The 144,179-nt window shown below is 39.2% G+C and overlaps 2 protein-coding genes across 8 annotated transcripts; one reads left to right on the top strand and one right to left on the bottom strand.

Annotated features, from left to right (window-relative positions):
* The first annotated feature begins 33,221 nt into the window (after positions 1-33,221).
* On the top strand, positions 33,222-80,069 carry Nox1 (NADPH oxidase 1). Of its 3 annotated transcripts, XM_055608319.1 has the most exons (13): positions 33,222-33,305; positions 38,862-38,957; positions 55,111-55,221; positions 55,628-55,712; positions 56,016-56,167; positions 56,271-56,452; positions 56,542-56,674; positions 63,463-63,555; positions 73,231-73,466; positions 73,679-73,841; positions 74,958-75,104; positions 75,295-75,419; positions 79,943-80,069. In XM_055608319.1, the coding sequence occupies exons 1-13, from the start codon at positions 33,261-33,263 to the stop codon at positions 80,067-80,069; spliced, it is 1,695 nt and encodes a 564-aa protein (XP_055464294.1). In that variant the 5' UTR covers positions 33,222-33,260. The 3 variants fall into 3 exon arrangements, with proteins under 3 accessions (XP_055464294.1, XP_055464292.1, XP_055464293.1); XM_055608317.1 differs by lacking the exon at positions 55,111-55,221 and having other exon boundaries at positions 33,261-33,305; XM_055608318.1 differs by lacking the exon at positions 74,958-75,104 and having other exon boundaries at positions 33,261-33,305.
* A 352-nt stretch (positions 80,070-80,421) lies between these two features.
* Positions 80,422-117,407, bottom strand: Cstf2 (cleavage stimulation factor subunit 2). Of its 5 annotated transcripts, XM_055608320.1 has the most exons (16): positions 117,323-117,407; positions 116,105-116,183; positions 113,798-113,967; positions 112,610-112,746; positions 111,989-112,108; positions 111,737-111,874; positions 107,560-107,683; positions 105,407-105,472; positions 104,298-104,360; positions 101,276-101,335; positions 100,464-100,605; positions 99,330-99,514; positions 98,859-99,136; positions 86,923-87,033; positions 86,003-86,128; positions 80,422-82,967 (listed from the first exon to the last, which is right to left on the bottom strand). In XM_055608320.1, exons 1-15 carry the CDS (start codon positions 117,378-117,380, stop codon positions 86,006-86,008), a joined length of 1,854 nt encoding a protein of 617 aa, XP_055464295.1. In that variant the 5' UTR covers positions 117,381-117,407; the 3' UTR covers positions 80,422-82,967; positions 86,003-86,005. The 5 variants fall into 5 exon arrangements, with proteins under 5 accessions (XP_055464295.1, XP_055464296.1, XP_055464297.1 ...); XM_055608321.1 differs by lacking the exon at positions 101,276-101,335; XM_055608322.1 differs by lacking the exon at positions 105,407-105,472.
* Between the last annotated feature and the right edge of the window lie 26,772 nt (positions 117,408-144,179).

The raw sequence follows: 144,179 nt of genomic DNA, 5'->3' as shown, positions 1-144,179 counted from the left end.
TGTGTTTATATTGTTTCTTGTGTTTTTTTTGTTTGACCTTTTTTCCCCTTTGTTCCTTTGTTTTGTCCTGTTCATGTTTTTTTTTTGTTTGTTTGTTTTTATTATTATTTTCTTTTTTAGATGCCTGCTTGTTTTATAGTGATAGAAGACAAGAAAGGTTGAGAATTTGGGCAGGTGAGAAGGTGGAGGATCTGGGAGGAGTTGGGCGAGGGACAGATATAATCATAATACACTGTATTAAAATACATTTTCAATAAAAAGAATCTAGTCTATAACAAGGGGGATCTTAATAAAGGAGTCAAGAAGAGGTGGAATGGTCCTCAATTGCCTCTTGTCCACAAGAGAGATTAAATAGCTTGAAAGAAGCTTCCTTGGAGTGCCAATAGACCTAACCTAAACAATAATGTTCTGTGAAGGCCATTTAGATGAAGGCCATAAACTTAGTGACCAAGCCAGACGAGAGAGCGAGAGAGAGAAGGTAGAAGGATAAGTGGAGAAATGCGTGAGTAATGTTATTTCTAATTTTAAATTTATTACAACAGAGCTTTAGCTAACTTCATTATGTTTGTCTTTTACCTAAATTTATAGTTGCATTAACTTCATACTTATTGCTTAGAGCAGTTTAAGATTTTTGTGGTTAGTTTTGTCTTTAGACCACACACCACTAAAGATATATAATCAAAATTATGTATCTTAAAAATGTTGGAAGCTGTTCTTTTCTTTGTACAATTACCAGACATACAGTTCTGTTTCTTTTTTTTTTTCAGTTGGTCACAATTTTAGGAGTTGCTGTTGTTCTCTTTGACTTGGTTTTATTTTTGTCCACAACCTTATTTCCAAAATCACAGCTAGATAACAAGGTAGAGAGGAATTCAGCTTCCTTTCCTATCAATTCACTATTTTTCTTTAGTTTCTCCAGATTTTGGTTCACATTTCTGATATTCACTTAATGTATCTTGAAGCTCATTCTACATCAATATGGGAAGATTGTTTCATATCCTTTTATAACTTTCTGTTACTCTATTATGTGGGCATATTATGTTTATTTAGTGTATTGACATTAAAAGGATGTTAGTACATAGCATTGAATATATGTGATTCGTGTTTTTCCAGCATGTCATTGCAATAGCTTCTGGAGAGTAATATATACTTATTTAATTTGTATTAGATACTGGAAAATTTGCTTCTTGCAATTTTGTTGCAGTTTGCATTCTCACTTCAGACCTCTTAATGACTCTCTATACAGCCAGTGTGACTCATAATGGTAATTTGAGCCTTTTTCCTCACTCATTTCACAGACATATTCAGAGATTACTCTCATTATTTTCCCTGTGACATATCTTGCACTAAAAACAGTGTGTTGCCTGGTAACAGTATGGATACCTGGGTGGCAAGCTTTGACTTGTTGTGAGCCACTTACCAAACTGCCTGCCTGGGTCTGGAGAATGTTCTGGAACATATGAAACAACCTTGACTGACAAGAGTCTACACTGTGCAGATTTTTACCTCTCCCTGTTGATCTTGCGCCTGGACTGTTGCCCTCACTTCCTCACAGCCTTGCTCAGAGTTTCCTTGGAGCTTTCGCCACCTTGTGGCAGGACAGCAGGTTTGTGAACTCTTCTAAGAGCACAAGAAAATATTCTTTACCACATTATATTTGTGTATGTGTGGTATTTTACATTGTCTTTACTTCAAACTACTTCAGTTTCACTGGTGTGTCATATCTTAATTTACTTAAGATGTATATTTTTTGCACTTTTGTCACCTCCGAGAGTGGTGGGAATTTTGCCATTAATATGTCAAAGTTCAACTGACAGCAAATATTTTTTTCTGTTTTGGTGCATTAATGAATGATGAATCTTATAAACCCACACTATATTGTCCTCAGAGAAGCAATTATTTAATAAAATATTTCATTTACCTACAAAATAATCATTTGAACTTCTATCTTGGGTTGAGGTGGTGGAGGTAGAAAGAAGGGTTATATTTGGAATATATTTTGAAGGGGAGGAAGGATTATCTATATTTATTCATATTGATGAACCATTTTTGTAGTTCACTTTAATTTGGTTTTAATCCATCATCTGGGAATGACTAATCACTATTTGATTTGTCTTAATCAAAAATGTACACTAAGAAGTAGTTCCTTAGCATTTGAAATAGCCCTCCCAGGTGTTCACCATCCCAGTGTAGATACACCTTAGGATAGTTGCATTCTCCTATCTGAAGCCTACACTAAATCAATTTTGTGTGACCTGTATTCCTTTGTCCAAGTGTTGAGATTGTGTGTGTGTGTGTGTGTGTGTGTGTGTGTGTGTGTGTGTGTGTGTGACAGGGCCTCACTATGTACCTCTTGTTGGCCTGGAACTCTCTATGTAGACCAGGCTGGCTTTAAACTCACAGAAATCCACTTGCCTCTTCTTCTCAAGAGTGTAGATAATAAAGACATGTACTTTCATGCCCAGCCATTCATAAAAATATTTTTTAAAAACTTGTGACATATTAATGTGTGATTTTTCCCCACAAAAATAATACAGTATAATTGATGTCTTTTAACAGTATAGGAAAAAAGTTTTTATGTAACTTATTCATCATAAAATGATCAATTAAGCTAATTAACTTACTCATCACATTACATTATTATTGCTTGAGAACACTTAAGCTCTACATCTTAACAATTTTCAAGTATATCATACATTAGCATGATCTACAGCTGTAATGTGACACAGCAGATCCCCAGTCTCCATGTGTCTTTCCAACCTCATTTTAAAAGGCTTTTTTGAGGTTCTGTTTTTCATAGTAAATGACAAAATTTCCTTCCTTTTAAAGGATATATAGATTCCATGGTATATATTATTTTTACAATAAATGACAAGATTCCCTTCCTTTTAAAAGCCATATAGTATTCCGTGTTGTATATTCTTTATCCATTCATCAGTTGAGCAACAGTTATTTTTCTACTCCCTGGCCATTGTGAATAATGCTGCAACACACACAGGCATGAAGATATTTCTTCAATATATTGATTTCATTGCCTTTGGATATATATATATATTCTGAAAATATATACATATATTCTGAATATATATATTCTGAATATATATACACAAAGTCTGAATATATATATATATGTAGGATCACTGGATACAGCAGCATTGCTTTTAACATTTTGAGGAATTTCCTTTTCATAATGACTATACTAATTTATATCATGACTATACTAATTCATATCCTCAGATCAGTGCACAAGATTCCCTTTTCTTTCCTTCCACACCACCATTTCATGTCTTCTGTATTTTTTTATAATAGTCTTTGTTATTGGAGTACAGTGACATCATCCTGTACTTGTGATTTTCATTTCTTTAAGGTACTAGGAATGTTGAATGAACATTTAAATGTCTTTTGAGAAATGTTGATATTGTTAAAATTTTAAACTAGTTATTTGTTTTCTTGTGATTGAGTTTCTTTACATATTTTGATTATTAACTCTTTACTGATATGTTGTTTTCAAATTTTCTCCCATTGTGTAAATGTTTCTTTCATTCTATTATTTTCTTCACTGAGAAAAGATTTTTTTTAAGTTTGATATAATGACATTCTTCTCTTTTCACTTGATCACTTCCCCCTGGTGGGACTGACTTGCCAGGCCACAGGGGAAGAGGACATGTTCAGTCCTGATGCAACTTGATGAACCTGGCTGGTTGGGAAAGGGAGATCCCTGTTTTTGAGGACTAGAGGAGGGAGGGAAGAAGGGAAGATGGGCCTGAGATGGAAAGGAGAATGGGGCTACAACCAGGATGTAAAGTGAATAAAAAATAAATAAATTTTTAAAAATCCTGAATGTCATGGAGCTTTTCCTATAAGCTTATTTCTAATTATTTTGCAGTTTTAGATATTAGATTAAAGTATTCAATTGATTTTGAGTTGACATTTTTATACAGCAGTGTAACAACGTCCTAACTTCATTTTATGCATGTGGATATGCAATTTTCCCACTACCATTTATTGAAGTGACTGTCCTTTCCTCATTATGTGTTCTTGGTACCTATGTTGAGGATCAATTGACTACAAATATGTGGACTCATTTTCATAGTCTCTCTTATGCTGTATTTGTCTGGATCTCTATTTTTATACTTGTATCATGCTGTTTAATTGACATATCTTTGTAGAATATTTCAAATGCAGACACTGCAGTATCTTCAACTTTGTACTTTTAGGTCAAAGTTGACCTATCTACTCAGGGACTTTTGCAGTTCTATCTAGTTTTTTTTTCCTATTTCTGTCAAAATATCTAATTGGATTTCTGATAGAGGTTTCTGTGGTACTGTAAGTCTTAAAACAAAACAAAATCACGAATGTGGGAAAGCAACTTTTAGGGAGGATGGAAGGTAAAAGGAGTGGGAGGGCAATACAAGAGGGTGAGGGATGACAGTAATCAGAATGCACTTCATATGTGACATATCAAAGACCAAATTCAGGACAGGTTTATAAATAAAAGTTCTCTCTATATGTATATGTGTGTATATGGTGAGAGATGAAGAGAGAGAGAGGTAGGGTGAATGAAGGTACCTTCTATGGATAGTTTAATGTTCTTCCCAGAAGCCATGAGCTATCAAACAAAAATCCTAGTGCCAGGTATATGTTACCGGCCTTAGAGTTGTTGGTCAGGAAGGTCCCAGAGGCCCCACAAAAAGTGTTGGATAATGCCATTGCTCTTGATGCACATCAGAACTGGGTTGTAAGGTCCTTTTGCTGAAGATACCACACATTTTAGTCACAAGACATAGAGAAATCAAGCTGGTATCAAACTGGAAACTTTCTCCCTTCATAGTGCTGGAAGGTGCTATGTGGGCTGCTGAGGAAGAAAGGTAGGTCATCATCAGTCTTACTCAGCTGTGAATCTTGAAAACTACAACAGTGGTCTTCCAGGCAAGACTTTACCTTCTGATGCAGTATTGTCATGACTGTTACAGGGTGTAACTGACTACTTTCTGATTAGATCTGAGGTTCACTCTATAAAAGGAGATTCATGCTTGTTTCTATAAATTTGTTCAAGAGCCCCTGACTGTGACTATCATAAGCACTAGGGAGAAATCTACAACTATTGTTTTGGTAAATGGTCATACTAATCCGACTTCTAAATACAGTTTATTTTAGTATTGTGTTCAGCCTTTATCAGTGTTGTTGCCTGCTATTTGAGACAAAACTGCAACCATCTTTGTATTCAGCTTCCATTTTATTTCTAAGGTGAATTAAGTTCAAATTTTTAAACTTTTCAACTCTGCTTCTTGGAAGTGGTTGTTCATAGCTGGCACTAGCAAACCCTGCCAGAAGGTAGAGTTGACCTTATATTTTACTATGATTCAATAGTGTCATAAGTCATATTATTGTCTATTCACTTGGCTACACTCTGGTTGCACCCTTCTTATCTATATACCTGGCTATACTTTGGGATGTACTCTAGAAAACCCTAAGCCCTGCCTCACTTACCTCACTTACCTCACTTAGGGCCGATCAGCTTAAAGGTTAGCTGATAATACATTGTCTAGTTAGCTAAAATGTGTTACTGCCCTCCTGTGTCTTTTGCATTTGGTTCTTTCTATAGAAACCCCACTGTGAGAACTTGTGAATGTCACAGTTAGGCTCCTGAGTCCTTCCTGTGACCCTGATCCATCAGTTTGGGAAAAGGCATTCCAATAAACCATATATATGTAACTGAGACTGGAGTCCGAGTGCTTTGTGTGGCTATTATACTTTTTGTTTTGTTTTTGTTTTAATTTTTATTAATTACACTTTATTCACTTTGTATCCCCCCATAAGCCCCTCCTTCCTTCCCTCCCAATACCTCCCTTCCTCCACCCTCTGCACACATGCCCTTCCCCAAGTCCACTGATAGGGGAGGTCCTCCTCTCCTTCCTTCTGATCCTAGTCTATCAGTTCTCATCAGGAGTGGCTGCATTGTCATCTTCTGTGGCCTGGTAAGGCTGCTCCCCCCTCAGGGGGAGGTGATCAAAGAGCAGTGTATGGCTATCCTTATACCAAAACAACCAGAAGGCTTCTAATTACAGTAGATGATAGTTAATGGAGAAGCTCATAACTAGCTGAAGTACCAAGAATAAGTGATGCTGGAGTACTTGGTCTAAATGGGACATCTATATCACACTCTTCAAGGTTCTGAGAATATCAGGAAAGAGAGAGAGAGAAAAAAAGTGTAAGAGCCAGAATAAAAGGAGTTTTGCTGCAAAAAAAAAAAAAATGTCTTCTGGACACTACATAGCCATTGCACTCATGAGCTCACGGCAGCTGTGGTTATTTGTACAAGACAAGGACAAAATTTGGCTCATCAACATATTTTCATAAATTGAAGACGGGCCATTTCCTCCTTCCTGAGGAAATTGGCAATGCAGTTAATGGTTGCGGCAGAGTTGTCATTTTCTTTAGCAGTATAGTCACTAATAAGATGCCCTTGCTCCATTAAATGACCTCCCAGCCACGCTTGTATTCATAATTAAAGTTTGTAGGTTAGACAGAGAAAGAAGGCATGAAAGTAAAAGGGACTTGTTGCAAAGAAGAAAAGTTTCAGCAGGATAGGGAGGGAGAAAAAGAGAGGGGAAAGGATAAAATGACTCAAATTCAGTATATACATGAATGAATCTGTCAAAGATTTAAAACTTGGGAGGAAAGCTGGACTTTCCCTAATTGGCTTCTATAGTAGTAAATTTGGCATTTCCAGAAAGAAAGTAAGGAAAGATCCAGAAAGAAAGGAAGAAAATAAGGAAGGAAGAGAAATAAGGAAGGAAGAGAAATAAGGAAGGACAGAAGGAAAAAAGAAAGGAAGGAAAGCAAGCCAGTTTCAGTAGCAATGAGTCTGTAATCCCAGGTCTCCAGAAATGGATATTAGAGGATCCCTAGGGATTGTTTGCCAGGCAGTCTAGCGGAATCAGTGAGTTTCAGGTTGAATGAGAGATCTTGTCTCAAAAAATAAGGTGGCCAGTCATGGTGGGGAATGCCTATAATCCTAGCACTCCAGAGGCAGAGGCAGGCCAATGTCTATGAGTAAATCTGCTAGCCCCTTTTGGCATTTTGAGACTAAACATTACCCTGACCTCTACTTTCCCTTTTGCATGATGATTGTCTGCCTCTATGTGTGTATGTGTTCACATTCACATTCTCCTTTTAGTAAGGATACCAGTTGTATCAATCAGGTGTCCCCATCTCATTTTTACTAATTGCATCTACAGTCACCCTATTTCCAAATAAGTTTCCATACTAGTATTGTGAGGTAAAAACCCAGAGACCACTAGCAGGACCAAAGTTTGTATTATGCATGCTGGTGATTGCCTAGAGAGAAACACTTCTCACAGAGTAGTTCCACATGCATATTATAGGGAGTGTTAAAAGAAAAAACACACAGAAAAACTACATCCTGGTTGGCAGTTGCTTGGGGAAGCAAGCAAGCAGTTTAACAAGAACCAAGAACATGCAGTTAGCTGGGGCATTTTGATCTTGAGAACAAGATTGGGTGCTTTCCCATAAAAGACTTCTCAGGTCAAAGGGTAGAATCCAAGAGACAAGATGGAGAAACCTTCACCTTGTCGCACTAGTAAATCAGGGTTATGCCTTTAACTCTGACCTCTGTTACCGATCTTTATTTATCTGTCTCTCCTATAAAGTAGTTCCCTGGTAACAGCAAGCTTTCCCATCTCATTCTCATTGTTTTCCTTATCATTTCTTTGCACAGTGCCTGACTGCTAGCAAATTTTTAATAAATGTTTATCATTTGTAATTATATATCAATAAAAAGAAATAGATATAAATTAGATCATCTAAGCTTTACGAATATTTCTGTAGTATAGACTTTAAGTTATATATTTGAATTTATTACTTTTATAATATAATCAATTGCTATAGAAAATTTTGTATTCCATTGAAAAGAATTTTAATGTATGTTGAATGAACATTAAATAAATGATTACTCACTTTGTTGTCTGAGTCTCTGGAAAGAACAGTAGAAGAAAGTTTTCTCTTAGGAAAATAGGGCTTATTTCAAACTCTTAAAGCCACTTATTTCTCTCTTTGAAACAATTTAATCTCATCAAGGGACCAATTATAAAACAATAAAGTAAGTATATTTCTGTCTTTTAAAGCTCCCCATTTTCCATTTCCTCATGCTACTAGTAAACCACCTGATGGCAGTAAAAATCAGAGCCAACTAAAAAAAAAAAAAAAAAAAAAAAAAAAGGTCAGTTCCAAGACGCATTTGCGTGCTTTACTCAGATGGGAATGGTTCTATGGCTCTCTTCAGCATTCCAAGCTCTTTCTGGGTAGCACATGCTGGTGAGCTCTACCAGACTACATATTAGGAAATTGAGAATCCTTTTTCTTTTTTTTATTTTTTTTATTTTTCTTTTTAGTTACATTTTGTTAACTCTGTGTCCCAGCTGTATCCCACTCCCTCATTCCCTCCCCAACCCCACACTCCCTCCCTGGTCCTCCCTGCCCCTTTCCAAGTCCCCTGATAGGGGAGGACCTCCTCCCCTTTCATCTGACCCTGTTTTATCAGGTATCTTCAGGGCTGGCTGCAAAGTCCTCCTCTGTGGCCTAACAGACTGCTCCTCCCCTGGGGGGTGGTGTCGAACAGCCTGCCCTTGAGATCCTGTTAGAAATAGTCCGTGTTCCCCTTACTTTGGAAAACTACTTGGTTACTGAGCTACCACAGGCCACATCTGAGCAGAAGTTCTAGGTTATACCCATAGATGGTCCTTGGTTGAGTGTCAGTCTCAGAAAAGACCCTGTGCCCAGATATATTTGGTCCTTGTAGAGCTCCTATCCTTTCCATATCATACTAACTTCCCTTCTTTCATATGATTCCCTGCACTCTGCCGAGGGTTTGGTTGTGAGTCTTAGTGTCTGCTTTGAAACACTGCTTGGTAGAGTCTTTCAGATGCCTTTTGTGGTAGACTCCTGTCATAAGTTCAATGCACATCCCATTTGTCTTTCTAAATGAGGATTAATCACCTTCGCCTGTGTCCACTTTCTTGATTATCTTCTTTAGGTGTGTAGATTTCAGGCGCTTTCTCAGACAACTAGGAGTAGTGCTACCTCAAGACCCAGCTATACCACTCCTAGGTATATACCCAAAATTTGCTCAAGTACACAACAAGGACATTTGTTCAACCATGTTCGTAGCAGCTTTATTTGTAATAGCCAGAACTTGGAAACAACCCAGATGTCCATCAATGGAGGAATGGATACAGAAATTGTGGTATTTTTACACAATGGAATACTACTCAGCAATCAAAAAGGAGGAAATCATGAAATTTGCAGGCAAGTGGTGGGATCTAGAAAAGATCATTCTGAGTGAAATATCCCAGAAGGAGAAAGACAAACTTGGTATATACTCACTTATATAGACCTACAAGACATGAGAATCCTTTTTCATAGATCAATTGACTCAGAAAAAGTCAAGGAAATTCAGCTTTCTAAATGTTTTTAAATGTTTTCTAAATGTTAAGACCTAAAGTCTTAGCACTGGTTTTTATAATGTTCCTCACATTTGTCAGTGGAGAATTGGTCCGTTTGTGTCCTGAGCTTCCTATAGCAGAGCAGAAGAGCCTAATGCCCTCCCACCCTTCTCCAGGAGGTAGGACCAGTGACAGGTGCTAAGATAAATTGGAAAGACTCCCTGGAATTTCCAATTGTTTTTGAATTTCCCTAACAGAAGAGGACTCTGGTCGGCATCTTTGAAGTTTATCTAACTAAAATTGGGTTTATCCTGCAATAAAAGGAGAGAGGTCATTTGTGGTTGTATTGTGCTTTGTGAAGATTCAAGGAAATGAAGGAAAGAAAATTCATTTTTAAAAACTATTTCCTACCAGGTAAATCTTTGAATAAAAGGAGGAAGGAATTGAAACCATTTTGTGAGATCAGTTCCCAAATTATTTACATTTAGTCTTTTTCCCAACCTACTTATACAGTGATTTTTTAAATCGTTCTGCATTGTAAACCCTTTGAGCAATGCATCTTAAATTAATGTACACATGAATCAACGGCTGATACTGTTGAAATGAGAATTCTTATTTTGTAGATCTGTGGAGGCTACAGTGGAGTCAACCAAGTGGGTCATTTGGCCATTTACTTGACCTCTCGCCCATCCAGCTGTGTAATGCACAGTGTTTCACTGTACTCAGATGAAGTACCACATCTTAACAACTGCTTCTTGTCAGATGCCTCTGTTCTTATCCTACCTTCAGATTTACCTCCCCTGGATTCCCTTCTTGGAATGCCAAAGAAGTCCTGAATGAATGTGTAAAGTGAGGATGAAGTCCTGAGTGAATGTGTGTTCATTTCAAGGACCAGTGCTTCAGACACATGGAGCGGGCTCAGAAGGATGGCAAAGCCTTCCTCTGGTCCAAGTGTAAATGTTGGCCATGTGTGCAAAAACTAGCAATGGCAGCTTTCTTCTCCTGAAACTGGTCACCTACAAAGACCTATTACAGAGAGTAGCTGTCTCCTCCTCCCTGTACTGCAAGTAAAAAATGCCCTGCGATTGTGGGCTGTTGTATAATTGATGCCTTCCATCACAGTGATCACAGCCCACCCAACCCTAATTGTTTTGGATGTGTGTCTCTCTGTGTGTCCTTTCTGTTGGAATCCATAAACAGGCATCTCTACGGTCAGCCTCAAGGGATCTGACAGATCGGATCTCAGGCATCTGTGAGGCCACCTAAGGACCACCCATGGACCACCTGAAACCACCTGTACATGCTCTGGGTCACCTTATAAGCAAACTTGTACCACCTCCCCCCTTCTCTTGCCCTACCCAGATGGTTTCTGTGACCCCTTCCCTCTTCCCTTAATAAACCTCCCATGTGGAACCAGTTGTGTGGCATGATTTGTGAACCCACCTGGTAACTTTGATGCACAATCCTAACACTTTCTTCATTAACCTCACTGCCCAAGTCAGATTTCCAGGACCAAGCCACACTGGATGTGGTATTCTTTCTCTTTGGTCACGGTCTCTGTGAAAATATGAGTAATAGGAGGGAAAAAACTATGAGTAACAGAAATAATGGCAGTGGGCAGATAAGTCATTACCCCACCACTCTATTGGACTACTACCACCACCAGCAGCATCAGCTAAGAACAAAATCTAATCACTGAAGACAAATGTTTTTTTGTTTGTTTGTTTGTTTTTCTCAAAGGACTGATTATGGTGAGAATTTCTTACCACCTAAGAAGACTGAGGAAGAAAAGGCTATTTTAGTAGGAGGGTGGGGGGGGGGAAATAACTTCAAATTTCCCAACAACAAATGCATATAATTTGGGAGTTCCAAGATGGCAGCGAACAGAGTGCACGGTTTTGGAGAGGCAGAGGACATGAATCTCCGGAATTGGTGAGTGGAGAGACAATTGAAACTAGATTTTGGACTTTTGGAATTCCTAAAGGAGAGGGGACACCACAGAAGCTTGAAGTGCTTGTAGAGTTAAATCGGGTGGGCGTGGACTTCTCTGGGAAGGAAGTAAGGTGCTTCCTTTGTCCAGTCCTACCTCGGGGAAACCTGCACACAGCACCAGGCAACTGAGCGCAAAGCTCACAGCCTGGGGATTAAGACAACAGAGACAGAGCTTCGGGCCCCTTACCGCAGCAGACAGCTGTAACCACCCTATGAACACCACCTCTTGGACACATGTCCCACCCCGGACCCCGCCCAGGGGCTTGCCGAGCTCCAGACCCACAGAGTGTCCCCTCTCCTCCCATCCGGCTAACGTGATCCCTCCACAAGAAGCGCAGCGGAGCTCACATCCCAAGCGGCCAAGGTGCACACAACCCCGGAAACCGCTACACCAGAAGAGCACACCCACTGCCAGCGCCAGAGTGCAGGCCAGACCACAGAGCGCCAACCTCAGAGACTCAGTCCCGCAATACAATCCTTCCTGGATCCCAAAGCCACAAAACTCAGTGCCTGGGACCCAAGACGGCGGAGGCAGGGGGCTCCAGACCCCACAGCTGCAGCAGAGAGCTGTAACCGCCCTCTGAACGCCAGCCCTCAGAACACACGTCTGAGGAGCCCACACCCCACCTAATGTCCTCTTGCTGAGCTCTGGACACTTGGATCACCCCCCCCCACACACACACACACACACACTACCACCACCACCTGGTCCATCCGGAGTGCACGCATTGCCAGAAACTCTACCCCGCCAGGGTGCATGCCCAATCCTTCCCAGATCCCAAGTCTGCAAGTGGCAGCACTGACTACACAGGGCTGCCCAGCTACTGATTGTATGGGCCATCCAACCCCTCAGTGGCAGAAAACCAGCTGAATAGCCACCAAAGTCCCGTAGACCTGCAAAAAAACAATATGCGCCCGAAATCTTCAATAGCACTTGCGATCCCTTAAGTGCCTGCAACACTTTCAGTGCCTGCAAAGCACCCCTCTCACACACTGAAGGCCTCTTCATTCTCCAACACCCTATCCCTTAGGACACACCCACAAGCACATGCTCAAACACACATTACCCTGCATTTGCCCTTCTGTGCCTGCGAACGTTCCTCTTACAGGTATAGCTGAATCACCAATGCACACATTGAAACCACTAGACCTCCCCCATTTTCCTGAAGAATTCTCTAGACACCAGAGAAAGACCAGTCTGATCTGCAGAATCCAGGAAAAGACAGTGAACACTACAGATAACCAAATGGCCAGGGGTTGGCAAAACAACACAACCAATGTAAATCAAGATATCACGGTTTCACCGGCAACCCCCAAAATTATTGGACACTCCAACTCATCAGAAACACAAGAAAATTATTTTAAAGCTATGATTATGCAGTTATTTGAGGCACATAAAGAGGAAACCAACAAATCTCTCAGAGAAATAGTCATACAGATTCAAACAGTTAAAGAGGAAACAAATAAATCTCTCAAAGATTTGGCCTCCCAAATGGAAACAAAGAAAAACGAAGTGAACGAAGCTCTTAAAGAAACACAGGCAAATATAGCCAAACAAATGGAGGCAGAAGTAGAGGCACTAAGAGAGGAAACAAACAAAAAAATAGAGACCATCTTGGAGACACAGGAATCCACATTCAAACAAATGAAAGAAATGTTGCAAGACATGAAAACAGAATAAGAATCAATAAAAAAAAAAAAAACACAAACCGAGAAAACCCTGAAACTGAAGAACTTAGAGACAAGAAAAGGAACCGCAAAGGTAAGCATCACTAATAGAATACAAGAGATGGAAGAGAGAATCTTGGGTGCTGAAGATACACTCGCAGAAATTGATACTTCTCACAAAGCAAAAGTAAAATCAGAAAAATCCCAAACACAAACCATCCAAGAAATCAAGACGCCATGAAAAGGTAAAATCTAAGAATAATAGGAATTGACAAAGAAGAGGATTCCAGGCTCCAAGGTCCAGAAAATATTTTCAAGAAAATCATAGAAGAAAATTTCCCCAACCTAAAGAAAGAGATGTCCACAAACATACAAGAGGCCTACAGAACACCAAATTGACTAGACCAGAAAAGATACTCCTCACGCCACATCATAGTCAAAACACTTAATCTACAGAACAAAGAAAAGATACTAAAAGCAGCAAGGGAAAAAGGCCAAGTAACATATAAAGGTAGACCTATCAGATTCACACTGGACTTCTCATCTGAAACCATAAAAGCCAGAAGAGCCTGGGGAGATATCATGCAGGCTCTAAGGGACCACAGATGCCAACCTAGACTACTATACCCAGCAAAGCTTTCAATCAACATAGATGGAGAAAACAAAATATTCCACGACAAAACTAAATTTAAGCAATACTTGAACGGCAAACCAGCCCTACAGAAGATACTAAAAGGAAAATTCCAATCCAACGAAAACAACTACACCCAAGAAAACATAAGTTAAAGATAATTTCCAACAAAAATCAAAAGAAAACAAGCAATGAATCACAGTAACATAGCCAACTCCACAATAATAGGAAATAACATTCAATGGTCATTATTATCTATCAACATCAATGGACTCAACTCTCCAGTAAAAAACACAGACTAACAGAATGGGTGCAGAAACAGGATAAAACATTCTGCTGCATCCAAGAAACACACCTATGCAACAAAGATAAACACTACCTCAGAGTATAAGGCTGGAAAAGAGTTTTTCAAGCAAATGGACCCAAAAAAAACAAGCAGGAGTGGCTATCCTAATATCTAATAAAAATATTTTCAACAAAAACTAATCAAAAAATATGTAGAAGGGCACTACATTCTCATTAAAGGAAAAATCCACCAAGAAGACATCACAATTCTGAATATCTATCTCCCAAATACAAGAGCACCTACATTCGTAAAAGAAACATTATTAAAGCTTAAATCACACATTGATCCTAATACTTTAATAGTGGGAGACTTCAACACCCCACTCTCACCAAGGGACAGATCAACTAGAAAGAAAACAAATAGGGAAATAAAAGCACTTACAGAGTCCCTAAATCAACTGGACCTAATAGACATCTACAGATCTTTTCACCCAAACTCAAAGGAGTGTAACTTCTTTTCAGCACTGCATGGAACCTTCTCCAAAATAGACCATATAGTTGAGCACAAAGTAAGCCTCAACAGATACAAAAAATTGAAATAATCCCGTGTATTCTATCGTACCACCATGGACTAAAGCTGGACATCAACAACAACGGAAATAACAAAAAGGCGACACACTCAAGGAAACTGAACAACTTGCTACTCAATGACAGCTGGGTTAAGGAAGAAATAAAGAAAGAAATTAAAGACTTCCTAGAATTCAATGAAAATGAAGGCACAACATACCCAAATTTATGGGACACATTGAAAGCAGTGGTCAGAGGAAAATTCATAGCACTAAGTGCCTTCAAGAGGAAATTTGTGACATCTTATACAAGCAACTTAATGGCCTAACTGAAAACCCTAGAAAAAAAAAAAAAGAAGCAGATACACCCAAGAGGAGCAGATGGCTGGAAATAATCAAACTCAGGGCTGAAATCAATCAATTAGAAACAAATAAAACTATTCAAAGGATCAATGAAACAAAAAGCTGGTTCTTTGAGAAAATCAACAAGATAGACAAACCCTTAGCCAAACTAACTAAAAAGCAGAGAGAATCTATTCAAATCAGCAAAATCAGAAATGAAAGGGTGACATAACTACAAACACTGAGGAAATCCAAACAATCATTAGGTCATACTACAAAAGCCTATATGCCACAAAATTTGAAAACCTAAATGAAATGGACAAATTTCTTGATAGATTCCATCTACCAACATTAAGTCAAGATCAGGTAGAAAGACTGAATAGCTCTATATCCCCCAAGAAAATTGAAGCAGTCATTAACAGTCTCCCCTCCAAAAAAAGCCCTTGGCCAGATGGTTTCAGCACAGAATTCTACCAGACCTTCAAAGAAGTACTAACACCAATTGTCCTCAAACTATTCCACAAAATAAAAACAGAAGGAACATTACCAAATTCATTCTATGAAGTGACAGTCACCTTGATACCTAAACCACACAAAGATCCAACAAAAAAGAGAACTTCAGACCTATCCCTCTTATCAACATTGTTACAAAAATACTCGATAAAATACTTGCAAATAGAATCCAAGAACACATCAAAGATATCAACTACCATGACCAAGTAGGCTTCATCTCAGGCATGCAAGGGTGGTTCAACATACGGAAATCCATCAATGTAATCCACCACATAAACAAACTGAAGGAGAAAAACCACATGATCATCTCCTTAGATGCCAAAAAAGCAATTGACAAAGTCCAACACCCATTCATGTTTAAAGTCTTGGAGAGATCAGGGATACAAGGCACATACTTAAACATAGTAAAGGCAATATACAGCAAGCCTATAGCCAATATCAAACTCAATGGAGAGAAACTTAAATCAATCCCACTGAAATCAGGGACAAGACAAGGCTGCCCATTGTCTCCATATCTCTTCAACATAGTACTTGAAGTCCTAGCCAGAGCAATAAGGCAACTAAAGGAGATCAAGGGGATACAAATCGGAAAGGAAGAGGTCAAAGTGTCACTATTTGCAGATGATATGATAGTATACATGAGCAACCCCAAAAATTCAACCAGAGAACTCCTTCAGCTGATAAACACCTTCAGCAAAGTGGCTGGATAGAAAGTCAAATTAAAATAATCAGAAGCCCTCCTGTATACCAAAGACAAAAGGGCCGAGAAAGAAATTAGGGAAACAACACCCTTCACAATAGCCACTAATAACAAAGTATCTTGGGGTGACACTAACCAAGCAAGTGAAAGACCTGTTTGGGAAAAACTACAAGTCTCTGAAGAAAAAAATTGAAGAAGATCTCAGAAGATGGAAAGATCTCCCGTGCTCATGGATTGATAGTATTAACATTGTGAAAATGGCCATCCTGCCAAAAGCAATCTACAGATTCAATGCAATTCCTATCAAAATAGCAACTCAATTCTTTACAGACCTTGAAAAAAAAGATTATCAGCTTCATTTGGAGAAACAAAAAACCCAGAATCTCCAAAACAATCCTGTACAACAACAGGTCATCTGGAGGTATCTCCATCCCAGAGCTCAAGCTGTACTACAGAGCAATAGTAATAAAAACTGCATGGTATTGGCATAGAAGCAGAAAGGAGGATCAATGGAACCGAAGACCCAGAAATAAACTCACACACCTATGAATACTTGATTTTTGACAAAGAAGCCAAAACCATTCAATGGAAAAAAGACAGCATCTTCAACAAATGGTGCTGGTCTAACTGGATGTCTACATGCAGAACAATGAAAATAGATCCATATTTATCACCCTGCACAAAACTAAAGTCCAAGTGGATCAAAGACCTCAACCTAAAACCAGATACGCTAAATCGGTTAGAAGAGAAAGTGGGGAACAGTCTAGAACTCATTGGCACAAGAGACAACTTCCTGAACAGAACACCAATAGCACAGGCTCTAAGAGCAACAATCAATAAATGGGACCTCATGAAACTGAAAAGCAAAGGACACCATCATCAAAACAAAACGACTGCCTACAGATTGGGAAAGAACTTTCACCAACCCTTTATCTGACAGAGGACTCATATTCAGTATATATAAAGAACTAAAGAAGCTGAAAAACAACAAACCAAGTAATCCAATTAAAAAATAGGGAACAGAGGTAAACAGAGAATTCTCCATAGAGGAATATCGAATGGTAGAGAAACACTTAAAGAAATGCTCAACCTCATTAGCCATTAGGGAAATGCAAATCAAAACGACCCTGAGATTTCACCTTACACCCATCAGAATGGCCAAGATGAAAAACTCAAGTGACAACACATGCTGGAGAGGTTGTGGAGAAAGGGGAACCCTCCATTGCTGGTGAGAATGTAAACTGGTACAACCACTTTGATAATCAATCTGGCGCTTTCTTAGACAATTAGGAATAGTGCTTCCTCAAGACCCAGCTATACCACTGCTAGGTATATACCCAAAATTTGCTCAAGTACACAGCAAGGATATTTGCTCAACCATGTTTGTAGCAGCTTTATTTGTAATAGCCAGAACCTGGAATCAACCCAAATCTCCATCAATGGAGGAATGGATACAAAAATTGTGGTATTTTTACACAATGGAATACTACTCAGCAATCAAAAACGAGGAAATCATGGAATTTGCAGGCAAATGGTGGGATCTAGAAAAGATCATTCTGAGTGAAGTATCCCAAAATGAGAAAGACAAACATGGTATATACTCGCTTATATAGACCTAAAACATATGATAAACATAATGAAATCTACACACCTAAAGAAGATAATCAAGAAAGTGGACATGGGGTATGATGATCAATCCTCATTTAAAAAGACAAATGGGATATGCATTGAATGTATGACAGGAGTCTACCGCAGAAGGCATCTGAAAGACTCTCCCTACCAGTGTTTCAAAGCAGATACTAAGACTCATAACCAAACCTTCGGCAGAGTACAGGGAATTATATGAAAGAAGGGGAGTTAGTATGATGTGGAAAGGACAGGAGCTCCAGAAGGACCAAACATATCTGGGCACAGGGTCATTTTGATACTGACACACAACCAAAGACCATGAATAGATATAACCTAGAACCACTGCTCGGATGTGGCCTGTGGTAGCTCAGTAACCAATTGGTTTCCCATAGTAAGGGAAACAAGGACTATTTCTAACATGAACTCAATGGTAGTCTCTTTGCCCTCCCGACCCCCAAGGGAGGAGCAGTCCTGCTAGGCCACAGAGGAGGACTTTGCAGCCAGCCCTGAAGATACCTGATAAAACAGGGTCAGATGAAAGGGGAGGAGGTCCTCCCCAATTAGTGGACTTGGAAAGGAGCAGGGAGGAGATGAGGGAGGGAAGGTAGGTTTGGGGAGGGAATGAGGGAGCGGGATACAGCTGGGATACAGAGTTAACAAAATGTAACTAATAAGAAAAATAAAATAAAATAAAATAAAAAATTCATATAATTTAAGAGACTTCTAATTTTACCTATTTAACTCCTTGAGCTGCCTATTGTCCGCTTTTGTCTTAATTATTTATTAAAAGCAGCATTGCTTTAATTTATAAGTGAAGTATTGGAACTTTCAAATAGTTATTTCATTGTTTTGTCCAATGGAGTGCCAATTATAAAGCAATGGAAGCAGCACAGATCTGAGTAACAGTTTCCTTAAAGATAGTAGTACATTGTATAGTAGTAAATGAAGCTTTAAATATTCTGACACTATTGGATACATATTTATTTAGTACTTCTTTTATAACTCATCATTGTAGACCTAAAACTATCCATATATTTTTGGCATGCAATTTACACAAGGAAGAGTTTCATAAGAGATGAGTTTGCCAAACTAAAGATGTAAATGACTGCTTAATTGATCATACACTATACTGTTATGCCCAGATCTTAAGGTTCCCAAAGACCACTAGGAGCTGGACCATGTATGCAAGAACAAAGAGTGTTATTTGGGCTTAAGCTAGGTCTCTCCATCATCACCAACACAGTGGATCAGAAGGAATAGCCCCTAGCCGCTACATGGCAGGGTTTTTACTTTGGGTATGAGCGAGAACCCGGAATTCCCAGCTTAGCAGTTACATGACTGGATGATATTCCAGCAAGGGCAAGCTTGTTACAAAGTGATTGGCTAAGTAACATAACTAAAATTGAGTGAGCTATCTATATACCTCAGGAATGTTAGGTCGGTGGGCTGTCCAGCACAGATGTCTCACTTTGAGATAAGATACCTTCTCATTCTTGTGGTTATATCTCCAGGCTATTCCTTGGGTAGGGATTTTTATGGTTTTCTTATTCCTGGAGTTGGTGACCTATGGCCTAGTTCCTGGGATTGATGACATTTTTTTGGGGAGGGGGTCAGGCCTGGCCCTTTCATTCCAAAGTTTTTCACAGCCCTTTCTTGCCCCATTGAACACAGACTTCACTAATTAATACTCACATTAGCTGGCTAAGCCAAGGGATGATCACATTACTCAGGGATATACAACTCCATCAAATAGATCAGCTAGTAATCACATCTGGCTTCCTATTAAGAAAGACTAGACTAAGCAAATTTTATTATCAGGAATAGGAAATGTCCAGTAGAGCAGAATGTAAAAAGATATCTTGAGTAGAGGTCAGGAGAAGAAAGGCTGTGAAGGACCAAAACACAATATAGAGATGAGTGGGAAGTGAATTTTGTATCAATATACCAGTTTAAATCAATGTATTAAAAATACTTATTTTTGCATCAATATATAAAATCTTATACCAATGAGTTAAAAATAACCTTATTTGAAAATAAAAAATAAAGCTTTAATTTGAGTAGATCTAATGATTTATTTTTGTTTTATTATTTTTATAAAATATTTTTGTATTTTTAATCCCCTTTTTCTTATCTAAGAAAGAAAGATAAAGAAAAGAAAAAGGGAAAGAGAGAAATCCCCAAGTTTAATCTTGTTTTCTCTCTAAATAAGACCATTAATAACTTATAACCATCTACCAGTGACAATAAACATTTATAGCTCCAGAAAACAACTAAAAAAACATACCTAACTCCCCCTTTAAAGGAAATGGAGTGTAGAGCTCACGGGTTTCTTCTAGCTGATTTTTGGGGCAAAGAAATTCTGTTTGGGAGCACAGAAGAAATTGGAAAAAATGGTTAATTAAGCAAGCATTAGCATTTGTGGTCCAGTCTTTGAACGTTGAGAAATTTTAGGCTTACTAGAAGTCCTGTATGGAACAGTCTACAATGTGGGACCATTTGAGATTAGTAGCTTTCTTCAAAGCTCTCTTGGGAGGAGGCTTTGATGAAAAACAGCAATTGAAGCAGTGGAGGCTGGAACAAGCAGAATGCTGGAACATGCAGGATGCTGGAACAGTTGTGTCAGCATCTTAGCATGCTGGAAGGATGCTGTCAGGTTTGATGCAGCATCACTGTTGTCTGGTTCTTTTGTTCTGAAAATATATAAATTTTCATAAGCTTTATACAGTTCCAAAATTGTAAATGTATGAGATGTGCAGGATGAAACCAAACTATAAACCAATTTTATCTATACCATTTAAAAGAATGGCATAATAAATTCTGAGAATATTGTAGCCAAGAATTTTGTTGGTCATTGTTGAAGTTTTGTTGGTATTGTTGAAGTTTTGGCTGGAGACATTTTTATGTCTCAGTCAGTTTCAGAGTTAGTCCCATATAACTGGATCAGCAATCTAAGTTACCATTATTATTAAATATACAGTCATTATCATGCTGAAATTGAAACAAGTTATATGGATCTAAATATCCTCTCTGGGCTCTTGGGTACCTGTTGTTTTAGGCCAAGCCACTACTTGTCTCCTGAGAGAAGGCCTCCAGTCAGAGAGACAATCTGGTGCCTTCAGCACTAGAAAAGGCATGTTTTAAGTAAACTTTATATAAACTCCTTTTTAATTTAGAGTTTTAGCATGCCCTAGGCATTGTGTATCTGTTAGAGGTTTAGGCCTGGGTTTTTATATATGTTGTGGCTATTTCTGTCCTATCCCTTTTTATATATGGAATGGGCAGTTATGCGTTTATATAGCCTGTGAACTTTAGCCATGCTTACCCCATTCTGCCCTGCCCAGATATAGGCTGTTTAATTAGCCAATCAGGTAAAATGATTTAGGCAGGTTTACATAGAGGGCCAGTAGTTAACATCAGACCACCTCCAAAAAAAAAATTCTTCGCCCTTAATCATGTGTAGGATTACCATATGATCTATTAGTTTCACTCCTATATATATGTATATATGCAAACGTATGGACCACAGATGTTCAAGCAAAAATTAGCATTTAAATTTTCATAGCAACACTATCCATAACATCCAGAAGATGGAAGTAGCTGAAACATGCCATCCATCAGGGAACAAATAAGCAAAATTCAGTATACATGGAGTTTCTTTGGGGACAGAAAATGTAAGAAGGTCACATACATACACTGACATTGATAAATCTTGAGACCCTTCTAATAAGGAAAAAAAACTAGACACAAGTGGTCATATATGATGATTCCACTTATATAAACTGTTCATAACAGGCAAATCTACAGATACCATAGATACCATAAAGCTACCAATTATTTCTAAGGTTTGGGGGAGGTGAATGGAAGTGGGTTTTTCCAGTATGGTGATGAAAATATTTTGTAACTGGCTATGTCAATAATTGCACAATGCTGGGATGTGCTGTATAACACCAAGCTGTACATTAAAAAAAAACCTCTATTTATTTATTCTTATTTTTATGTGTATATGTAAGTGAGCCGTGTGTGTGTATGTGTGTGTGGTGGTGGTGTTGTTGCCCTCAGAGGCCAGGAGAAGTGGTCATATGCCCTGGAACTGGAGTTCCTGTCATTGTCATCTGTCTGTCATGTGGCTCCTGGGAAGCAAATATGAGTCCTCTACAAGAACAGAAAGTGCTCCTACACCGCTGAACCATCACTCCAACTCCTAGACTGTACATTTTTAAATGGTTAAAATGGAAATTTTTATGCTATGTGTATTTCATTTTATTTTTAAATTTATTCATTTCTTAAATTTATTAATTTCACATCCCAATCACAGTACTCTCTCTCCTCCTGCACCCACCTTTTCATCCATTTCCTCCTTCTCCCCTTCTCAGAAAAGGGGAGTCTTCCCTCTTACAAACCCATCTGGCCCATCAAGTTACACCAGGACTAAGCACATCCACTTCCACTGAGGCCAAACAAGGCAACCCAGCTTGAGAAAAGGGTTCCAAAAGCAAGCAACTGAGTCCTTATCCCCTGCTCCTCTTGCTAGGGGAACCACATGAAGACCAAGCTGTTCATCAGCTCCAAAAGTAGTCCATGCATGTTCTTTGGTTTGTGCTTCATAAAAATCTTATTAACATATAGACATTGCTCGACCCCACAAGTCAACTGGTAAAACACTGAAGCAGAACAGAACTTATGAATACAGGCCCTGTCCATGGGCACTGTGAAGACAGTATTATGGGCTTCAGCTCTGATGCACCTGGGTCACCTAATACATGCAGTAATTGTCTTTTTCTTCTCCCAAACTCCCAATCTTTTCTGGATTTCAAAGAACCTTCTCTCTATCCTAAGGCCAATTCTCCATCTCCCTTTTAAAAATGACAATAAAAAACTATTTAAAAAATCAACTGAATGTAACAAGCTTCAAATCATATTCCTGTTTTCAAAATTCAGACAATCTTATATACCCTTGATAAGGGAGGATACATATTTGCTTTTAGTTTGCAGAACACTCTTCCTTCTGTGTGAGCTGAGTGCTTATACTGTAAGGAAGGGCAAAGATCTTTTGAAAGATCTTTGCCCTTCCTTATTTAAAAGGCTACTCATTTACATTCTGCTTTGTATATGACAAATATATAATCTGAATCATTTACCTCACATATGTTCATGGTAGAGGGTGTGGTTTGTCAGCTTTTAGCTCTGAACACTTGCAGCTTTATCTTCTGTCCCAGACAAAGCAAGAAATCCCATGCTCATAAATATGGTTGTAGAGAAGTCCTTTCTTACCATCTGAGCTTCCTTTCCTATCACCAGCATAACAAGTCTAAGCAGCCATTGATGCAATACACATTTATCATCTCACGTGTCTCTATGCCAGAAGTTTGCAGAGTATCTCATAGGGTTAAAAACAAAAAGTATTAGTAGACTGTGTTTTTTGCTGGAGGTATGTCCAGCCCATGGACTACATGAACCCCAGGACAGCTATGCATGTGATGGTACAACATAAAAACTATAAACGTACTTAAAACATAATGTAATTTTTTATATTTCTTTGGTAACTTGATTATATGATCATTGAGCATGAACTTTGGAGATAACAATGTCTTGTGGCAATGTCAAAAGATTGGGCATGCCTGCTGGGAAAAATTCACTCTCTTTACCAGCTTTGAGAGGTGGCCTATTTTCTCTGGATTCTGGATTCCCTCCATAGTTTTCAAAGTCAGCAATAACAGTGTTTATTTTCATATCCCAGAATTCTGAGCTGTTCTGATTCCATCTTTCATTTTTAAGGCTTCTTGTGCTTACTGTGTACTAGAAGACTGTCTAGTCCACAGTCATCACCTAACTTTGAACTCAGATGATTAGTCTATTTTAAGGTCACCTGTGACCCTCATTCCTTTTTTTGTCTTAGAAGGCCACATACTTATAGGTTCCAATACTTACTTAAGATGAACACATCTTCACGGGAAAGGGAACATACTCCTGCCTATGATACCACTACTTAAAAAATGTTTATTTGAACATTTACAACAATAGAGAGTTTTATGTTCAGACATAAGGAGTGCTCTGGATGAAACAGGGGTAATTTTGAAAAGAGAAAATAACAATGGAAGTTTTAATTGGTGCAGAGATATAAAAGGAAAAAAGGAACTTTTGGTTTGAAAAAATAAGTGTGCCACTGAGGTGATCACAGAAGGATTTCTAGAAGAGAAGGAACTGGTTCAATGTTTAGAGTTATTTTGGTGGGGGAGTTTGTGTATTGAATCTGAGGCCTAAACCTAACCCACTGGGCTATATTTCCAACTGTTACTCTTTAAAAAAACAGTATAAGGCAAGGGGCACGGTGGAGATGAGGGAGGGAGGGAGGGAGGGAGGGACTGGGAGGGAATGAGGGATCGGGACACGGCTGGGATACAGAGTTAATAAAATGTAACTGATAAGAAAAAAATAAAATTCAAAAAACAGTATAAGACTAGAACATTACATTATTATTATTATTATATTTTAAAACTAAATATAATCACATCATTTTTATTTCTGAGCTCAGCAAATCTTGTACACTTCTTTTTGGAGGTGAGGTCTCACGCATCCTAGGATGATCTTGAATTCACTGTTATGTAGCTGAGATTGACAATGAACATGTGATCCTTTTGCCTATATCTTCTGAGTGATGGGACTTAACCTATGTGCTACCATGCTTGATTTATGTGGTAGTCCAAGGAGTATGAAACCCAGGGCCTTAGGATACTAGGTGAGCACTCTACCAACTGAGATGGATTCTTTATCCACAGGATATGGTTTTCTGTGTCACAGAAGAAGAAACTAAGACCTACAGAAATTAGGCTTATTTGGGAGTCAAAATCATATTTACCATGTCACATAGACTTTAATAGAGTACTAATTTGATGAGATTTTGTTCTGTTTCTATGTAGTGAAGAAAGCTGATTTTAAATGATTCCACATCCCTCATTCATTCTTATCTTTCTGTGCTGAGTCATCTTTTTTTTTTTTTTTCTTTTCCCCTCATGGCAACCAAGGCCAGATTGTGCCTTTAAAAACCTTATAACCTAAAAAAAATTAAAAAAAAATTTAAAAACCTTATAACCTAAAAAACAAAAGGATTATCTTCTAACATCATCTTCTGTGAATTCAAATAAAAGCAAACAACAAAATAAATACAACAAGGTATCACTAGTTTCAGCATGAAGACTATTTAAATGCTTCTTTTAAAATATACCACCAATCATGTTCTTCGTTGATGTTGTTATTGAATTTATTTATTGGGCTTTACATGAAGTTGTTAAATTAGAAAATTAAAAGTCATCCAAATAGAATTGAATACTCTTTAAGAACAGCTATTAATTGAATGTTTATTGGGCAGTCATGATAGTCATTACATTCTGAAGTTGCTTGGTTTCTCTGAAAGAAATCCACAGATAGAGTCACTACTGGTCCAAATGGCAACCAAGACACTTTGCATCTTCTCACTCACATCCAGTCTCAGTTTTCTTTTCCTTCACATTTGGATTTTTTTTTTGAATTTATTTATTTTACATGCATTGGTATTTTGCCTGCAAGTATGTCTGTGGGTGTCAGATCTTGAAGTTATAGTTGTGAGCTGCCAAGTGGATGCTGGGAATAAAACCTGGATCCTCTGGAAGAGCAGTCAGTACTACCAACTGCTGAGCCATCTCTCTAGTTCCACATTTGCATTCTTGAAACTATAACCTGAAGTGAAATACTCACAAATCAACTTTGGTTATAGTCAGGTTTTTGAGAACCCAACAACAATTCTGTACTTAGCAGAACCGGAATGATAATTTTAGATGTTATTCTTTACTTAGTTAGCTAAGTAAATTGTTTTCTTATGGTCAACTTCATAAATATTTAAGAATTTTATTCTTAAATTTTATTCTTTTACTGAAAATAGATTTGTTTCTCATACACTATATCCTGATGACAGTTTCCTTCCTTCTACTCCTCCCGGTTCCTCCCCACCTCCTTTTCCTTTTGGATCTGTGCCCTTTCTGTCACACATAGAAAAGAACAGGCTTCTAAGGTATAACAACCAAACGTGACAACATAAAAATATGATGAAGCAAAAACTATAATATTGGTGTTGTACATGGCAAACCAATAGAAGGAAAAGATTCCTAAGAGCAGGCACAAGAGTCAGAGACCCACTCATTTTCACAGTCAGGAGTCCCATAAAGTACTAAGCTAATAGCTGTGTTATATATGCAGAGGATTTGGTGCAGAACCATGTAGGCCCTGTGCTTGCTGCTTCAGCATCTGTGAACTCAATGCTCACAGATGCACCTTGTTTAGTTGATTGAGAGGGCCTTGTTCTCCTGGTGTCTGCATCCTCTCTGGATCTTACACTCTTTCTACCTCCTCTTCCACAGTACTCTCTGAGTTCCAAGAAGAGAGAATTCGTGGATACCTCCCATTTATCCTCTCTCTGTGTGTAATGTCTGGCTGTGGTTCTCTGAATCTGTTCCCATCTGCTGCCAGAGGAAGCCTGTCTGATGATGACTGAATAAGTCACTGATCTATGAGTATAGCAGAATATCATTAGGAATTATTTTATTGATATTTCAGACCAGCGGTGTTTGATTTTACCCTAGATTTCTGGGCTGTGTAGTCTCTGGTCCTTGCTATCCATGTAGGACTGAGTGTGGCTTCCTTCTTGTGGAGTGTGCCTTAGATTAAATCAGACGTTGGTTGGTTACTATCATACATTTTGTGCTACCACTACCCTAGCATAATTTTCAGACAGAAAAGACTGAAAGTCAAAGGTTTTGTGGCTGAGTTGGTGTCCACATTTCTCTTCCAGTAGCCTAAAGAGTATCTTCCCTCACCAAAGAGATTAGAATGTAGAAGTGAAGACTCCATGAAGTAAAGACACCAACTCTCCCTCTCCGTGGGTTGTGTGGTGTTGTCCTCAGCAATGGGGCCCTAGTGTAAGTTTTCAAAGAACATCCTTTTGTTGTACCAATACCCTGGCCAAAAACTCAGTTGAATGCAACCTTGTCCCACCAGTGGAAGCTTCACCTGGCTACAAGAGATGGCCATTTGAGATCCTGTATCCTCCATTACTCGGAATCCTCATTAGGACAACCTTCTTAGATTTTAGGAACTTTGCACTATGCTAGGCTTCCACATCACAAGTGCCTTCCCAATTCCATCCATCTCTCTTCGTGGACTCTCCAATTCACCTCACCCCAACTTAACTTCCCCACTATTCTCAATCTACCCACTACTAATCTAACCATGAAATCTATTCTACTTTTCCCTCCCAGGGAGACCTCTGCACCATCATTGATATTGAGAGGTACCAATGACAATTATTGTTGATTCCTGTAATTTTGTTGTTTTTGTGTTTGTTTGGTTGTTGTTGTTGATGGTGGCAGCACTGGTGGTGGTGGTTGTAGTGGTGGTGGTGGTGTGTGTTTCCTCTCTTTTTGATTTGCTTGTCTGGGATTATTTGTTTCTCATGTTTTTTATTTTGTTTTGTTTTTCATTTTATTTTTTGAGTGTGGTTAATCTTTTTAGGTTGGGGTTTTCCGTCTAGTATCTTCTATAAGGCTGGATTTGTGGATAGATATTGCCAAAATTTGGTTTTATCATGGAATGTCTTATTTTCTCCATCTATTTAGGATTGGAAGTTTTTCTGGGTGTAGTAGTTTTTGTTGGAATCTGTGGTTCCTTGGCGTTTGTAGACATCTTTCCAGGAACTTCTGGCTTTTAGAGTCTCCATAGAGAAGTCAGATGTAATTCTAAAAGGTCTGCCTTTATATGTTACTTGGTTTTTTACTCTTGCAGCTTTTAATATTCTTTCTTCATTCTGTATGTTTAGTGTTTTGATTATTATGTGCCAAGGGAAATTTCTTTTCTGTTCCAGTGTATTTGATGTTGCATAATATACAGGTATCTCCTGCTTTGAGTTAGGGAATATTTTTTCTAAGATTTTGTTGGAAATATTTCTGTGCCTTTGGCCTGGGTTTCTTTTTCTTCTTCTTCTGTTCCTATTATTATTAGGTTTGGTCTTTTCATAGTGTTCTATATTCCCTGGATGTTTTGTGCTAGGATTTTTTTTTTGATTTAACATTTTCTTTGACCAAAGATCCATATTGTATCCTCAATGCCTAAGATTCACTCTTCCATAACTTGTATTCTGTTAGTGAAGCTGCCTCTGTAGTTCCTGTTTGAATTCCTAAATTTCTCATTTCCAGGATTCCCTCAGTTTGTTTGTTTTTTTAATTAATTCTATTTTCATTTTTCAAGGTTTGAACAATTTTGTTTCCTTCAACTGTTTGTGGTTTTTTAAAGGGATTTATTAATTTCTTCCAATTGTTTGTTTATATTTTTCTGGATTTCTCCTCTTTAAGGACATTATCATCTTCATATAGTTGGTTTTAAGGTCTTATTCTTGTGTTGCAGCTTTGTTAGAATATTCAGGTCCTGCTGTGTTAGAATAGCTCAGCTATAGTGGAGACATATTGTCCTGGCTGTTATTGTGTTCTTATACCAGTGTCTCAGCATCTGGGTTTAGGATGATTAAAGATCTATGTACTTATTTCTGGATATTTGAAACATATTTAATTTATAGTCCATCCAATTCTGATATTTTTGCACAAGATAATTGGTAAAGAATTGTCCGACCTTCATCAGGCATCTTAAGTAAGAAAGAAGGTATTACCTCTTCACTTCTTTGAATACCAGAATTCAAAAATTTGCTTTAAATTGAAACAAAATGTGCTGTTTTTGGAGTCTTTATTCTTATGTCCAAACATGTACCAATCTAAATCCAGGAGTGAATTATACATATACTCCTATCCATAACAAATATCCTTTCAAAGACTCATTTTCTAAAGTTCTTAACTCCTCCTAATACAGGATGTCTTGAATTCTGGTCACCCTCCCACACATTGACTTGGGCTTCCTCTTTTAAGATGTGGTCTTTGGCTTCTCCAATGTTCTGTACAACTTCCAAAATTAAGTCATTTTGTGGTGAGTCATTAAAACAACACTCCACTTCAACTTTTCTCTGTGCATGCTTCCTTTCACATTGAATGAACCTGAAGTGCTCATGAGTGTATCTGGGATACAACAACAGGGATGTTGGATCTGTGATATATTTATATTTGGTTAAGGACAGTATGAATTGTGTGCGTTCTTGCACACTTCTGTGTAAAATTCACTGATTTCTAGATGCCTTAGTGTAAGAATTATTTACCTAAGTACTGCCGTTCCATTTCACTCTGTATTGCATAACACTAAGGTTCAGGTGTGTTATCCAGCTAATGAAAATGTTACTTTTATGGGTTTAGTGGTGTTGAACGGATTTCCAGGTTTAAAAACAAACATAAAGTGTGCTGTGTGTTGAGCTATGTTCTTATAATGAGTAAAAACTTTTATGGCATACAAAATTATTCATTAACAAAACTGTTAAAACATGCTATGGTTTCTTTTCTTCTTTTAAATTAATAGTGTTGTTTGTGCATAATGTAAAATAGGACAAGGATATGTATCTGGATGTCTATTAAACTCACACAAAAGATATTACTTAAAATTTAAAAAAAATGAATTCCCTTTGTGATTTTAATTTAGTAAAATAGACACAAATACTTCCATTGTTCAACATTTTCCTTGAATTTATAGTGAATGAAGTAAGTCAAGAAAAAGCAGAGATACAGAAATCACAAAAGAAATAATTAGAGGAAGGAATGTAATTAGATTATATTTTATAGCAAAACTAAGTATAGAAATCCCATTAGAATTTTTTTAACTTTTAAAATTTTTTATTAATTACACTTCATTCATTTTGTATCCCCCCATAAGCCCCTCCCTCCTCCCCTCCCGATCCCACCCTTTCTCCCCTTTCTGCATGCATGCCCCTCCCCAAGTCCACTGATAAGGGAGGTTCTCCTCTCCTTTCTGATGTTAGTCTATCAGTTCTCATCACAAGTGGCTGCATTGTCCTCCTCTATGGCCTGGTAAGGCTGCTCCCCCCCTTACGGGGAGGTGATCAAAGAGCAGCCCAATCAGATTATGTCAGAGGCAGTCCCTCTTCCCATTACTAGGTAACCCACTTGGACACTGAACTGCCATGGGCTACATCTGTGCAGGGGTTCTAGGTTATCTCCATGAATAGTCCTTGGTTGGAGTATGAGTCTCTGGGAAGTTCCCTGTGTTCAAATTTTCTTGTTCTGTTGCTCTCCTTGTGGAGTTCCTGTCCTCTCCAGCTCTTACTATTTCCTACTTCTTACATAAAATTCCATTCACTCTGCCCGACAGTTGGCCATCAGGCTCAGCATCTGCTTTGATAGTCTGCAGGGCAGAGGCTTTCAGAGGCCCTCTGTGGTAGGTTCCTAGTTTGTTTCCTGTTTTCTTCTTCTGGCTTTCAGAGGCCCTCTGTAGCAGGTTCCTAGGTTGTTTCCTGTTTTCTTCTTCTTCTGATGTCCATCCTCTTTGCCTTTCAGGATGGAGATTGAACATTTTAGTTAGGGTCCTCTCTCTTTCTTAGTTTCTTTAGATACACAGATTTTAGTGGGTTTGTCCTATGTTGTATGTCTATATGAGTGAGTATATACCATGTGTGTCTTTTTGCTTTTGGGACAACTCACTCAGGATGGTCCTTTCCAGGTCCCACTATTTACCTGCAAATTTCATGATTTCCTTATTTTTCATTGCTGAGTAATATTCCATTGTATAGATGTACCACAATTTCTGCATCCAGAATTTCGAAGTGAGGGTTGAAGTGGTTAAGAGTACTTGTGCTGTTATATAGAATTTGGGTTCAGTTCCCAGCATTCACATGGTAGCTCACAAGCATCCATAACTCCAATTCCAGGAAATCTGAACTCCTCTTTTACCTCCATAGGCACGAGTCACAGATGTGATACACAGACATGGAGGCAGGCAAAGCACTTTTACACATAAAAGAATGATAAAATAACTTTATGAACAAATCTAGTAATGTTTAATACAACATTCAATATGTAAAAACCAGTTGTATCTTCATGTAATGGCCACAATTTAAACATTTATATTTATATTTATAATTTATATTCCTATGAAAGTACAAACAACTTAGCAATAAAATTTGTATAAAATTTCAAAAGGACAAGAATAGCCACACTTTTGAACAAGTGCAAAAATGCACCCCATCACATAAGACTTAGAAAACCATAGCAATTAAGGCAATTGCAAGAGAGAATTGAATAGAATGACAGAAGAACACTTGACATTGACCTCTGGCCTCTTCCACATACATGGGTATTCACACTTGAACATATGCACATATCATTCACATTAAAATAATAAGACTAGGAAAATGTAAGCTGCAACTACAATTAATCCTAAAAATGTATAAGCAAGGGAAAATAAGTTAATTGGAATATAGATTAAAAAAATCTACAAACTAGAGTAGACACTTATCAAAAGTGAAAATGCAAGTGCTAACAGTTGAAATAAAAGATGCTTAATTTACAAGACCGGAGGGATGGCTCAGCAGACCTCTGGACTGCTCATCCAGAGGTCCTGAGTGCATTTCCCAGCAACCACATGGTGGCTCACAATTATCTGTAATAGCATCTGATGCCCTCATCTGTCTGATGCTCTCTTCTGACATGCAGGTATACATGCAAATAGAGTGCTTATATACACAAATAAATAAATCTTCAAAAATTCTTCCATTCTTCAACATTTTCCTTGAATTTATAGTGAGTGAAGTAAGTCAAGAAAAAGCAGAGATACAGAAATCACAAAGGAAAGAATTAGAGGAAGGAATGTAATTAGATTATATTTTATAGCAAAACTAAATATAGAAATCCCATTAGAATTAAAAGCCTTAAACGTTCACATGGCGGAAGTGGAAGTCTTCTGCAGAGCTCATTGGAACAGTCAGCTATGTGAGTACTTTAGAGCAGCTTGGCTGTGAAAAGCATTTGTGAATTATAGGAGTCAGGAATTCCACTCCCAGGTATAAACTTTGAACAAAATGTGGCATATTTGTGGCACTTCATTAATTCTATCTCATCATTACTCCATCCATAGTAGAATGAACAAATGGATCCATTCAATGCAACTACATATACCAGCATGTGTGATTCTCCAAAGAAAAGCTGTTGAAGAAAGCAAAACATGGAAGCATGCAATGCATGAATACAGCGGTAATTCTTTCACAAAAAAATCAAATAAGAAAAATCAGAATAAAATAACTGAAGGGTTTGTTAGTTGTGTGCCTATAGCTATGAAAAAGATAAAGAAAAGATGGAAATATTGCCTCAAATTTTAGGTTGCATGTGGTGAAGGAAAGAAAAGAGATATGATAAACAGGAACACTGCAGTAGCTTTAAGATACTGGAAACAATTGTTCTGTTTTTTTTTTAAACCAGGAAGTCAGAATTTAGATATTAACTCCTTATAAGTACTCTGTAATTTACATATATATGCTCTGTGTACTCTTATGTGTGTATCTCAATATTTTAGGAAAGGAAAAATTTCAATGCCCAGAACTCACCTACCATAGTAGAGAATAATCACTCCCCTAGTCATGAAAGCGCTACTTTTTTTTTTTTTCCAAAATAAGGCTGGTCCTTCCAGCCAATGAAACTCTCATTAGCATACTTATCATACCCATTAGTCAGGAAATGTCCTGCAGAGAAACTGGTCCAGTGAAATTTCTGAGTTAGCCAAACTGTGGTCTAGATGGCCACTGTTATTATGATAGCAGTGATAGATATGATATTCTGAAGGCTCAGCTCCAAAAATCTTCCTTGGTTTGGGAATGGTAACTCAGTTTTGTAGAGTACTTGCCTAATGTGGACGAAGTCCTGTTTTTGCCTTCCATTATTGCATAAAGTAGGTATGGGGGTGCACCCTTATAATCCCAGGAGGAAAGAAGATCAGAAGCCCAAAGTCATCCTCAGCCACAGCATGATTAAGGTCAGCTTGGCTACATGAGACCTAGTCTAAAAAAAAAAAAAAAAAAAAAAAAAAAAAAAAAAAAAAAAAAAAAAAAGAAAGAAAAGAAAAGAAACTTCCTTAAAACAATGCTTCCCCTTCTACTTCTCTTAAAGTTGAACTGTGTATAGTCTCAGCCTAATTATGTTTCTCATGAAAAACTTAAACAAGTGTCTTATCAAGGAAAGTGGAGCTTTATGAAATCACATTGTTAAGATAATCATAGAGACTGTTTTGACACAAGAAGACTGATATTTCCTGAATGGGTGAAAACCTCCACAGGGAAAACCCCTGTGGTTGTCATAGGCAGGGCTTGTCTACCTAAGCTGATAACACAGTTCCGTATAGAGGAGAAAGGCAGAATACACTTATTCATTTTTAGAAGCTTTGTGAGTAGGTGTGTATTTTGGCATCATAAAGATTCATAGATCTTGAGCTGGACAGAATTCTGTATCGTGAAGGATCTTTCCAGAATCCAGATTGCTCCTAGGGAGGCTCCAAACCTCCACTTGACAATGGGAAACTGGCTGGTTAACCACTGGCTCTCAGTTTTGTTTCTGGTAAGTGGTATTTCATTTCCTATTAATTATGAATATTAGGGTGAGAAGACATAATGTTCGTTAATATTTGTGGAGTTATTCAAAAGAGAAAGTGACTATAGCAATTATTTTCATTTAACAAAACTAGTTATCATTTAGAAAAAAACAAAACAAAACAAAAAACACCTCCAGGCCAGATGAGAGAACAAAGCCAAATGATTTGCAGTTGTTCATGTCGCCAAACCATGAGGACTTGCAGTTGAAACCTGTTTTCATTCTTTTTCCTCTTTTCTCTTCTGTCTTATTTACAAACTATTGACATTGAGCCTTCATTTCTCTCTATCTTCCCTATATTGCTGCCGTCAAGATTTCATAAAATAATTGAATGGTTGGGATGAAAGTGATCTTTGAGTGCATCTTGACCCAGAAATGCTCAATAAAAATAGAAATGTGAGTCACTTGCAGAATTTCTAAATTATCTCATACTTGTAATGAAGAGAATGAAAAGAAACATGAAATCTGAGCAATGTAATTCATAGATATTCCTTCAGTATGCTACCAATATAGACAATATCAATATAATTTCTATTGTTTGATTGTTTCTAGGTCTTTGGATGATCATATGTATTTTAGATGCATAGCACATGTCAATCAAAATTAACCACATGTCAAGTGTTTCGTAACTTTACGCTGATAGTTACCTATTGCATTACACAGAGCACATATAAAACAATCTCCTGAGTCTTATGAAGGAAATCAATCCAGACGACACACAATGATTTGGAAAACTGACTCAAACCCAGTTCACTGGTACTGACACCAGAACTAGTTCACCATTTCACTTACATAAAATCCTTTTCTAAACCCACACGCACACGCACACACACCATCACCCATTTTCTTGTATCATTCTTCCTACATTTGTGAGTCACACCTAAGTATGAGGCTTCCATGTCCTTCCATGCTCTTCTAGTATTTTATTTCTTTCCTGGGGCTCTTGCTTTGTTTCTATTGCTTTTTTTTTTTTTTCAAATCCTATAAGACTTTTCAGGTGCCACAGAAGAAAAGTAAGCAGTGCCCTTGGAAGGATTTTTATTTAACATTTAATGAAAAGCAAAGAGCTTGTTTTAATCAGGCTATCTGATTTATATTTTTAATACTCAGTGTCTGGTTTAGTTCCTTCTGCACTATAACTGAGAGATCATTAGCTTAGGAGGCAGGAAATCTGGCAAGTACTTTCAGTTCTGCTACTGGATGACCTTGACCAAATATTTATTCTTTCCAGTCTTCAGGTCCAATATACTGTGGGTGGTGATAGATTAGCTAGTGGGAAAATGGGTGACTAAGTGAACTGATTAGCTTTGGAAAAAGGCTATTTGGTGCTCTAAAAGCCACTCCCGCCATTACCCCTTTATTGTTTTTTTTGGTTAGGGAGATTCATCACTTACACGGATGAGTCATATTTAACTCTCTGGCTTCTATTTTCCACCCTGTCTTCCTCAGCCCTGCTGGCAGGCTCAACTTCTTACTATTTCTGGCATGTACTCCTATGTACTATTTTTAAATAATAAATTACTAAAAAATATGTTGACTTCTTTTTCTTCCCAGGTCTTACACTTCACGTTCTTTTTCATCCACAGTGACTCCTAGATGTTTCTGCATTTCACTTACCTTGCCTACAGGTGACAATAGGCTGATATATAGTTTTGTGTTCCTGTGTCCATTTTACATCCTGAAATATTTCTGATCCCCCCCAAATGGGCTTTTCTTTCTGTTCACCAAATTCATTTTCCTCATTAGAAAATTTCAGTAGGGACTGTCTCTGACACTGTTGTCTGCCTTTGGAGCCCTTTCCCCCTAGTTGGGATGCTTCTTCTATCCTCACTGCTAGCAGATGCCCTTGATCCTGCTGTGACTTGAGGCACTAGGGCATTTTGGCACCCCCTTTTTTTCCTCCCCTTCTCTGAGAAGGAGAGGGTGGAGTATGGGAATAGGAGGGAATCAGAGTAGAAGGGAGGAAGGAGGGGTCTAGGATTAGGCTTTAAAGTGATTAAAGAAAGAAAGAAATGGAAAAAAAACCCCAAAATATTGTATTTATATCATTTCCCTCTCCTCCCTCCAGCTCCTCCCATACACCCTGCACTCATCAAATTCATAATCTCTTATTCTTTAATTATTCTTGAAATAGCTGTGGATTTCAATTTTCCTTTTCCATTGACATCAAAGAGTCTCTAAAAGACATTCAACTCTGAAAAAGGATTCTGGGCAAAGGAGTCAGGAAGGAGTTGAATGGATGTCATTCCTATTGTCCCAGCTTCTTGGGAGACTGAGCTGAAAGGATAGTCTAAGCCTAGGCAGCTCAAGACTAGCTTGGGCAAAACCAGCTGCAATGAGACCACATCTCGCACAAACATAAAAGAAGAGAAGGAAAGAAGAGAGCAAGGGGGAGCAAAAGACAAAAGAAGAAAGAAAGGAGAGAAAGAGAAAGAGAGAGAGATTTTGGTAGTAATGGAACTTAAACCTTGTATTAGCATTTATTAAGCTCCTACTATACGCAAAGCATTGTATTAGTTAGCATGCATTAGTTTTTTTTTTTAATTTTTTTAAAAAATTATTTATTTTTTTGTTTTGTTTTTTTTTCTGTTCTGAAGCATTAGTTTTTTTACATTTTTATTTTTATTAATTACAGTTTATTCACTTTGTATCCTCCTGTAGCTCCCTCTCTCTTCCCCTCCGAATCCCATCCTCCCTCCCCCTTCTCCACCTATGCCCATCCCCCAGGCCAGTGTTAGGGGAGGTATTTCTCTGCTTCCTTCTGATCCAAATCTATCAGGTCTCATCAGGACTGGCTGCATTGTTTTCCTCTGTGTCCTGGTAAGGTTGCTCCTCCATCAGGGGAGGTGATCAAAGAGCAGACCAATCAGTTCATGTGAGAGACAATCCCTGTTCCCATTACTATGGAACCCACATGGACACTGAACTGGCATGAGATACATCTGTGCAGTGGTTCTAGGTTATCTCCATGAAGGGCCTTTGGTTGGAGTATCAGTCTCAGAAAAGATCCTTGTGCTCACATTTTTTTTCTCTCCATGTGAAGTTCCTGTTTCCTCCAGGTCTATCTATCTCCTCCTTCTTTCACAAGATTCCCTGCACTCTGCCCAAGGTTTGGCTATGAGTCTCAGCATTTACTATGATACCCTGCAGGGTAGAGTCTTTCAGAGTCCCTCTGTGGTAAGCTCCTGTCCTGTTCCCTGTTTTCTGCCTCTTCCGATGTCCATACCATTTGCCTTTCTGAATGAGGATTGAGCATCTTACCAAGGGTCCTTGTTGATTAACTTATTTAGGTATACTGATTTTAGTATGATTGTATTGTATTATATGTCTAATATCCACTTATAAGTGAGTATATACCATGTGTGTCTTTCTGCTTCTGGGATACCACACTCAGGATGATCTTTTCTAGTTGCCACTATTTGCATACAAATTTCATGATTTCCTTGTTTTTAATTGTTGAGCAGGATTCCATTGTGTAGATGTACCACAATTTCTGTATCCATTCCTCAACTGAGGGGCATCTGGATTGTTTCCAGATTCTGGCTATTACAAGTAAAGCTGTTATGAACATGGCTGTGAAAATGTCCTGATTGTATAGTTGAGCATCTTTTGTATATATGCCTAGGAGTGGTATAGCTGGATCTTGAGGTAGCACTATTCCTAATTGTCTGAGAAAGAGCCAGATTGATTTCCAAAGTGGTTGTACAAGTTTACATTCCCACCAGCAATGGAGGAGGGTTCCCTTTTCTCCACATCCTCTCCAGCATATGTTGTCACTTAAGTTTTTGATTAGCCATTCTGCTGGGTGGAAAGTGAAAATTCAGGGTCGTTTTGATTTGCATTTTCCCGATACCTAAGGATGTTAAGCATTTCTTTAAGTGTTTCTCTGCCATTCGGTATTCCTTAATTGAGAATTATCTGTTTAGCTCTATATCCCATTTTTTAAAATTGGATTACTTGTTGCTGTTTAACTTCTTGAGTTCTTTATATATTCTGGATATTAGCCCTCTGTCATATATAGGGTTAGTGAAGATCCTTTCCCAATCTGTAGGCTGTCCCTTTGTTCTGATGACAGTGTCCTTTGCTCTACAGAGAAGCTTTTCAGTTTCATGAGGTCCCATTTATTGATTGTTGATCTTAGAGCCTGTGCTATTGGTGTTCTGTTCAGGAAGTTGCCTCCTGTGCCAATGAGCTCAAGGCTCTTCCCCACTTTTTCTTCTAACAGGTTCAGTGTGTCTGGTTTTATATTGAGACCTTTGATCTATTTAGAATTTAATTTTGTGCCGGGTGATAAGTATGGATCTATTTACATTTTTCTACATCTAGATATCCAGTTAGCAAGTCATACAACACTACTATGAGGTAAACACCTCATTTTCCAGGTGAAAGAACTGATCCAAGAATTTAAATCACATATCTAAGGATACAGAACTACTAAGTGATGGCACTAGAATTTGAGTCTCAGGTGTCTGACTCTAACATTACACTTAGAACCGCTTTACTGTACTGCAACAGGTCTATGAGTGGTCTGTATCTAAGGAATATGAATGGGCCACACACCAGGTTAATACCTTTACCTGTGGGCTGAAAGGATTCTTAGTGATTTGGGGTCAGGGGTATATAAAAAAACATCCCAGTTCTACAGAGATCTGCTACTTTGCAGACTAGCACCTCCAAATTTGGAGTAGAGCTCTGTTGGTTCATCTCCATGGCAACACACAGTGTGTCCCAGATTGTCCCCTTAGCCACTGTGAAGAGGTTTGGACAGGCACACCTAATCCTCACAGCTCCCAAAGTCCAAAACAATAGATTAATTTGCAAAAAGTTTCACAACCTAAAAGCAGGAAAATATATGTCCGTGTGTAATTAAAGACGCAGGCTCATCTGGGAATGGTTTAGTCTTTTTTCCAGTGGGCATTTCTTAAAGATGCTAAATTTATTCTTTGTTTCTTCAAAAATTCATATGTTTACTTAGTGCCATCTTTTAGGTGCAATAGTTTGAAAGCTCCAGTCTGTCAGGGAATTGGCAAACGTTTTTAAAGAAGTCAAGCTACGTATTTTAAGCTTTTGCAAGCTATTTGGTTTTTGTTCCAGCTACTCAACTTCACCACAGAATGATGAACCATCCATAAGCAATTATAGATAAGAATTGACCTTCCAACCTCACTTTGTATATAGTCGATGACATTTGAGTTTCATATAATTTTTATGTCATGACACATTATTCTTTGATGTTTTCCATCATTTAAAGGGAAAAATGCAAACACTTAGTTTTTAAGACATAGAAAACTGGTGATGAACCAGATGTAGGCCATGGGCCTCAACTTGCTGATCCTGCTCATTAGCATCTACTGTATGAGTTTGTTTACTCTGAAATGAAAGGACATTAGATACTGGTGTGGTTGTATTAATTCAGAGTGAAAATAGATGAACACAAAATGCTCAAGATGTCCATATTATTTCCTATATTTTCAATACACCTTTCCCAATTCTTCCATATTCCCTGTTTGTTTTTTCTTCTAGGTTTCTTGGTTGGGGCTGAACATTTTTCTGTTTGTGTATGCCTTTCTGAATTATGAGAAGTCTGACAAATACTATTACACGAGAGAAATTCTTGGGGTGAGTATTGTACTGTGATGTGGAGATGTCATTTTTTTTTTCTTTTAAAGATGTATTTTTACTATGTGGTCCATAATGGCCTAGCTCTTGTAATCCCTCTGCCTCAACCTCCCAAACAGCTGAGATTATAGGCATGTGTCACCAGGCCTGGCTATTGTTTGTTGTCGTTTGTTAAAATCTTTCATTTCTGGTTCTTCCCGACCCAATGCTTTGATTTCTTCTGGGAATAGGTTTACCAGGAGTGGGGGAGAGGAATGCAGGATGCTCATTGAAATTTGAATTTCAGGTAAATGATGAGTCTTTTTGATAGATATACACTCCAATTATATGCGTAAGTATACAAAAACATCCTTGTAAAGTTTCGTGGTTTTTTGTTTTGTTTGTTTTATTTTGAGACAGGGTCTCCTCATCTGCCTCTTGGCCTTCAGAAGGCTGGGGTTAAAGGTGTATAACACCATGCTTGGCTTTATATAAAGTTCTAATTTAAGTGAACATGCAGTATTTTTACTTGCTACATCTGACAATGGGTGTACCTCTCAGATCCAATAAGGAAAACTATTAGGCGGTGATTTGCAGCTGGTTTCTCAAAGCTCAGGTGATCCTTCAGGGTACCAGAAGGCTACTCAGATAGAGCTCCTGTCTCCGCTTCCACTTTGGCCAGAGCAGCTATCAGAGTCATATGATTTTAAGGAAGAGTTTGCTGAACTATAGATATAAATTGTAGGACACTTGCCTAGTATGTTCAAAGCCTGGGTTCAATTCCCAGAGCTGCAAAATAATGTTTTGAAAATGATAAGGAATAAATAAAGACTAATAAAAAAGAAAATAGAGAAATTAAAAAGAAAATTTTGGTTGGAGTTTGGGAGATGGGTAAAGGCAATTGCTATTAAATCTGATTACCTGAGTCTGAAACCTGGGGCTCACAAGTTAGAAGAACTGACCCCTATAAGTTGTCCTTGGTGTGTGTGTGTGTGCGCACACACACACACACACACACACACACACACACACACCTTTTCTTACATTATTAAATTCTGTATCGATTCTTTCACCTGTAAAATAAGGTATCTACCTCATAGCAGTGTTGTGGTTGTCTCAAGAACTAAGGCATGTGAGGTAATACAGTGGGTTTTTTTGGGGGGGGCAGGGTTTCTCTGTGTATCAGCTCTGGCTGTTCTGGACTTAGTTTGTAGACCAGGCTAGCCTTGAACTCACAGAGATCCACCTGCCTACGCCTTCTGAGTGCTGGAATCAAAGGCGTGCGTCACCATGCCTGGCTATACAATGCTTTGCGTATAGTATGAGCTTAATAAAAGCTAACTATAGAGTTGAAGTTCCATTACTACCAAAATAGCTTGCTCTTTCTTTTGTAATTGTCTGTTAAAATCTTGTTTCATTTGCAAGTGGATATCAAATGTAGATTGCTTCTGGGTTAGGGATGGATGCATGTGCCCACTTCTCCTTTCAGCTTTAGAACCCCAACCGGTACAGACATATACAGGCAGATAAATGTAATTAAAAATTAAAAGAAAACTTAGAAAGCACAGGTTTAATGCTTTCCTGTGAAAAAGAGGGCTACTTAGGGGTTTCAGAGGATGGAAGGGAGGTGTGTGCTGTTGCAGAACCCAAGGCCAACAGAAAAGTTGGATTATCTCAGGGTAAGAACAGAAATGAGAAGGCTGGAAAGGTGACAGATTAAGTACAGACAAGAGGGACAGAGCTAGCTGTATGCACAGGTGTGGAGGTGGCCAGGAGGAAACCTGGAGTGAGACACTTTTTCCTAGAGTGGCACACCTACGCGTGGCCTGCTTAGAACAGCAAACTCGCTTTCTACTTCTCTGGATCATGGAGTAACAGATAGGGGATTTGTTAACACACTTTCATCTTGATGGATCTTTATTTCACTAGCTTTCTACAAAGACACACTCAATGTTGTTAGGCAGCTCTCCTTTAGAAAAATGGTTTTCTCATTATAATCAAAGAACACATGCTGAGAGCACAATGAATTTTAATGTTCTGTTCATTGCTTATTTCATCCTGCAGTTTTCTGTTTTAAAAGTTTATTCTCTACCCCGTTTAGAAACTCAAACTCCAAGAGAAGTGTTAATTTGTCTTAAAATAGCTTTATATTAATAGAAAGATGCAATAAATATGACTAGTTATTAAGAACTTACTTACTTCATGACCAAAAAGTCAGTTGCAGAGAAATGATTCATACTGATATCCTGTGGCTGTTTTGATTTTTAAAACCCTTTTGAAAATGAATTATAGACATAGAGAACCATTCAGGAATCTCATGAAGACACTAAACTTAAAACCATACTATATACACAAAGTAACTGTAGGGTAAAAAAAGAGAGAAATATATTAATATATATTTAATTTATATATTTACATATAGAAATTTAAAAAAAATAAAAGTAAGATAAAACGATGTTTTAAAAGTTCTGACAGGTCATTATGAGGTAAAGAACTTTCAAAGCTGACACTGAGTTTGTCTTCTGTTGACATCTACTGCTGGGGATGCAGAATGCCCTTGAAGGTAGTTTGTTTTCCTAGCGAGACTCTTCATTTGTTAATGGCTATCAGTTGGACACAGCTTCTAGGTAAGGATGGGGACATGTGTCCACATTTGCTTTCAGCTCTAGGACCCCATCTGGTGCAGATTTGTTCAGAGGCTGGGCATGCGGTCTCAATCTCTGTGAGTTCATATGTGTAATGATCCTGTTGCTTTAGAGGGCTTTGTTTCCTTGGTGACCTCCATCTCTTCTGATTCTTATACTATTTTTTGCCCCCTCTTCCACCAGGTTTTCTGAGCTCTGAAGGGAGGGATTTGATGGAGACATCCTGTTTACAGCTGTTTGTGTGGCTTTTCTTGGGCTCCTTTTCATCTGTTTCTTTTATCTTATTCCACTGCATTAGTTTTTGTTTTATCTTATCATCATATTGCATTATAGCATATTCACTTAGAAGCCTACTTATTTTCAAATGAGATACAGAAAGGAGGTGTTGGATCTGGAGTAGAAGGAAGGTGGGGAAGAACTGGGAGGAGTATGGGGAAGATTAACTGTAATCAAAATATATTATCTGAGGGAAAATCCATTTTCAATAAAAGGAAAAATAAAAATGAATTATAATAATGCTGTTTTCAATGAGATCAAAGTGTGTCAGTAACATGTAAAAACCCCTCCTATCCTACTCCCCAGAGACCACCACTATTAATAGCTTGTATGTGTAAACAGCCATGCTGACATATTCACCAATACGTGAGGCACACATTCTGTTTTTGTTCCAAGGTAAGTAATGTTTACTTACTTTTGAATTTATTTCTTTCTTTCTTTCTTTCTTTCTTTCTTTCTTTCTTTCTTTCTTTCTTTCTTTCTTTCTTTCTTTCTATCTTTCTGTTTATTAATTACAACTTATTCACTTTGTATCCTGGCTGTAGGCCCCTCATCATCTCCTCCCAGTCTCACCCACCCTTTTCTTCTCCCCCTATGCCCCTTCCCTAATCCACTGATAGGGGAGGACCTCCTCCCCTTCTGTCTGATCCTAGCACATCAGGTCTCATCAGAGCTGGCTGCATCATCTTCTTCTGTGGCCTGGAAAGGCTGAACTCCACAGGGAGAGGTGATCAAAGAGCCAGCCACTGAGTTCATGCCAGAGACAGACCCTGCTCCCCCTTTCTATAGAACCCACTTGAAGACTGAACTGGCTATGGGCTTCATTTGAATGGAGGGTCTAGGTCCTCTCCATGCATGGTCCTTGGTTAGATTATCAGTCTTTGCAGGGTTCGCTGGGCCCAGGTTTGTTGGCTCTGTTAGTCTCCTTGCAGAACTCCTGTCCCCTCTAGGTCTTTCTATCCCCCTCTTCTTCCATAAGGTTCCCTGCACTCTTCCCAAAGTTCGGATATGTGTCTTAGTATCTTCTTCAATATCTTGATGGGTAGAGTCTTTCAAAGGCCCCCTTTGGATGGCTCCTGTCCTGTTCTCTGTCTTCTACTTTCTATGTCTATCCTGTTTGCCCTTCTGAATGAGGTTTCAGCTACTACCCTAGGGTACTCCTGGTTGTTTAACTTCTTTAGGACTATAGATTTTAGTATGTTTATTCTATACACACACCAGAATGGCTAAGATAAAAAACTCAAGGGATGACACATGCTGGAGAAGTTGAGGAGAAAGGGGAACCCTCCTCCATTGCTGGTGGGAACGTAAGCCTCCCTCCTTGTTGGTGGGAATATAACCTTGTACAACCACTTTGGAAATCAATCCGGCGCTTTCACAGATAATTAGGAATAGTGCTATCTCAAGATCCAGCTATATCACTCCTAAGCATATTTCCGAAAGATGCTCAACCATACAGCAACAACATTTGCTCAACTATGTTCACAGCAGCTTCATTTGTAATTGCCAAAATCTGGAAACAATTTAGATGCCCCTCAGCAGAGGAATGGATACAGAAACTTTGGTACATTTATACAATGGAATACTACTCAGCAATTAAAAACAAGGAAATCATGAAACAATTTGCAGGCAAATGGATGGAACTAGAAAGGATCATCCTTAGTGAGGTAACCCAGAAGCAGAAAGACAAATATAGTATATACTCACTTCTTTTTTATTATTATTTTTTTATTTTTTCCAGGGTTGTTTTTCTTTTCCTTTTTTTAAATTAAATTTTATTTTATTAATTGCATTTTATTCATTTTGTATCCCCCCCATAAGCCTCTCCCTTCTCCCCTCCCGATCCCATCCTCCCTCCACTTTCTTCATGCATGCCCCTCTCCAAGTCCACTGACAGGGGAGGTCCTCATCTCCTTCCTTCTGATCTTAGTCTATCAGATCACATCAGGAATGGCTGCATTGTCTTCTTCTGTGGCCTGGTAAGGCTGCTCCCCACTCAGGGGGAGGTGATCAAAGAGCAGGCCAATCAGATTATGTCAGAGGGGACATAATATTTTTTTATTAATTACACTTTATTTACTTTGTATCCCCCCTGTAGTTCCCTCTCTCCTCTCCTCCCAATCCCTCCCTTCCTCCCCCTTCTCCACGCATACCCCTCCCCAAGTCCACTGGTAGAGGAGGTCTTCTTTTCCTTCCTTCTGATCCTAGTCTGTTAGGTCTCATCAGGAGTGGCTGCATTGTCTTCCTCTGTGGCCTGGTAAGGCTGTTCCCCCCTCAGGGGGAGGTGATCAAAGAGCAGGCCAATCAGTTCATGTCAAAGACAGTCCCTGTTCCTATTATTATGGAACCCACTTGGATACTGAACTGCCATGGTCTACATCTGTGCAGGGGTTCTAGGTTATCTCCATGCATGCTACTTGGTTAGAGTATCAGTCTCAGGAAAGACCCCTGTGCTCAGATTTTTTTATTTTGTTGCTCTCCTTGTGGAGTTCCTGTCTTCTCCAGATCTTTCTTTTTCCCACTTCTTTCATAAGATTCCCTGCACTCTGCCCAAAGGTTTCCCATAAGTCTCAGCATCTGCACTGATAGTCTGCAGGGCAGAGCCTTTAAGAGGTCCTCTGTGGCAGGCTCCTGACTTGTTCCCTCTTTTCTCCTTCTTCTGATGTCCATTCTCTTTGCCTTTCTAGATAGGGATTGAGCATTTTAGCAAGAGTCCTCCCTCTTGATTAGTTTCTTTAGGTGTACAGATTTTAGTAGGTTTATCCTATATTATATGTTTATATGTTTTATTATATGTTTATATTATCTGCTTCTGGGATAGCTCACTCAGGATGATCTTTTCTAGTTCCCAGCATTTACCTGCAAATTTCATCATTTCCATGTTTTTTATTGCTGAGTAGTATTCCATTGTGTAGATGTACCATACTTTCTGTATCCATTCCTCAGTTGAGGGGCACCTTGGTTGTTTCCAGCTTCTGGTTATTACAAATAAAGCTGCTGCAAACATGGTTGAGCAAATATCCTTATTGTGTACTTGAGCCTCTTTTGGATATATGCCTAGAAGTGGTATAGCTGGATCTTGAGGAATTCCTAAATGTCTGAGAAAGCACAAGATTGATTTCCAGAGTGTTTGTACAAGTTTACATTCCCACCAGCAGGGGAGGAGGATTCACCTTTCTTCACATCCTCTCCAGCATGTGTTGTCACTTGAGTTTTTGATCTTAGCCATTCTGATGGGTGTAATGTGAAATCTCAGGGTCATTTTGATTTGCATCTCCTTCATGATTAAGGACTTTGAGCATTTCTTTAAGTGTTTTTCTGCCATTTGATATTCCTCTATTGAGAATTCTCTGTTTAGTTCTGTTTCCCATTGTTTAATTAGATTACTTAATTTGTTGCTTTTTAACTTCTTTAGTTCTTTATATATACTGGATATTAGCCCTATGTCAGATATAGGTTTGGTGAAGATCCTTTCCCAATCTGTAGATAATCGTTTTGTTCTGATGACAGTGTCCTTTGTTTTACAGAAGCTTTTCAGTTTCATGAGGTCCCATTTATTGTTGCTCTTAGAGCCTGTGCTGTTGGTATTCTGTTCAGGAAGTTGTCTCCTGTGCCAATGAGTTCCAGGTTCTTTTCCACTTTTTCTTCTAACAGGTTTAGTGTGTCTGGTTTTATATTTAGGTCTTTGATCCTCTTGGAGTTTAGTTTTGTGCAGGGTGATAAGTATGGGTCCATTTGCATTTTTCTACATGTAGACATCCAGTTAGACCAGCACCATTTGGTGAAGATGCTATCTTCATTCCTTTGTATGGTTTTAGCATCTTTGTCAAAATTCAGGTGTCCATAAATGTGTGGGTTTAATTCTAGGTCTTCTATTTCATCCCATTTATCTACCAATATACTCACTTCTAAGTGGATATTAGCCCTATAGTATAGGATAAACTTACTTTTGAATTTTAATGTAATGAAAGTTGTTCTATTTTTAGTATATGGGGATACAAATAAAGTGAAATACACATATTGTTTTTTTAATTCAGTCAGAAAGGTGACCACACTACAGATACTGGTTAGAAATCACTTCATACACTCAGTGTGTCTTAGATGTCTTTTTATGTGAGTGTAGTGGAGCCACCTCATCCCAGCTTACAATCGAAAATATCTCTTCCCAACACTGCATTTAACTACATCAAGCTGGTATCTTCAAATATGCCTTATTTTCATTATCCAAAGAGGCAGATAATGGAACTGGAGAGGCTTCATTTAACAGGCCTAAACAGTCTGTGAACTCTTAGCAGAAAAAGTGACAAAAAAAAAAAGATTCTCAGCTTCATATGGAGAAACAAAAAATCCAGAATCTCCAAAACAATCCTGTACAACAACATATCATCTGGAGGTATCTCCATCCCCGATCTCAAGCTGTACTACAGGGCAACAGTAATAAAAACTACATGGTATTGGCATAGAAACAGAAAGGAAGATCAATGGAACCGAATAGAAGACCCAAAAATAAACCCACACACCTATGAATACTCGATTTTTGACAAAGAAGCCAAAACCATTCAATGGAAAAAAGATAGCATCTTCAACAGATGGTGCTGGTCTAACTGGATGTCTACATGCAGAAAAATGGAAATAGATCCACATTTATCACCCCACACAAAACCAAAGTCTAAGTGGATCAAAGACCTAAATATAAAACCAGATACGCTAAATCGGTTAGAAGAAAAAGTGGGGAACAATCTAGAACTCATTGGCACAGGAGACAACTTCCTTAACAGAACACCAACAGCACAGGCTCTAAGAGCAACAATCAATAAATGGGACCTCATGAAACTGAAAAGCTTTTGTAAAGCAAAGGACACCGTCATCAAAACAAAACGACTGCCTACAGATTGGGAAAGAATCTTCACCAACCCTTTATCTGACAGAAGGCTAATATCCAATATATATAAAGAACTAAAGAAGCTGAAAAGCAACAAACCAAGTAATCCAATTAAAAAATGGGGAACAGAGCTAAAGAGAGAATTCTCTGTAGAGGAATATCGAATGGCAGAGAAGCACTTAAAGAAATGCTCAACCTCATTAGCCATTAGGGAAATGCAAATCAAAACAACCCTAAGACTTCACCTTACACCCATCAGAATGGCCAAGATGAAAAACTCAAGTAACAACACATGCTGGAGAGGTTGTGGAGAAAGGGGAACCCTCCTCCATTGCTGGTGGGAATGTAAACTAGCACAACCACTTTGGAAGTCAATCTGGCGCTTTCTCAGACAATTAGGAATAGTGCTTCCTCAAGACCCAGCTATACCACTGCTAGGTATATACCCAAAATTTGCTCAAGTACACAACAAGAACATTTGTTCAACCATGTTTGTAGCAGCTTTATTTGTAATAGCCAGAACCTGGAAACAACCCAGATCTCCATCAATGGAGGAATGGATACAGAAATTGTGGTATTTTTACACAATGGAATACTACTCAGAAATCAAAAACGAGGAAATCATGGAATTTGCAGGCAAATGGTGGGATCTAGAAAAGATCATTCTGAGTGAAGTATCCCAAAATGAGAAAAACAAACATGGAATATACTCGCTTATATAGACCTACAAGATATGATAAACATAATGAAATCTATACACCTAAAGAAGATAATCAAGAAAGCGGACACGGGGTAAGATGATCAATCCTCATTTAAAAAGACAAATGGGGTATGCATTGAATGTATGACAGGAGTCTACCACAGTAGGCATCTTAAAGACTTTACTTAGCAGTGTTTCAAAGCAAACACTAAGACTCATAACCCAACCTTCAGCAGAGTACAGGGAATCATATGAAAGAAGGGGAGTTTGATGTGGAAAGGACAGAAGCTCCACAAGGACCAAACATATCTGGGCACAGGGTCTTTTCTGAGATGGACACTCAACCAAAGACCATGAGTGGATATAACCTAGAACTTCTGCTCAGATGTGACCTGTGATAGCTCAGTAACCAATTGGTTTCCTATAGTAAGAGGAACAAGGACTATTTCTAACAGGAACTCATGGCAGGCTCTTTGACCTCCCCACCTCCCAAGGGAGGAGCAGTTCTGTTAGGCCACAGAGGAGGTCTTTGCAGCCAGTCCTGAAGATACCTGACAAAACAGAGTCATATGAAAGGGGAGGAGGTCCCCCCTATCAGTGGACTTGGAAAGGGGCAGGGAGGAGATGAGGCAGGTAGGGTGGGATTGGGGAGGGAATGAGGGAACGGGATACAGCTGGGATACAAAGTTAACAAAATGTAACTAATAAGAAAAATAAGATTTAAAAAAAAGAAAAAAGAAAAAGAGACAAACTAAATGTAGTATATACACAAGAGAATGTCTTTTATTTTTCTTTCAACCATAAAGGAGAAACAGAACTGGATTATCTGCAGAAAAATGAATGCAACTGAAGATAATTATATTATGTAAATCACATCAGCCTCAGAAAGGCATATGTGCAGTTTTCATTCATTGGCAGGTTTCAAGTTTTATGTGCATAAATAAAAGCACACTTGCATATATGACATGAAAGTAGAAGAAAAACTGTCTACTCTCTGGTAGGGGGCAAGAAGAATAAAAGGCAGGGAGAAGGATGAGAAAAAGAAAGGTAGTACGGTATGGGAATATGACCAACATACACTATACTTCTACAAAAGAAAACTTAAAAGTGAACAAATTTGAGTTTTTAAAATTTATTTATTGTTTTATTAATTACAGTTTATTCACTTTGTATCCAAGCTGTAGCCCCCTTCCTAGTCCCCTCCCAACCTCACCCTCCCTCCCCTATCTCATCCCATGCCCTGCCCCAAGTCCACTGATAGGAGAGGTCCTCATCTCCTTTTGATCCTAGTCTATCAGTTCTCATAAAGACTGGCTGCATTGTTTTAAGGCTGCCACCTCCCTCAGGGGGAGGTGATCAAAGAGCAAGCCACTGAGTTCCAGTCAGAGATCGTCCCTGTTCCCATTACTAGGGAACCCACTTGGACACTGAGCTACCACAGGCTACATCTGTGCAGGGGTTTTAAGTTAGCTCCATGAAGGGTCCTTGGTTGGAGTATTAATCTCAGAAAGGTCCCCTGTGCCCAGAATTTTTTTCTCTCCGTGCAGAGCTCCTGCCCCTCCAAATCTTTCTATCTCTCCCTTTATTTCATAAGTTTCCCTGCACTCTGCCCAAAGTTTGGCTATGATTCTCAGCCTCTGCTTTGATACCTTGCAGGATAGAGACTTTCAGAGTCCCTCTGTGGTAGGCTCATGTCCTGTTCCCTGTTTTCTTCCTCTTCTGATATCCATCCCATTTGCCTTTCTGAATGAGGATTGAGCATCTTACCCAAGGGTCCTCCTTCTTGCTTAGCTTCTTTAGGTATACAGACTTTAGTATGTTTATCTTATAATATATGTCTAATATCCATTTATGAGTGAGTATATACCATGTGTGTCTTTCTGCTTCTGGGATACCACACTCAGGATGATCTTTTCTAGTTTGCATGCAAATTTTATGATTTCTTTGTTTTTAACTGCTGAGTAGTATTCCATCGTTTAAATGTAACACAATTTATGGATCCATTCCTCAACTGAGGAACATTTGCGTTGTTTCCAGCTTTTGGCTATTAGAAATAAAGCTGCTATGAACATGGCTGAGCAAATGTCCTTGTTTTATACTTGAGCACATTTTGGATATATGCCTAGGAGTGATATAGCTGGATCTTGAGGTAGCACTATTCCTAATTGTCTGAGAAAGAGCCAGATTAATTTCCAAAGTGGTTGTGCAAGTTTACATTCCCACCAGCAGTGGAGGAGGATTCTCCTTTCTCCACGTCTTCTCCAGCATGTGTTGTCGCTTGAGTTTTTGATCTTAGCCGTTCTTATGGGTGTAAGGTGAAATTTCAGGGTTGTTTTGATTTACATTTCCCTGATAGCTAAGGATATTGAGCATTTCTTTAAGTGTTTCTCTGCCATTCGATATTCCTCTATTGAGAATTCTCTGTTTAGCTCTGTACCCCATTTTAATTGGATTGCTTGATTTTTTTGCTGATTAACTTCTTGAGTTCTTTATATATTCTGCATGTTAGCCCTTTGTCAGATATAGGATTTGTGAAGATCCTTTCCCAATCTGTAGGCTGCCGTTTTGAAGAAATTAGGGAAACAACACCCTTCACAATAGCCACAAAGGACATAGAGTACCTTGGTGTGACTCTAACCAAGCAAGTCAAAAGACTTGTATGAAAAAAACTTCCAGTCTCTGAAGAATGAATTAGAAGAAGATATCAGAAAATGGAAGGACCTCCCATACTCACGGCTTGGCAGGATTAACATAGTAAAAATGGCCATCTTACCAAAAACAATCTACAGATTCAATGCATTTAAGACACAGAGCTCACCCTTGTGTTGGAACTGCCTGCTCACTATGGACTAGCTTTCATAGTATCAAAAAGTGCCATGCAAGCTTCCAAAAAAAGGAAAGCAACCAACAGATTTAGTGTGTCTGGTTTTATGTTGAGGTCTTTGATCTACTTGGACTTTACTTTTGTGCAGGGTGATAAGCATGGACCTATTTGCATTTTTCTACCCGTAAACATCTAGTTAGACCAGCACCATTTGTTGAAGATGCTATCTTTTTTTCTATTGTATGGTTTTGGCTTTTAAGCTGAGCATGGTGGTGCGCACCTTTAATCTCAGCACTCAGGGAGGGAGACATGGGTGAATCACAGTGAGTTCCAGGCTATCTTGTTCTACAAAGTGAGTTCAGGACAGCCAGGGCTACATAGAGAGACCCTGTGTCAAACAAAACAAAACAAAAACAAAAAACAAAAAAAACCAACTAAGCAAGCAAACAAAACACAACAAACAAACAAAAAAACAAAAAACCAATCAAATTGGCTTTTAAAGTACCTATAATGCTTACACCACTGTTTTATTGTTTGAAGAAAATATCAGACCCTTATATTGATGGACTATAATTGCTTTAAGCATTATATGGAGTATTTTTAAAATTTATGTTCACCTTAGGAGAATACAGAGAACCATTCATTTAAGTATGAATCATAGCAAATGAAGAGCAGAGGAAGGAGTTTAAATGCATAGTAAAAGAGGCCTTAGTGACCACAAGATTTTGGGTTTTTTTATTTAAATTTTTATTTTTTACATTAATTAATTAATTCATATTTTTACATTAATTTTATTCGATTTGCATCCGAGCTGTAGCCCCCTCCCTCATTCCCTCTCACTTTCACCCTCCTTCCCTCATCTCCTTCCATGCTCCTCTCTAAGTCCATTGGTAGAGGAGGTCCTCCTCTCCTTTCATCTGATCCTAGCTTTTTCAGGTCTCATCAGGACTGGCTGCAATGTCCTCCTCTGTGGCCTAGCAAGGCTGTTCCTCCCTCGGAGGGGGGCGGTTCAAAGAGCAAGCCATTGAGTTCATGTCAGAGACAGTCCCTATTCCCCTTAATAGGGAACCCACTTGGACACTGAGCTGCCATGGGCTACATCTATGCAGGGGTTCTAGGTTATATCCATGAATGGTCCTTGGTTGGAGACTCAGTCCCAGAAAAGAACCCTGGGCCCAGACATATTTGGTGCTTGTGGAGGTCCTGTCCTCTCTAGGTCTTACTAACTCCCCCTTCTTTCATGTGATTCCCTGAACTCTGCCCAAGGTTTGGTTATGAGTCTCAGCATCTGCTTTGATATACTGCTAGGTAGAGTCTTTCAGAGACCTTCTATGGTATGCTCTTGTCCTGTTTCTTGTTTCCTCCTATTTCCAATGTCCATCCCATTTGTCTTTCTAAGTGAAGATTGATTATCTTACCCGGGGTCATCCTTTTTTAGGTATACAGATTTTCGTATGTTTATCCTATCTTATAGGTCTAGTACCCACTTATAAGTGAGTATACACCATGTGTGTCTTTCTGCTTCTGGTTATACCCCACTCAGGACAATCTTTTCTAGATCCCACCATTTGCCTGCAAGTTTCATGATTTCCTTGTTTTTAATTGCTGAGCAGTACTCCATTGTGTAAATGTATCACAATTTCTGTATCTATTCCTCAACTGAGGGGCATCTGGGTTGTTTCTAGATTCTGGCTATTATGAATAAAGTTGCTACAAATGTGATTGAACAAATGTTCTTGTTGAGCATCTTTTGGATATATGCCTAGGAGTGGTATAGCTGGACCTCAAGGAAGCACTATTCCTAATTGTGACCACAGGATTTCAATAATGTTAGTTGATATAGAGAAATGAATAGACATTGGGATAGTTCCACATGCTGCAACAGAGAAAAGTTTTTTTTCTCTTTCCTAAAAAGAATTTGTCCCAGACAGCTAACTGCCACAGAATGTGGAGCTTTAAAATTTTCGTTATATACTTTCAATTCACTTGCCAATTTTAGCTTCAAGAATCCTCTGTGACTCAAATAAGTACACTGTGGGAGCCAATGTGGAAATGCAAGATTTTTCACATGAACAGAGAAACTTTCTTCTGCAACGGAACAGGATGTCTCTACCCAAAACAGCCAGAGTGTGATTCAGCAGAGGGAAAAAACACAGATCATGTAAAGAGTCCGAAAGGGACAGCAGTAGGAAAGTTCTTGTTCACTGCACTGCCAACATTGAAAGCCATTATGGATGCTAAGAGATATCATCCTGGCTCCTTCACTGAGGTCACATTGTCCTGAGTCTAGGTTTTAAGGGGGAAATGGCTTTCTTTCTTCTGTTCTTTCTTTTTTAAAAATAGTTGACTACATTGCTTCCTCCCTTCCTCTCTTCCTTCCTTTTTCAAGTTATCATATAAAGTAAAGGGTTCCCATTATGGCATTTTCACACACATATGTCAGGTTTACTTTGTTATTTTATTTTCCTTCTGCAGTGCCTCTCCCAATCTCCCCTATCCCTAATTTGCTTGTTTCCTAACTCCTGAAATGTTTCCTCTTCTGCTTTCATGTTACATGTAATCTATTATTCTCTCATTTTCCTACCCCCATGATCTCTTTCCTACTACCTCCATGATCCTACCACTTAAGATCTCTTCCTCTCCTCCCATGGTCCTGTTTCTAAATTCATTGCCTGCATACACACATAGACAGACACACACAGAGACACATGCACACTACAACAAGGGCAATTTCTCCCATTTTCATCATAGTGTCCTGGAGATAAAAATCAGATCGTCAGGGTTGGAAGCAAGCTCCTTTAGCAGCTGAGCCATCTCACTAGCCCCTGAGAAACCTTTACATTTCATACAATCTCACTTTTCAAATTTTTGGGGGTACCCTGTGTTATCAGGGTCTTTTGCAGAAAGCCCATGGTTATAAATATTGAAGAAGTTTGCCCTTTGCTTTCCTCTAGCACAATCAGAGTATGAGGTCTTACATTCAGATTCATAATCCATTCTGCACTGATTGTTTCTGTACAAAGTAACATGGATTTACATTTGTTCTTCAACAGATGTATATCCAGTTTTCCTAGCACCATTTCATGAAGAGACTGGCTTTTTTCTCAATGAGATTTTCTGACACTATTGTCAAAAATTAGGTGGGATAGGTATATTGGTTTATTTCTTGTTGCTATATTCTATTCCATCAGACTATGTATCTGTTTTGTATAATTATTTACTTTGTGTGTGTGGTATACACGCATGTGTGTGTGTAGATGTGTGTACTTCTATGCAAAACTAGGATATGTCAGGTTTTCTGCTCTATCACCCTCCACATTATTCCTTTGAGACAGGGTCTCTCACTGAACCTGGAGCCAGGCAGGTAGCCAGCCAACCCCAGTAATACTCATGTCTCTACCCATACTCCCCATGCATTGTAGTTACAGGTGTGACTTTCATGCCTGGCTTTCTGCATGGGTGCTGGGGGTTTGAACTCGGGTCCTCACACTTACATAACAATCTTCTTATCTGCTGCACAATCTCTCCATTACATGTGTTTTGTGTCATTACCATACACTTTTGTTGTTATGATTCTGTAGTATAAGTTGAGATCAGGTTTTGTGAAACCTATAGCATTATTCTTTCTACTAAGGATTTTCTTGGATATTCACAATCTCTTTGTACTTCCATATGAATTTCAGATTATTTTTTTTCTAGTTCTCCAAAGAATGTCATTGGAATAATGGGGGGAATTACATTGAATCTGTACATTACTTTCATTAATGTAAACATTTTAACAATATTGACTTTCCCAATCCATGAGCATGAGAGGTATGGTATGTCTTAATAATTATTTAAAAGAGCTGAGAAAATGTGAATTCTCACCCATACTTGTCTTTTTGGTTAGCAATTTACAGGCACACATATAAGACTAAGAAATTATCTGAATTGCAAGAAAAAATACACTGGCTGTTTTCCCACTCAACTACTACAATAAGATTGTCAACATTCACAGCTAGCAGTCCAAAAAACATAAAGCAACTTGGAGACCAGTTGTATACAGTTGAGAGATTGAGAGATTGAGAGATTAGCTGCCATGGAATTGAGCATATCATGATCCTAGACCTTTTACTTATTTATGTTCCCTGGTCACTCAAGGAAATTATCCTGAAATTCTGAAGGTAGAAATTAGACTTTCTCAGGGAACAATGCTTACCTAGCATATAAAAGGCCCCATGTCCCATGCCAAGTACTCAACAAAGAAAGGCTCTCTCATCTATCTTTAGCTATGTTTAAGAATATTGCTCAAAGGGTTCCATTTTAAAGCTGTATTACATAACTGGATAAATTTTTATTTTCCACACAAGCACTTCTTTCTTATAATGTCAACATTAGAAAATGTAGGAAAGAGAATAAAATAGTCATCATCCATGAACATACCTTTAAATGTAAGCTTCAGTTAAAAATATATAAAAGTATATATGATCTCCAAGGCTGTTTTATGAAGGGCAAACAATACAATTAAAATTAAATGCATGAAATAAAAATATCCACTGCAAAATATTACATCCATAGACAGAATTTGCTTATGTGGAATTACTGAATCTTATTCTCGTTCACATTAGTAAATACATCCCCCAACGTTTCTAAACTACTGTAACAGGAATTTCTCAATTCAATTAAGTTCAGCACATTTGGTAAACGGAGAAATTGGCCTGGTATGCTGATTACTGGGATAGGATGACTGAGAGGTGCAGGAAGCTGTTCCAGTGTCCACTTGCTCATCTTAGAAAAGTTGACCTGACTAGTGCTCATCTGCTAGATGCTGAAATAAAATAGAATCTCTCTTTTCTCTTCTGTTCCAGACTACCTTAGCTTTTGCCAGAGCATCAGCTTTCTGCTTGAATTTTAATAGCATGATGATCTTGATCCCTGTGTGTCGGAATCTGCTGTCCTTCTTGAGGGGTGCCTGCTCAGTGAGTTCTAGCTGTTTTTAGTTCAACTTTCTCATTAAAGCAAGAGTACCTGGGGCTGGAGAGATGGTTTGGTGGTGAAGAGCGCTATCTGCTCGTCCAAAGGACCCAGGTTCAATTCCCAGCACACCTACATGGCAGCTCACAACTGTCTGTAATACCAATTGCAAGGGATCTGACACCTTCATAGTAATGCACATAAAATGAAAATTAAATAAATTATATATAAAAAAAGAAAGAGTAGCTGAAGTTCAGCACCGAGTCCCCTAGGAATGGAGCCCAGAGGTCTCCTTTGGTGGATGAGGATGGCTGGGTATTGCAATACTGTGGCTAAGAGCTGTTGTTGTGAATTAGTGTGTTTCCTAAGACTAGCTGGTGATACCTGACCAATGTGACTTTGCATTTGTAGTTTTGCAACCGCACACTGAAAAAGCCGTTGGATCACAACCTCATCTTCCATAAGCTGGTGGCATATATGATCTGCATATTCACAGGTAACTTGGGCAAAGCATGCAGCCATGGACAATAGGTAATTCAGGTTGTAGTGTCATTTGCATATAAACATTAAAAATATTTGATGAGCTCCTGGAACTATTTATGAGACACTCATATTCATGGAGTATATATTCTATTCCTTTGGGAACATAATGGGTAGGGGGGAAAGGTCTTGGATCTTTCTGTGTTGTTGGGCATACTGTGGACTCAGCATTCTGCTAGGCACTATAGGCGGAGGTCTCTATTTTCAGTGGGGGTATGGTTGCCATAATGTTCCTGACACCTACCATCTTTCCACCTAGCTATTCATATCATTGCACACCTATTTAACTTTGAACGGTACAATAAAAGTCAACAGGCCATGGATGGATCTCTTGCTTCTGTTCTCTCCAGCCTATCTCATCAGGAGAAAGAAGTGAATTCTTGGCTAAATCCCATAAAGTCTCCAAACATGGTGAGGTTATTTTTATGGCAAAGTATAGGTATCTGGTCATGATCAGGAGAATCATGGTATTCTTGGTGGATTTTATGCCATGTTGACATTTCCTTTTTCACAGACAGTGATGTATGCTGCATTTACCAGTATTGCTGGTCTTACTGGAGTGATTGCCACAGTAGCTTTGGTTCTCATGGTAACTTCAGCTATGGAGTTTATCCGTAGGAATTACTTTGAGCTCTTCTGGTATACCCATCACCTTTTTATCGTCTATATCATCTGCTTAGTGATCCATGGCCTGGGGTAAGGTCTTCTTATCGCTATCCTCATGTCCACACCACTGATATTGTATAAATCCATTATCATAAACTGTCCTACTTTGTATGTTTCAGTGGGATTGTTCGGAGCCAAACAGAGGAAAGCATGGGTGAAAGTCATCCCCAAAATTGTTCAAATTCTTTTCTTGAGTGGGACAAGTATGAGTGGAGTTGCAGACATCCTCATTTTGTGGGGCACCCCCTAGAGGTATGAATGCTATGAGAGAAAGACTGACTCCTATTTGAATGTTATCCTTGTTAGTACTGTCAAATTCTTATTAACTCAGTGTTGGTTTCTTCCTATGAAAGATATCTACAATTTTACAAAATCATCTGTAACAGGCAACTACAGGGACTCTTGAAAGAGAAAGGATTAATGTTTGCTACGTGTTTTGGGAACTCCCTACAAAGGTAAAAATATTGATAATATTTACTGTGCCTCAGATTTGCTGCCTGAGATAGATAGATGATCTCTGAGGTAAGAGATCTACTTTCATATCCATTTTGGAGAAAAAAGGATTAGACTTTCATAAGATAAATTAAAGTCACAATCTAATGACTAATTAATGGATCTTGCACTCAACTCCATTTTTTTATGGATATAATGATGAAACCTTTGTTTTGTTACAAAGCTAAGCTTTGAAATTCCAGTCAAATTTTCATGGTGAAAAATCAAAGCATCCTTGAAGCAGGCTGTCTTTAATGCTATAGCATACTTGAAACTATTGTTTCACATTTTTTATGAAAGCATATAAAGTGCTTGTTACACAGGCATTAAGAAAGGAGTTCAGATTCTCAGCATCCATGTAAAGAGAGGGTCATAGCATTTACTTGTAATCCCAGAGCTGGGGAGGTAGAGAAAAGAGGATCCCTAGTGCTTGCTTGCCTGTCAATCTAGTCAAATCAGTGAGTTTCAGATACAGTGAGAGACTCTGTGTTAAGCAATAAAGTGGGAAATTATTGAGGAAGTTACCCCATTGATATCTGCCCACCATATGCCTATGCATATACACGTGTGTGCTTACACACACACACACAGTAACACCACACCAGAGAGAGAGAGACAGACAAAGAGAGGGAATGTGTGAGTGTGTATGTTCTAAGGGCTTTGTATATAGCTAGTGGTGGAGGACACACATACAAGGCCTTAGAGTTGATTCTCAACACCACCAAAAATAAGTAAATAAAAAATAGAAATAAATAAATAAATAAATAAATAAATACAGTCAGGAAGTGTAATGTATATGTTATGGTAATTATCATAGATACAGTTTACCTTTGCTTGCTCATAATGTTTGCTACATAGAGGAGTCAATAGAACTAGAAAACCAACTTGTGTTGCAGCAAAGTACATTGAGAATGATGAAAATCATTAAATAATATTCACAGACAAACATAGCATATGCAATATGTATTATGCTATCTAAGAGTTAATATTGATAACAAAGATTAGAATATGTGAATCAGTGTTTGTCGATAGCCTGGTATCAAGGGAAACCAGGATTCTTCAAATCACAACAGGAGCTTGTGATTGTATTGTTATTCAGTGAATTCTTACATTGTAGAAAACTACAAATGTGGGCTGGAGAGAGCACTCAGAGGTTAAGAGCACTGGCTACTCTTCCAGAGGTCCTGAGTTCAATTTCCAGCACCCACATGGTGGCTCGCATCCATCTATAATGAGATCTGGTACCCTCTTCTGGTATGCAGGTGTACATGCAGACAGAACATTGTATACATAATAAATAAAGAAAACCTTATATAAAAAAAAGAAAACCACAAATGTATCCGTCTGTGATTCTGACATAGTACACTAATGACAAGTACCTATCAGATGCCTCTTCTTTTTTTTTTTTTTTTTTTGCCATTGGACATTCCACTGTATGAATTAGTCCTATTGCTAGGCACCTGTTTCCAATAAATTTCTATCAAGTAACAATGTAATTAACAGCTTAACACTTGTACTTAAACATATATAGAAGTAAATTTATGGAATAAATTTTCAGAATCAGAATTTTCAAGTCTGGCAAATACTGCCTGTTAATCCTCAACACATACTTTTAAATGTGTGTATTCTCACCAGCAGTGCATAGGAGTATTTTGCCACAATCTGGTCAATGCATTCTGTTAGGAGACTTTTGTGTCCATAGTAATATGCTAAGTAATTTAAAAATATCTTTTAAAAATATCTATCATCTATTTATGTAATTATAGAATGGCTACAGAGGGGTAGAAAGGCCACAGAATAGTTCGAGAATTTCAAGGTGGCTTTACTGGAAGCAGAAGCAAAAGGCTGATACTGCTACAAAGAGATCTCTGTGGTATCTAGGTAATAAATCCAGTTGGAGAGCTGCTGAAGATGGCTCAAGCAAAACCACAAGGTTATAGCTGAGCAGAACTTCAGCACTGAGTCTATAAGAAGTTGCTAGGTGCAGGACCATGGAGGCTGTGGAGGTCAAGTGCAGGATGAGGCCTAGATAGATAAATGTGTGGATGGAGAGCTGGCTGAGATTAGAGTGGACCTATCAGCAGTAGGGGTTTAACTGAGTTGAAGCCTCTGGGAAAGTTGGGATTTCTCTACGTTTCAGTCCCTTCATGCACATATGCAATGGTCAGATGACACATCAATGGTGGGCCCTGTTAGATGTCCTAGTTTTTATGGAATACAGGTGAGGAAATTGCTTATCAGTGTATTTTTTTTCCATATAGTGTTGAAGACACATGAGGTTGGCCTATTTTGAACTATATTCAAGTTCAGGAATTACTTTGATTGGCCATATAATATTCTAATGGTGGGATTACCAGTTTTGCCACCCAAATATATTGCTCTTTTTCACAGACATTTACAAAACGTTGCTCTTAGCACATTCACTATTTTAAAATTAGAAAAATAACATGTATTTATTAGAGACAGTATAAAAACATAAAAATAGAAGTGAATTAAGAATTCATATAGTTCTACAACTTGAAGCAACCCCTCTATGTATGCCATGGAGTCTTTCCTGTATTGTCAAATACCCTTTCAAAGATTTGTTTTTAAAACATCTGTAATGTCCTTTTTTAGCCATTTTTTTCTTATTAACTTTTGTTCAATATAGTTGTCATGGGCTTCATACACACCTTCCTTATCTTTTTTTTTTAATCCTTATCTTCTAGAAGTGAAATCCCAGGATCAAAAAGAGGGAATGCTTTTGACATTGCTAAGATGCAGTGGTCAATTGCCCTCTAGGAAGGTGCTGCCAACATCCATTAGCTATACATGCGAACACGTGGAATGCTCTGATCCCAGTTAATTCTGGACATTTATTGCTGGAAGTTTCCTTCCAAATTGATAGGCTAAAATGTTATTGTGTGTTTTTTTTTAATCTGTTTATTACAATCCTCTACAATAAAAGATCCATCCCTGATCTCAAGCGGTACTATAGAGCAATAGTAATAAAAACTTCATGGTACCAGCATAGAAACAGAATGGTGGATCAATGGAATCAAATAGAAGACTCAGAAATAAATCTACACATTTATAGACACCTGATTTTTTACAAAGATGCCAATACCATACAATGGAAAAAAACATCTTAAACAAATGGTGCTGTTCTAACTGTATATCTACATGTAGAAAATGCAAATAGATCCATACTTATCACCCTGCACAAAACTAAAGTCCAAGGGAGATCAAACACCTCAACATAAAACCAGACACACTGAACATGTTAGAAGAAAATTTGGAGAAGGGCCTTGAGCTCATTGGCACAGGAGACAACTTCCTGAACAGAACACCAACAGCACATGCTCTAAGATCAGCAGTTAATAAATGGGACCTCATGAAACTGAAAAGCTTCTGTAAAGAAAAGGACCCTGCCATCAGAACTAAATGACAGCCTATAGATTGGGAAAAGAATCTTCACCAACACTATATCTGACAGGGGGCAGCTATATAGAATATATAAAGAACTCAGGAAGTTAAATACCAACAAACCAAGTAATCCAATTTAAAATTGTGGTACAGAGCAAAGAAGAGAATTCTCTATAGAGGAATATAGAATGGCAGAGAAACACTTAAAGAAATGCTGAACATCCTTAATCATCAGGGAGATGCATATCAAAATGACCCTGAGATTTCACCTTATACCCATCAGAATGGCTAAGATCAAAAACTCAAGTGACAACACATGCTGGAGAGAATGTGGAGAAAGGGGAACCCTCTTCCATTGCTGGTGGGAATGTAAACTTGTACAACCCTTTGGAAATTAATCTGGCGCTTTATAAGACAATTAGGAGTAGTGCTACGTCAAGATCCAGCTATTCCACACCTAGGCATTCATCCAAAATATTGACAAATACACAACAAGGACATTTGCTCAACCATGTTCATAACAGCTTATTTGTAATAGCCAGAAGCTGGAAACAACTCAGATGTCCCTCAATTGAGGAATGGATACAGAAATTGTGGTACATCTACACAATGGAATACTACTCAGCTATCAAAAACAAGGAAATCATAAATTTGCATGCAAATAGTGGGAACTAGAAAAGATCATCCTGAGTGAGGTATCCCAGAAGCAGAAAGACATATATAGTATATACTCATAAGTGGATATTAGACATATGATATCGGATAATCATACTAAAATCTGTACACCTAAAGAAGCTAAGCAAGAAGGAGGACCCTGGATGAGTTGCTCAATCTTCATTCAGAAAGGTAAACAGAATAGATATCAGAAGAAGGTGAAAACAAGGAACAGGACAGGAGCCTACCAGAGAGGGCCTCTGAAAGACTCTAACCACCAGGGTATTAAAGCAGTTGCTGAGACTCACAGCCAAACTTTGGGCAGAATGCTGGGAATCTTTTTTTTTTAATTGACCTTTTTTTGTTTATAATTATTAGTTACGTTTTATTAACTCTGTATTCCAGCTGTATCCCACTCCCTTATTCCCTCCCAATCCCACCCTCCTTCCCTCCCTCAGCTTCTCCCTGCCCCTTTCTAAGTCCATAGATTGGGGAGGACCTCCTCCCCTTTCTTCTGGCCCTGTTTTAACAGGTATCTTCAGGGCTGGCTGCAAAGTCCTCCTCTGCAGCCTAGCAGGACTGTTCCTCCCTTGGGGGGTGGGGATGTCAAAGAGCCTGCCATTGAGTTCCTGTCGGAAATAATCCCTGTTCCCCTTACTATAGAAAACCAATTGGTTGTTGAGCTACCACGAGCTTCTTCCAAGTAAAGGTTCTAGGTTATATCCATACATGGTCCTTGGTTGGAGAAACAGTTTCAGAAAAAAACCCTGTGCCCAGATATATTTGGTCCTTGTGGGACTCCTATCCTCTCCCCATCATACTAACTCCCCTTCTGCCGAAGGTTTGGTTATGAGTCTTAGTATCTGTTTTGAAATGCTGCTTGGTAGGGTCTTTCAGATGCCTTCTGCAGTAGACTCCTGTCATATGTCCAATGCCCATCTCATTTGTCTGTCTAAGTGAGGATTGATGTGGTGGGAATGTAAATTGGTACAACCACTTTGGAAGTCAATCTGGCGCTTTCTCAGACAATTAGGAATAACGCTTCCTCAAGACCCAGCTATACCACTGCTAGGTATATACCCAAAATTTGCTCAAGTACACAACAAGGACATTTGCTCAACCATGTTTGGAGCAGCTTTATTCGTAATAGCCAGAACCTGGAAACAACCCAGATGTCCATCAACGGAGGAATGGATACAGAAATTGTGGTATTTTTATACAATGGAATACAACTCAGCAATCAAAAAAGAGGAAATCATGAAATTTGCAGGCAAATGGTGGGATCTAGAAAAGATCATTCTGAGTGAAGTATCCCAGAAGGAGAAAGACAAATATGGTATATACTCGCTTATATAGACCTACAAGATATGATAAACATAATGAAGTCTATACACCTAAAGAAGATAAACAAGAAAGCAGACACAAAGTAAGTTGGGAATCTTATGAAAGAAGGGGGAGATAGAAAGACTTGGAAAGATCTAGAGCTCCACAAGGAGAACAACAGAACAAAAATTTCTGGGCCTAGAGGTCTTTTCTGAGACTCATACTCCAACCAAGGACCATTCATCGAGATAACCTAGAACCTCACAGAGGAAGCCTGTGGCAGCTCAGTCTCCAAATGGGCTTGCTAAAAAAGGGAGCAGGGCCTGTCTCTGACATGAACCCAGTGGCTATCTCTTTGATCACCTCCCCCTGAGGGGGGGAGCAGCCTGACCAGGCCACAGAGGAAGACTATAAAAGACAGTACTAATGAGATCTGATAGGCTAGGGTCAGATGGAAGGGGAGGAGGTCCTCCACTATCAGTGTACTGGGGAAGGGGCATGGGAGGAGATGAGGGAGGGAGGGAGGAAGGGAAGGCAGGGTTGGGAGGGGACAAGGGTGAGGCTACAACTGGGATACAAAGTGAATAAATTGTAATAAATTAAAAATTATATTAAAAATCTGTTTATTTTTGTTACTTTTGATGTTTTGTGGTGCTGAGATGGAAGTCAAGTTTGCTGTATTCCTACTAGTAGCGTTAATTTTATACATATACGTGTGTGTGTGTATGTATTCTACTTCTCCTTTTTGATAGTTCTGTATTTTTAATCACTTGTTTCTATTGTGGACTTACTTTTTCATTTTTTTTTTTTTCAGAATGGACAAGGTGTCCTAGATTTTCAAATTTTAAAATTTGAAATAAAATTTAAAACACACACATCCACCTTTATGCTTTATTTTTGCCATTTACTTCCTGATACAACTTGTAAATTTAAATGAACGATCTATTTTATTAATGACAAATTGACAAGGAAAACTATTATTTTGTAATTGTTTCCATTCTAAACTTTGCTGAAATTAGTGACTTGCTAGTATTACACAGTGGTAAACTTGATACACATAGAGACCTTGATACATATTCACTTAATGAAGAAATGAACTACTACACAAATAAGTCCTAAATGAGAGATTTAAGGGTAATATCATTCTTTTCCCTGTTTTTGTATAGTTTTGGAAGTGGATCCTGGCACCATTCATCATGTATATCTTTGAAAGGCTCCTTCGCTTTTATCGCTCCCAGCAGAAGGTTGTAATCACCAAGGTAAAGAAATATACACTTTCCATTGCAGTGAGAATAGTTGTGTTCTACTTGAGAGCAGAACTAAATTGTCAGGATGTTTACTTTGAAGGCTTAAAAAGGGTTTTGGAGGAGGAATCATGCTTGATTTCTCCCATGCTGGACAAAACTGTGGGAAATAGGGTTTTCGGTGGAACCACTAGCATGGGTCTGTGTTGGAGGATACAAACAGGAGACCTGAGCTGGAGCCTGCCTACAGGTTTATTTAATTTTACACACACGGTGATTATATAAAGGGTGAACTTAGACTGAGGGTGTGGCTCAGTGGTAAAGTGATAGTGTTCTATGCTCAAGGACCTAGAACAGTTCTTGTGACCTAAAACAAAATAAAGACCTGTTTACCAACATTTTAAGAAACTGGGTAGAAGTTTAACCTTACAAAAAGCATTTCTTGGGAACTGGGGTGACGGCTGAGTGGTTCAGAGCACTTGCTGCACTTGTTCTGTTCCCAGCACACACATGGAGGCTCACCGTTGCTTGTAACTCCAGCTCCAGGAAATCTGAGGCACTTCTTTGGCCTCAGTGAACACTGCATGAATGCAGTGCATACAAAGACAAGCAAGCACACACAAAAATAAAAATAATTGTTACAAAAACACAATTGGGTTTTATTCAGTTGTAAAGAACAAAATTAAGCCCTTTACAGAAAAATAGATGGGAACTGGAGATTATCGTGTTACACAAAATAAGCATTTTCTCTCATATTTGGAATAAATGTGAATTAAATATAAATGCATATAGAGCATGAAAGCAAATGAGGACTATGAGTGGTAATGAAGAGATTGAGACTTGAAAGCAGAATGCTGACTACTTGGGGAGAAAGTGAACTACGTACTAATGAGAGGAAAGTGTAGAGCAAACATGAGCAAGATTTATAATATAATATATTCATATTTATAATATAATATTTGTATCATAGTTGTTAGAATTGTGTGTCAAAGTTACACAACGTGACTGGTTCCACGTAGGAGGTTTTATTAAGGAAAGAGGAAGGGGGTCACAGAGACTGTCTCTGGGCAGGGTAGGAGAGAGAGAAAGAGAGGGAGAGAGAGAGGAGGTGGTGTGAGTTCTCTTATAAGATGACCCACAGCATGCACAGGTGGTCTGCAGGTGGTCCACAAGTGGCCTCACAGAAGCCTGATATCCCCTTTGTCAGGTCCTTTGGGGCTGGCCTTAGAGATACCTGCTTAGGGATCCCAACATTCCTCCCTTTTGGTTTTGTTAAAAAATGAGGAGCTAGGAAGGGGTTGATGTTGAGGAGGGCATAGGGGTAAGCTTTACTGTTCAAGCTACTTCCTGCTGAGTATGGGCATTGTCATTCTCAGGGTATATTCCTGTTTCACCATCAGGGTTGATTGGAAGGTCATTTATTGTCATCTGGTTCTGTGGGCAGAGGCTGATAATCCTGTCAGAGTAACTGATTAATGGTTTGGTTAGAGAACTTTTGCATTTGTTGTTGGAAGAATGTAGAGAGGAAGTTAATAAAGCAGGGTGAAAAAGCAAAAGCAGAAAGATGAGCAGAAGTGTGAAGAAGGGCAAAATCCATTTCCATATGGGGTTCTCGAAGGCCCAAGAACTAGAGGCTTTGAGCATTTCCCTTCACATTTGTAGATTTGTCTGGAGTTGCTGGATTATGGCTTTCATTACACCCAACTGATTGACATAAGAACAGCATTCTTCTTGGAGGAAGATGCAAAGGCTACCTTCTTTAGCTGTGAAGAGATCCAATCCTCATCGGTTTTGAAGTACTACTGCTGCCAGTGAGCCAATCTGTCCTTGGAGAATTAGCATTGTCTGAGTCACTTGCTGGAGGTCCTGGATGAACTGGGAAGAAAGCTGAAAATACAAAGTTAGTGAAGTGGCTAGTCCTAAACTGAAAATACAAAGTTAATGAAGTGGCTAGTCCTGCTATCCCGGTCTGGACAGCTGCTGTGATTTCTGCAATAGCCAAGAGGGGCAAAATTTGAATTGCCCTCTTATCCTGCCGGGCAGCTATTGAGTACATGACTGGGACTGGTTAGGGGCTCCTTTTCATTTATTACCCCCAGCTCAGGGAAAAGGAGTGCCAACATGCAAACTCCTGACCAGCCAGCAGGCAGATGACGGTAGACCTGAGTGCCACAAAGAATGTATTATTAGCAGTAGGGCATTGGGGATGAGATGAGGTATCAAGGATTACAGTTTTATTACAGTCTAAGGAACTTAGCATTCCTACAGAGTGTGTCCCAAATGCCTTGAAACAGCCTGCCATGCCAAATAGGGTCATATGAGAAAGGTGTGTGTGTGTGGGGGGGGGTTGGCAACATCAGAGTCAGGGCAGTTAGTGAAGTAATGGTGAAGTAAGGATACTTGAAAGAGTCTCCAGAGAAGCTGTTAGCAGTAGTTCTGAGTTGGTCCCAGGTGGGACACACAGCCACTAAACTTTAAAACAGTCCTGTTTGGTCATATTAAGGGGCTTGTAGGCAGAGGTCAGAGTCTGAAGTAGAAAACAAAATGACAGGTTTGTATTATTTAGGAGGAGGGATGTCAGAGAGGAAATGACTTTAGGGAAATGTTTAATTACCTTCTCTACTTCTCCCATCCCCAGGTATTGGGTAATTGGGATGTATTTTCTCTAGTAAGTTGGGTTTGTAGCTGTGGTAGAGTTTTCCAAGAATGCGTGTTTCCCATCTGGGATCCCAAGGGTCTCAGATGTAGAAGTAGAGAGTCTTTTTATACAGGTGAAGGAGTTTCATTTGTGCCAGTACATGGACTCGGCAAGACCAGTATGGGCAGCCTCCGTATCTGTCTGGCTATTTCTTCCCATAATCTTTTGTTTGATCAAAGAGGAAACAAACAAAAATTCCATCAAATAAGAGGAGAGATAGATGTAGGAGTGATGGTTATTTAAGTTGGCTTCTGACAGCCTCCGATAACACAGTTTTCCAACCCTATTTGAAGAGACTTTATTATCATTGATTGTTTCTTGAAACTTGACTCTCCATAGGGATTACCCTGGATAGAAACAGACAAGAGAGGAAGAAAAATACATATCCAATGCAGTAGGGTTGAACACAGTTGTTATAGCTAGGCCTCATTCCTCTGGAACCAGAGACAAAGTGGTTGATCTTGGCATCTGAAGCTTGAGGGAGCAGGGTCCTGTTGGAGTTGGTATGTAAGAGGGGGCATTATCTTAAAGAGAAGGATAAAAGGCTTGAGGTGAGATAGATGAATCCAGTGAAGGAAGACTTCAAGCTTGGCAGCTGTGGGGGTTACAAAGATCAACTTGAAAGGGTCCTGCCATTTAAGAGAAAGAGATGAGGGGTTTGGTCTGGAGGGGAGAGAAGGACCTGGTACCCAAATGTTAGTAAGAGATGGACAGGGGTTAGTGGGTGGCCATGGTATACAGTGGTCAGTAAAGGTCCATAGAAAAGAACAGAGATGACAGAGTAAGGGACTAAATGTGTGGTCAGGGAGAGGCAAGCACTTAGCTGAAAGACCCAGAGTTAGGACTGGTCCTTCATACATGGATGAGCAAGATAGACAAAGGTTTTTGGGGAGAACCTGTAGCCTGAAAAGGGCCAAGGGGAAGAGTTTTACTCAACAGAGGTGAAGCTCTTGTGATAGTTTAACAAGAGTATTTTTTAAGGATCAGTTAGTTTGTTCTATCTTTCCTGAGGACTGGGGATGGTGTGGGATACGAAAATACCAAGGAATATTAAGAGCTTTAGATAAGGTCTGGGAAATCTGAGAAGTGAACTCAGGGCCATTGTCTGACTGGAGGGAGGTGGGGAGTCCAAAACATGGGATAATCTCACAGACAAGGAGATCAGAAACTGTCTCAGCTCTTTTGTTAGTAGTGGGGAATGCCTCCACCCATCCTATGAACATATCCACCAAGATCAGGAGGTTCTAGACACGTTTGACTGCTGGCATGTGGGTAAAATCAAGTTCCAGTCAGTCCCGGGGAGAGAGCCTCTAGCCTGGTGGGTAGGGAAAGGGGAATTATGATATCCTGAGTTAGGATCTGAAGTCTGGCAAATCTTACAAGAGGTAGTAATAGTTTTTAAGAAATGCAAGTCCTCAGGGCTGGGCTGCAGATGGGTCTTGACAAAGTTAGACAAGCTCGACTGTTAGAATGAAAGAGCTGGAGTAGATAGGACAGAATCTGACAAAAGTCAGGAGATGACAGGGGAGATGTGGGTTGTAGTGTAAAGATGTCCTGTGGTGGATGAGATGAATCTAGGCCTTTCTGAGCTGCAGCCTTAGCTGCCTCATCAGCCCGGTTATTTCCTTTGGAAAAGATGGAATCATCTGTCTGGTGGAACTGGCAGTGGACTATTCCGATGGCCTTGGGAAGGTGGGAGGCTTCTAGCATGGCCATAATTTGGCCTGTATTGGTTACAGATACTCCCTTTGCTGTAAGCAACCCACCTTCTCTCCAGATGGAAGTATGGGAGAGAAGAATATGAAAGGATATTTAGAGTCTGTGTAGATGTTAAGAGATTGTCCCTGAGCCAATTGGAAGGAGCGGGTAAGAGCTATTAGTTCAGCCTGCTGATTAGTGGTGTGGGCAGGGAGGGTTTTTGCCTCAACTACCCTAGTATCTGACACTATGGCATAGCCTGCATTTTGAGCTCCCTCTTGTACAAAGGAGCTGCCATCTGTATGCCAGGTATAGATGGCCTGAGGCAATGTGCCCTCTTGTATGTGTGGAGATGGGGCAATAGCTTCTCTAAGGTTTCAATGCAAGAATGAGATGGACAGTAATCAGAGTTAGGTCCAGAAAGAAGGTTTGAAATGTTAAGAGGTGGGCATGGATGGAAAGTAAGAGTAGTCTTCTATTAGTGTCACCTGGAGGGAAAGATCCCTGGAGGGAGGTAGAGTTTGTAAGTCTTTATAAAAAAAAAGGTGAGATAGATTGTGAGAAGAGAAGACAGAAATAGGTGACCCAAAAGTTAGGTTTTTTTGACTTTCAAATAAGGAGCTCTGCAGCTGCTAAGGCAGGGTGCCCATCCCTGGACTGTCAGGTCTAATTTTTTTGATAGATAGGCTACAGGTGCAAAGAAGGGTCCCAGTTGGTGGCCCAGGGCTCCAAGGTCATATCCCTCTTTTTCTGTTACATAGAAGGAGAATGGACGGGTTAAGTATGGGAGATGTAGGGCTGGGGCCTCAAGAAGAGCTTGTTGGAGCCTCTGAAAGGGCTTAGTAATGGGCTTAAAAAGGGGTTCATGCAAGGGGTCTAAGGCTGCCTCATATAAGGGTGGGCAAGGGAAAGGGAAGGGACCCAGGACCTTAAGAAACCAGCCATTCCCCAAAACGATAATATTTCTTTTTAGTAGAGGGCACTGCCAGAGATCGTATTAGGTCTTTTCTCTCTAAGGTGATACCTTGTGGGTTGGGGTTATTGTTAGTCCCAGGTAAGTGACCTCAGAGGTGGTCAATTGGACCTTGGAGGGTGAGACCCAATAGATCTATTGGATGGGAAATTTAGAAGAGCAGAGATGTTAGTTTGGCTAACTCATAGGGATGGGCTGCAGAGGAGAAGGTTATCTACGTATTGTATAAGTTAATATTTAGGAAGAGATAAGGAGAGTAGATTAGAGGCTAGGGCTTTGCCAAACAGGTGTAGGCTGTCCTGGAATCCCTGATGTAGGACAGTCCAGGTAAGCTGGGTAGAAACAAGGATGTCAGGGTCACTCCAGGTGAAGGCAAAGCTATTTTGTGACTGGGCGTCCAGGGGGATAGAGAAAAATGCATCCTTGAGATCCACAACTGAGAAATGGGAGGTAACCTGATGGGATAGGGAGAGGAGAGCCTAGGGGTAGTTACAGCCCCTATAGTATAGGGTGGAAGGGGACAACTGCACAATTGAGAAAGTGGAAGTCTTGAACCAGGCGATAGGTTCCATTGGGCTTTGTAACAGCAAGTATAGTGGTGTTAAAAGGAGAGGAATTGGAGCAAAGGATTTTTTTTAAAAGGTCAGAGATAATAGGCTTAAGTCCCCTGAGGCTCTTGAGAGGAAGTGGTTATTGAGCTTGGAATCCTGTAGCTAAAGGACCACAAAGGGAATGGTGCCTAGTGAAAGAGGGGTTTTGTACATCCCAGACTTGGGGGTCCACTTGAAAGGCTGGTAAAGGAAGTGACACGTCAAACTGGCAGGTAGGATAGCTATAAGAAGGAGAGATCAGACAAATGGGTGGAGTAAAGAAGATAGAGGCTCTTAGTTTGGCTAAAAGGTCCCTTTCCAGTAAGAAAACTGGACAGGTTGGCATCACTAAAAAAGAATGATTCAAGGGAACACCCCTGAAAATACAACTGAGTGGTCGAGTCTGGCAAGCCTTCCAAGGCTGTCTCCCTACCACGACAATAGAGGAACTAGGAGAGGTTGGTCCCCAATACTCCATCAGGACTGAGTAAGTGGCTCTGGTGTCCACAAGGAAGGAGATGGGCTGCCCCGATACCATGTTAATTACCAGTGGCTTTCTGCTAGTGATGGCAGTTGTTGGATCATGGGAACCCAGGAACCTTCAGTCATCCATAGCCAGGCTTGGATGTCAGCTGGAGGGTGATCTGGGAGTGATACCCCCATATCATGGGAGAAACCATGGCAGTCAACACCCCAATGTCCCTCTTGGAGGCAATTTGAACATGGCTTGCTGGGGTTAGGACAAACTGGGTCCAGTGAGCTTCTTCACCACAATTGAAACAGGGACCCCATGGTCCTTGTGCCTTAGGAGGCAAGGGAGCCTGGATAGTCGCTGAGTCCAGTCAAATGGTCTTGGCCTGCATTTGGTATTTTTTGCTTGGGGCTTTCTCATCTCTTCCATGGTACACCTTAAAAGTCAGCACTAAGACTTCTGCATGTGGAGTCAGAGGTCCTCTCTCCAAGCACTTAAGCTTAGCCCTGATGTCAGGGTAACTCTGGGAGAAAAAATAGGTCATCAGGAGTTGCCTCCCCTCTGTATGTTTGGGGTCTAGATTAGTTTGTTTTAAGAAGGCCTTCATAAGGTGCTCTAGGAATCGAGATGGGTTTTCATTCTTGTCCTGAATTACTTCCTGGAGCTTCTCATAATTACTTGGCTTGAGGGTAGTCTTGCAGAGACCAGCCAAAAGGAAGACAGATTGTGAACTGATCTCAAGCTAAAATGCCTTCCGAGGTACTATAATCCCATTGTGGATCCTGGTCAGGCACAGCCTCAACCCCAACCAGGTATGCTGTGTTTGTTTGGTGAACCTCATCTGCATGCATTTCTAGGCTCTTCCCAAACTCAACTGTGCTCCTCCGCTAATAGGTTGTTGGTAATAATCATAATATATATATATAATGGAAGGTAAGACTATCAGATTGAGTGAGATATTGAAATCCTTTAATGAAAGTAGAAGGATTAGAGGTATAGTATCCTACCTACTCTCTTTTCTACTTGAGAAAGTTCAGTTAATGAGAAGGAACATGCACCCTAACTAAGCCATGCACTCCAGCCACCTCCTGGAAGGGAAGAATTGAGGCTGGTTTATGCTGAGTAGAAGAAGGAGGAGGAGGAGAGGAGGAGGAAGAAGGAGGAGGAGGAGGAAGAGGAGGAGGAGGCTTTGCTATAGAGTGATAGCGGGTAGCAGGGGGCCTAATAGCTGTTGGTGAGGTGAAAGTGGGTGCCAAAATAGGATGACTAGGATGCCTGTTGCTGGGGAGAAGGGTGAGGATGCTAGAGAAGCCAAAGAGGAAAAGGAGGAAGCAGAGGAAGAGGGAGAAGCTGGAGGTTGAGAAGAAGCTGGAGGTTGACGTCGAGGCGGGGCTTCATCCTTGGGGTCAAAGGTAGAGAACCCTTGAGGTTGAGACTTTGTAGCTAGAAGAGGTTGGTTAGGAGAACAGGAAGACCAGAGAGAAGGTTTAGAGCGGAGGAGAGAGAATGCTTGAACATCAGATACCTCCTTCCGTTTACCAAATCACTGACAATAATTCAAAAGATCCTGTAAAGTACTGGGGTTTAATGTGCCATTAATCAGCCAATTTGAACCGTTATCTAAGGAATATGTAGGCCAAGTTTTATTACAGAAGCCTACGAGCTTAGAGGCCTGTAAGTCAGGCTCCATGCATAGGGTTTTAAAAACATTAAACTTAAAAATTAAAAAAAAAAAATTCTCCAGAAAACATCCCAGTTGCGATGCTGGAGGAATGGATGAATCAGCAGTTCCTATTGGGTGGGTAGGAATCAGTGGCCTGCCAGAGATGTCCCAAAGGCAAGGTTTGGCTCAGTAGAGTAGTATGGTACAATCTGATCCAACAACTCATCAGCATTGGCCAGAGACCAAGGGCACAGTTGCCTATAGTTGACAGTTTACCTAGTGCTAGGATTTTTGGAGACAAGAGAAGGGGGGTGCGGGGGATGACAAAACTGTGCCAGTAGAAGGAAAGAAATCTCACTCAAGGGAAAAAGGAAGCCCTGAATGGAGGACAGCAAAAAGAGCCAAACATGGCCAGTGAAGGCTGTGGCTGGATGTTTCTCCATCTCAAAAAGTACCAGGAAGTTGCCAGAAGCTCAAAGGTCAATCTTCCTGTACCAAGAGACATATTTATGCTGACCAATGAGGAGAACTTACCAATCTAGCCAGTGTTGCATATAGGAGGTAGCAATCTAGTTTCCGGGAAGTGGGTCATGGGCAGATCTGAAATAAGTTTCCAGCAGCTCCTGTGGTGGCACTAGTGGAGAAAGCAAACATGACGTGGCATGGCCACTGGAAGTGCCTATTCAGCCAATGCACCAATGTTAGGATTGTGCATCAAAGTTACATGGCAGTTCACAAATCACACCACATGACTGGTTCTTCATAGGAGGTTTTATTAAGGGAAGGGGGTCACAAAGACCATCTCTAGTAAAAGGGAGAGAGAGGGATGGAGGGACGGAGAGGGAGGAGAGGGAAAGGAGAGAGAGAGAGAAAGAGAGAGAGAGAGAGAAGAGGTAGTGCGAGTTCTCTTATAAGGTGACCCAGAGCATGCGCAGGTGATTTCAGGTGGCCTGCAGGTGGTCCGCAGGTGGCCTGACAGATGCCTGAGATCCTATTTGTCAGGTCCCTTGGGGTTGGCTATAGAGATGCCTGCTTATGGAGCTCAACAATAGTGATATGTGCTCCCCCTGAGGAGGAAGCAGCATTACCAGGCCACCGAAGAGGACAAGGCAGCCACTCCTGATGAGACCTAATTGACTAGGATCAGAAGGAAGGAAAAGAAGTCCTCCCCTATCAGTGGACTTGGGGAGGGGCATGCATGCAGAGGGTGGAGGAAGGGAGGGATTGGGACGGAAGGAGGGAGGGAACCATGGGGGGAATACAAAGTGAGTAAAGTGTAATTAATAAAGAAAAAAATTAAAAAATAGTGATATGTGTATACATATTACACAATCAAATCCATTATTTTGTATGATATCTAAAATATAATAGTATCAAAGTCACTTTTCTTTGCTTCTCTTAATTTATCCAGAGATCTGACAACACCAAATCTCAGTTCTACACTGCAGCCATTGTCTGGAGCTAAGTAGTGGCTTAGGGAGTACCTGCTCCCTTCTGGAGAGGACTGGTCCGCACAATATAAGCTTCTTTTCTTTAAATGTCTGCCCTTGCCATGTTTGGAGTTTGCCTCTGATTATCTATGTGCTTCATTCATAGGTTGTAATGCATCCATCTAAAGTTTTGGAATTGCAGATGAGCAAGCATGGCTTTAGCATGGAAGTTGGACAGTATGTATTTGTAAATTGCCCCTCAATTTCCTTCTTGGAGTGGCATCCCTTCACTCTGACCTCTGCTCCAGAGGAAGAATTTTTCTCCATTCATGTCAGAGCAGCAGGGGACTGGACAGAAAATCTCATAAGGACATTTGAACAACAGCACTCACCATTACCAAGGTAGGTCATTGAGACCTTCAGAGATTCAGAACAAGATGTAGACTAACCAAAAAGAGAAAACAAGTCCTTTTTGAAGTGCAAGTCTTGTAATAGAGCATATGGTAAAAATAAGTGCGAAGGTACCAGCTGGGGAAGCAGTTTGTTTCTGGGGATGTTTGAGCTCAAGATGGAGATGAGTCTTCATGCATCCATTTTCTTCTCTCATTTGCTAGGATTGAGGTGGATGGTCCCTTTGGCACGGTCAGTGAGGATGTTTTCCAGTATGAAGTGGCTGTACTGGTTGGGGCAGGGATTGGGGTCACTCCCTTTGCTTCCATCTTGAAATCTATCTGGTACAAATTCCAGCGTGCAGACAATAGTCTCAAAATACAAAAGGTACATTCTCTCATTTCACTATTCCCCTAGCCTGGGCTATCATAGCCTATAGTCTCACCCTTGATAAGGGGGTGGGGGATGGGCAGGAGAACCTATCTGAAGAAAGGATTGAGTCATAGCTGAATAGGGCAGAGGTGGCTTTGAGGAGCACTAGCAGGCAATGCAGTAGGCAGTTGGTCCAGCCTGTTGCCACAAAGCTGGCCTCTGCACCACTGCAAAGAGGCTGCAGGGTCCAGGCTGCTAGAGACCAGTCTGTATCTTGTCATTTCAGAGGCCGTAAAAGAGAAACACTCTGTCTGGTGGATACTCTCTCAGCTTGGCAGTGCTCTAATCCTTCAAATTAAAGCTATTTCTGCTTATCCAAGGTTGTTCCTATTAAATGATTTTAAAAGTAGCTTTTTAAAATCTGGACAGAATAATTTTTAAAGCCTATGATAAAAAGACAAAATAACACAAATCTCACACTAAAAAAAAAAAAAAAAAAAAAAAATCAAGACAAAACAACCCTCCCCCAAATGGTGAGTGATGATTACTCTCTGTCAGTGCTACAGGATTCTTTTCTATTTGCAACTTTGTTTTTATTTACTTTAATGTTTTATTTTCACTTTGAACTTTTTCATTGTGTTTTAAAGCTTATATTCATTATACATAGTATTATTTCATAATGACATTTCCATTAAAGTACATCATTTACTATGATCATGTTTACCTATCCCCTTCTTCTTCTCTAGCCTGTGTCCTAGTATCCTCTTTCCTTTCCCCCAAATACTCTTCATTCTATCTCCGTGTTTTCCGTATAAGATAAAATTATCAACAAGTGTCTTTCTCAGTCTGCCTTCTTTTGCTTAATATGATGATCTACCAGTAACAAAAATGACCTTGGAAAGTTCCTTCTGTAATGAAAATTTGTCAGAATTCTGGATATTCAGACTAAAATTTTTCCACTTTATAAGTGTGATTGATTATCCTTAGACTTAGTTAACAAGTATATCTCTTTCTATGTGTTATCTATGTATTTATGTTACACACACATACACATATAAACACACACATCTGTCATTAAATGTACATTGTGAAGGATACTTAATAAGGTATGGACTTCTTTGCTCATTTTAGATCTATTTCTACTGGATCTGCAGAGAGACAGGTGCCTTTGCCTGGTTCAACAACTTATTGAATTCCCTGGAACAAGAGATGGAAGAATTAGGCAAAATGGATTTCCTAAACTACCGTCTCTTCCTCACTGGCTGGGATAGCAACATTGTGAGTTCAAATAAAACACTGATTCAAATATCAAATGTTAAGACACAATAATATAGTGCATACCTTCCAAAATAAGTATTTCTTATCATTTCTTACCTGGCCTCATCCTCACACTGAAAGTTAAAAGCAGCTTAAGGAAAAGGCAGCCATCAAACTTGGGCTTTCTAATTTTATATTTCTCTGGTTTCAGGCTGGTCATGCAGCATTAAACTTTGACAAAGCCACTGACATCCTGACAGGTCTGAAACAGAAAACCTTCTTTGGGAGACCAATGTGGGACAATGAATTTTCTAGAATAGCTACTGCCCACCCCAAGTAAGTGCCTTGTCCTCTAGTGAATTGAGTCTGCAGAGTTAAAATTTAAGTATGCTGAGCACACCTGGGAAAAGATCTCTGGGACAGAGAGGGCCAGTGAGATGGATTATCAGATAAAAGTGTTTGCCACCAAGACCTACATGGTAGAAGAAGAGAACAAATTCCCCTAAATTGTCCTCTGACCTCCACACTTGAAACATGGCACTTTGTCCACTTGTTGAACTCTGACAGACCTAAAGCATGTGCATGCACAAACACGTACACACAGAAAATAAATAAATAAATAAGTAAACAAAGTTAATAAAAAAAACTTTATGAGGAAATTTCATCGGGTTTTTAGTAAAAATAAGGGTCATGATTTTGTAATTGATGAAAAGCTGTTTATTGTTACCATAAACCTCTATCCAATGAGCAAGGTGAAGAGAATTTACTCTTAAAAATAGTGCTGAACAAAACAAAAAACTGGGGAAATTTGCATGCATTTTAGAGAGTGGAGTGCTCAATGATCTCTACATAAAGTAATATGATTTTGGGTATTTTATTTAGCTCATTAACCAACAGAGCTTAGTGTTTTGAGACAGGGTCTCATGTAGCCCAGGCTAACCTCTACAACTACATATATCTCGATATATAGCAGATGATGATCTTGGATTTTAGGTCCTCCTGCCCCCATGTTCAGAGTACTGGGATTACAGATTTGTGCCACTATACCCAGTTTTCTGTAGAACTTTGAGACATGTTAGAGCATACAGAAAAAAACCTGATGATCTGAAACTGGCTTTTCCAATAGGAAAAAGGAGAGGAGGACTTTGGTAACTCATCCTCCAACAAGCTGGCAGGGGAAGAGCAATCCATCTCCACAAACATTACTCATTACTTTCTGTAAATTCAGCTATTACTATTCCAGAACAGGTTGAAAAAATGGATATGGTTGTTTTTTTTTTTTTAAAGTATACATTCAAAGAAGATATGCACAGAATTAATTCAAAGCAGAATAATGCACTTCAGGAAGCAGGTCTGTGGACCTCAGGGAAGAAAGGTCAAAGGACAGGAAGACACATGAAGTGAACAGTAAAGGCTTCATGAAAGCAGTGGTGACAGTATGTAGTGACATAAATTTGTATGATCCTGGGTCCCAACTCTCATTTTGACACTTTACAGTTATGGCATATGGAGCTAAAATTCCTTCTGATATTTGGAATTCTTGTCCTCAAAATAGGGACATTAGTCATGTACATGGTTGTAAAGACTGGCTCAATACACGAAACACTTTCATTAAATTGTAAAGCAACATGTTAGCAAAAGACATTATGTTTATGTCATTTGGGTTGAACAGTTAAAGCAAAAGGGAGTGAGACTGCTAAGAAGGATTGGGAAAGAAGAAAGGGAAGAAAGGGGATGAGGAGAAGAGGGTAAAAGGAAAGAGAAAGGGAAAAGGGGGAAAGTATTTTACTTGCTTATTTATGGGTGTAATGATAGCTTCATATACTTTATCATTGTATTGTGTTTCCATCAACTGTCTCCAACTCCAAAACAAATCACCTCAGCTGGATCTCTCTCTTTCTGGAGATGTTTCCCCATTCTGCTTTCTCATCACATTGACCTCTGAGAAAGAACATTGCAAAGGATTGCCTACATAATGTGGGGAGAAAGAAAGATAAACCAATATAAACACTAAGGATGAAGACATATACTGTCCCAGAAGCCAAAAGAAAGAAAATAGTACAGCAACATGGGCATGAGTGTTAGAATGATAGGCTGAAAAAGCACTTACTATTTAGTATAAGGTTTGTTTGAATGCATTTTAGAGACAGGGCAATATCCAGTATGTGTGAGAGAAGAATGAAATGCCCACAGCAAAAATCAACAATAACAAGTATTGGCAAAGAATTGAAGAATTTAGACTCTTACTATATTGATTATAACAGGAATATAGGGGATTGCAACACCTGGAAAAAACACTTCAACAGTTCTTCAAAGTGTTAGAAATCAAACTCTTTGATATATACCTAAGAGAAATGACAACATGACCACACACACACAGACACACACAGACACACAATTTGCACATGCATGTGCAGAGCAGCATTACTCACAATAGCCCAAAGTGACAACAGCCAGGCTTTCCACCATCAGATGTGGTATATGTACAGAATGGAATTTTATTCATCTATAAAGATGAAAGAAATACTGACACATGCAATCTCATGGATTGACTTTGAAGGTATTATGCTGAATAAAAGAAACCAGAGGGGGTTGAAGATATGGCGCAGTGGTGTTGCTGTGCTTCCAGAGGACCTGAATTCAATTCCTATTACTCATAAAGGGTGGTTCACAACTTTCTGTAAACTCTAGCCCCAAGGAATCTGATACCTTCTTTGGGACTCTGAAGGCACATATACTTATACATGCACATGGTCCCCACATGTGCACATTATTTTTTAAAAAATTGAAAATTATTAAAATGAAAAGGCCATTTATGGAATGATAATATATCTAGAGAAAGTAGATCAGTGATTGTGTAGGGTATGGCTGGGAGGAAATCAGTGAATTCTAAGGTAGACAGAGTTTCCTTTGAGGGGGATGACATTAGTGATCATGGTTGCATAACTTTGTGGTTGTAACAAAAAGTACTAATTGAACAGTTCAGAGGGTGCACTTTACGGTACATATATTATACCATAATTAGGTTTAAAAAGAGAAGGAGAGGTAGGAGAAGTTGAGATTCACAGTGTAATTAGAAGGCTTGGCTTTGGCAGAATACCATCTTCACAGGCACATCAAAGTCTAGGGTTGGGAAGATCTACAAAAGATAGTTTAAACAGCAGTTAACTCATTTTCACTTGCTGTGTGCCAGGCACTCTTCCATTTATTTTGTGTTTTTAATTCTTAGAACAACCCTGTAAGGTAGGTGCTATTTTATTCTCATTTTCAGAAAGGTAAGCTCCAACAGAGAGGTTAAAAAAAATGTGTTTAAAGTGACACAGTTGGGATAGCAGAGCAGGCCAGACTGGTTCTGCCTGTAGTAGCTGAGACAGATCAACCGTTTCGCCTTAGGGCCTCCATTCAGGAAAAGTCAAATCCTTGATTATTTGGCAGAAAAGAATGTCAAGACCAGCCCAAGTGGAACGAAGTGAGTTTAAGTATTTAAACAGAGAATTATATAAAAGAAGGACAGTATACAATCCCAAGTCATGGCCGCAGGATCCTCAAGATAGTTACATCTATGTCCCTCACAAGACTATACATACAATCCTGTCCTTGGGTTACATTCCTGAAAGGGTATAATTTCCGTGGTTTAATGATTAAGTGAAGATTAAAACTTAGGGGAAGTTTAAAAAGTGAATAAAAACCACGAGTTTCTTTACTTGTTTTTAAGTTGTTTTCTTTTGTAAATGATGTTGTCAGGTGAGGTATGAGATAGGGGAATTTATATGGCAAAACTCAAGGTGACAAACATTCTAGCTAAGTAAACATAGTCCATTCATTTTTTAAAATTCTTGTTTAATATGTCTTTAGAAAAACTTGCATTATCTCTGTAGGTCATTTTGGCTTTATCATTTGGGTTGAGGTTTCTTCACTTAGAGTAAAAGGCAAACCAGATCCTAGGGGCTTCCTTCCCTGCTAATGTCCCTTTAATTTTCCCTGTCTTTCTATCCTGCCTTGACTGCAGAGCCTAACATTTAACAATGGTATTGTACTACATCTCTTGTGTCTGTTGTCAATAAAATGGGGAAGGCTGAGAGCCTATTTAAGACTTGGGAACAAAAAGGTTAAGAAAAAATTTACTTGGAAGAAAGCAGGATTTTAACAACTGAATTTAAGTTATCAGCACATATCAATTATATACAATGTGTTTCATTGTTTTCACACATGTATATGTTTTTTAATATTTTTTAAAAATTAACATAATTATACCATTTCCTTCCCCCACAGCTCCTCCCTACTATCCCCTGCTCTCTCTCAAATTCATGGCCTCTTTCTCTTTGTTTAATATACATATATATTAAATATATAAATATAAATATATAAACACAACCCACTTAGGCCATTTAATGTTAATTGTATATATGATTTCAGGGTTGACCACTTGGATTTTGATCATATTTACCTCCTACGACTCTCTTTTTCTTGTGCCCCTTCTCACTCTGCTGATTTCTTTAGTTCATCCCTCTTCTACTTTCATGTTTTTTGCCCTTATTTGGTGACCCAGCGAGTTTAATTAGGGCTGCTTCCAGGAGCATTGGCAAGCTACCAGAGGCTGCACTGAAGAAAATGATGAAATGACTCCCCTTTCCCCAGCAACCATTACTACAATAGCTCCTCAGATAGTGGTGGGGCCCTGTAAACCCAGCCCCCATTCAGGACAGAATGATCATGGATCCAATCACATGAGGTAGTTGTCTGTGAGAAAACTGAGTCTTTGTTTGACTTTGTGGGAGTAGCAGAGGTTGTTCTCCATTTTCACTACTATCATCAGTTCTCCTTGCATCCATGTAATTATTATTGTTCTATTCCTATAGGTCTGTTGTGGGGGTTTTCTTATGTGGCCCTCCGACTTTGGCAAAGAGCCTGCGCAAATGCTGTCAGCGATACTCAAGTCTGGATCCTAGGAAGGTTCAATTCTACTTCAACAAAGAATCTTTCTGAATTGTAGAAGGAAGCACAGTAGTTCTTCCACACTTTCCTTTTCTCTTCATCAACTTGTGGGTCAACTTCTAGATAATATTATGACTAACAAGAACTTTTAAAAAATGTTTTGTATTCAACTTCATCATACTTGAGTTTTGCCAACCTGAGAGCTGTGGAAGTCACAATAATTACAAATCCCATGAATTGTTTTGTGGGGAAAATTAAATATCCTTCTGGGAAACGTGCCTTTAGCTGAACTTTGCTGGTTGACACTTGCTCAATTTAAGCCTCAGGTGTTTTGGATGATTCCTGGGCTTTGGTTCATAATCTTCCCTCCCACCTGTCCCTCACAAAATATTTCTAAGTTGGGTAACTTTTAAAATATTTATTGAATTCATGATAAAACAATAATTATAAATAATACATAAAATTTCCATGATTTTCACTCATATCATACCCAGTAAGAAAATTGTTAGATATGATCTCATCCAGTGTGACCAACAATTTACACTTTGCTTTTTTGCTTTGTCAAAAAAAAGGTTTTCATCTTTGCTTTTTGAACAATTTTACTTACTGTCCTAGGCTTTCTTTCTGAAGTAGATTAACTGTAATCAAATTTGTATTATAATTAGAAGCCAACTATGCTGTCATTTTATATTGTTTGAAGTAACTGGGAAGGCCTGATCTACATCATGTGATGACTTAATGTAACACAAGCTCTTTACTAATTCCTTTGTTAAAGAGGTTTGTTTATGAATGTCTGGTATAAAAAGAAAATAAAGCATTTAGAATTGTTACTACTTTCCAGGTTTTACTCAATGAGGAATCATTCACTGAATGTCACTGCTTTTCCTATCAACCTGGACAAGAACCACACTGCTCTAGGATGTTAATCATGGTGGATAACAAGAAAAAGAAGGCCCAGGCTCCCCAGGGGGAGAAAAACTCCACAATTCATTGTACTCAAACTGACTGAATCTATAGACTTCACATAGGCCCACCTATTTTCTACCATTAATTGACCAAAAGTGATCACATTTCTGTTTCCAATTATCTAAGAAACTATAGCTTGAAGGATTAGTGGGATCATTTTTCAGTCACAAGTCTGAACATAATAAAGGCAGATCATGAACTTGGGGTAGCTAATTCTATTACACCAATAAAAACACTGGTGTTTACACAAAGATGAATTGGGATGCCACTGCTCTTATCAACTTATATTCACCTGAATGACAAACAAATTAAGTTTAATGAAGTGTTGGGAAAACGGACACTAGGATTTCCAGGATATGGTTTCTATCAGATAACTGCTTACCAAGTAACTTCAGTCTCAGGATCTTGATTTGGAATTGGTTGTGTAAAACCCAAGTTCCTAACTAGAAATAATTTCCTTTTGGTCTCTGCATCTAAATAGCTTGAGGCTTTTAAGTCATGACAGCTGCCAAAATCAACACTTCAATGACTGCTTATGCAGGTGGCACAGAAGGTAACAAAATCAATGAACTGCATGCATAATTAACATCCAGGTTGAAATGGGAATGAGTAGAACAGGCAGGGAGTGTTTGCTGTACTGCACTTTTCTTAATAGGTTATAGTATGACATATCCAGCAAATTTTCATTATAAATATATATATATAGAAAAATCCCATAATTTTAGTATCTATTCATCCTTTTGCTTGGCATGTAAGCAATGTGCTATTATGCTTTATATGCCTAAGTACTGATTTTAATTCATCTGCCCATAATCCTAACACAGAAGGTAGGATTCTGGGAATATAAATAAGATCACAATTAGTTCTAGTAAACTTTACTAATTATTAAGGCAACTCTTCAAATGTCTTCAGTTTGAACTGGTGGAGAGAAACCTGACACTATAGGAAAACAAAAGGCAAGTTGACTTGCAGGTTAGCACAGGCTAATGGCACTAATTACCCTCCAAGTAGGTGTACTTGGAAAGAAGCAGGCAAGCACAATGGGCAATTTGCTGTCCTGTGCTTATACTTGGTCCTCTTAAGACTTGAAAATGTAACAGTTTTAGGGTTTTCTGAGTTCTTGGAATGAATTTAGTTTGAAAATAAGGCTAAAAGCTTTGCAATTTTGTGGGATGAAATATATTTTGTTCACTTGATTTTCTTTATTTAATTTGAGCATGTGGAAAACTAGCGGCTTTGTAAACTTGTAAAGTTGGCTACCTAGATGTAAGAGCTTTACAACAGTCTTTCTGGTTGTTGATACTCAGTGAAACCAGTGCCAAACCAATCTTTGTTTTATGTATGTTTAGACCTGCTACTGACCAAACAACATATTTTGATAACTGGCTTTTCTTAAATCAAACAAACCACTGTGGTACAGGCTTTGATTTTGGCCTTCTGACCATTTTTAGCTTTAACCACGTGCTTTTTTTCTCCCAGAAAACTCAGAGACTCTAGACAGTTTTCAAAGGGCAAAGCCTTATTACCTTGCTGTGAGCAAATTCATGAGAAAACAAAGTTCCTGAAAATATTGTTTCTGAGAAATTCTTAAGTATCACCAAGAAGAATACATGTTTATGCTAAAGTAAGAATAGAGCTATGGCAATATAAGATTAAAGAATAATGCTGCAGTAAGCGTAGAAAACATAACTAAGCTTTTATCCTTGGTGTTTAGCTTCTTAAAAGCAAAAGGATTATATATATATATATAAATTTGCAGTATGTTAAACTTGTGTTCAAGTTTATTTAATATCACAGAAAATATACAAACTAAGACAACAAAATGAACTACTTTCATTTGGAGAAATGGTGATGCAAATTCTCCACCTGGCACCAATTTGAGTCATCCGGAGTGATGAGGATGCAGAAGTCACCATGTTTTCAAAATTTCAGCAATGTTATGTAATTTTATTTCCAGATCTGTTGCCAGGTATTTTTGAGAACCTGTAAGACAAAGGTGGAGAAAGCTCTTACAAGTGGACCTCTCTTTCCTAAACGTCAGGAGAACCATCCTCCCACAAACAAACAAACAAACAAACAAACAAACAAACAGGACTGAGGGAAGGGAGGATGTGCTGAAGATCAAACAGCCTTGTGTCATGTTTCCTCATCCTTTGTAGCAGGGTTTCTCAACCTTAGCATTATATGGATATATTCAGCCAAAGTGCTTTCTCATAAGAAGGAAGGGAGAGATCCTGTGCATCATTATGGGATGAAGTTCAGGAGCATCTCTGATCTCTACCCAATAAATGATAGTGGCATACCACTTTCTAAAGTTTTGACAACATAAAATGTCTATAGAAATTGACAAATATACCACAGGTAAGTAAACTTCTCCTACTTTAAAACTACCTTTCTTTCTTTTTCTCATACATGAGGGCAGAAACAAGAGGTTCAAGTCAACCTCAAGTTCTTGAGACTGGCTGTCTCACTCGCACCTAGTGCTCACTAATTAGGTTACGATGGTTTGTCAACGAGCCCCAAGGACCTTCCGGTCCTTACCTTCCCATCTAAGATTACCAGAGTGTGCCACTGCTCACTGTTCATGGGGTTCTGTACTTTGAACTTGGGTGCTCAAGCTTTTGTAGGAAACACTTTAGGAACTGAGCTCTCTCTCTTGTCCAAGAACTACTTATCTCTAAAAGTGGTAAATAATCTTGTGTGTGATAGCAAAAAGAACCAAAACTCAGTTTACAATGAAAAGACAATGCTTCAGCCACAACATGCATAAATACCAGTAGAGAGTTTGCTCACATAAAATCACAGTTGTGGTTTCACATCCACTGGTATAAATTACTGAGCTGTATAAAGTAAGTATAGTTTGTAGTCTAGTTCACAATACTGTACCAAGAACAACTGCATGGCCTTGTACTACATGTAAGATGGTATCACTGTGGGAAGCTATTCAAAGAGTACCTGAGGCTCTTTGTATTATTTTCCCAACTTTTATGAAACTGTGGTCAAAATGTTAAAATAAAAACCTATATAATCTTCTTGCCCTGAGGTTAGTATGTAAGACAAGTAAGATATATGTATTTTTGGAGACAGGGTTTCTCTGTGTAGTCTTGGCTGTCCTGGACAGACTTGCTTTGTAGACCAGGCTGGCCTCAACCTCATAGTAATCTCCCTGCCTCTGCCTCCCTGAGTGCTGATATTAAAGGCATGTGCTACCACACCCAATTCAAATAAGATATAATTAAGAGTACACAATGAAAGAACTTTCAGGAATACTTACTTCTATTTTCATACTCTAAAACCAGTAATTTTCTCACACTGCAAAGAATGTCTTCTCTGACATAAGTTTTAAAAAGTAAATTCCTAAGAACAGTATAGTCCATATATATATTTTTTAATCACAGGTTATTTACTTTGTATCCCAGCTGTAGCCCTCTCCCTCATTCCCTCCCAATCCCTCTCTCCCTCACCTCCAACTTCTTTTTTTTAAAAAATATTTTTATTATTATTATTAATTACACTTTATTCATTTTGTACCCCCCATAAACCCCTCCCTCCTCCCCTCCCGATCCCACCCTTCCTCCCCTTTCTGCTTGCATGCCCCTCCCCAAGTCCACTGATAGGGGAGGTCTTCCTCTCCTTCTTTCTGATCTTAGACTATCAGTTCTCATCAGAAGTGGCTGCATTGTCATCTTCTGTGGCCTGGTAAGGCTGCTCCCCCCTCAGGGGGAGTCAATATTTTTAATGAAGAAAATAGAATGGTTGGAATATACAGAAAAAAGGAAAAGTAGGATAAACTAAATGTCTAGGTAGTCAACACTCTATGATCACTTCCAATTATAGTTGAGTCATTTAAAGTCTCAGTAAGATAAAATGAATATTTGCAGTTTTGGAAGATTTAAGAGCATTACAAATATGGACTACAATATAGTTAATAAGACTGCTAATTATCACAAGAGTTCACTGTCATACGGTAATGTGTATGGGAATTATAAGATGTGAGGTAAAAAGTAAAAGTTCCAAAAATATTCCAACAGGTACTGGAACAGTATGAATTTTAAATGTATTTGGAACCTTCTTACCTGACTGATGAACGAGAAAAATAATGGTAGTGTACAATCATCTTTAAAACGTAAAGAAACTGATGGTGACAGGGACATCTACTACTTTAAATGGCTTGTAATAGTAAGGGCTGGGATATAACTTAGCTGGTATAGTGCATGCCTCAAAATCATGAATCCCAGGTTTGATCCCCAGCATCTCTAAAGCACAGTGTGGCACTTCATGTCTGTCATCTTAGCACTTGGAAAGTGGAAGCGGGAAGATCAGAAGTTCATAGTCATCTCAGATACATAGTGAGTTCAAGGCTAGCCTGGGTTATAAGAGACCAAGTCTCTCTCTCACACACAAATTCATTACAACATAAATACTAGAAGCCTAAAGAGTAACAGTTTTTTTTTAAAAAAATGCTTCATATTTCCTCCATTTTGAAGGAATGATCTGGAATAAAAACTGATGATGGAATGAGAAATGCCAAAGTTTTGGTTAGTTCTGTTGGGAGAATGAGATTCCGGAAGGAGGGCCTTTTTACCTTTACCAACCTATTTTCCTTTTTTTTTTTCCTTATGCTTATTTATTATACATGGGTGCACTTGTGATACTCTGTGCAGAGTTGGTTTACTTTCTACCATATGAGTTCTGTGGATCAAACTTAGTTCATCAGAACAGGCAACAAATTAGTACCTTTACCAGGGGCTAAGCCATTTTGCTGGCACTACTTTTAACTTTCTACATTCTAATGTCTTTTTAATTTTGGGAAACTGACGTTAATTTCATTATTAGAAAGGCTGAAAGTGATTTTAAGTAATTCAACATCTGAACAAATGTTCTACAGCCTTACCCTATCCCTAGAGAGCCTAATGAAGAATGAGGGTCTCAGAGAATGTTAAGTTATTAAAGGTTGACGTTATGTACTTCAGATACAGAAGGCCTAGTCCTACACCGGTATCATTCAGTCAGCTCACCTTTCACGGGGCCCCAGTGGATTTCTGTATCTGTTCCTTTAAGATAAGGATACTCTGTCTTTGCTCAGGAGGCAACATGGCAATCTGGTCTGCAGTGAGCTGAAGGACCTGCATAATCAAAGCAGCCTGTACAGAGGAATGGAAAGTTGTTAGTTTCAAGGACAAGTCAGGAAACCAAATAAAACAAAAACATCACCAGCTTCTGTCAAAAAGGCTGTTGTCATGGGATATGAAGTAAACTGGGAAAAGGGAGGATATATTACAGTGTCTCTCTCTCTCTCTCTCTCACACACACACACACACACACACACACACACACACACACACACATACACACACACAAAACTTCACGCCAGAAAGAAAATCTGGGAAGAAAAGGCACAATGAAGAACACAAGAATAAATAAAAATACTTAAAATATGCAAACAGACACCTCAGGAATTCAAAATTCCTGCAGACTAAAATGGTATCTGTGAGCCCTGGGAACTCTTAAGCTTTTAGTCCTATTTTGAGTTTTCATTTTTACAAGTTTAAGCTTTTCCATCAGATACAGGTTTCCAAAAATACCCAAGTATAGCAACAGAAAGATATACTTATGGTGAATCTACTATTGCTTTTGTAAGGATTAAGTAGAAGCAGTGGGGGAGGGGGAGTTTCAATTTTTAGGTCAGTTGGATCTGCACAGAAAAAAATACCTGCCATTTGTAGATACGTTTGAAATGTAAAGTAAGTTGCCAGTTATATTCACTTAAAAACTTTAAGACCAGGTCCCCAAAATGCTCAGCCAAAATCATTAGATTTTTAAGTTAGAGTAAACATTCCATCCAGAGGGCTTCTGAAAACCCAGGATCTTCATGGTAACTGTGAAAAGATCAAGATAACTAGATTTGTACATGGGGAGGCATTCAAACTTTGCTTACCTTTTCATGATCCTGGGGTGTGACTTGGCTCTGTCCAGGACTAAAGCCACCAGGCTGGCTTCCACCTTGCATGCTTGTTCCTTGTATGCCTGCTCCCTGCATGACTGGGACCTATGTGCACAAACAAAGGAGAGTGCATACAGAATTCCTGATGTCCATGGAATCTCAGTACAGTTAACAATCTTGACACGGAGAAGAGTAAAAAGAGAATTAATGATCTAAATATCAGCTTATTCTGTTAGCAAAAGCAGAAGGCAGTGTTTAGCCAAAGATCCCTTAGTATACACGTACTGGCTTATAACAGGTCCATCATCATTAATAAATAATACACAGTGCAGGAAGAGGGCACCAAACAAACAAAACAGCCAAATGAGCACAGGGAAAACTATGAACACTAAAAAAATTAATGCTCAGAGGAAATATAAGTAAAACCAATAGGCTTTAAAAAACTGCATACTGCTCCACTGCAGAAGCTACATTCTTAAGACTATTGCCCACCTCTAGTTCAATCATACAATGGTAATTATTCTCAAAAGGCTCTTGCCCATAAAACAGAGATGGTCAGTGTCGGAGAGGCAGAAAGGAGTTAGGAAGGTCTCTGGAAAAAAGATGCTATTAGCTCAACGTTTGCTTTTTGGAGATTAAAATAAACAAATAAACAAACACCCAAAACTCCAAATACCCCTTTGAGTGTTCAGAACACACAACAGTGGTGTAAATTTTTTAAACTTGTTTTTATGTGTATGAGATTTTTGCCTGCATGTATGTCTGTGTATCACCTGCATGCCTAGTGTCTATGTAGGCCAGAAGAGGGTACTGGATCCTCTGGAACTGGAATTACAGATGATTATGATCTACCATGTAGGTGCTGAGAACCAAGCTGAGGTCATGTATAACAAGTGATTTTAACCACCAAACTATTTCTCTAGCCCTTGTTTTCGTTATACCTTTCTATAGAGAGCATAAAACAATTGCTTCATGCTTAATACAGACCAAATATTACTCAAGTAAAAAAACACAGTGCAACTATAGCATATCGTTCTATCACCTGATGTGGTGTTTTCAATAAGAATGGTCCTCATATGCTCAGATTTGAATGCTTAGTCACTAGGGAGTGGCACTCTTTGAAAGACTTAAGTCTGGCTTTGTTGGAGGAAGTATCACTGGGGTGGTGGGCTTTGAGGCTTCAAAAGCCCATGCTAAGTCCAGTATTTTCCTCTCTGCCTGTGGCTCAGGATGTACTTTCATTTATTTCTACAGCATCATGCCTGCCATGCCTGCTGCCATGATGATAATGGACTAAACCCCTGAGACTGAAACCCTCAATTAAATATTTTGTTTTATAGGAGTCACTGTGGTCATGGTGTCTCTTCATAGCAAAAGAATAGTGACCAGGAACTGGGATATCTCTGTGACAGGCCATGCTTTGTTAGAGAAATATGGAAGACATTGGACTAGAAAAGCAGTTGGATGCTTTAAGCAGGGCTTAATGGGCCATCCTAGTATAAACATGGAAGACAATGGTGCTGAGGGTGATTTGAACTGTGGGGGTCCAGCTCAAGTTTAGAGGGGGAGAATATTAGTAAGTGGCCCAGGTACCATTAGGATATTCTGACAAAGGCTGTAGCTATTTTAGGAGTCTTAAAAATCTGCCTCAGGCTAAACTGAACAGTTTTGTTTTAAGACTTTGGCAGAGGAGATTTGAGACTGCCAAATATTGACTGTTATGTGGTTATTAGTGGTCACTCTTAAGCAGCTCTGTAATGAAAAGGATGAAGAGGAGCAAGGAAAAATTTGTTTAAAATGTACAGTTTATGGAGAAAAGGAACATCAAGAAGTGCAATGGAGTGAAGCCCAGTGCTGGAGATAAAATGTTTAAAAAAAAGCTTGATGATAAATGGAATAAGGGGAGTGGTAACTTCAGAGCAACCCAGCTAAACTTCAGCTTGTTAAAAGGAATTAAAAAACACTTAAGCATTAAAAGAAACCAGCAAGAGAAAGCTGATGTGAATGTAAATGAACAAGAGGGTCTAATTCCAGCCTGATCAAGCAGCTGAACTTGGCTGTTTCCACCACAGGTGGTTCTGCCTTTAGAGTCAATGATACAAAGTACAGGGGTTGTGGAATATCCCTCAAAGGCTAAAGAAAGCTGCTGGGGCCAGGAATGTGTCAAGGGTGTCTCGGTATGGAGGCATAAAGAGGCCATATGTGAAGCTGTGAGGGGGAAGACTGGGTTTCACTGAAGATTCTAAGATCTTGGAGACTGCAGAGTTGTGGGATATCTGCCAAGATGAGCTGCTAATAGGGAGTGGATCCAGCCCCAAAGAGAAGTAGGATGTAGTCAACAAAGCTGAAAGGACTTGTAGATTAGCAGAGTTCTTTGACTTCAGACATGGAGATACAGAATTTGGAATTGTCTGACTGGTTTTAGACCTTGTTTTGGTTCAGTATTTTTTTTTTCACTATGCTCCTTTTAAGAATGGTAATGTATATTTTGTGCCACTATATGTTAGAAGTATGTGATTTGATTTTTTATTTTGATTTTTACAGGGGTTACAGTAAGGAAGTTGCCATGAGTCTCAGAAGAGAATTTGAACTTTGAAACAGTGTTGAAACTGTGATATACTACAGAGACTTTTAAAATTGATCCAAATGCATTTTTTTTGTATTATATGGTTACAAACCTAGGGGGGTCAGGGAATGGAATGTGGTGGCTTGAATAAGAATGGCCCCTATAGGCTCATATATTCAAATGCTTAGTCACCAGGGATTGGTACTATTTTAAAGAATTAGAATGTGTGATCTTGTTGGAGGAAGTGTGTCTCTGGGGAGAGGCTACCAGCATCTGTGCCCTAGGTCTCTGGCCAATGCTGAGGAGCTATTGGAACAGATATTACCATACCAGTCTACATAGCCAAACATTGCCTTTGGGACGCCTCTAGAAGGTCACTGACTCCTACCTGCCCAATGGGAACCGCCCATTCTTCCGTTCCTCCAGGATCCCCACTGGCATGTCTTCTGGAAAATTTTTAAAACTGTACGCCTGGAGCCTGAGTTAAAGGCCTCTAAGCTCATATGCCTCTCAAATTGGCTGATTACCGTCACATTTAAGTCCCAATATTTTATGGGATCTTTTTAATTACTGTCAGCAATCCTGTAAAGGGAAGGAGGTTTCTTATTCAAGCTTTTTCTCATCTCCATTCTAAACCTTCTGTTCTTCCTGCTCCCCAACCCAACTTCTTCTAGCTATAAAGTCTCAACCTCAAGAGACCTTTGACCCTTCTGACAAACCTCCACACCATCATCCTCAACCTCTGGCTTCTCCTTCCTCTTCTCTTTCCTCCTCTGGCTTCTCTAGCATCCTCATTCCCCTCCCAAGCAACAGGCCATCCTATTCGACCTACTCTGGCACCCACTTTCACCCCACTAACAGCTATTAGGGCCCCCACTACCATCTCTCGATCTGTAGCAAAGCCCCCTTCTTCTTCTTCTTCTTCTATGCAGTGTAAACCAGCTTCAATTCTTCCCTTTCAGGAGGTGGCCAGCATGGATGATTTAGTTACGGTCCACGATCCCTTCTCACTAACTGAACTTTCTCAAGTAGAAAAGACACTAGGATCCTATACCTTTAATCCTTCTACTTTCATTAAAGAATTTTATTATCTCAATCTTATAGTCTTACCTTACATTATATATACATATATATATGCATATGTGTGTGTGTGTGTGTGTGTGTATATATATATATATATATATATATATATATATATATATATATATATGATTCTTACCAATAACCTACTACCTGAGGAGTGCAGGTGAGTTTGGGCACAAGATAAAACACGGGCAGATGAGGTTCACCAAACAAAGGCAGCATAACTGGCTGGGACTGAGGCAGTAAATTATAACACCCCGGAAGGCATTTTACCTGGCGATCAGTTCATGACCTGCCTCCTGGCTGGTTTCCACAGGCTGCCCTCAAGCAAGTTAATTATGAGAAGCTCTAGAAGATCATTCAGGACAAAAATGAACACCCATCTTAATTCCCAGAGCACCTTACAACATACTAATCTAGACCCCGAAAGTACAGAGGGTAGGCAACTCCTGATGACCTTTTTATCTTCCAGAATTACCCTGACATCAGGGCTAAGCTTAATTGCTTAGGACTTCTGACTCCACAGGCAGATGTCTTAGTGCTGGCCTTTAAGGTGTACCATGGGAGAAATGAGAAAGCCCCAAGCAAAAATACCAAATGCTGGCCAAAGCCATCTGACTGGACTCAGCGACTACCCAGGCTCCCTTGCCTCCTAAGGCACAAGGACGATGGGGTCCCTGTTTCAAATGTGGTAAAGAAAAAAACTGGGTCCGGTTTTGTACTAACCCCCACAAGCCACTGGGGCCATGTCCAAAATGCACCAAGAGGGACAACGGGGTATTGACTACCAATGTTTCTTCTATGGTATGGGGTTATCACTTCCAGATGGCCCTCAAAATAATATCCTAGGCCTGGCTATTGATGACTAAGCTTGCCTGGGTTCCCTTGACCCAACCACTGCCATCACTAACAGGGAACCATGGGTAATTATCACGGTATTGGGGCAGTCCATCTCATTCTTTGTGGACACCAGAGCCACTAATCAGTCCTGACGGAGTATTGGGGATCAACTTCTCCTTCTAGTTCCTCTATTGTTGGGATGGCCTTGCCAGCCTTGCCAGACTCGACCACTCAATTGTATTTTCAGGGGTGTTTCCTTGACTCATTCTTTTTTAGTGATGCCAACCTGTCTAGTCCCCTAACAGGGAAGGGACTTTTTAGGCAAAGTGGGAACCTCTATTCCTTTACTCCACCCATTCACCTGACACCAGGCTCACCAGCATCCTCTCTCCTCTTTCTCCTAGCTACCCTACTTACCAGTTGTGACATGTCACTTCCTTTACCAGCCTCTCAAGTGGACTGCTATATCTGGGATGTCCAAAACCTCTGTGTTGCCGGGCACCATTTCCCTGTGGTCATTCAGCTACCCAGTATATCACCTAAGCTCAATACCGACTTCCTCTCAAGGGCCTCAGGGGCCTTAAACCTATTATCTCTGACCTTCTAAGAAAAAAAAAAAAAACTCTTTTGCCCTACTTCCTCTCCTTTTAACACCACTATATGTACAGTTACAAAGCCCAATATAGCCTATCGCCTGGTTCAAGACCTCTGGCTACTCAATTCTACAACTGTCCCCCTCCACCCTGTTGTAGCTAACCCCTATACTCTCCTCTCCTTATCCCCTCAGATACCTCCTATTTCTCAGTTCTGGGTCTCAAGGATGCATTTTTCTCTATCCCCCTGGACGCTCAGTCATAAAATATCTGACATCCTTGTTTCTACCCAGCTTACCTGGATTGTCCTACCCCAGGGATTCCAGGACAGCCCACATCTTTTTGGCTAGGCCCTAACCTCTAATCTACTCTCCTTATCTCTTCCTAAATATAAACTTATACAATACGTAGATAACCTTCTCCTCTGCAGCCCATCCCTATGAGTTAGACAAACTAACACCTCTGCTCTTCTAAATTTCCTATCCAGCAGGGGCTATTGGGTCTCACCTTCCAAGGTCCAATTGACCACCTCTGAGGTCACTTACCTGGGACTAACAATAACCCCAACCCCCAAGGGCATCACCCTAGATAGAAATGACCTAATATGGTCTCTGGCAGTTCCCTGTACTAAAGAAGAAATTTTATCATTTGTGAAAATGGCTGGTTTCTATGGCCCTGGGTCCCGTCCTTTTCCTTCTTGCCTGCCCCTTATATGAGGCAGCTTTAGGCCCCTTGCATGAACCCCTTCTTTAGCCCATTACTAAGCCCTTTTAGAGGCTCCAACAGGCTCTTCTTCCCAGCCCTACATCTCCCAGATTTAACCCATCCCTACTCCCTCTATGTAACAGAAAAAGAGGGATATGCCCTTGGGTCACCATCTGGGACCCTCCTTGCACCTGTAGCATACGTATCAAAAAATTAGACCTGACAGTCCAGGGATGGGCACCCAGTATTTGTGCCATAGCAGCTGCAGAGATCCTTATTCAAGAGTCCAAAAAACTAACTTTTGGGTCATCTATTACTGTATTCTCTTCCCACAATCTGTCTCATCTTTTAACATATAAAGGATTACAAATTCTACCTCTCTACACAGTTCTTTCCTTCCAGGTGGCACTAATAGAAGACTCTACTTTTATTTTCCAACCATACCCACCTCTTAACAAGCCTTCTTCCTTGACCTAACTCTGACTACTGCCCATCTCATTCTTGCATTGAAATCTTGGAGAAATTATTGCCCTACCCCTCACACATACCTCAGGCAATCTATACCTGGCATACAGACGGCAGCTCCTTTGTACAAGAGGGAGCTCAAAGTGCAGGTTATGCCATAGTGTCAGATACTAGGGTAGTTGAGGCAAAAACCCTCCCTGCTCACACCACTAATCAGCAGGCTGAACTAAAAGCTCTTACCCGCTCCTTCCAATTGGCTCAGGGACAATCTCTTAACATCTACACAGACTCTAAATATCCTTTCATATTCTTCTCTCCCATACTTCCATCTGGAGAGAAGGTGGGTTGCTTACAGCAAAGGGAGTATCTGTAACCAATACAGGCCAAATTATGGCCATGCTAGAAGCCTCCCACCTTCCCAAGGCCATCGGAATAGTCCACTGCCAGTTCCACCAGACAGATGATTCCATCTTTTCCAAAGGAAATAACCGGGCTGATGAGGCAGCTAAGGCTGCAGCTCAGAAAGGCCTAGATTCATCTCATCCACCACAGGACATCTTTACACTACAACCCACATCTCCCCTGTCATCTCCTGACTTTTGTCAGATTCTGTCCTATCTACTCCAGCTCTTTCATTCTAACAGTCGAGCTTGTCTAACTTTGTCAAGACCCATCTGCAGCCCAGCCCTGAGGACTTGCATTTCTTAAAGACTATTACTACCTCTTGTAAGATTTGCCAGACTTCAGATCCTAACTCAGGATATCATAATTCCCCTTTCCCTACCCACCAGGCTAGAGGCTCTCTCCCCGGGACTGACTGGAACTTGATTTTACCCACATGCCAGCAGTCAAACGTGTCTAGAACCTCCTGATCTTGGTGGATATGTTCATAGGATGGGTGGAGGCATTCCCCACTACTAACAAAAGAGCTGAGACAGTTTCTGATCTCCTTGTCTGTGAGATTATCCCATGTTTTGGACTCCCCACCTCCCTCCAGTCAGACAATGGCCCTGAGTTCACTTCTCAGATTTCCCAGACCTTATCTAAAGCTCTTAATATTCCTTGGTATTTTCATAGCCCATACCATCCCCAGTCCTCAGGAAAGATAGAACAAACTAACTGATCCTTAAAAAATACCCTTTGTTAAACTATTACAAGAGCTTCACCTCTATTGATTAAAACTTCCCCCCTTCGCCCTATTCAGGCTTTTAACTCTACCCAAATATCCTCTGTCCATCTTGCCCTTTAAGCTCATGTATGGACAACTGGTCCTAATTCCTGGTCTTTCAGCTAAATCCTTGCTTCTCCCTGACCTCCTATTTACTCCTTTAATCTGTCATCTCCATTCTCTTCTATGGAACTTTACTGTTTAATACAGCCACACATTAACCGCTATCCATCTCTTATTAACATTGGGTACCAGGTCCTTCTCTTTCCTCCAGACCAAAGCCCCTCATTTCTTTCTCCTAAATGGCAGGGCCCTTTCAGTGTGATTTTTGTGACCTCCACAGCTGCTCAGCTTGAGGGCTTCCCTCACTGGATTCATCTATCTCACCTCAAGCCTTTTATCCTTTTCTTCAAGATAATGCCCCCTCCTACATACCAACTCCAACAGGACCCTGCTCCCTCAAGTTCCAGAAGACGCCAAGATCAACCACCTTGTCTCTGGTTCCAGAGGACTGAGGTCTCGCTATAGCAGCTGTGTTTGATCCTACTGCATTGGATATGTATTTTTCCTCCTCTCCCTCTTGTCCCTCTTGTTTCTGTCCAAGGTAATCCTTATGGAGATTCAAGTTTCAAGAAATGATCAATGATAATAAACAGTATCTCCATATAGGGTTGGGAAATTGTGCTATGGGAGGCTGTCAGAAGCCTATTGAAATAGCCATCAACTCCATATCTTATTTGATAGAGTTTTTGTTTGCTTCCTCTTTGATCAAACAAAAGATTATTGCAAGAAATGGCTGGACAGATATGGAGGCTGCCCATACTGGTCTTACCAAATCCTTGCACCATCACAGAAGAAGCTCCTTCACTTGTATAAAAAGACCCTACTTTTTAGTCCGAGACCTGTGGGATCCCAGATGGGGAACAGGCATCCTTGGAAAACTTTACCGCTGTCTCACACCCAATTTACCAATAAGTACCATCTATATCCAGAGAAAATACATCCCAATTACCCAATCCCTGGGGCTGGGATTAGTAGAGAAGGTAATTAAACATTTCTCTAAGATTGTTGCCTCTCTGACAACCCCCCTGCCAAATAATACATACATGTCATTTTGTCTCCTATTTCAGATTCTGACCTTGGCTTACAAGCTTCTTCATATCACTCAACTGGGCTGTTTTAGAGCTTGTTGGCTGTGTGTCCCACCTGGGACCAACTCAGAACTACTATTGACAATTTCTCCGGTGACCCTGTCAAGTAACCTTACTTAACCATTCACCTACTGCCCTGATTCTGATGTTGCCACAACCCCCTATCTTTTTCATTATCACCCGCTTTGGCTTGGCAAGCTGTTTCAAGGCATCCAGGCCACACTCTATAGGAATGCTAAGTTCCTTAGACTGCAGTAAATTATAGTCCTTGATAACTCATCTCAACCCTGATGCCCTACTGCTAATTATACCTTGATTCTTTGTGGTACTTAGGTCTACCACCATTTGCCTGCTGGCTGGTCAAGAATTTGTATGCTGGTGCTCCTCTTCCCTGAGGTTGGGGTAAAAAATGAAAAGGAGCCCTTACCAGTCCTGGTCTTGTACTCAACAGATGCCTAGCAGGATAAGAGGGCAATTAAAATCTTGCCCCTCTTGGCTGTTGCAGGAATCACGGCAGCTGTCAGGACTGGGACAAACGGGACATCAGGCATCTGTGAGGCCACCTGTGGACCACCTGCATCCACCTGAACATGCACTGAGTCATCTTGAAGAGGACTCACCCTTCTCTCTCTCTTACTTGCCCACTTTGCCCAGAGTTGTTCTCTGTGACCCCCTCCCCTAATAAAACCTCCCAAGTGGGACCAGTAGGGTTGTCTGAGTTATGAACCTGCCATATAACTCTGTCACAGAATCCTAACATAACGACCTTTGGGTAGTCACTTGGGAATTTACTAATGCTGATTAATAGTAACCTGAGATAAACTACCCAACATTGGCCAGTTGAAGTTTCTAGGAGTTGAAGTTCTAGGCAGACTGGCCACATAGCTTGGTTGGCAGTCCCAAGTTATACTTTTGTTTCAGAGTAAATTGTTAACAGCATGTTCCCTCTCAAATGCATCCTTCTTTGTATGACAAATTATATAACCACCCTAGTAACAACAAGCTTTTTAGCTACAAGCTTTTAACCGTATGGACTGGAGTTAAAATTAAAATCTAATTTAAATTGATTAAATGAAGGACATATTACATTTAAATGAAAGCCATATTAAATAAAAAAAATCCCAACAGTCATAAAAAGAATAAAAATGGAGGCTACACTAAAACTATCATATAAGCCAGATGTGGAGGAGTATACCTTTAAGTCCAGTACTCCAGAGAGAGAGAGACAGGCAGATCTTGATGAGTTCAAGGTCATCTCAGTATATATAGCAAATTCCAGGTCAGCCAGTGCAAAATAAAGGGACCCTGTCTAAATCTAATAAGTACCTTTATCTATCACAAGCGAGAGTTATAGAAAAGGAAGTGAGGTTCCTAACATACAGCTTTTATAGATGACTGAATGTATTATTTACGTATTTATTTGTAAGTGACTATATTAACTGTTAAAAATGTAAAAAGAATTAATATTAAGTTCTTATTTTTCTCTACCTTGTATCTAATTGGCTTTATAGACTTTAATATGATCTATCTCAGTAAATTTCTCAAGGATAATGAAAATGTTTATTGTGCTGTTGTTGAGTGAATTGTTCCATAATGTCACCTAGGAGAACTAGACTAGGTTGTTTCATCTTATTTATCTGATCGTGTTTTTTATTTATATTCTGTTATTCTGTCAACATACAGCTATTTAAAAAGCCAATTGTATCTGTTGATTTTTGTCCATTTTTGATAATGGATACATTAATATTTAGACTTATTAAGTACTCTCAGTGAATTTGCCTCTAAATAATTGTGAAATGTCCCTAGTATATTCATTATTTTAAAATCTATTTGAATATTAATATGGCAGCTCCAATTTTGTTAATAAAAATCTCCAATAAATACCTTTTTATATCCTTTCAAAATAAGAAAAAAAAGCAATGAACTCAAGCACTAACAGAGAAAAAAAGAGCAAGATATCCATCATCATTTTAAATGTCTTTTCCCACAAAATGCTCTACATAAGCACAGTGTATAGTTACTTGATATCTGTCTCCTCAGCTAATATGTCAAGACTTTGCTATTTACACTACTATATCCCTAGTACTATGTGCTTGGTATTCAGTAGATGCTCAAAAAGTAATTACTGAAAGCATATATAAAAAAAAAAAACCATGCAATTTGAGGTTATTATTGACCATAGAGGGTACAACAAAAATCAAAGCCCAAAATGAGTTTTTAAAAGTGATACTTGAAATAACAGAAAATACATTTTTATTCTATATATACCAAGAAAACTTCACATTTTATCTCAAATTAAAGAAAATCCACGCAAACACACACATGCAAATAAAATAAGACAGAGCAGCAAAAAAGAAAAGCAAGCTGTATTTCTTGCTCTGTCATATTTTTAGTCAAGTGAATTTGGCCAAGTAACCTGACTTTCTGGCCTCCAGCTTTCGAACTTATAAAATAAGAGAACTAGATGCCAGACATGTTGCATTCTAGCTTTGGTATTTTCTCTCCCTACCCCTAATACACGGAAAGAAACAGAAATAAATGGAAACAGAAAAGAAAAATGGAAAAAATGAAGACATCAACATATAGAAATGTGGGTAGACGCATATTCCATCGTCCTGCAACCAACTGAAGATGATACATGAGGAGGTAACTACTACAAAGCATCCTATACACACAGCTGAGTGAATAGAGTGGAGGAGACAGAGATGAGAGAGACTGCAGTTTCAGAATCATATGCAGATTACCTTTTCTATGCCACTGTTCATTTTAATGCTGTGATGACAGTAAATCCACATAGGTTTCTATCACCCTGAGATGATCTAAATCAGCACTTCTCAACCATCCTAATGCTATAACCCTTTAATATATTCCTCATGTTGTAGTGACACACTCAACCATAAAATTATTTTCATTGTTACGTCAAAATAATTTTGCTACTGTTATAAATTGCAATGTAAATGTCTCATATGCAACTCCTCAAATGCTGCACCTCAGGATTGCACACTAAAATCACCTGGGGGAGGTATTTCAAATGACCTAAACTCTGCACAAGTGTTTTTTGGGGGGTGCTTTTTAAGTGATGTTGGTTTGTATCCCCATTGCAGATTAATCCCTGACTTGTATATTTTCAGAGTTTTTTTTTTTTAATGAAATAGCCATTAAAATTGTGAACAATCTTGTTCTTTTGGGTTAAGTATTGGAGGCTAGAATACTCTTCCCCTAGGGGATATGAAAAAATAAAGGGAGAACCTAGTCTTTCCTTTCTAACAAGCAGGTTCAAGTCGGAAGACAATAAAAATCAGGCTCAGTAACCAATTCTCAAATACATTAAGATTTTATGTACATGCTACAAGCATTACCTGTCTGGATCCTTGGGGAACAACAGCCCCCATGTTCATTGGATTGGGACCTTGGATTCCACTAGGCATAGGTCCTCTAGGTCCAGGTACGGGGCCTCTGGTATCCATGGCTCTGGCATCCATGGCACGGGCTTCCATGGCACGGGCTTCCATGGCACGGGCCTCCATAGCACGGGCTTCCATGGCACGTGCTTCCAGTCCTCTGGCATCTAGTCCTCTTGCCTCCATAGCTCTGGCCTCCATCCCTCGTGCATCTAATCCTCGGGGATCTCTTCCACCTTGAAAGTTGCAAGAAAAGCAATGTGTAGCTACCAACTTCTGGTCACATCTCCCCTCACTTATGAAACTGTCTTGTGTCCTTTCTAATTTATCAGATTAGTGGGTAAATCAGAAAGATTCTTGCCAAGACCCACAAGTCCCATATTAGAGCTGAAGACCCACATTTGGCATTGTGATGCAGTTTCCCCTTACCTCTGGCATCTAAGGGTGGACCCCTCTGATCTAGTATAGGCCCTCTTGGTTCTGCCATTAAAGGTCTGGGCTCAGCTAATGGACCTCCCCTCATGTCATGTGGGGGTGGTCCACGGCCTTCATGGCCAGGAACATGGTGAATGGGTGGGCCCTGATGAGGTGGTGGTGGTGGTCCCAGGTAAGGTCTAGAGATGAGAAAAGTGACATATTTTAAAGCAGAGTATATCAACATTAAAATTTCAAATTAGTTTGTAAACATTCAACAAAGTAGAGAACCAATACAAGCGTCAGTAAGTAAATGGTAACAAGAAATTAACATCAGATAGATAAAGGAAAGCTATAGCTTAGAATTTTTTCCATCCTAGAATTTCTTATTTGGCCAGGACATTCAAAGTTAGGGAAGAATTAATGGATATTTATTTATTTATTTGGGGTTTTACTGTGTAGCCTTGACTGTCCTTAACTCACTTTGTAGACCAGGCTGGCCTTGAACGCAGAGACTCGCCTGCCTTTGCCTCTCTGAGTACTGGCTTGGATAGTTCTTATATGTACAATGACTATGTAGTATAGCACTTAGCAATGCAAGTTCTGGATTCTGACTTATTGGTTCAAATCTAGGTCTCATCACTGTGTAATCCGGGTCACTAACATAACCTCTATATGCCTTTGTTTTTTTACTTGTGTAACAGGACTAATAATATTCATTTCTAATTCTGTGGGCTGTGGATTGAACCTAAGGTCCTAGGCATAATAGGCAAGTGTTCTACCACTGTAACACCCCCACCCTATGGCAGATTTAATGAGATGATCTGAGTTAAGTACTTAGAGAAGAGCCACCAACATCATCAATTATAATTAATAGTACTAATACCGCAAGTTTTTCTTGTTTAGGTATATATTACTAGAATTTTCAATTTCTGAAAATACAGTAGTCATGTATGGCTCAAAGTTATCTTCTTAACTGTACAATCATGCTTTAGGAAAAGTACTTAGTCTTAGATGGTGGCTACATATACTTCTTTTATCTTTTGAAGAAGGCAAACAGGTCCAACTGTTCCAGAAAGAGTTTTCTTTCAATGTAAGGAAAATCCACAACTTCTCAAGCTGTTTACTTACTTCTATATTAGTACTTACCTAGGCTCTACCTCTCCAGTTACAGACATTAAAGTGCCTCCCCTTGGGTCATTGGGAGCATCTCCTAAGAGACCACGAGGAGTTGGGACATTGGCAGGTAATGCTCCCCGCTGCATAGCTGCTCTGGGATCTTGTATTGGCACTAACAGGGAAACAAACGGGGAGTTACTACGGTGAAATACAGGAAATGAATCTATACCACTGACAACATAATTTAAACACCTTAGAGTGGGTGAAACCTCACCACAGCAGAATCCTCCTGCATCTCAAGAACAGAAGAAGCAGGGTGTAGGTAGAATCTGTGCCATGTCAGAGGTATGGATGGAATTATGTTTATAAAGAGCAAACTGGTAAGTAAGCCGGCAAGGACTAGCACCTGAAGAAATTTATGTTCCTGGTTTTCCTTCTTATCAATCTTAGTTTAAGTACCAGAGTCACAAAAGAGAGGTAAGGTCTTTGTATATGAACACTGTCACGGCTCTGCAAGAACACTTGCTGTCTCCTTACAGACTGCTATTCCATCCAAGCCTCCTGATACCAGTAAGGAAGGAGTAGACCCTCAGACAGATGCCCATATCATCCATGTTCTCTGCCCTGTGTGAAGAGGTCAATCTTAGGCTTGTGGCCTCAAGAGGGAAAAAAAGAACAACAAAAATAATAACAAAAACTAAACAAAATAAAACAAAAACAAACCCCAAATACTACCCTTTTGGGGTTCTGAATGTGAGGATGACTTCAAAGTAGCTCTTTTCCTCTCCAAGTCCCACCATAAGCACAACAAGCAAAAAGAAACCCACAGATACAATGGGTACCTTGAACTCGCTCAATTGATGCAGGCCCGGCGGGTCCCACAGGCGAGTGCTGTAGGGTTCCTAGGCGAGCGTAAGTTCAAAAGGAGAAATAGCAGACACTTAAAATAGCTTGAACACACATAGAAGTCTACACATATGGAGACTGAAGATTTACATGTCAGTAAGAAGCGAAGAGATTGTTAATTTGTCCCAGATTACAAAACTCCCTAAAGTAGGCCTTTCTCTTATCCAAACAGTTCCACTTTAATCAGACATCTTTCTTAAGGGAAAACTATGGGCTGTCTTATTTGGGCAAGAATAACCAGCAATTCTGAATTCTTCTTCCTGTTACTACAGTATTTTCCTTTGTACCCCCCTGTACCATTATTTAAAAATGAAGAAAACAGGGAAAAATATGTTTTCAGAAGCAAAACATGAAAGAAATTGCATTGAATGTGACATGCGAGATTTATCACGGAAAGCCATATATGCCTTATTTTAAAGTCTAAAAATTTCTGTCAAAAATGTCAAACGGGAGCCAAGTGTGGTGCCACTTGCCTTTAATCTCAGCACTCAGGGAGGCACAGAGGCATGTCAATCACTGAATTCGAGGCTATCCTGGTCTATAAAGCAAGCTCAGGACAGCCAAGTCAATGCATAAAAGCCACACCTCAATATATATATTCACACATATATATAGACATAAATATACACATATATAAACATATATATATATACACACACATATGTAATAGGAATATACAGCTGATGAATTTTAAATGAGGAAAGAGGATCACTCTGCAAGAAATAGCCCAATACAGCAATTCTATAACTATAAAAAAAACATAACAAAGTTTAGTGAGTCGACAAGGTAACCAACATTAAAGGAGGTGGGAAAGCAAGAAGTACTATCTCAAACATCTGTCACCATTACAAACACACAAAGCAAACAAGGATTCCAGGCAAAGGAAGACAAATCTGGTCATAAATGAAAACATTATTGTTTTCTCTGCTGGGTACTGAAGGAAATTATTTTTTAAAACTCATCTCACTTTGTCTTTGCGTCAACAGATCCTTGACTTACTTTCAAAAAGGGAGTCAATTCCTTTTGTTAGTTTTCAGCAGAAAGATGAAATTAAACTACAGTAGGAAGAAAGATGTCTCTTAGATGTATGTGTTAAACAGCTTAGGGACTCACTAATTAGACTAATGGCCTGGGAAGAGGGAGCAAGTAATGGAAGTCTAAGCCCTTTCACTACTGCAAAGATACTCTGGAGGATCAGCACAGCACGTACTGACAATAATGGTATGGGGAGTATACAGCAGCACAGAAAAATGGGTTACTATTGGCATAGTGCTCTTGTGGATTGTGTATAGTTTACCCTTGTTCATCCAATGCTTATTTCTGTATCCCACTATCTGGTTTCAATCCAGACACTGCATTGTGATGTTTATTCTAAGCATCTCCTGTTTCAAGTTTGTGTAAACATGTCACCATTTGCTCTCTGTATTACCAATAAAAGCCCACTAGCCAATGCTCATCAATACAGAGAACAGGGTTGGACATCCTGGTCAAGTGAGGGGAAGAGAAAAGAAAGGAGTGAAGGAGGGATCTGTGAGGAGAGGACTGGGAAACATCAGGAGAAATGAATCAAACCCATGATATGACTAAAAGCAAGTATAATGTGGGAAATCTGAATGGGAGGAGCTATATTAGCTTAGAGGTTTAGGATGGAGTAATTATTATGCAGCATTGTACTCTAGGCTAATTAAATATATCCCTGTCTCTCCGTGTGGTTACTTGAGTATATAACTGGTTAGGGAGTGACAACTATTTTACTAAAATATAAATCAATATTAAGTATTAATAATCATTCAACAGGGTACTTTAGAGAGAAGATAACATATATGGCTAGAAGTTTGTCTTGTTGCCATTCATCTGATGAGACATGTTTAGAAAAATTTCAGTCACCAATCCCTGTATACCAACCATGGGGCTCTATCTTAGTATTTTGCTTTTGAAATGGGTTTCTCTGATAGGAAATCAACCAAGAAGAAAGCTATTAAGCCCTTTTGGTCTGTCCAAAGTAATCTATTTGCAATACAGAAACCTAATAAATAAGAAGAGTATTTTGAAAATTAATTCTGAAATTAACAGTGGCAAGATAGAATGAAGACAAGAGAACAGATTTTGGATTTAGAGACTTTAATCTAAATCAAAAGAGAAGAGCACCAGATTCAGGCCACAATATTCAGAAATAAGAAACTTAACACTCCTGTGCTTCTACTTCTTTACCTGTAAAACTGAGGCACGGCTACCTAAATCAAAGGGCTGTCTATGAAAATGGAAGTGACTGAGCATTTACAATATATATTCTGCTCCTCTTTATTCCATTGTCTCTCATTTTTTAACTGAACTACTGTATTTTCTTTTCCTTCAAACTCCAGTAACATGAGGAAAGAACACAAAGATTCTAGAAGGGCTGTTGCTATTACATACAAGGTTTTGTTTTGTTTTTTTGCCACAGCACAGGAGACACTTTACAACTATGATTTACAGACCTCTGCTTCCCTCCCAGTTTGCTATGGAATTTACATCTCGTCATCTATAGATCCAAGCATATACTAAATGTTCACTATTAAAATTTCTTACAAAGTCAATAGCTATTCACAGACTGAGTGAGACCACGCCATTGGAGATATTAGAATATCAGGAAACAAAGGACACATCTGTCACATCACCAATTCTTGTAGAGCTAGGCTCTGAATCCTCTATGGAAAGTCTAGGCCAACAGAAGTTTTAGTGTGGATAGAAACATTCTACATCTCCAATATCCAATGTGGTCTTCATGACCATTTGTGGCTACTGAGCACTTGGTTATTATATCCAGGATATCAGAGTGTTAGGCTTTTATAATTAATTTGAACTTAATTTTAATTAACTTAATCTTTAAACTGCCACTGGAAGTTAATGGCTGACATATTAGTATGGATATAAAATGTTACCATGTCTAGTTTATATTCTTCAGATATTAATATTTACCTTGTCCTCGTTCCATGGGCACTGGTCCACCTCCTTGAATTCCAACTTGGGGTTGCATGACTCCTAGAAAATAAAGGGCAGGCAGAAAACATAAATTGTTCCTATAGAAAAAAAAACAACACTGAGTTTATAAATGTCATCATTTTTTTCCCACAAGGAGAAACTTATGATGGAAGGTGATAATTACCATTCAACAATGCAGTGAGACAAAAGATGAAGTTTGTCAGTTATGTCACACATCAGTGACAAGTGAGTTCAGGAGTACTCATTTCCTCGATTACCAAAATTGTGGCAAAAAGCACTTAAATAAAAGAAAACAATGCCTCTTACCCATAAGCCTCCTCTCATGGGAGGCAGTATCAATCTTAGGGTATTTTTCTAAATGTGTGGGTATATTATTTAGTTATGACAAAGCCTTTGGGGGCATAAAGCTAGTGCCAGGGATACTAGGTGGATTACAAAGTATGATACAATCCCACAAAAATCAAGGCTTATCTTGTGTCTAATAAAACTTTCAAATGCTTCACTGAACCTTCATACAAAGAAAATGCTGTTTGTTGTCATCTCAACCTAGAATCTGAGTCTGTTTTATTTGTAAACACAAGAGTTATATGCACTGTTTTAGTATATAGTCACTGACTTTTCCAGAAATGCAATTACTGAGCAAATTATGGAGACTGAAATTTGTTTTAAGAATTTTAGTAGGATTTTTACTATTTAGGAAAACCACATCAATAGCCCTTGTGGCATCTGAATTACCAAAGCAAACCAATATATCTGTCTACATTTTTAGTTTTTATGTTCACGGGATAGATGTAAACACCTATTACATTTTGTTTTCTAACTGTCCATGGACATTTACATATTAATTTTTTAATCATTAAGTTAATTTTCTTTTACGTTTCATTTCTTACAGTTAGAGCATTATATTAATTTTTGAAGTCATATTTCAAAGGTTGTATCATCTGTGCACTGTATTTCAGAACAGTAAAGGCACTGTAAAATATCTGTTACAAAAAGGGGATACTGGACTTAACAGGGTTGAGAACCTATGCTCTACACTAACCAGATGGGGTATGATGACTACTATATAAAGAATAATCACGCACCAGAAATCCTTGTCTGGTCCCTTCCACATAGCAATAATTCTCTTTTCCTCAAAGGAGCAAGATATGCTGTTGAGTGGGGACAAAAGGCAAGCTGATTTGTTTGCAGTTCATTAATACTTCCTTAAAATAGAAAGTACACATCACATTGTCCCTATTTCTTTGAACATGCTAAGCACTAAAAAAGTTATGAATTAAGTACCCAAAGAACTGGGCACTAACCCAGCTCTAAGTAACTGTAATTCTAACTCAATAAAAACACTACATTCCCGGCTTCCTTATTTGTAAAATGAACAAGTTGCTCCAAATGTCCTTATAATGTAGTCACCAGCAAGACAAGCCATATCAGAATCAACAAGAAAAAAAAAAATGCAAAAACTGAAAAACTGTGGGTTCTGCACCTCAGACTAATTAAATTATAGTTTGGCAGCAGGGAATATCAATCTGCTTTTCATAGGCCCTTGAGGTGATTTTAACACACATTAAAGTCTGAAAATCACTAGTCTAAATGATTTCAAAGCTTCCTTCCAGCCACAGCATTGTATTCCATTGACTCTAGACCAATCACCAACACAATACAAAGATTTAGGATCTGAGGAAGAGATAGCAGAAGGCATTATGAGCATAATTTCCCACATAAAGAAATCATCACATAACACCTCTTTTATTTGTATAGGCTAAATCCCCAGTGGTGGAACTGGTGATCAGAATACATAAATCTTTCATATTATAATACTCTGTTCAAAGTTTGAAAACCTCCCTATTTCTACCAGTGATGTATGAGTACAAATTTCTTTACAAATACTATCTTCTCAAATGAAACTTGGCACTGAGTTAAGTGCAACCCCCAAGCTATAAATGAGGCTGTTTTGTTGGTGACCTGGCTTTGCTCTTATATGAACCTCTTAAAAGTTTCTTCTTCTATTTTTCTGTAGGTTGTTTTCCCTCTTATCAGTTTTCAAAGAGCTCTGTAGGACAGCTCAAATTTTCCATGAAGTTTTAATGAATTCATAACTATAAATACTATAAACTCCAAAACATCCTTGAAAGTTAATTATTTAAATTTCATGAATATGCTCAGTTTTTGTCTTTTGGTTCTCTTTTTTGGGGAAAGTTATTTTGATAGTATATTTTTTTTTATTTGGTGGTAGGGACTGAACATGGGCTTTGCGACACCCCAATATGCATTAATTCCCTCTTTGTGGTCTTTGTAGTTTATTATTTTTCTAATTATTTAGAACTAATATGTAATTACTCTATTTTTTAGTAATATGGGTATTTAAGAATATTCATTTTCCTTTAGGCACTATCTTTACTATTTCTCATACTTGTTTGTATGAAATATATATATATATAAAACTTTTTGTTTTAACTTACACCACTTATAAAGTTTTAAATAGCTCTTTAAATAACTATAGTATGTTTCTTAATTTTCCAAGTTCAGATTTCTTCCTACTCACCTTTTAATTATTAATTTCTACTTTTACTGGTTTAAAATCAAATAATATAATCTGCAAAAACTCTACCGCCTCAAATTTGTTAAATTTAACTCATGGCAAAGTATGTGGTCTTATTTTTTTAAGGGTTCTATGGTCATTTGGAGTAGGGGACTCTATTCTGCAGACAAAAGATGTAAGGTTATCTTTAAATATTAAGAGGAGCTTATGGATTCTATTAATTATCCCTTGAATATGCACAGCTATTTTTTATTCACTATGGCAAGGTTACTCAACATGTCCAGTGAAGATACTGATTAATAGCCTATATATCAGCATTTCATGACAATGTACATACAGAAATGGAGAACAGATATTTAGAAATTAATATGGCAGTTTGCCAATGGTGTGACATCCAAGTGTATGACCAGCACATTGGCGGCATCATAAGTCTCTAATCCCAGCACTTGGGCATCTGAAATAGGGGGATTGTAAGTTTCAGGCTAGCCCCAACTACCAAGCATGATCTTTTCTTAACAACAATACAAAACAAAGAAGAAATCATCTAGTTTCCTCAGCCTAGAATACATGTTACAGTTATACATTTATTTTATCTCAAGATCCTATTGTCACACATAATTGGCTACATTTAAGCAGTTACTACTATAAAACCTCAACAAAGTAAAAAAAAAAAATGGTAAAAACTCTACTACAAGTTACCTGCAGGGGCTAAGGAAGCAGGGCCAGGTCCTGCTACAGCAGCTCCCATTTGCACTGGGGCTGGAACTCCACCTGGCATAGAAGCTTGCATCAGAGGAGGTGCGCCATTGACATGCATTCCACCCTGAAGAATTAAAAAACAAGTATGAGCACATTTCTGTAGAAACTCAAAATATTTCGTTTATGGCCTTAAGTTTTTCTTAAAATTGGAAGTTCCAGTAGTCTGCCAAACATCCTTTTTCTATGACATGTCTTCTATAACATTAGTTTTATCACACGTTCCACAGAAGAAAACCTTAGTACATAACCTAAGTCCGGTTACGTGAATCCGGTTAAGATGGAGTATGTCTAATGTAGTGACAGACAAGTACGTTTTCTCCACATGTCAAGGCAGCAAATAACTCATTCACTGATAGGTGCCTAAGAGTAAGAGTGTTTTTGTTTTGTTTTTTTAATGCCTTATACTCAAGATAAAAAAAGGGACTGAGACTTCAAAAATTTCTTGCTGGTACTCTTACACTTTTAAGATGAAAAGAATTTTCATTTGTTCAAGTTTTAATAACTTGTTCTTGGGGGTGTTTCTTTCCTTTTTCTTTCTTTCTTTTTTTTTTTTTTGTTAAACTGCCTGAGAGAAATGGAATGCAATCTTTTCATGGGGCATTTCCTAGAGAAATACACGGCTTTAAATTGTAAAGAAATGGGCTGGAGAGGTGGCTCAGAGGTTAAGAGCACTGTCTGCTCTTCCAGAGGTCCTGAGTTCAATTCCCAGCAACCACATGGTGGCTCACAACCATCTATAATGAGATCTGATGCCCTCTTATGGCATATAGGTATACATGGAGGCAGAACATTGTATATATAATAAATAAATTAATTAAAAAAACATTCTTTAAAAAATAAAAATAAAAAAAATAAAATGTAAAGAAAAGTTTCAAAACAGATAAATACACGAGCACCAAAAAGAAAGTTGAGTCTGAGCTCAGTAGTCCCCTCTCTTTCTACATGTTTGCAGTCTGTGTAGAGTGACATTTCAGTAATAAAGAAGTGAGGATGGAGATTCAGAGTGGAAATGCTGCTCATATCTAGTGTTTCTTGAGCCAACAGCAGTGGTTTGCCTGTTGCATAAGGTCCAAAATAGCATGAATCTAAATAGATCATTACTGGCTCACATTTTCATGACTAAACTCACCATTACGAGTGGTGATGGTAGAGTGGTAGAGTGAAATGTATTAGCACCTTGTTTTCTGCAGACATACATTTCAGGACCTCCAGTGTATGCTTGAAGCCTTTGATATTTTTTTAACTTGTCTGTATATATCACTATTCCCCTTCAAGGTCAAACTTATAGGTTTACAACAACAGAAACTAAAAATATAACAACAAGCACAACAATACATTGCAAAAAAATTTGTATGAATATTTTAAAAAATCATACATGTTCACTGTAATTGAAACTAAAAAACAGAAAAGTACACAGGGAGGTGGTTAAAACAGGTTGATATTAGACTACTTTCAGACCCCAGGTTTGCCACTTACCATTCTTTTAGAACAGTTGAATTTTCAGTCTTAGTTAATTTTCCATTTCTGCAAAATACTTGTTTAGGACAGAGGATGGTAAACTATTGCTCATTGGCTAAATTCCTCTTTTCTTTTTGTTTGTTTTCTTTGTAGCTCTGGCTGTCCTGGAACTTTCTATATAGACCAGGCTGGCTTCAAACTCAGAAATCCAGACGCTTCTGCCTCTCAAGTGCTAGGATTAAAGGCGTGCACCACCAAATTGGTTAAACTCATCACCAGTTAATTTTTTTTTCAGGCTGGGCATAGTGGCACATGCATTCAGGAGGCAGACAGGTGGATCTCAGAGTTTAAAGGAAAGCCTGGTCTACACAGTGAGTTCCAGTACAGCCAGAGCTACATACTGAGACCCTATCTACAACTTTTCCCCTAACTTGGGTTCATATGTACACTCTAGTGGGAATGTTGTTTAAGTTCCCCTTTTCTACTATGTGTCACTTGGGGAGATATGGCAACAAGTACCTTTATCTACTGAGCCATCTTGTTAGCCATCCATCCATCTGCTCATGCAATGAATAGATGGATGGATGGCTAACAAGATGGCACTTGAGGACAATTTGCAGGAAGACACCCTCTCCTTCCACAATGTGGGTCCCACGGATTGAACTCAGGTTGTCAGGCTTGATTGCAAACAACTTTCCTTTCTGAAGGTTCTAGTCTTTTGTTTGTTTCATGAGGCAGGGTCTAATAACTCAGACTGGTTTCAATTTTGCTAGGTGGCTATGGATGACCTTGAACTCTCAATCTGCCCACATTTACCTTCTAAGTGCAGAGGATTATAGGTATGCTCCACCATGCCTGTTTCTATCAGTGGCTTTAAAATACGGCTTTCCTGGGATTCAATCACATTTTACACGTTGCAGAGATCATTAGAGCTTGTAAAAACAAATATATTTACTATCTTTGTTCCTGAAGAAGATGCTTACTAATCCTTGCCCTATACCATCATTGGATTCATCCACATTATTTATGTTTCCCCATCTGGTAGCTTACTTTAGCTTATATTTATTTATCTTACTTTAAGGTTGAATGTTTTATTTTCAGTTTTGTGAACTGTCCACTACTCATTTTGGTTTTTGTTTGTTTGTTTACTAAGTTATAGGCTTTATTGCTTCTGAAAAAATACACATACACATATATACAGATGTCTCTACACAGATATATCTATCTATCTAGATATATATCTTTATATCTAGATATATCTATAAGTAGATATATCTATATCTATATAGATAGGCTATATCTAGATAGATAGATAGATCTACCTATGTATATGTCTATATCTATAAATATATATATATATCTACGTAGATCTATATATATATATATAAATAACACAATCTCCTGTGTGTTTTTTTTCAGTTACAGTTTTTTTCTACTTAAATTACTGATTATTCAAAGATTTTTTTTTTCTTTGAGACAGGGTTGAACGTTCTCTTTGTAGCCTTGGCTGTCCTGGATTCACTTTGTAGACCAAGCTGGCCTCGAACTCTGAGTTCAACCTGCCTTTGTCTCCGTGAGTATTAGGATTAAAGGCATGCACCACCACTCCTGGCTGAATTCTTACACATGTTTAAAATATTTATCTTTGGGCTAGAGAGGTGGTTCAAAGTTTATAAACACTTGCTTCTCTTGCAGAGGACTTAAGTTCACTTTCCAGCACCCACACAGAAGCTCAAAATGGTCTATATAACTCAAATTCCAGAAAATCTGACATCCTCTTCTGGCCTCCTCAGAAACTACTTACCTACAATGTACTTAAACACATGTCTAAAAACAGATATACATAAAACAAAATAAATCTTTAAAATGTAGTTATCTTTATATATTGTACTATTGTTACATTTCACTTAACAGTTTGCGAATTTATGCTGATATCTATAGCCACATGGAAAATGTTTCCATATTTAGTTTTACTTTCTGTATGGTAGTATATTTTTACATTATCTGTGTTGATATTACCTATTCTTGCCTAACTTAATGTACTGTGTCAGGTTTCTTAGACATTCCTATTGATATATGCCGTTTACATAACAGTTTTAAGTTTTCCATTGAATAGGTAACCAAATTTTCTCCATTTTTCATTCATGTTTCTAATAGTTGTACTGTTATTATCATATGGCAATATACATCTTTGATCATGACCAAGTACTCTTTATTTAAAATTAGCCTTCTGCACATGTCAACCTTTAGATGTGTCAGTTTTATGCCTGCAGGGTTACAGGCATGTCTTTGAACATGAGCTTTTTCCTTTGTTGTTGCTGAGAATGCAGACAGTAAGAGTGCTCACCTCCTTTTGTTGCTATGAGGATTAAATAGCATAGGATATTGAAGTGATAACCATAGTGGCAGACAACACACCTATAAAAAAATAGCTCATTAGAAAAATGCTTATAGGGGGGATCACTTTGTTTTATTAACTTGGAACGGAATCTAAATTCTTTCAGGTGGCATGTGTTCTGCAATCTGGAAATTGCTTTTATGCCTGAAAAATTTTAATTACCATCTCTGATTCCTGTTGTTTCTTCTCTCAATAGTCTCCTGGAAAGAAAATAACATTTTAAGACAGATTTTAAAAAAGTGTTGTAGAATACTGCCCTACCAAAGATTGTGCCTGAGGGGCCTGAGGATTCTGCTGGTTCATTGAAACACTGGGTCCCGAGCCAGGACCAGCAACATGGACTGGCTGAGGGTTGCCTGAAATCAGCGTTGGGATATTTGTCTGGCGATGCAGAATTTTCTAAAAAGTGAAAAGATATATCTATGAGCTGTCTGTTTAACAAGACAATCAGGCAGTTCCTATCCCAGTCAAAGATTACCCTGCTAGTTCCACATAAGAACCGGAAACACTCACCAGGGCAATCTCAGGATCCACAATTCTCATCACTACCTGTGCTTGCAGCAAAGCATAAGCCAGCTGTGGATTCTGGAGCAACATGTTTCGTGCTTCCTGGGGACTATTCTGAACACAGAGCTGAGAAGTTAAGAAAATTCACCTTTAGGTTTGATACTAAGAATCTCATAGTGATTTGAACCATCCTCATCCCCTCTGATTTACCACTGACTTTCTTTCTGAGACAATGTCTCATGTATCCCATTCTGGGTTTGAACTCACTGTGACCCTTATGCTTCAGCATCCCAAGTGGTGGGACTATAAGTATACAACACCAGGCTGGTGATCTAGCACTGATTTTGACACTAAACACAAAATTCTGGCTATGGCAGGCAAGAAGAAAAGGGATTTACTGTAATATCACTTAGGGGAAAACACTATAATATAACATCTACAGGGGACACAGAAACATAGCTGGATTGTTTGGGCAGGTCTGTTTGTATATAAAAATGCCTCTGTGTACAAAATGTGGAAGAAATAGTGTCTAGAGAGTCAACTATTTAAGCTCAGGGAATTATGTCTACTAGGTCCTTGAAAATCTGTTGTAAACTGTTTTGTTTATAATTTAAAGCCTCCTCCCACCTTCATTTGTTTCATCAGCTCAAACATCTGTTCTGGTGGAAGACTGGCAACTGCTTTGCTAATGGATTCAGGGGCATCCTCAGGGCTGATGGTCTCTCCATAAGGGGACTCTATGACAGGTGCACCAGTGCCAAGGCCTGATTAGGAAGAAAGCACAAGAAAGTCAGAAAGGCAAAACAACAACCTAAGTCATTTCAAGCATCTATTTCCCCAGGCTGCTATAATCACTAAGCAGTAATTTGAAACTCTCTGGGGCTTAGACCAAAGCCACCTGAGAATCTCATTTCTGTGAAGGAAAAGTGAGTCTGTCTTCCTTTCTTGGAGGAAAGCTAGAGCAGTGAAATGTCATGACTGACATTTATAAGAAAAACACTGAAACAGACAAAAGATGTTAATTTCAACAGAGAATTTGTAGAAATGCCTAGTACCCCAACTAAGTACTAGATTAGATAAGTTTCTAATCCGGCAACACAGAGAAGTAATGGATGGCTTTGGTGGACCTGAATTTCTTCTCTTAAACTGAAAACTACTAACAGAAGGATTTCTAAAACTAAGTTTCTTTTTTTTTTATTAATTACACTTTATTCATTTTGTATCCCCCCATAAGCCCCTCCCTCCTCCCCTCCTGATCCCACTCTCCCTCCCCTTTCTGCATGCATGCCACTCCCCAAGTCCACTGATAGGGGAGGTTCTCCTCTCCTTTCTGATCTTAGTCGATCAGTTCTCATCAAAAGTAGATGCATTGTCCTCTACCGTGGCCTGGTAAGGCTGCTCCCCACTCAAGGGGAGGTGATCAAAGAGCAGGCCAATCAGATTATGTCAGAGGCAGTCCCTCTTCTCATTACTATGTAACCCACTTGGACACTGAACTGCCATGGGCTACATCTGTGCAGGAGTTCTAGGTTATCACCACGAATAGTCCTTGGTTGGAGTATGAGTCTCTGGGAAGTTCCCTGTGTTCAAATTATCTTGTTCTGTTGCTCTCCTTGTGGAGTTCCCATCCCCTCCAGCTCTTACTATTTCCCACTTCTTAAACACAGACATGCCTCCCTCAGGCACCTCAGGTCCTAAGAAGCTATTCATTCAGCTAACCACCTTAGCATCTTCTAAAACATAATCTCAAATGAAAAACTTCCATTCTTTCATCTTCACTAACTTGTAATGCATAGGGCTCGAATTCATACTCACTCTTCAGTTCTTCTTTGTTTTTTTCACTGGCAGCATTATCCACTCGAAGTGCTCTCCCACTGAATTCACGACCATTCAGGTTCCGCATAGCACTAAGTGCTGTCTCTTGGTCTTGGTATTCGCAGAAGCCATAACCCTTTGGTTTTCCTGTCTCCCTATCATATACCAATCTGACAAACAAAACCAAGGATCAGGAACAAATATTACACACACATACACACACACACACACACTTCCTGTTAACATTGCCATGTTCTAACTTAGTCCACAGTAAGATAGATATCCTTCTAACTCTGACTGCCTTCTTGGTATTGAGACATTTTAATTATTTAATTAAGTCATTTTACATCCAGATCAATTCACCCTCCCTCCCTCTTCCCCTATACCTCCTCCCTTATTCCTCAGAAAAGGGAAGGGCCCCCATCCCAGTTCATCATATTTCATCAGGACTGAATGTGTCCTCTTCCTGACACCTGGCAAGGCAGCCCCATCAGAGGCTTTTTGATCAGAGTGATCAAAAAGCAGGCAACAGGGTCCATGTCAGAGATAGCCCCCTTCTTCTTACTAGGGTACCCATATCAAGGCCGAGCTGTCCATCAGCTACAACTCTGTAGGGGGCCTAGGTCCAGTCTATGCATGGTTGGTGCTTCAGTCTCCACAAGCCCCTTTGGGCCTTTGTTAGTTGGCTCTGTTGGTCTTCTGACTTAAGACAGGGTAAGTTTCGGGAAGGATATGGGGGTGACTTTAGTTGAGACTCCTAGTAGCAGGGGTCATGGAGACTGAAGGGGACACCCTCTAATTAGAAAGGACTCCTATTGGAGGGAGAAGACACTAACTCACCCACAAAATCTTCAACCAAAATTTACACTGCCTACAAGACATACAGGGATAAAGATAGAGCAGAGACTGAGGGAATGTCCAAACAATGTCTGTCCCAACCTGATAACCACCCGATGGGTGAGAGCCAACCTGATACTATTAATGGTATTTTGCTATGGTCATGGACAAGAGCGTAGCATAGCTGTCCTCTGAGAGGCTCCTCTGGATGGAAACAGATGCTAAGACTCACAGCCAAACACTGGGAGAAGCATAGGGAGTTGTGAAATATTTTTTTCATTTTTCTTTATTAATTATACTTTACTCACTTTGTATCCCACCCCCCGTGGTTACCTCCCTCCTCCCATCCCAATCCCTCCTGTCCTCCACCTTCTGCCTGCATGCCCCTCCCCAAGTCCACTGATAGGGGAGACTTCTTTTCCTTCCTTCTGATCCTAGTCAATTAGGTCTCATCAGGAGTGGCTGCATTGTCTTCTTCTGTGGCCTGGTAATGCTGCTTCCCCCTCAGGGGGAGGAAATCAAAAAGCAGGCCAATCAGTTCATGTCAGAGACAGTCCCTGTTCCTATTACAATGGAACCCACTTGGATACTGAACTGCCATGGGCTATATCTGTGCAGGGGTCTTAGGTTATCTCCATGCATAGTCCTTGGTTGGAATAGCAGTCTCAGGAAAGAACCCTGTGCTCAGATTTTTTTGGTTCTGTTGCTCTCCTTATGGAGTTCCTGTCCTCTCCAGATATTACTATTTCCCACTTCTTTCCTAACATTCCCTGCACTCAGCAATAAAAAACAAGGAAATCATGAAATCTGCAGGTAAATGGTGGGATCTGGAAAAGATCATCCTGAGTGAGCTATCCCAGAAGCAGAACGATGCACACGGTATATACTCACTACATATAATATAGGATAAACCTACTAAAATCTCTACACCTAAAGAAACTAATCAAGAGGGAGGACTCTTGCTAAAATGCTCAATTCCTATCCAGAAAGGCAAAGAGGCTGGACATCAGAAGAAGGAGAAAAGAGGGAACAAGTCAGGAGCCTGACACAGAGGACCTCTGAAAATCTCTGCCCTGCAGACTATCAATGTAGATACTGAGACTTATGGGCAACCTTTGGGCAGAGTGAAATATTTTTTAAAATTTTTTTCATTATCATTATTTATTACAATTTATTCACTTTGTGTCCTGGCTGTAGCCCCCTTCCTCTTCTTCGCTCTGTCCCAACCTCCCTCTTCCCCCACTATGTCTCTCCCCTAGTCCACTGAAAGGGAAGGTCCTCCTCCCCTACTATCTGACTCTAGTCTATCAGGTCTCATCAGGACTGTCTGAATCCTCTTTCTCTGTGGCATAGTTTTTAATGGAAGAAATCTTTTGGGTAGGAGTAAATATGAATTATAGAGCAAGCATATTTATCTCAAAATTTGTGATTTTTAAGAATCTCACAGGGAAGATTCTTGAAAGATCTCACCTGAAACTAACAACAGGCCCAACCTCAGAGAAGATGTCCTTCAGTTGTTCTTCAGTAGCTTCGTAAGGAATGTTTCCCACTAAGGAATACATAACACGTTACAATTCTGGGACAGCAACAGAACTTTTCAGTGAGAAAGTAAACAGTAGGCTTTCTATTTGTATAAATATATATGTAACAACTGACTGAACTCATTGTTCTCCAAAATCTCGGCTTCTACTCTATCTTTTCAGGCCTCATAACAAGGGAAATGAGCCAGAGACTAAATAAAAAATGGTGTCTTTCAAAAAGTTCTCATATTGATGACAAATAAAAAGTTTTTCCTTAACTATGATGAAAATAAATGTTTAAGAACTAGTATTTATCCAAAGCCCTGTTAAGTCTTACCAGTGACTACTAAAAATAAAAATTTTAAGAAGGGGGTTAGGAGGAGGTTTCATGTTTTTATTTCCATGTATACACACTCATAGAGGAACAGCCATGAATATAGCAAAAAAAAGTGTTTAAAAATTATTCTGAACTTTATCATGTCTCTTTTAAACAGTGCTTCTTTCTTGTTATTTTTGTCTTAAGGAAGAGCCTTGGTGTGTAGCTTAGGCTGCCTTTGAATTCGAGGCAACTTTACCACCCTAAAACGTTCTTTAAAAGCAATACACACAGAAATAACACATTTAAATCCCAAGAAATGCTTAGTTTTGTTCCTCTGAAATCTCCTTGAGCGTTACTCATTCATTCACTCACTCGTTCATTCACTCACAACCCACCTCAAGATGCCAGGTGGCTGCTACCAGTATGGTTGGATGCAACGTTATAAGTAAAAAACAAGCGACATTACACGTTTATGAGAGGGCGGGAAGTGGATATGGGGATCGATGGCTTCAGAATAAAATCTGTATTTTGGGCTAGAAGCAGCACGGAAAAGAGAAGCTCTGTTTCCACACACCTTTTCTCCTAAAAAAATAACTGAGAATCATGAAGGGGATAACGCAAAAAGACAAACGCTAGAATCTAGCTTCTTGAACCTTACTACAGCAAACCTCCGATACCTAGGGGCCGAAGGGGGTGGGGTGAGAGGGAGCATCTGTCTGCCCACGAGTACACCAGTCGGCCGCGTCAAAGGACAGCAGCTAAACCGCATGCATGCCCGGACACCCGGTCCAGATGGGGACCGCAGGGAATGTCCCTCCCTTACTGGAGGCACCACCGAAATCCTCTCACCGAACACAGAACGCAGAGAACGATCCACCGCTGGGTCTCTAACAGGCAAACCCGCCATGGCTCACCCCGAGTGGCTTCCGGTGCGCCCAAATACACTTCCGTGGGAGACCGAGGACAGGACCCAGTGCGCCTCCGTCCGGTAGGAGCTGGAAGCACCTGGGCTGAGCTGTTGTGGATCCCCGTCCAGGCTTCACCTCCTCAGTCCCCGCAGAGCGTTTTGCTAGGGGGAGGAGTAGCAGTCTGTGGGAGGGGCGAAAAGGCCCGAGAAAGGCTACGTCAGCGGCATGGCGCGGGGCGGGACTATGTTAATGGCAAGTCTTTAAGCTTGCACTTTTCCTGGCGCCCACCAAAGCATTTCTTTCTTTTTTATAAATTTATTTATTATTTATTACAATTTATTCACTTTGTATTCCGCCTGTAGCCCCCTCCCTCATCTCCTCCTAGTCACGTCCTGCCTCCCTTTCCTCTCCCTATGTCACGCCCCTAGCCCACTGATAGGGGAGGTCCTCCTCCCTACCATCTGATCCTAGCCTATTAAGCCGTCTGCATCCTCTTCCTCTGTGGCCTGGCAAAGCTCCACTCCCCCCCACCCCCCACACACACACCGGGGGAAGGTGATCAAAGAGCCGGCCGCTGACTCCTTGTCAGAGACAGCCCTTGTTGCTTTTACTAGGGAATGTTATTGTAGAAGAAGGAGATAGAAAGACCTGTGGGGTACAGGAGCTCCACAAGGAGACCAACAGAGCCAAAAAGTCAAGGCCCAGCGGACCTTCAGAGACCAATGCTCCAGCCAAGGGCCATGCATGGAGAGGACTTAGATACCCTGCTCAGATGTAGCCTATAGGCAGGCACCTTAGTCACCCAAGCATGTCTAAGCAGCAGTACCAATGGCTGCAGTGGCTCTACCCTGGCAATAGGGAAGTCATTCACTAACAGCCCTGGCACTGTCATGTCAGTTCTGTCCTATTGGAAGTGCTTGTACCACCTGAGTAGCATACATCCTATCATTCAGTTGAGGCTTAGCTGTGTAGAGGGAGAGCTGAGACAGACTGTAGAATTAGAAGACTTAGAAAGTCTGGTACCAACATTAGTAAGAGAGCCTAGAGGGAACAGACTGTGCACTTACATATAGTCTCTGGGTTTTAGATCCTTATTGCTAGGACCCTGTGGCATCGGACATTAGCAGGGAAACATTGGGAATAGTGGGAAATGCCATTGGCTGTTGGTGTTACATTGTGTGCACACACCTGGGATAGTTGCTATTTGGAAGTTGAGGCTGGATGGAAGTAAATGCAGGGTAGGTTATCCTGAGAATAAGATTAAAAGAACAGTGAAAGGAGTTACTAGCACTTTCATCTGGAAAACCTACCACCTAGTAAAGGAAGTCAAAAGTAGTAAAATAGGCACAAAATTGGAGGCATGGGCTTAAAATTATTAATTCCATGAGCTGGGTATATGGCCCATTGGTAGAGTGCTTACACAGCATGCATGGCGTCCTAAATTAAGTCTCTAGAAAAACGTACATCCCATATCAGAAGTCTGTGCTTTAAATGTGAGGAATAGAATTCTCTCTCTCTCTCTCTCTCTCTCTCTCTCTCTCTCTGTGTGTGTGTGTGTGTGTGTGTAAGTGTGTGTGTAAAACCTGTCTCAAGGAGTAATTCTGGTAATGAGGGGAAAGGTTTGGGAGTATCACCAATTCCACTTACAATCACTGTGTGACCAACTGAATATCTTATATAATAGAATTGTTCAGGGCCAGATATTTACAACTCTGTAAGAGACACAGTATCAGAATGTTGGTGAGTCACAGTTCAGCATACTGAATTTTCGATAAATGAATACGTAGATTTCTCACGCAATATTTTCAAAATTCACGTGGACAAAATATTTACTTGAGATAATTAAAAAATTGAGGTTTTCTTGGACCTCCACTCCAATCTATAGAGCATATTACACAAGGAACTGGAAAGTCATTTTTTTCAATGAGGACCTCTGGTGGTTCTCAGGGCTATGCAGTTTGGGAAACATTACAGTTAATTAAGTACTTTTGTGATAACATTTGGTACAGCCATACATTTTTTTTTTAATTTAAAACCTTGTTACGTCATAGTTGCACAGCTCTTATTGTAACCCTAAAAGTTCTTTGCTCAGCTCTACTCCTTGTGAGGGAGGATATTTGGAAATGGACAGGAGTGGTTTTGGTTTCTGGGTGACTAGTGAAACACCATTACTGGAAGAAGAAGAGCCAGAAACAATAAACATACTGTCACATCCAAAGTTCTACTCAGTGAACTCTCCACTCCATTAGATGCCAACATTTCTTTGAGAAACGCCTCCTGTCAGGTGTACTGGACAAAACAGACCCTGGCTTTAACAGCCATTCTGTGTGATAAGTTTTATGTGGATCACTTCTGCTTTAGCACTCTCACAACTATGCAGCTAATTCTAGTAAAGGCTGACAGTTGTAGGTATTTACTCCAGCTTCTCCTGCACCAGTTTTTTATTTATTTATTTATTTGTTTGTTTGTTTGTTTATTTATTTATTGTGAGTGGCATGGAAGCACTTGTGCTCACAGATAAGCAGTAGGAGAACTAGAAATATTAAACACAAAGTGCTATCTCTTCAAGGGGGGAGATGTATTACTTGTTTGTTTGTTTATTTATTTATTTATTTATTTATCCCAAAAGGCTGAGAACGGAGGTGGTGCCTGGTTACTGTTGCACTATCTGTGTAGCTGAAACCACATCATATGCTCTCCCAGACCCTTATCATGAGCTGGTTTTTCTCAGTCAATGTAGAGAGCCCATCCTTATGGAAGATGTCACATGTGCTTTATAAAGAACTTCAATGTAGTCATGTTTTAAGCTTTGATTTGCACATGGGACTGAGTTGTTTTATCACCAGTAAAATTATCACCAAATTGTGCTGTTATTTTTTGCGTAAAATAAACTTCTCCATATCAGATTCTCAAAGATTGAACCAATGGCAACTACTTAGTTGTGTTGAACCTTCTTGTCTTCTCGTGGATCATTACTCTCCTAGCCATGGTAGTTGCAGATGCCCCCCGCCCCCATACGTTTTCTATTGCTGTGAAATATATTTCCACAGAACAGTAGTTTCTTGTTAGGGTCTGGAACTTACTGAAGAATACACTCCAGAATCAAATAGTATGCAAACAGCAAAGAGCGTTATAGTCTGCAGAAGACCAGTGCACCGAGGTCCTTGCCTATGCAAAGCAAAATGGCAAAAGACCCCGATGTGAGCTCTCAGGCTTCTTTTGTAGTTACTCAAGGGGAATTCCAGCATGGGTTAGGTAACCTTTAGTATGATTGGAACCTTTAAACTTACAAGCATGGGAAAGAAAAATGGAAGCAATTTTTGGACTAGTCAATAGCCATAGGTTAATCATAAGACAGACTATTTCTAAACTGGAAGTTAAATAACTCTATCTTTCCTATTGTGTGGTCAGGCAGGTGGTCTGGCAGATGATCAGGTGGCCTCTGGAGATGGTCAGGCTTCCACTGATTGGCTGCCCATCCCTTGGGTTTTTTTCAGTAGATGCTGACTTATGTTGACCTATTTCAGGAAAACAGGAACTTTGGCCTGCTCCCTTTGACAGAGGTCTAAGGCCAGTCATGTTGTAGGCTCAGACCTCCTGTTAGGGTCCAGTGGGGTCTCAAATGGAACCTCAGCTTCTATTGTGGTCCCATATTATAACAATGTTCATTTGTTAGTTCACAGTTCTGTGGTCATAGGTTTGAGTGGATATGTCTGGGTTCTCAGTCTAATTTTTCGCCAGGAAGAAATAAATGTGTTGGTCTTCATGTGGGTTGTCTATGGGAGACAACCAGCTTGCAAGCTTACTTATGGTAAGCAAAAATTGTTTTTTTTTTTTTGTTGTTGTTGTTGTTGTCATAGACTGGTGTTGTAGGTGGTGATTAATATTCTATTGATTTATCTCTGGTAATGCTGCTGTTAATCCTCAGCAGCTGTAAACCAAATCATCACACAGAGACTGGGTTTTTAGTTAACCTAGAACACAATGCTGAACAATATTTACTTCCTCCTAAACCTCCAAGCCCCCAGTTTCCTAACGTTAAGATTTCCCACATTATACTTGCTTTTTGTGAAATCTTAGGTCTGGTTCATGCTCCACGTCCTCCAAGATCTCTCCTCCAGCTCTGCTCTCCTTGCTCTCCTCTCGCCCCTTCTCCTCCCACTCCTCTTTCCTGTCCTCTGGCTCCTCCCTGCTCAACATTGTATCTAGTTTACACAAGAGTTGAGACAGGATGCTTAGAATGAGTATCACAATGCAATATCCGATTGAAACCAGAAAGTTGGAGGTGGGGTGGGGGAGAAATCAGTATTTGAATGAACAAGGGTAAGGTGTATACATTAAAAAAAATTATACCAACAGACTGGTTCTTGTTTCCTCATTCTCCATTGTTCTGGGATTTTTGGCCTTAGCTCGTGGATACAAAAGCTTCTCTCTGGTCAATGCATGGGGTAACTACATCTCACAGCCAGCTCTTGTGTAGAAAGACTTTTTCTGGGGAGATGCAGTACATGTGTCTGAATCACTTGAAAAAGACAGTCAATTGGTCTGGTTTCTACTTCTTCCAGGCAATTGGTCTGTCTTTTGCAACCTGGCTTATCTGAGATTCTGTTTTGTGCTTTGGCTTCTCTGAGAAGGACACAGCAACTTGGCTTGCTTACTCTTTGGAAGAAAGGGGTTTATGGAATCTGGTCAGTTTCAAGTACTTCTGAAGCTCTTTTGAGTTGTTAACCTTCCTGTTTAAGGTGCTTCCTTGCAGAAGATAATGTTTCCATCTCAGAGGAAAGGGCTACACACACTACCAGCCATGGGCCAATGAAAACTTGTGCTTGGTATCTTAGTTCTGTAATCAGCTGCAGAATATTCTGTTTGTATAGGGTAGTTGTGTCTAGGCTAGCCTCACCTAAAATTTTTTTTCTAGAGAAAATTATTATCTAGAGAAATGGTTGAGTAGTTAGGAGCACTTGCTGCTCTTACAGAGAACTCACGTTCCATCTTCAACACCCACGTGGCAGCTCAAAACAGTCTGGAGTTCCAGATCCAGGAGATCACAAGGCTTTCTTGAGCTGTCTGGACACTAGGCATGCATATGGAATACAAACATGTATGCAAACGAACACCCATACACAAAAAACCAAATATTTTTGTATGAAGAGTGTCTACTGCTGTGCAAAAAATTAGTCATGAAAATCTATTATAATCACGTGAGGCCTTAAGATTTAGCAGGCAAATATATTAAGGCATTGAGAAAAAAAATCTTAGAGTCCATGTTAGACAACTGCCTATTGTTCCCATTTCATGGATAGTCATGTTTAAGTAACCATGATAATCCCAGCACTTGGAGGCCTGAATCAGGAGGACTGTGGATTTGAGTATACCTTGAGCAGCATAGTGAGACACTATCTCTAAAAAAAATAAAAATGCTTGAGTACCTTACTTTAGGTCCCACAATAAGAAGCTGTGGTATGATTTCTTTGTTTCCAGAGACTGTTTAAATGCTGTCTTTACTCCCCCCGTAATACAACAGAGAAAATTTAGATGGCTCAATATGTTTTATTACCATTTTGGGAAAATAATGTAAAGCATATGATCTTTTGATGGTGAGTGGATAGCTTATAGAACGAAACCACCAAGAAAACACTGAGGCACTTAGCCAGAATTTGTTCTGTATCACCAGCCATTTGTGGAAAATGTACTACATGTACAATTACATCAGCAGCTAAATTGACTCTTGCGGTTCTACAAGAGGAGGTGTGTGCAAGGGATGTATCATAATCGCTTGCTGTTTTATCTTTGGATTTTTTGCATAGGCTGTGAATTAGTCACTCTTAGCTCAGTGCCTACCTATTTGAGAATCTTCTGATCATCGACACACTCCCTGTGTGACATTTCTTTTATCATTGGTTTATTGCAAAGTGAAGACACAAAGTGGAGTGGCTGATCCTCTTGTAGCTTTTATAATTGAAGGTTAAATTAACAATGATATGGGTGTGACAGTAAGAAGTAGGAAAATATTAACAAAGAAGCATTTCTACATCAGTGGAATTAAATATATAGGATAAATGTCACTAGGCGGATATATATATATATATATATATATATATATATATATATATATCAGAGAATCAAAGAATTTGGGAATCATGGTTTGAATAAAAATGTCCACCATAGGCTCCATTGTTTGAATACTTGGTCCCCAGTTGGTGAAACTATTTGTGTAGGTTTAGGAGGTATGGCCTTACTGTAGGAAGTATGTCACAGGGACAAGCTTTGAGGTTTCAAAACCCTCATGCTACTCCTACTGTGCTCTGAGTTTTGCTTCTGTCTCAAGATATGAACTCTTGTCTAATTTCAGCCTCCAGTGCCTGCTGCCTGCTGTCTCTACACCACCATCATGGATTCTAAACCATTGGAACTGTTACCCCAAGTAATCTCTTCCTTCTATAAATTGCCTTGGTCATGATGCTTTATCACAGCAATGCAATAGTAACTAATATAGGAAAGTGTAATTAAGAATTATGGGATTGAAAACTTTTTAAGAAAATCCTGAATTCTTATTCAATCTTGTTGACATCACAAGTTTTGGATGGCATTTATTTAAATGAAACAATCAATAATATCCAAATCTATAAGGGTACATAGACTTGGATTTCTTTTCTGCATATAGGAAAAGATCAAATTTCCAACACTGAGATAAGTACCACTTCATAATTCATGTTTGATACATGTTTTAATCTCTTTAAATTCATTAATTTCATATGTGAATAAAAATCATGTTCACAAACACTGAGTATAGAAAATGGACTTGGTGGATCATGTCTGTAATTCAAGCAATTCAGGAGGTAAGGGAAAGCCCTGTTTGTCTTGCAGAGAATATGTGGAAAGGTAGCCATGCTTGGATAGATACAAAGGCATGTAAAAGATCCTAGATGAAACTAGTAGTGAGAAAAAAAAAAAGCTCAATGAACAGAGCCTGGCTTACAGACAATACAGTGTCTGGTTGAAGGTACCAGTTGCCTTTGTTTCCAGAAATACTGATCCTATTTTCTACATGTTGCATTATAATACTGGTTCTATAACAATATTAATATATTTGATAAGACTGGAAGTTTTAGCCCTGCTATTCCTCCAAGGAGTTGTTCAGTTTAACATAATTGTTCATTTGGGTCTTCTGAGTTTTATCACTTTTAATTCTTAGTTAATTAATTTCATTCTCAGTGCAAGCTGTGTATACTTCTCCATTTCATTTCTTAGAATCTTCCTCCTTCAGAGAAGGTTCTAGGCTCGTATTCCGTATCTTTGCCTTCAACCTGTGTTTGTATCATAAAAAGAGAAGTGCGTTTCTTGGATGTAACTGTATACTTGGGTCTTGTTTTCTAATACGTTATGTTATTCTATGCGTATCAATTGGAAGTTTTAATCCACTTATGCCTAAAGGAATTATTGATAGGTAAAACTCTAATTATTTTGTGATGTGCTTCCTGGTTTTTACTGTGGCTCATCTTTCCCTCTCTTACAGTCCTTGTGTCTAAATGACTACCTACAGTATTTTGTCTTTGCTTAGTATTTTTTAACAATTAACCCAAATAAACTCTTCTTTCTATAAATTGCCTTGTTCTTGATGTTTTATTATAGCAATACAAAAGTAACTAATAGATTTTTTTTTTGCTTACCACAAATTTTTCTTATAGTTATTTAATTTTATGTACATGAGTGTTTTTCCTGTATGTATGTAGGTATGCGTACCACATGTGTTTATTCCCCATGGAGTCAGAAGAAAGTGTTGGAACCCTTTGAACAGGAATTACTGATGGTTATGAGCCACCATGTGGGTGCTGGGAACTGAACCTGGGTCCTTTGCAAGAGCAGCTAGTGCTCTTAATAGCTGAGACATCTTTTCTGTCCCTTCTACAAATTTTTGCTTTGTGGTTGTTACAATGCTTACAGAGATCCATTTTGATCAAAGGAAGGTGTTTTGAGATGATTGTAAGGTAACATGACCATAAAGATAAGCAAAAGAGAGAAAATATAATAAAAGGCCATTATTGCATCTATTACTTTCTATTCTTTGATTTTTTTTAAATACTTACAATTTATCCCAGAGTTTCACACTACCCGACAAATGCTCTCTGATTCTTTTTACTTTTTAAAAAAATCTTAAAAATTTTATTTATATATTTATTATAATTTATTCACTTTGAATCTCTACTGCAACCCCCTCCCTTGTCTCCTCCCAGTCCCATCCACCCTCCTTCTTTTTCCCCTATGCTCTTTCCCTAGTCCTCTGATAAGGGAGGACCTCCTCCCTTTTTATCTGACCCTAGCTTATCAGGTCTCATCAAGGCTGGCTGCATCATCTTCTTTTGTGGCCTGGCAAGGCTGCACCCACCAGGGGGAGGTGATCAAAGAGCTATCCACTGTACCCCTCACTAGGGAACCCACTTGGAAACTGAGTAGACCTCCTTTGAACAGGAGGTCTAGGTCCTCTCCATTTATGGTCCTTTGTTGGAGTATTGGTCTCTGCAGGCTCCTCTGGGCCCAGGTATTTTGGCTCTGTTGTTCTCCTTGTGGAGTTTCTGTCCCCTCTAGGTCTCTTTATCTCCCTCTTCTTCCATAAGGATTCTGCCAAAGTTTGGCCATGAGTCTCAGTATCTCCTTCAATACCCTGATGGGTAGAGTCTTTCAGAGGTCTTCTGCGGAAGGCTGCTATCCTGTTCCTTGTCTTCTCCTACTTCCGATGTCGATCCTGTTTGCCCTTCAGAATGGGGATTAAGCATCTTCCCTAGGGCCCTTCTTGTTGTTTAGCTTCTTTAAAACTATAGAATTTAGTATGTTTATCTTATATTTAATGGCTAATATCCACTTAGAAGTGAGTATATGAGTCTTTCTCCTTCTGGGTTACCTCACTTAGGATGATCTTTTTTAGTTCCCACCATTTGTTTGCAAATTTAATGATTTCCTTGTTTTTAATTGCTGAGTAGTATTCCACTGTGTAACTGTACCATAACAACCCATTATGTGGCCCACTTTGGACTCAGATTCATAACAGCTCAGCTTCCAAATACTGGAGCTAAGTTTATGGGTCACTATGCATGAATAATTTTTTAATGTTTTATTAATATACATTAATTATATATAATAATGGGCTAATTATGACATTTTCATACACATACATAATGTATTTCAGTTGTATTTACATTCATTACCCTCTTTTCTCCCCATACCACTCCTATTAATCCTTTTTATCTTCCCAACTAGATCCTCCTTTACTTTCACGTCTTTTTTTTTTTTTTTTTTTTGGTGACCCAATGAGTTTCAATAGGATTTTTACAGAATAGGTAAGAGTTTGTTTACAGAATCACTGGCACTGTGCCAGTGGCTTTACTCTTGGGGAAAGTGTGTCTCCATCCTTCATTAATGGTTATCAGCCAGTAAATTCTCTTGGAGGGCTGAGGCCCCATGAACTATTCTTTCTTCTATTGTTGGGTGTTGATGGGCAATATTCTTGTGCAGAGTTTTTGCTGACAGTTGCAGCTGCTGTGGTTTTTGCTGACAGTTGCAGCTGCTGTGATTTTATGAATGCAATGGACATTCAATGGCCAGAAGTCAGGGTTTCTACTTGTCCTCCTGCTTTTTCCTAACATTACATTTCTCACCCTTCTTCAGTGTTCCTTGAGCCTCAGAAGGAAATGCGATAGATGTCTTCTTTGTAGTTGGGCATCCATCTGTCCCCTACTCTATGTACTTTGACTAATTCTAACACTGTAATCACTGCTGAGCACTGCAATAAGAAGCCTCTCTGACCAAAATGAAAGCAATGCTAGTCTGTGGTTATAGTTAGAGAGATGGCAATTTGACATGTACATCATGTTCATTTAGGACACAACAGCAGTGTCCCCACTAAACCTATCTCTCCAGGCACTCCTGTGGAGTGGGAATCAATTCTAATCAGAAAGCATTAGATGGCAATTTTTTCTTTTTAAAAAAATTTGTATAAAATGGAACATCACGGTTCTATCCTTCATTTTACCCCTCCAACTTCCTCCTTTTCCCACATGCCACTCTTAACTTCATGCCTTTTTTGAGACAGGGTCTCATTATGTAGCCCTGTTTGACAAGAGGCTGGTTATTTAGACCTGCCTGGCCTGGAACTCACAGAGATTTACCTGTCTTCTGGGTGCTGGACTATGTCAGCACACTTGGCCTCATATCTGTTTTTTGACACCCCACAGGGTTCCCTTAGTGTTGCCTATATGTGCATGGGTGTAGGACCATGCAGTAGAGAATGGGAAATCTACAAGTGACCACATCTGTGAAAGGGATGACTTTGCCTCTCCCAGAAACCACCCACTGCAAATAGCTCAGTGTTGGAACATGGTCCAAGAATGGAGTCCTGTGAGTTTTCCAAGGGTATGTGAGAAAACTCCAAGAAAGCAAGCTAAGAGTCCTGTGACCTCAGTTCATTCAAGAACACAGAATTTTTCTTGTGTCCCTCCCAGGTATATCATTTAGAAGTGAGTTTACTTCAGATTATTTATTACAATTGCCTATTGTTATTTGTTTACATGCCTCTATGGAAAAGCCTGTTTTTGCCATGTGGAATTTGCCCTTGTGATCAGACACCTTTCTCATGTGACTCCTCTTAACTCCCAGAGTATGTATTGTTTGATGCTCGGAATAAAGTTGGCTATTGCATAAGACTTTAGTCTGCATTATTTAGATTGGCTCCATTCTTCCACGTCCTACCACCTTTGGAGCAGTACACAGCTCCTCAATAAGGGGTGAGGCCTAGAAACCATTTACCCCATCTATGCCAGGATTTGAGTTGGCTTGACATTTTTATTATCTCTTACAACTTAATCATGTTATTATTTTTTATTTTTATTTTTTTGCATAATGACTTTTAGGGTAGATTTTCCTAAAAATATAATTGAGATTTTGACCATAGTTGCACTGAATTTGAGAGATAACTTCGGTAGTATTGGCAACTTAAGAAACGTAAGTCTTTGGACTCTTTAACATCGAATATGTTTTAACATGGAATATGTTTTCGCTTATTAGTTTCATTTTTAACATTTTTTAAAACATTTTTTACAAGTGGAATTTTAGTGTACAAATATCTGAACTCTTTGATTAAACTTATTTCTCAAAATGATTTTCTCATTGATTTTAATCCTGAATGTAATCATTTTAATTTTCTATTTAGATTTTTTTCATTGGTATAGGAATAACTAATTCTTGTGTGTTGCTTTCATATTTTGCAATTTCGTCTTCTTTGCATGATTTGATGTCATGGTATAAAACTGAGCACTTACAAGAAGCCAGCCACCGTCCATTATTAGTTGTATTGGTTTTATTGCTATAATATTTAGAGTGTTGATATATCAGATCATCTTTCTGCAGCAGTAAAATTACTTTTTGCTTTCTAATTTAAATTCTTACAAATAAAGCTGCTACAAACATGATTGAGCAAATGTCCTTGCTGTATACTTGAGCATATTTCGGATATATGTCTAGCAGTACTATAGCTGGATCTTGAGGTAGCACTATTCCTAATTGTCTGAGAAAGTGCCAGATTGCTTTCCAGAGTGGTTGTACAAGTTTACATTCCCACCAGTAGTGGAGGAGGGTTCCCCTTTCTCCACATCCTCCCCAGCATGTGTTGTCCCTTGAGTTTTTGATCTTAGCCATTCTGATGGCTGTAAGGTTAAATCTCAGGGTTGTTTTGATTTGCATTTCCCCGATGACTAAGGATGTTGAGCATTTCTTTAAGGGGTTTTCGACCATTCGATATGCCTCTATTAAGAGTTTTGTTTAGCTCTGTACCCCATTTTTTAATTGGATCAATTGATTTGTTGCTATTTAGCTTCTTAAGTTCTTTTTAAAAATTTTTTATTAATTACACTTTATTCATTTTGTATCCCCCCATAAGCCCCTCCCTCCTCCCCTCCCAATTCCACCCTCCCTCCCCTTTCTGCATGCATGCCACTCCCCAGGTCCACTGATAGGGGAGGTTCTCCTCTCCTTTCTGATCTTAGTCTATCAGTTCTCATCAAAAGTGTCTGCATTGTCCTCTGCTGTGGCCTGGTAAGGCTGCTCCCCCCTCAGGGAGAGGTGATCAACAAGCAGGCCAATCAGATTATGTCAGAGGCAGTCCCTCTTCTCATTACTATGTAACCCACTTGGACACTGAACTGCCATGGGCTACATCTCTGCAGGGGTTCTAGGTTATCTCCACGAATAGTCCTTGGTTGGAGTATGAGTCTCTGGGAAGTTCCCTGTGTTCAAATTATCTTGTTCTGTTGCTCTCCTTGTGGAGTTCCCGTCCCCTCCAGCTCTTACTATTTCTCACTTCTTACATAAAATTCCATTCACTCTGCCCATCAGTTGTCCATCAGGCTCAGCATCTGCTTTGACAGTCTATACTGCAGAGGCTTTCAGAGGCCCTCTGTTGCAGGTTCCAAAGTTGTTTCCTGTTTTCTTCTGGCTTTCAGAGGCCCTCTGTAGCAGGTTCTGAGGTTGTTTCCTATTTTCTTTTTCTTCTGATGTCCATCCTCTTTGCCTTTCAGGATGGGGATTGAACATTTTAATTAGGGTCCTCTCTTTTGCTTAGTTTGTTTAGATGTACAGATTTTAGTGGGTTTATCCTATGTTGTATGTTTATATGAGTGAGTATATACCGTGTGTGTCTTTTTGCTTCTGGGACAACTCACTCAGGATGATCCTTTCCAAGTCCCACCATTTACCTGCAAATTTCATGATTTCCTTATTTTTCATTGCTGAGTAATACTCCATTGTATAGATGTACCACAGTTTCTGCATCCATTCTTCAGTTGAGGGGCATCTGGGTTGTTTCCAGCTTCTGGCTATTACAAATAAAGCTGCTACAAACATGGTTGAGCAGATGTCCTTTTTGTGTACTTGAGCCTCTTTTGGGTATAAGCCTAGGAGTGGTATGGCTGGATCTTGAGGAAGCGCTATTCCTAGTTGTCTGAGAAAGCGCCAGATTGATTTCCAGAGTGGTTATACAACTTTACATTCCCACCAGCAGTGGAGAAGGGTTCCCCTTTCTCCACAACCTCTCCAGCATGTGTTGTTACTTGAGCTTTTCATCTTGGCCATTCTGATGTGTGTAAGGTGAAATCTCAGGATTGTTTTGATTTGCATTTCCCTAATGGCTAATGAGGTTGAGCATTTCTTTAAGTGCTTCTCTGCCATTCGATATTCCTCTACAGAGAATTCTCTCTTTAGCTCTGTTCCCATTTTTTAAGTGGATTACTTGGTTTGCTGCTTTTCAGCTTGTTTAGTTCTTTATATATACTGGATACGAGTCCTCTGTCAGATAAAGGGTTGGTGAAGATTCTTTCCCAATCTGTAGGCAGTCGATTTGTTTTGATGACGGTGTCCTTTGCTTTACAGAAGCTTTTCAGTTTCATGAGGTCCCATTTATTGATTGTTGCTCTTAGAGCCTGTGCTGTTGGTGTTCTGTTCAGGAAGTTTTCTCCTGTACCAATGAGTTCTAGGGTATTCCCCACTTTTTTTTCCTAGCTGATTTAATGTGTCTGGTTTCATGTTGAGGTCTTTGATCCACTTGGACTTCAGTTTTGTGCAGGGTGATAAGTATGGATCTATTTTCATTTTTCTACATGTAGACATCCAGTTGGACCAGCACCATTTGTTGAAGATGCTATCTTTTTTCCATTGTATGGTTTTGGCATCTTTGTCAAAAATCAGGTGTCCGTAAGTGTGTGAGTTTATTTCTGGGTCTTCTGTTCGATTCCATTGATCCACCATTCTGTTTCTATGCCAGTACCATGCAGTTTTTATAACTGTTGCTCTATAGTACAGCTTGCGATCAGGGATGGAGATACCTAAAGAAGATCTTTTATTGTAGAGGATTGTTTTAGCAATTCTCGGTTTCTTGTTATTCCATACAAAGTTGAGAATTTTTCTTTCCAGGTCTGTAAAGAATTGTGTTGGCAATTTGATGGGAATTGCATGAAATCTGTAGATTGCTTTTGGTAAGATGGCCATTTTTACTATTTTAATCCTGCCAAGCCATGAGCATGGGAGATCTTTCCATCTTCTGATATCTTCTTCTAATTCTTTCTTCAGAGACTTGAAATTTTTTTCATACAAATCTTTGACTTGCTTCGTTAGGGTTACACCAAGGTACTTTATGTCATTTGTGGCTATTGTGAAGGGTGTTGTTTCTCTAATTTCTTTCTCAGCCCTTTGGTCTTTTGTATACAGGAGTGCTACTGACTTTTTTGAGTTAATTTTGTATCCGGCCACTTTGCTGAAGGTGTTTATCAGCTGTAGGAGTTCTCTGGTAGAGTTTTTGGGGTCACTCATGTATACTATCATATCATCTGCAAATAGTGATAATTTGACTTCTTCCTTTCCCATCTGTATCCCCTTGATCTCCTTCAACTGTCTTATTGCTCTAGCAAGGACTTCCAGCACTATGTTGAAGAGATATGAAGAGAGTGGGCAGCCTTGTCTTGTCCTTGATTTCAGTGAGATTGCTTTAAGTTTCTCTCTGTTCAGTTTGATGTTGGCTATAGGCTTGCTGTATATCGCCTTTACTATGTTTAGATATGTGCCTTGTATCCCTGATCTCTCCAGTACTTTAAACATGAATGGATGTTGGATTTTGTCAAATGCTTTTTTAGCATGTAGGGAGATTATCATGTGTTTTTTTTTTTCAGTTTGTTAATATGGTGGATCACATTGATGGATTTCTGTATATTGAACCACCCCTGCATACCTGGGATGAAGCCTACTTGGTCATAGTGGATAATATCTTTGATGTGTTCTTGTATTCAGTTTGAAAGTATTTTGTTAAGTATTTTTGCATCAATGTTCATAAGGGAGATTGGCCTGAAATTCTCTTTCTTTGTTGAGTCTTTGTGAGGTTTAGGTACCAAGGTGACTGTGGCTTCATAGAATGAGTTTGGTAATATTCCTTCTGTTTCTATTTTGTGGAATAGTTTGAAGAAAATTGGAGTTAGCTCTTCTTTGAAGGTCTGGTAGAATTCTGCGCTGAAACCATCTGGTCCTGGGCTTTTTTTTTGGATGGGAGACTTTTGATGACCACTTCTATTTCTTTGGGGGATATAGGACTATTTAATTGATTTACCTGGTCCTGATTCAGCTTTGGTAAGTCAAATCGATCAAGAAAATTGTCCATTTCATTTAGATTTTCAAATTTTGTGGCATATAGACTTTTGAAGTAAGTCCTAATGATTGTTTGGATTTCCTCAGTGTCTGTAGTTATGTCCCCCCCTTTCATTTCTGATTTTGTTGATTTGGGTGGTGTCTCTCTGCCTTTTAGTTAGCTTGGCTAAGGGTTTGTCGATCTTGTTGATTTTCTCAAAGAACCAGCTCTTGGTTTCATTGATTCTTTGAATTGTTTTATTTGTTTCTAATTGATTGATTTCAGCCCTGAGTTTGATTATTTCCAGCCGTCTACTCCTTTTTGGTGTGTCTGCTTCTTCTTTTTCTAGGGTTTTTAAGTGGGCCATTAAGTTGCTTGAATGAGCTGCCTCGAATTTCTTCTTGAAGGCACTTAGTGCTATGAAATTTCCTCATAGCACTGCTTTCATTGTGTCCCACAAGTTTGGGTATGTTGTGTCTTCATTTTCATTGAGTTCTAGGAAGACTTTAATTTCTTTCTTTATTTCTTCCCTGACCCAGCTGTCATTTAGTAACAAGTTGTTCAGTTTCCATGTGTGTGTAGGCTTTTTGCTATTTCTGTTGTTGTTGAAGTCCAGCTTTATTCCATGGTGATCACACAAGATACAATGGATTATTTCAGTCTTCTTGTATCTGTTGAGGCTTGCTTTGTGACCAACTATATGGTCTATTTTGGAGAAGGTTCTATGAGGTGCTAAGAAGAAGGTAAATTCTTTTGTGTTTGGGTGTAAAGTTCTGTAAATGTCTGTGAGGTCCATTTGATTCATGACCTCTGTCAGAGTTATTGTTTCTTTGTTTAATTTCTGTTTTGTTGACCTGTCCTTTGTTGAGCGTGGGGTGTTGAAGTCTCCCACTATTAATGTGTGGGGATCTATATGTGGTTTAAATTTTATCAATGTTTCTTTTACAAATGTGGGTGCTCTTGTATTTGGGGCATAGATGTTCAGGATTGTGATGTCTTCCTGGTGGAATTTTCCCTTGAAGAGAATGAAGTGTCCTTCCCCATCTCTTTTTATTAATTTTGGTTGAAAGTCTATTTTATCAGATATTAGAATGGCTACTCCTGCTTGTTTCTTGGGTCCATTTGCTTGGAAAGTCGTCTTCCAACCTTTTACCCTCAGGTAATGTCTATCTTTGTGCCTTAGGTGTGTTTCTTGTATGCAACAGATTGCTGGGTTTTGTTTATGTATCCATTCTGTTAATGTGTGTCTTTTTACTGTAGAGTTGAGTCCATTGATGTTGAGAGAGATTAATGACCAGTGGCTGTTAGATCTTTTGATTTTGATGTTGGCTGTGGTCATAAGGTTGTGTGCTTGGTTGCTTTTTGTTTTACTGTAGTAAGGTTAATTATTTCCTGTGTTTTCTTGACAGAAGCTAATTTTCTTGGGTTGTATTTTCCCTTCCAGTGTCTTCTGTAATGCTGGATTTGTGTGTAGGTATTGTTGAAATTTGATTTTGTCATTGAATAGCTTGTTTTCTCCGTCTATGAGGACTGAGAGTTTTGCAGGGTATAGTAGCCTGGGCTGACATCTGTGTTCTCTTAGGGTCTGCATGATATCTGTCCAGGCCCTTCTGGCTTTCATAGTTTCTGTTGAAAAGTCAGGTGTGATTCTAATGGGTTTGCCTTTATATGTTACTTGGGCTTTTTCCCTTGCAGCTTTTAGTATTTTTTCTTTGTTCTGTATACTTACTGTTTTGATTATTATGTGGCGGGAGGATTTTCTTTTCTGGTCAAATTTGTTGGGTGTTCTGTAGGCCTCATGTATCCTTATTGGCTTCTCCTTTAACTTGGGGAAATTTTCTTCAATGATTTTGTTGAAAATATTTTTTGGGCCTTGGAAAACGGAGTCTTCTTTTTCCTCTATTCCTATTATTCTTAGGTTTTGCCTTTTTATGTTGTCTTGGATTTCTTGGACGGTCTGTGTCAGGAATTTTTTGGATTTAACATTTTCTTTGACAGATACATCGATTTCTTCCATTGTATCTTCTACACCTGAGTTTCTTTCTTCTATCTCTTGTAGTCTGTTGGTTATGCTTTCATCTGTAGTTCCTGTTTCCTTCCCTAAATTCTTCCTCTCCATTATTTCCTCCATTTGTGTTTTCTTTAATTTTTCATGTTCTATCTTCAGGTCTTGAGTTGTTTTGTTTACTTCCTTCACCTGTCTAATTGTATTTTCCTCTTTTTTCTTTTAGTTTCTTCAACTCTGTTTCTTTTATTTCTTTCAGTCATTTAATTATTTCTTCTCTGAAGGCTGCAAGCTGTTTGGCTGCATCTTCCCGTATTTCTTCACGGATGGCCATAATCTCCTTGTCTTTAACTTCCTCCATTTCTTTACAGATAGCCATGATCTGTTTGGTTTTATCTTCCTCTAATTCCGTACGTATTTTATTTGTTTCCTCTACTATCCTCTTCATCAGCATAGATGTAAGGTCATCTTCTTGATTTTCTATTATGCTGCGTTGTCCAGGGTTGTTCGCCCCTGGATGGCTGGGTTCTGGAGATGCCATATTGCTCTGTCTTTTGTTGGTTGAGCCTTTACACTGACCTCTACCCATTGGGCTGATTTAGGTGTTGGCTGTTAGTTTCTGTGCTTCCTGGAGTCCTGAGGTAGGGGTAATCCCCTTGGCCGGAAGATGATTTTTCCTGAAGGAGTCCTCCTCTGCTTTTTGGGTATGGTCACTGTATGGCCAGTGTTTCTCAGGAACTGCCTCTGCTCACCTCAGGTGTATAGACCTGAGTAGTAGCTGTGGTCTTTTTTAGGCGGGGGGGCTCTCCTCTTTCCCATAGAAGTTCTCAAGACAGCTGCCCCACTGCTGGGTTTCTCGTTATAAATTTGCTCACTAAATTTCCAGGTACAGTCCTCTTGAAGAACCTGCTGATTTCCTAGCTGTGGGGTTTTCTCCCAACAGAGAAACTCAGTCTGCTATCCTGGGGCACACAGTTCTGTCCGGGAAAGTGAGAGGTGCACCCAGCAAGTCTCTAGGCCAGAGGCTGAGTGCTCTGCTCTGGGCCTGGAGAATGTGCACCTAGATTTAGTTGGCACCTGGTCGCGCTGCTCTCGTCTGGAGGTTGTGTGCCTGACTCTGGAGCAGAAGCTGTGTGTCCCTGTCTGGGATGGCGGCTGCAGGCACTGCTCTGGTCCAAAAGCTGTGGGTCCAAAAGCAATCCCTTTTGAAGGACTAGGGATTCCCACAGTTTTGACAGTCTAGCTAGGGATAACTGGTTGATCCTTGACACAGTATCTGAGGGCTGCTGTAATGGCTCTCTGGCTTTTGTAGGTCGAGGATGCAGCTGTGGGTCACAGTGCCCTAGGGGAACTCAATAATGGCGGCTGAGCACAGCGCTCCTGCCTGCATTAGAAAGCTAGAGCCTAGAGTCTGAGTGAATCCAGGAAGTCTTTTGGTGTTGGGTGTCCTGAGCGTTAGCGCTGATGATCCCCTCCGCTGGGGGTTTCCTCCTTCCAGAGACACGCAGTCTTTGCTTTGGGGACCGCTGTTCTGTCTGGGGTGGCGAGTAGAACCCACAGGCACAGATGCCTGTTTGTGGCTCCGCCTCTTTGGCCTTTGGGAGCCTTGGCGGCTGCCTAAACTGGGTAATTTTCCTGAGACCTTTTCGGGGTGGGGGTGTCGGCTGAGTGCTCTCAGATCAGACCAGCCGTTTCCCTCCCTGTGTGTTTGCACCTGACAATGAAACGCAGTCCCTGGTGCCCTGGTGCCCACAGTTCTATCTGAGGTAGCGAATCAGGCATGCAGGCAGGAGTCTGTGCAGGCGCCTGGGTCCCCAGCTCTGGCTCCGGGCTGGCTCCTGTGGCACCTGTGGAACCCGAGTCTTTTCCAGGGGATGTCTGGGTTACCTAAGGTGGGTCCCAATCGTTTCCTGCTCCGTGGGTTTATCTCTCGACTGGAAAATCCAGTCTGTGGTGTTGTGGGCCCACAGTTCAGTCTGGGACAGTGACCAGATCACGCTGGCGTGTAGCTCTGGTCTGGCGACCAAGCGCCTGGCGGAACCAGGATCTCTTCCACGGTTTAGCAGGGTGAGTTAAAGCTGATTGAATCCCCCACCGTAAGGTATCCTCTCACCTGTGAAATACAATCACTTGTGTTTTATGGCTGCGAGTTCTGATTGCTGGTCACTGTGCCAATCCTGCTGTGCTGCTCCTCAGAATGAGAGTCCTCCTAGCGCCGCCATCTTCTTTCTTAAGTTCTTTATATATTCTGGATATTAGCCCTCTGCAGCTTTATTTGTAATAACCAGAGGCTGGAAACAACCCAGATGCCCCTCAGTTGAAGAGTGGATACAGAAATTGTGGTACATATACACAATGGAATATTACTCAGCAATAAAAAAAACAAGGAAATTATGAAATTTGCAGGTAAATGGTGGGAACTGGAAAAGATCATCCTGAGTGAGGTGTCCCTGAAGCAGAAAGACACACAGGGTATATACTCACTCATAAGTGGATATTAGACATATAATATAGGATAAACATACTAAAATCTGTACACCTAAGGAAGCTAATCAAGAAGGAGGACTCTGGCTGAGATGCTCAATCCTCATTCAGAAAGGCAAAGAGGATGGACATAAGAAGAGGTAGAAAACAGGGTACAGGACAGCAGCCTGTCACAGAGGGCCTCTGAAAGGCTCTACCCTGCAGGGTATCAAAGCAAATGCTGAGACTTATAGCCAAACTTTGAGCAGAGTGCAGGGAATCTTATGGAAGGAGTTGGAAATAGTTGGACATGGAGAGGACAGAAGCTGTACAAGGAGAGCAACAGAACCAAAAAATCTGGCACAGGGGTCTTTTCTGAGACTGATACTCCAACCAAGGACCATTCATGGAGATAACCTAGAACTCCTGCACAGATGTAGCCTATGGCTGTTCAGTGTCCAAGTGGGTTCCATAATAATGGGAACAGGGACTGTCTCTGACATTAAATGATTGGCTTGCTTTTTGATCATCTCCCCCTGAGGGAGGAGCAGCCTTACCAGGGCTCAGAGGAAGATGAGACATGATAAACTAGGATCAGAAGGATCCTATCAGTGGACTGGAGGAGGGGCATGGATGGGGGGAGAAGAGGGAGGGAGGGTGGGATTAGTAGGGGAGGAGGGAAGGAGTTACAGGGGGATTAAAAGTGAACAAATTATAAATTAATAAAAATTAAAATTAAAAATATAAAAATAAATAAAAAAGAAACGAAAATAAATTTGTTCTGTTTCTTTATCATGTCTACTTGCTCTGGCAACAATGAATTTTCTTTATTTGGGAGTGCTTCAATTTCTTCCTTGTTACAGAAGAATAGTTTTTCCAGATGTAGAATTCTCTGCAGAGTTTGTATTATTCTTTTAAATATGTTATTCTAATCTTTATGAAGTGTATGTTTTTATGGAGAAATCCAATGAATATCTCTGTTTGTTTGTTTATTTTCTGAAATAAGTTTCACTCTATAGCTCTGGGGACTACATGTATGCACTCTGTCCCCTCAGCTTCCACAGACAATCTTATGAGAGTCCCTTGTATGTGATGAATTTTGTAATCTTGCTTCTTTCTAGATTCCAACTTTGTCTTTGTCCTTTGATAGATTATAATGTATTATGGTTATTTACCACTTTCAGTTTACCTTACATAGATGTCATTCAAATTCTTGTATTTGTAAGTTAATAGCTACCATCATATTTAGAATCTGTTAAGCCATTATTGCCTTCAATTATTCTTCTGTGTCACTGTCTCTTCATCTTCTGAGATTTCACTGATGTCAACTGGATGGTGACACCTAAATCTATTAATCTCTGTTTTTAATTTTTTTTCAGACTCAAAATCCTGTCTTCACATTAAAGTCTCTTCCTTATTTCTGTTTATATTTACATTGAACTCTTACAGTGAATTCTCCAATATAGAAAACAGAATTTCTGTTGCATTCCTATTTTACATTTCTCATTCTTTCTTCCTTTAGATGATTTAAACATATTAGTATATTCATCTCCCTCTAATCTTTTGTCTGCAACTTTGTAGTGCTTCTTTAGTTTTCATGAGCACTGTTAACTTTTCCTAGCCAGAGATGCAAGCTACTGCTTTTTTTTTCTCCCATATAAACACTGGAATAGAGAAAACAAAGGCCAGTAACTAAGGCAGATCCTAAGCAAGTTAGGATAGTAGGAATAAAGACCCCCTTTCTTTCTCCAGGAATCCAGAAAGAAATCTGACAGCTCACCTATTGCTTGCTTTAGCTATTCCAAGAGAGAGAGTGGTGGGACAAAGCAAGTAGATATGTTCTAATTCTCCTACAATTTAGCATGTAGGACTTTCAAAAGAATCCATTTGATACTTGCATGGTTTTTGACCCCCTACCAAGTTATTTGAGCTAGTCTCCAATATTGCAGTTTCTATGAAGGAAAGCTTTTTAATCTGTCATTTTATAAATGCTACTAAAAATAAGGATTTTTGCAAGGTTATACTGAAGTTTGTAAAGAATACAGAAGATATTTGATTCAATTTATTTTTTCTTGGTATTGTGATTTAAACTTTTTGTGTATTTTGGAGTTATTTTAGATTAAGTAAAAATAATTGCAAAGATGGTATACAGAGTTCCTACCCCTGCTCTTCTCTTGCATACCATTGTAGATTAGTCTGTGTGTTTGTTATACTTAATGAACTGTTATTGACACGTAATCATAGCTAAAGTCTGTAATTTGTTCAAATTTCCTTATTTTTTTTTATCCAACATATTTTTTCTTACTAGGATCAAACTTACAATGTGGAATTCTACTTTCTTATTTTTTTTCTTCAGCTCTTTTTGATTGACAGTTTCCATAGGTTTTCCTTATTTTGGTGATGTCAACAGTATTGACAGAAAAGTGCTCCTCTGGCATAGAATACTGTGGTACATTGTAAGGAGCATATTCTTATTTTGGAATTACAAGATGTAATTATATGTCTTATCACAGTTATTTCTCTGAGAAGCTCTGATAGAGGAGGATTCAAGCCTGATCTGGGCTATATAGTGAGACCCCCACCCCCAACTCAAAAACAATTTTTTCAGAATACAAAAGATACTGTTAATTTGTTTTTGACCAGGTGGCAATCCATTTGGAGGAATATCTGAATACAGACGTGATTAAGAGTCCAAAAATTAGAGGAAGATGGGAAGGACATAAACTTTTTGACTCCTGAATAATAATAGTTCATTATTACAGACAGTATAAATGCACAAAGTAAAAACCAGATACCATAGGATCAAATCCCACATTATAGCTGTGTGGTTCTGAATTTCATTGTTTTCATCTATGATAGAGGTATAATAACTTGAGGGGCGTGATATGATGAAGCTTAAGTGGAATAGAATACATGTTTCAACGATTATGAGTGTCTATGCTATTATTGTTAATAGTTTCAATTATTGTTTAAGCTAGCTACTATAATGTTACTGGTACTGTGTGTATTCATTTGTTTTGTTTGATCTTTGCTCTCTTTCTCTTTTTTGTTGCTTAGCTAGCCTTTATTACTTTGATTTCTTTAAATATAACTTTGATATGATCTTGCAATTTTTTCTTTCGTAGTTATTATTAAGAGGCTGAAAGTTGCATCCATTACTTTATTCTAGAGAAGTACAGGCTGAGGGGCAGAAAGAGGACTCTTCACACAGGTTTTAATTATAGAAGTATATTTATTTTTTCCTATACTCTCATTCAGGTTTAGTTCTACTTGGGTCCTTACTAGTCCTGATGTTCTAGGCCATGAGCAAATTGTTTTGTTGGATTGTGATACATTCAATTCTGTTTTAGGCAGCATTCTCTAGGACAAAACCAATAGAAGTATATATATTATATAATATATATGTATACTTCTGTATATATAAAAATATATATGTATATATACATATATGTATGTGTGCGTGTGTGCATGTGTGTGCATGTTTATTAGATTGGTTTACAGGATAAAGGCTTGTTTTCCAGCAATGGCTGTCTGAATGCAGGACAGAGAAAGGACCTGGTAATCACTTAGTCTCTGAAGCTGGACACCTTAGTCCCAAACTAGTGCTGGAAGCTCAGAGCTCACAGGTGAGTGTGTGTTTGGTTCATTTAAGAAGGCAAAAAATGCAGTCTGATATTAGGAGAACAGCAGCAACTACAGATGTATGCCAATCATCACAATAAACAGCAGCACAAGGAACACTATAAACCCTCTTTCAAAAATGCAAGTAGAAATTTACAGGTAAATGGATAGAACTAGAAATAGTCATCATGAGTGAGGCAACATAAACCCAGAAGGAGAAATATCTCATGTTTTCTCTCATATATAGATGTTAGCTTTTTAGCTTTAGCGATATGTGTTTCATTTTGAACACCCATAGAGGTTAGGACACTAAGAAAGTGCTATGGGGAAGAAGAAACTATTTCAAGGAAGGGGAAATAGAATATAGTGTTACAAAGGTGGAGAGGAGGGCTGATGGCAGCAATTGATACCATGATATATATATATATATATTATATATATATATATATAATTTAAATGTTGTTAGTATATAATGAGAGGAAAATACTTAAACTAGACACCACATGCTTCCAAACAAAAACTCAATTTACAATGAATGGGCTGTGTTTTTGTGTTATTACATAGTGGAGTCCCATAGACCTCCAAACATTACAGGCTATTGCCATTGCTCTTGATTACCCACCAGAACTTTCTGGTAAGACACTATTGATAAATTTATGACACAGTTGAGTAATAGAACATTGAGAAATCTACCTGGTATTCAACTGGAAGCTTCATCCCTACTGACCAGCTTTCGTAGTGCTGGAAGGTGCTGTGGATGCTGGCAGAGGAAAGAAGTCAATTTCTCTTATTTATGAACCCACCAAGCTGCAATAATGTCCAGCCTGGCAAGATATATTCAGTGGTACAATTGTGGCACAGTTGTTATAGGAGTAAGCAATGACTTTCTGATTGCATTTCAGGTTAGCTCCACAAATTCAGAACTCATCCTTGGTACTGTCAATGAGGGCAAGTATGTTGGCTAAATTGAGGGCAAGTACGTTGGCTAAGTAGGTCATAAGTCCTTGGTAAGAGTTTATTATAGTTTGTTTGTTAAATGGATGTAACATTAAAATTATCACCATTTGACTTATTCCTATACCTATAGATCGGTATATCTCTCAATCCTCTTCAGAGAAACTTCTTTTAATGGTAGGTGGCAGATAACACCGAAACTCTAAACTGATCAACATACAAAAAAATGTTCCTCCCTAAATGAGACATCTATATCATACCCCTAAAGATATCTCAAGGTTCAAGGATCCTAAGAGGGAGTGGAAAAATGATGAGTCAGAGGTGGTGGAGGAATGTAAGAAAATGAGTTTTCCAGACACAACAAGGCAATTACAACCATGAACTCACAGCATTGAATTGTGACAGTATTCACAGTATCTGTGAAAATTCAAGCCAGACAAAATCTCAGCATGAAGGAGTGAAGATGGCCATGAAGTCCTTCCCCTAGGTGAGGAAGTATTGGCATTTGACAAAGTCTGGGAGAGGAAGAGCTGTTCTTCTTTAGTGGTGTGAACATCTCTGGTATAATGATCACACACTAGGTGAGGCCTTACATCCAAAAGTATTAGGCAAATACAAATTGGATTTGTTGGTTTTAAGGAGAAAGGGATGGGGCAGAACGAAATTAGGTGAGTAAGGAAGTAGGACTAGATCTAGAAAGAGTCATTCAATTCCCAGCAAAATACATTGTACTTATTTTTTTAAACATTGTTTAAAAAAATGTTATCAGTCCAGGAATGGTGGCACACATCTTTAATCCCAGCACGGAGGAAGCAGAGGCAGGTGGATCTATCAGTTCTGGGTAACTTGGTCTCACAGTGAGTTCTAAATTAGCCAGTGTATATAGTAAGATCTCATCTTTGCAGTAGAATTTTTTTTTGTGGTGCTGTGTATCAAATTTAGTGCCTTGTCTTTGCTAGTCAAATACTCTACCTTTGAGCTACATTACTACCCAAAAGATAAGAAGTTCTTTCCTATATTCCAAGCAAATAGAGTGTTTTCTTATCAGGTGGACTCTTTAAAAGGATTCATTTAAGAACGAATTGTTTTATTTTTATATAATTCTCCATCTAAAGGTCTTTCATATTTTACTGTGGATAAAGTCCGAAATACTCCCGAATGTCAGCACCCTATGTTAGATTTCCACACTTTTATATTTAGACATTTTCCACGCATATGTCTGGTATATTTTATTTTATAAGTTCTTTCTTTATAGTATCATTAAATAAATTCAAACTCTGTGGCCTTACAGGAGGACTTTGCAGCCAGTCCTGAAGATACTTGATAAAACAGGGTTAGATGAAAGGGGAGGAGGTCCTCCCCAATAAGTGGACTTGGAAAGGGGCAGGGAGAAGATGAGGGAGGGAGGGTGGGATCGGGAGGGAATGAGGGAGGGGGATACAGCTGGGATAGAGTTAACAAAATGTAACTAATAATAAAAAGAAAAAAAATAAATTCAAACTCTACCCACACTGATTTAAGGAAGTACTAATTTCTCGCCAGTTGTTGTCTCTTAAACATTGTGGATCAATTTTTCTTTGGAATGTAATGCTCTTTAATATGTGTACTGTGAAAATATAAAAAAAAATCAATGTTTTGGTATATTCTGCATAGCTTTACAATGGCTTTTTCTGGAGGGTCATGTATGTAGACATTCTAGTCGACATTATACTAAGTAATTATTTATTCTTTTTTTAATACTGGGAATCAAACTTGTATCTGCTTTTTCTTTTAATAAAAAGGAAGATAAAGAGTCTCTATGATATCTAGAATGTTTCAATCTACAAATTTTGGACTCTTAAAATTTTAAATTTTTGCTGCAGATGTCCACTACATCTAGCTCTTATGATCTTTTCATCTGCTCTTCCACAGTTATCTCTGATCCTTGTGGATACAGAATTTGATATAGCTGTATACCATGCAGAGGTGCATACTCCACAGTCACTTTTTCTTTGGATGTTAACCAGATGTGCGTCATCTACTGTCAAAAACAACTTCTTCTTTAGTTGTAGATTTCTGCATCTGTTTTCATCAACTGCTGGATGAATCAGGAGACAGTTATGCTAGACTCCTGTCTGCAAGCATAGCAGAGTACCATTAACAGTGACAGGTATTGGCTCTCTCCCATGGGGTGGGTCTCAAGTTGGGACAGTCATTGATTTACCATTCCCTCAATCTCTGCTCCATCTTTACCCCTATACTTCTTATAGGTGAGACAAATTTTGAGTCAAGGTTTTATGGGTGAATTGGTGTCTCCTTCCCTCCACTGGGAGTCTTACCTGGCTACAGGAAGTGACTACCTCAGGGTCCTTAACCCCCACTGTTAGGAGTCTCAGCCAGAGAGCTCATAAAGACTGAACTACTAACCAAAGGGCCTGCATGTACTAGGCCTAGACCCTTACACATATGTAGCAGATGTGCAGTGTGGTCAACATGTGGGTACCATACTAATGGGAGTAGCTGCTGTCTCTGACTCTGTTGCCTGCCTTTGTATCACTTTCCCCTACCTGGGCCCCAGTGGGAGAGGGTATGCTTAGTCTGCAGCAATTTGAGGCTCCA

Source organism: Psammomys obesus, unplaced genomic scaffold (assembly GCF_907164565.1).
Source record: "Psammomys obesus unplaced genomic scaffold, mPsaObe1.curated_primary_1811, whole genome shotgun sequence".
Classification (NCBI taxonomy): Eukaryota; Metazoa; Chordata; class Mammalia; order Rodentia; family Muridae; genus Psammomys; species Psammomys obesus.
This window is presented reverse-complemented; position numbering and strand designations above follow the sequence as displayed.

Coding starts and splice junctions, on each gene's coding strand:
- Nox1 (XM_055608319.1), top strand. CDS start 33,261: ATGGGAAACTGGCTGGTTAACCACTGGCTCTCAGTTTTGTTTCTG. Junction 55,713..56,015: donor TATGATCTGCATATTCACAG/GTAACTTGGGCA, acceptor CTTTCCACCTAG/CTATTCATATCATTGCACAC. Junction 56,675..63,462: donor TTGTGGGGCACCCCCTAGAG/GTATGAATGCTA, acceptor GTTTTTGTATAG/TTTTGGAAGTGGATCCTGGC.
- Cstf2 (XM_055608320.1), bottom strand. CDS start 117,380: ATGGCGGGTTTGCCTGTTAGAGACCCAGCGGTGGATCGTTCTCTGCGT. Junction 111,875..111,988: donor TGGATCCTGAGATTGCCCTG/GTGAGTGTTTCC, acceptor TTCACTTTTTAG/AAAATTCTGCATCGCCAGAC. Junction 104,361..105,406: donor GGACCAGACAAGGATTTCTG/GTGCGTGATTAT, acceptor TTTATTTTCTAG/GAGTCATGCAACCCCAAGTT.